This window comes from Pseudoliparis swirei, chromosome 23, assembly GCF_029220125.1.
Source record: "Pseudoliparis swirei isolate HS2019 ecotype Mariana Trench chromosome 23, NWPU_hadal_v1, whole genome shotgun sequence".
Classification (NCBI taxonomy): domain Eukaryota; kingdom Metazoa; phylum Chordata; class Actinopteri; order Perciformes; family Liparidae; genus Pseudoliparis; species Pseudoliparis swirei.
This window is the reverse complement of record NC_079410.1, coordinates 22,103,579-22,243,883: the sequence shown is the minus strand read 5'-3', so window position 1 is coordinate 22,243,883 and position 140,305 is coordinate 22,103,579. Positions and strand designations below refer to the sequence as shown.

Here is a 140,305-nt window from a genome sequence, read left to right as displayed (position 1 = left end):
CTTCGGACAAACGGCTTTCAGTTGGCGTAGTCGGTTTCTACAGGACGTATTCTGTTCTTTCTTTTTTTATTTGCATACATCCCATAATGCTCGATCCATATGAAGTCATTTTGTCTCGGTCTCGCTCACATGTGGTGAAAGAAACACTTTACAACGTTTGATTTTAAACATTTATTCCACACGTCTACTATTCATTCACGTGTTCACCTCTCTGGGAACCTCAAGCTTCGGTGAACTCATCCAGCCACAAACCAGCTGGTCCACGAGAGGAAAGGAACAAGAGGTTTAAGGAATTCTTTCATAAAGTCTTCAATTGTTCAGTTTTTGTGTCCAAATGAGCTCTGAAGACACCTGGAGACACCTGAAGACACCTGAGACGCATGAGACAGCTCACTGTGGAGAGATGAGATCGTTCTCCAATCAAATTAAAGTGCCTTTTTTAAAAGTGGTGTGTTTGTTTGTGCGTGTGTGTGTGTGTGTGTGTGTGTCAGGGCGCCAACAGGGCCGTGGAGGACGCAGAGCGGGAGCGTCGGGAGCGTGAGGAGCGTCTGAGGCACAGCAGGAACCCCGGAGCCAGAGGCCTGGCCTCGGCCTCCGGGAGGGCCAGAGCCGTGCAGGAGGCCGCCGCCCCCTCTCCACTCAACCCCGCCCCACACACAGGTACACACACACACACACACACACACCACTCAACCCCGCCTCACACACAGGTACACACACACACACACACACACCACTCAACCCCACCTCACACACAGGTCAGCACACCCACACACACACCACTCAACCCCACCTCACACACAGGTCAGAACACACACACACACACACACACACACACACATGTATACCCACACCACTCAACCCCGCCTCACACACAGGTCAGCACACACACACACACACACCACTCAACCCCACCTCACACACAGGTCAGCACACACACACCACTCAACCCCGCCTCACACACAGGTCAGCACACACACACACCACTCAACCCCACCTCACACACAGGTCAGAACACACACACACACACACCACTCAACCCCGCCTCACACACAGGTACACACACACACACACACCACTCAACCCCTCACACACAGGTACACACACACACCACTCAACCCCACCTCACACACAGGTCAGAACACACACACACACACACATGTATACCCACACCACTCAACCCCGCCTCACACACAGGTACACACACACACACACACCACTCAACCCCGCCTCACACACAGGTACACACACACACCACTCAACCCCACCTCACACACAGGTCAGAACACACACACACACACATGTATACCCACACCACTCAACCCCGCCTCACACACAGGTCAGAACACACACACACACACACACACACACACCCGCCACACACAGGTACACACACACACCACTCAACCCCACCTCACACACAGGTCAGAACACACACACACACACACACACATGTATACCCACACCACTCAACCCCGCCTCACACACAGGTCAGAACACACACACACACACACACACATGTATACCCACACCACTCAACCCCGCCTCACACACACACACACACACACACATGTATACCCACACCACTCAACCCCGCCTCACACACAGGTCAGAACACACACACACACACACACACACATGTATACCCACACCACTCAACCCCGCCTCACACACAGGTCAGAACACACACACACACACACACACATGTATACCCACACCACTCAACCCCACCTCACACACAGGTCAGAACACACACACACACACACACACACACATGTATACCCACACCACTCAACCCCGCCTCACACACAGGTCAGAACACACACACACACACACACATGTATACCCACACCACTCAACCCCGCCTCACACACAGGTACACACACACACCACTCAACCCCACCTCACACACAGGTCAGAACACACACACACACACACATGTATACCCACACCACTCAACCCCGCCTCACACACAGGTACACACACACACCACTCAACCCCGCCTCACACACAGGTCAGAACACACACACGCGTAGCAGTAGTAACTGACAGCTTGCGTTCTTCTTCTTCTCCTCCTCCTCCTCCTCTCAGGGTTGGAGAAGGAGAGGAAGGTGAGCATGCGTCTTCATCGCGGGGCGCCGGTCAACATCTCCTCTTCGGACCTCACGGGACGCCAGGACGCGTCGCGCATGTCCTCACAGGTAACACACACACACACACACACGCGCGGCGCTCGGTTATGTGACGTAGCAACAGGGGGTCGGCGTCTCGATTCGTTGTCATTCACGTTTTTTAATCGTGTGTTTGCCTTCGTTTTATTTGAGTTCTCAAACGACCAGTTGTTGATGTCGCCGTCTTTCTCTGCCTGACACCAGAACCGGTCCAACGGCCTCGTTTCCATGGTGATGTCTCTCCTTGCTCAAACACCGCTCAAATAATCCCTAAACTCATTTATTGGGAGGGACTACTTCCGCGTCACGGAGTTACGTGATACAAATACAGGGTGAATGTAATTTATGTAATTTAATTGGTTGCCAATATAAGTTGGTGTCAATCACCTTGAAGCCCCGCCCCTAAAGCGTCCCCTGTAGACTAAATGACCATAAAGTATAAATGATGACATCATGCTGTATAGAAGAAGACTTGAAACTAGAGACTGAGACATGAACTCATGTTTACAATGTTTACTGAGGGAATACATCAAGAGAAGTAGTCACTATATAGACTTCTATACAACCAGAGGAGTCGCCCCCTGGTGGTCAGGAGAGAGAATGCAGGTTTACGACACTTTCTCATTAGTTTCACTCAGAACTGAAGGTTGCTTCATTCCTCAGTTTAGAACGCTTGTTATGAAATGTAATCTCTTAACATTTTTTCAAAAGGGTAACTAGTAACCTGAAACCTGTTGCACCTCAAACGTAAGCGCTGTCGGTTTGTTTCTCACGGTCTGGTTGAATAAATCCTTCAGAGGTTCATGAGACTTAAAAAGAACAAAAGGAGAACTCTGCGTTGACGTGTCCTCATCTGGGCTTACCCAAGAGGAACCTCACATGACCAGAGCATGACGGAACTGAACAGAGGCTTCATTGTAGGTCTAGTGCTCCCCCTGGTGGTCAAAGAGTGTAACTGCATCGAGGCCCTTGATAATAACTAGAGTAGGGCTGCAACTAATGATTATTTTGATAATCGGTTGATTATTTTATCGATTAATCGGATAAAAAAACAAAAAAACTTTAATTTTCAACCCTTTATTCAAAACAGGGTCCGTACGGTCATGGAAAACCTGGAAAAGTGATGGAATTTTTAAATGGCTATTAGCAGGCCTAGAAAAGTAATATTTGGAAAAGTAATACAAAATTGTTTTATTCAAATGTTAATTTACACGGTATGCTTTGGAATTCTCATTGTTATTTTAAATACTACATCTTCTCACTTTGTCACGTATAGACAGAGACACAAAATGTTTAATCATGGAAATTTGGTTTAAAGTCATGGAAAGGTCCTGGAGACCCACTGGTCAGCAGTATGAACCCTGTTCACTGGTCACCATGAGGATGAACCTGTAGAGACCAGAGTAGAGACTGTGTCTGTCCCACGGCCACTTCAATTAAATAAATCAAAAGTAAGCAGAAGAGGAGTCGTACACAATAACCTTATACAAGTTAACACAATTATTTCAGCAGTGCAACAAAATAGGTCTATTAAATGTGGTCTCCTAAATATTCGATCTCTGTCATCTAAAGCTGTGTTACTGAATGATTTAATATCAGATAATCACATTGATTTATGTTGCCTAACTGAAACCTGGCTGAGCCATGAAGAATATGTCTGCCTGAATGAATCGACTCCTCCAAGTCATATTAATACTCACATTCCTCGAGGCACCGGTCGAGGAGGTGGAGTAGCAGCCATCTTTGAATCGAGCCTATTAATTAATCCTCAACCAAAATTACACTACACCTCATTTGAAAGCCTTGTTCTCAGTCTTTCACATCCAACCTGGAAAACACTACAGCCAATTCGATTTGTGATTCTGTACCGGCCACCAGGTCCATATTCAGAGTTTATATCTGAATTCTCAGAATTTATATCAAGTTTGGTTCTTAAAACCGATAAAGTTATTATTGTTGGAGATTTTAATATCCATGTGGATGTTGATAATGATTGCCTTAGTGCTGCATTCATCTCCTTGTTGGACTCGATTGGCTTCTGTCAGAGTACAGAAACCCACTCACAGCTTTGGCCACACGCTTGATCTTGTTCTTACTTATGGCGTTGACATTGAGCATTTGAACGTCTTCCCACAGAATCCTCTTCTGTCAGACCACAACCTCATAACTTTTGAATTTATACTACGGAGTGTACTCCGTTAGTCAAAAGTTTCTACACCAGATGTCTAACTGACAGTGCTGTAGCTAAATTTAAAGCGATTCCTTCTGTATTTGATTCGATACCACGTCTCAATATAACAGAGGACTCCTGGTCTAACTTTAGTCCGTCCCAGATTGATCATCTTGTTGACAGTGCGACAGGCTCTCTGAGAATGACACTGGACTCGATAGCCCTCTGAAGAAGAAGACAGTGAGGAAGAGGAGGTTTGCTCCTGGTATAACCCTCAGACCCGCAAACTGAAGCAAGCGTCACGAAGCTTGAGCATATGGCGTTCAACTAATCTCGAAGAATCCCGCTTAGTTTGGCGAGATAGTCTTAAAACATATAAGAAGGCCCTCCGTAATGCCAGAGCAGCCTATTACTCATCAATAATAGAAAAAAATAAAAACAACCCCAGGTTTCTCTTCAGCACTGTAGCCAGGCTGACAGAGAGTCACAGCTCTGTGGAGCCGAGCATTCCTATAAACCTTAGTGGTAATGACTTTATGAACTTCTTTAATGAAAAGATTTTAACTATTAGGGACAAGATTAATAATCTCTTGCCCATAACCAGTGCCAATCTGTCCTCAAGTGGAATGGCCTTGGAAACCGCTGTATGCCCTGGTGTATATTTGGAGGATTTTCTCCTATCAACCGTGACCAATTATTTTCAACGGTTTCTACTTGAACACGTCTACCTGTCTCTTGGACCCCATCCCGACGAGGCTGCTTAAAGGCGTTTTGCCTTTAATTGGCGGCTCTCTATTAGATATTATCAATGTGTCTCTGCTAACAGGCCACGTACCACACTCCTTCAAGGTGGCTGTTATTAAACCTCTCCTGAAGAAGCCCACTCTGGATCCAGAGGTATTGGCTAACTACAGACCGATCTCTAACCTCCCTTCCTCTCCAAGATCCTTGAGAAAGTGGTCGCAAATCAGTTGTGCGACTTTCTACATCATAATAGTTTATTTGAGAAATTTCAATCAGGATTTAGAAAACACCACAGCACCGAGGCGGCACTGGTGAAAATTACAAATGACCTCTTAATGGCAGCAGATAAAGGACTCCTCTCTGTCCTGGTCTTGTTAGACCTTAGTGCTGCATTCGACACCATTGACCATGACATCCTGTTACAGAGACTGGAGCAGTCGATTGGCATTTCAGGCACGGCACTAATTTGGTTTAAATCCTATTTATCAGATCGATCTCAGTTTGTATTTCGATGGCCTCGATAACCACCAACGTTAATCACGGAGTTCCACAAGGTTCTGTGCTTGGACCAATTTTATTTACCTTATACATGCTTCCTTTGGGCAATATTATCAGGAAACACTCCATAAACTTTCATTGTTATGCAGATGACACTCAACTATATTTATCGATAAAACCAGAGAGCAACCAACTCTGTAAAATTCAAGCATGTCTTAAAGACATAAAAACATGGATGACCTGCAACTTCTTGATGTTAAACTCAGACAAAACCGAAGTAATTTTAATCGGCCCTGAGCACCTCAGAGATCAATTATCTGGTGATGTGGATTCTGTAGACGGCATTGCCCTGGCATCCAACACCACTGTAAAGAATCTTGGCGTTATCTTTGATCGGGACTTGTCCTTTAACTCCCACGTAAAGCAAATCTCAAGGACTGCATTCTTTCATCTACGTAATATTTCAAAAATCAGGCACATCTTGTCTCAAAAAGATGCAGAAAAATTGATTCACGCGTTCGTTACTTCGAGACTGGATTACTGCAACTCCTTATTAGCAGGCTGCTCTAATAAATCTCTTAGGTCGTTCCAGTTGATCCAGAATGCTGCAGCTCGTGTTCTCACTAAAACTAAGAAAAGAGATCACATCACTTCTGCACTAGCTGCTCTGCCTCCCAGTAAAATCAAGAATCACTTTTAAAATTCTTCTCTTAACCTACAAAGCCTTGATTGGTGATGCTCCATCATATCTTAAGGAGCTTGTCGTACCATATTGCCCCACTAGAGAGCTACGCTCACTAGATGCGGGACTACTTGTAGTTCCTAGAGTCTTAAAAAGTAGAATGGGAGCCAGAGCCTTTAGTTATCAAGCTCCTCTTTTATGGAACCAGCTTCCAATTTCAGTCCGGGAGGCAGACACAGTCACCTCGTTTAGAGTAGACTTAAGACCTTCCTCTTTGACAGAGCTTATAGTTAGGGCTGAATCAGGTTTGCCCTGGTCCAGCCCCTTGATATGCTGCTATAGGCTTATAGCTGCGGGGACGTTTTAGGATGCACTGAGTACCTATCTCCTCTTTTTCTCTCCTTAAGGATGAATTTTCATCTCTCAATCACACGTTACTAACTCTGCTTTCTCCCGGAAGTCCTTTTGACTTTCGTCTCATGGGGTCATCGGACCCTATGAGACGCATAAATCTATCTGCCTGATGGATCGTCTGGGTCGTAAATTCCTGCTCATGACTACGCCACTGTCCTGTTGAGACTCCGCCCTCCTCCTCCCACCGCCATCTGCCTGATGGATCGTGGAGTCTCCATCGTGGAATATGCCTACTATGAACTATTCATACACTCTGTCATATTCATTGAATGTATTTTAACTCTAAATCTGTCCTTCTGTACACATTACATCTATTGCATCTGTCCATCCTAGGAGAGGATCCTCCTCTGTTGCTCTCCTCCAGGTTTCTTCCTTTTTCCCCTGAAGGGTTATTTGGGAGTTTTTCCTGGTCCGATGTGAGGTTTTGGGGCAGGGATGTCTATGTGTACAGATTGTAAAGCACTCCGAGACAAATTTGTAATTTGTGAAATTGGGCTATACAAATAAACTGAATTGAATTGAATTGAACCGTCACAAACAGACTGACAGCTTTCCTCTCCTGAGCAGTGGTCCCCATGTGGCTCCGCCCCCTGAACAATACCAGACGCGTTCCGATTTATTATTATTTTTGTCACCTGGCCCGCTGCCGTTGAGATTGCAGTGAGACGCAGAAAAAATGTGAAGTGGTGCTCTTCTTCGCAATAAAACATCTTTGATGGACGTGTCGCGTCTCGGCCAATCAGCGTTCAGATGTCCACAGCGTTTGGGAAGTTAGGTTAGCTTGAATGTTAGTCCGCTACATCTGCTGCTGTCACGCTGCACGGTGTAGCGATACTAACAAAGTACCCGTACGTTAAACACGCTGTGATTTAGCATATTTTTAGTATCGATACTTTATTAAAAGAGCGATCAGAGCGCACGCAATGCTCCGCTCCGTTAAATGCTGTCTGCACGCGCAGCGCTCACAGCGAGTCGTGGCTTATCTCCGCTGCCTTTCTCCGTGGAAAAATACTTTCTGCTATCCGCCACGGAATAAATAACCACGTTTTCTACGTTATCCTCTTGTGGAAATGCCACACATATCGTGACATGTAGCGCCCTGGTGTCTGGGGTCATGACGTCACCCGGAGGCGCACTCAGCTCCGTGAATGTCTCCGACTACGTGAAGGACTTCCGCATCCAGCGCCACGTGAGCAGCAGCAGCCAATTAGATTCATCAACAGAGGAGCAGCTCAGCGCTGATTGGCTCTCACAACGCAGCGTTCCGTCTCTCCTCTCCTCTCCGCTCTGGTTTCTCCTGCGCCGCTCTGCGCTCAAATCTACTTTGTTTACACTCCGTGACTTATTGAGCGCCGTAATAATCGCGAGACACAACGAATCGATAATGAAATTCGTTGCCAACTATTTTAATAATCGATTTTTATCGATTATCGATTCGTTGTTGCAGCACTAAACGAGCAATGTTAGATTCTTACATATTAACTTATCTGACTGCAGGTTCCTTTCTTCGGTGCCAATGTTGCTTATCCTTTTAAAAAGAAAATTAGATTAACTTTCACAGGTTTGTTTTTTCTTTAAATGTATTTATGTAGATTATGTTTTTTAATCATGTCCTCGTGTTTCTGCAGGCTTTGTCCCGGGTCACGCCCAGCGGCCTCCAGTCTGCAGCGCCGCGGTGAAGCCCCTCCCCCATCCACCTGTGCACCACGGAGGCCTCCACATACACACACACACACACACACACACAGGACTCTTCAATGACACAGGACTACCAATGAATGCACCGGAGTGTGGCTGCCCCCTTGTGCACCTGACGGTGTCAGATGGGTGGAGTCAGTCCGGTGGCCCTCCTCCTCCTCCTCACTGTCGATGAAGCCATGGATTCACTTTCCTCCGGCGTCTTTTTAAAAACTTTGGTTTTACTCGTTTCTCCTCTTTAGCAATTTTAAAGCGTCTCTTACAGCGACCTGACTTCATGAGGGTTTTTGAAAAAGGACGAGCGTGTTTTGAAAGTAGTGTGTGTGTGTGTGGGACGTTTCTGGCCATCGGGACATTTGATCGCCCCAAACTCTGTTCCGTGTCCCCAAAGACTTTCTTTTATTTAATTTTGTATTCCTTCTTGGTTTCGGTGTTTGAGGTTTTTAAATGTCCCGTGAGGACGGAACTCCCGCGGTCGTTAGACGGGACAAAAAGGGTCTTTACATGTTTTTATTTCCACCGTACCACTTTTCCCCTTTCTTAAGGTGCTTTGGAACCAGCGCGTTGTGTGTGTGTCGGGTTCTGTCTAAGGGGTCGGCTTTAGCTCAGTGGGCCGTCCTGCATTGTGGGTTCGATCCCGCTCTCCCATTAGTTGCAAGGTCCTTGAGCAAGGCACTGATGGGTTAAATGCAGAATTTCCCTGTGTATATTCTATTCTATTCTATAAAAGCTTGTGGGGGAGGGGTATTTTCATTCTTGAGTTTTCACTCCTTTGCCTCCGAAGCTCATTCTAGACCCGTCCTCCACACACCAAATGACACATCTGGACCTTTTTTCTACCTCGACTACCTTCCTCAAATCAAAGTTCGGGAGCTCACCTCACCAGGACCTCCTGCTCGAGTCCTAGGAGTAGCCCTGGTGAGGTTAAATGACTTGGGAGTAATTATGTGTGTCCCCCATCCATTACAGAACCACTAGCCGGTCCGTTTAGATGAGGATGTGTGAGCCTCAAACACTGTGGAAAAGGGATGTCCAGGTGCATTGTGGGAAATGTAGGACAGAGGTTGTTGTTGTTGTTGTTTTTTAACTTGTTTTCCCGAGTGTCTCGTCAGTCCGGGGGGTAAAAAGGCAGTGGACTAGCACCCCCCCACACACTCCACTCCATGTCTCTTTATTGTTTGAGGGGGTGATCCTCCCCGTGACCACCAGGTGGAGGTGGGGGGGGGGGGGTTCTGGAGGGCTGTAGAGTGATTGTCTTAAGGGGCTCGTGTCCCACAATGCATCTCTCACCGTGGACTAATGGGAAATATTCTCTTTCCACTCCACACACCTTAAGACTTTCGCTCCTCATTTGTAATGCCACTGTATTTGTGTATTTTAAAAGTGTAAATAAATTAATAAGTACTTGTACGTGTTGCTTCTTCTTGGCTGTATGACGTCATCATTTAATCATTCACTGTAAAGTATTTTACAGTCAAGCTAAATGACAACCTTGCTGTTTTCAATATCTTTTAAATATAATTATTTTATTTTGAATTCTGTATATATATTTATATACACAATTAAAAATAAATAATTATTCACATATAATTGTGTGTATATATATAGTGTGTATAAATGTGTATACACATTTATAATAATTATTTTATATATACATGTGTATATACTGTATATAAATATATTTCTATATATAGTTGTGTTTATCGATAAAGTTTATTTTTGTATATATATTATAAATGTTATAATACATTTGTGTATGTATATATGTATAACATATGTAATTGCCAACCGTTCAAAGGTAAAATGACAGCGCGAGAGTTCAATATTAAAGTGTAATTATAATATGAAGTTATGAATCTTAACTCTCAAACGGATTCAACATTAATGTGAATAAATAATAAACTGTTGACGGGACACGAGGGACCGAGTGGGTCGGACAGTCAGGCTGGTTCCTCTTGTTTTCAGAGTCACTGTGATGCCGTCGGCCAGTATTTCCATCCGTAATGTCTTCCCATGGGGTTAGACGGACGGCACTAGGACGCTCAACGCCTCTATCGGCGTTTCTTAATTCAAAGTACACGAGTACAGACGTGTGTTCTTTTGGAGTCTGGATTGGCAGTCCAGACTCCGGAGGTCGGGAGGACGGTCTTTCTGCGATTGGAGCAGCAGCTGACTTGATGACGTCACCACAACAGCTGTTCTTGCTCATGAGTTTACTCTAATAATTATTCACTGTAAATTATGTTTTACAGTCAAATAAACAAAACATCCTAAAATGACATTCCGTGACTCAACAACAGTAGTATTTATAAAAAGTCATCTGTCAGTAGTTTATTTTCTCCTCCACTATTGTTTCCGGTTGCTGGTGAAATGCATTCTGGGATATCGGCTGGCCAGAGTACGCACAAGTCTCCTCTGATGCATCCTCCGGAAAGTGGGAGGATCAAGTCACATCCGGGAATTTTGACCGTGCTTTGCGAGAAGCGAACTTTGAATTGGAACATGTACTCGGGATGAGACTGATGACGTTTCACGAGTCACGAGGACACAAGTAGAGGAAAGTACGCACAAGTACGCATATTGAGAAACGCCGTAGCCTATGATCCGATACCTAGAGGGTCGAACCATGCATCCACGTCTCAGGTAGAGGGGCTGTGCGCATGTGCAGCTCAGGTCATCTACACATTCACATCCACACCGGTGTGCTGGACCCACATATTGTTGTGTATTTTTCTTCAGTGAATCAGCAATACAAGACGATATTATTAAATATAATATACAACCCAGAAAGACTAAAAAGGTATAGGTAGAAGCAAAAAATGTTTATATATTCCTATCCGAAATTATGATCAAATAAATCAGAAAATGAATATGAAATAAAGAAAAAGAATAAAGTAAAAAGATAAATATATATCTATATATACTTTATTTGTTTTTCTTCGTTTCATATTAATTATCTGATTTATTCGATCATAATTTAGGATAAGAATATATAAGCATTTTTGTATATATGTATATATATATGTATATATATATACATATATATATGTATATATATATGTAAATATATATATGTTTATATATATGTATATGTATATATATATACATATATGTATATATATGTATATATATGTATATACATATATGCTTATATATTCCTATCCTAAATCATCAAATAAATCAGATAATTAATATGAAAGAAAGAAAATAAAGAAAGAAAAAAGATAAATATATATAGATATATATAGATGTATTTTTTCTTTATTCTTTTTTTCATTTCATATTAATTATCTGATTTATTCGATAATAATTTAGGATAGGAATATATATGCATTTTTGTAGATTTATGTATATATATATATATATATATGTACTGTATATATGTATATGTATATATATACAGGGGTGCACATAACTGGTACGCAGGTACGCATGGGCGAAAATAATCAACAATACGTAATGCCACTTGTGTTACTTCGCGCCTTTGCGTACTTGACCGATCTGATATTGATCGTCTCTAACCAACAGCATGTCATTCTGTCTCTACGTTAACACTTCTCCGCTCTCCGTCTCGCGCGCCGCAGAGCTCCGATGCCGGCGCGCGCATTGCTCAGCCGTGATGCGCGCACACAGGTGAGCACACTCTCACTACTAGCACCCACCCCCCCCCCCCCCCGTAGGTGGACGTCACAAAAGCTGACGCTACATATGGAGTGAGTACCAAACACCATCTCCCGGTACTCACCTGAGTAACTCACTGAAAAAGTTATGTGCACCCCTGTATATATGTTTCAATCACACTTCTGACCCTCACATTTATACAGTGTTGCTATTGACTTATATATAAAATCCTTATTATGTTCTTATTCTTAATAAGCTGGATAATTTGAAACACGGCTCGTCTCACAATGAAATGAAGACGTGTGTGGTGGTCTCTGTGGAAGTTGTCAATAACGATCAATAATTTGTGATTCTCTTTTTTACAATTTTGTTTGCGTCAGTGACATCATCTGACCACTGGGTGGTGCTGTGGGTCAACGTGAGGCTGCACAGACGGGACAGTTACGCAACAGGTCAGGCTGGAGTGTGACGTCAGCAAACATTTTCTTCCAGCACAGTAGTTTTATTTGTCATGATGAGAAACCATCACAACATCATGAGTGAGCATCTCAAAATAATGACGTAATATGTTATAATAGTTGTATCCCAAAAATAAGGTAGTATCTCAAAATAATTACTTTGTCAGCATTTAATTAATGTCACAATAATTACTGAGTATACCTCAAAATAATTAATAAGCATCTTAGAATAATGATGGAATATCCTAATATCTCAAAAATATTGAGTTAATATCTCAGAATAATGAGAAGATATCTACATTTTGAAAATATCTTAGAAATACAAAGTCATTATTTTTAGATATTTAGGTCATTATTTTGTGATTGAGAGTTTCACAATGTGATGACGAATGACATATTCATTATGGTTTAATAGTGCATTGATGTATAGAAGGTCTCGTGACTATTAAAGCCCCACATGTTAAGCTATATCTATAAGACAACCCTTCTCCCCATAGATAGAACCCACTGCTGCGGGAGGACGCTGAACTTGGCGGCGCTAGGACCCGGCATCCGGAGCGCCGCTGCTCGCGGCCCAGCTGATGGTGTGCTTGGCAGAGGTGCGCAGAGAGGAGACGCCGGAGCGCAGCATCATCACCGGCGAGAGACGGCGTGCAGGACGCCGGAGGAGGTGAGCGGCCTGACGGCGTGGGGCGGACATCACGCCGCGCTCCTCGCGGCCCGTCCGCTCCGTCACATCGCGACATTTTGTAATTATGTGTTCACCTTTTTTTGCGCCGGCTGTGCACGTCGTGACAAGAGTTGTGACGTAAAGAGTACGCAGGGCCCTCCGGAGTGCGGAGATGCTGTTTGTTGTGACGTCACTCCACCTGTTTTAGTCTCAAAAGACAAAGTACTTTTATTTTGAAATTACACATGCTCTAATTTAACCAGGGGGGGGGCAACCTCTGGTTCTGCCAAGTGAAGCCGATGCATTCTCTCTCCTGACCACCAGGGGGCGACTGTACTGATGCCTACTTCTCTCTTGATGTATTCTCTCAGTAAACATTGTAAACATGAGTTTGTCTCAGTCTCTAGTTTCAAGTCTTCTTCTATACTTTATGGTCATTTAGAGTCACACAGACCATAAAGCAGGGGACGCTTTAGGGGCGGGGCTACCAGGTGATTGACAGTTTGTTACCGCTACCAGAGTAACCTCCGTTCATTGTTTGCTAAATTTGTTCAATATTGATTTTTAAATAGATTTTTTGTGACGGGTAGCTACTTATAGTACAGGCCTTTGATTTGTTGTTGCTGCATGAAGCTTCTTTTTGGTTTTCAGACTATATATAAAGCCACTTCAACATATATTAAATATATATTTATATGTATATATATAAAGCCACATCAACATATATTTAATATATATTTATATAAAGCCACATCAACATATATTATATATATACATTCATATATGTATATATATATATAAAAGAGATTGGCGTATGCAGAAATGTAAACGCTATACATATCAATGTGCTACACGGCCCTCAAAGTCTGAAGGTGCATTCAATGCTGTCCCCTCACTGTTGATGTTTTAATATTCAACGGGCTTCTGGTTTGCTTTTTACAAACTCCCACAGTGTACCTGAGTTGTTTGCTGAACAAGCGAAGGCAGCATCCGTCGGTTAGATTCCTGACACCCAGTGAGATATCCAAGGAGACGCAGAGGACAGTCTTTATGAAAGTAGATCATACAGTCCAAACAATATCCCCAACAATATAGTTGTATGACTTGGGGGAGGGGAGGGGGGGCAATGTCAGCGAGGCCTGAAATATTAATGTTACCTGGAGACACTGGAACGCCCAGTCTGGACCCACACAACTCGCTCCTCGCTCCCTTCCTGAGGTTGTAAATTGTCCTCCAGAGCCGAAGGCTGTTTCCTTCACTGTCCAAACAGAGAGAGAGAGACACTGGATCCACAGGCACTAAGAGAGAGAGAGAGTGTATATATAGTAGCATACATGTATTATACATAAACCTGCTTATTGAGGTTGTGGTGGTCACGTCTGGCTCCAGAGACCCTTTTGAATTATACATCAGCCCGACGGTCCATTACTGAGATTAATAGCGTGCAGTTTTTCTCACTTGCTGTGGTGGTTATCTGCTGGCTTGTAAATACTGGAGGTGATGAGGGAAAATGTGAGAATCTGTATATAAATGTTCCACCGCTGCGTTCACATGAGGTCACATCTGTAGATTTGACCAATTTCTTGCCTAAAATTGTATATAGTTAGTTCATAGTTTAGTTTTTTTTGTTGATGATTGAAAAGGGTTAACCTTTGGATACATTGTAGCTATTTAGATACATTGTAGCCCTTTGGATACCTTGTAGCCCCTTTGGATACATTGTAGCCGGATACATTGTAGCCCTCTGGATACATTGTAGCCCCTTTGGATACATTGTAGCCCTCTGGATACATTGTAGCCGGATACATTGTAGCCCATTTGGATACATTGTAGCCGGTTGGATACATTGTAGCCCTCTGGATACATTGTAGCCGGTTGGATACATTGTAGCCCATTTGGATACATTGTAGCCCTCTGGATACATTGTAGCCGGTTGGATACATTGTAGCAATCTGGATACATTGTAGCCGGTTGGATACATTGTAGCCCTCTGGATACATTGTAGCCGGTTGGATACCTTGTAGCCCATTTGGATACATTGTAGCCCTCTGGATACATTGTAGCCGGTTGGATACATTGTAGCCCTCTGGATACATTGTAGCCCTCTGGATACATTGTAGCCGGTTGGATACATTGTAGCCCTCTGGATACATTGTAGCCCTCTGGATACATTGTAGCCCATTTGGATAAATTGTAGCCCATTTGGATACATTGTAGCCCTCTGGATACATTGTAGCCGGTTGGATAAATTGTAGCCCATTTGGATACATTGTAGCCCTCTGGATACATTGTAGCCGGTTGGATACATTGTAGCCCTCTGGATACATTGTAGCCGGTTGGATACATTGTAGCCCTCTGGATACATTGTAGCCGGTTGGATACCTTGTAGCCCATTTGGATACATTGTAGCCCTCTGGATACATTGTAGCCGGTTGGATACCTTGTAGCCCTCTGGATACATTGTAGCCGGTTGGATACCTTGTAGCCCTCTGGATACAATGTAGCCGGTTGGATACCTGGTAGCCCTCTGGATACATTGTAGCCGGTTGGATACCTTGTAGCCCTCTGGATACATTGTAGCCGGTTGGATACCTTGTAGCCCTCTGGATACATTGTAGCCGGTTGGATAACTTGTAGCCCTCTGGATACATTGTAGCCGGTTGGATACCTTGTAGCCCTCTGGATACATTGTAGCCCTCTGGATACATTGTAGCCGGTTGGATACCTTGTAGCCCTCTGGATACATTGTAGCCGGTTGGATACCTTGTAGCCCTCTGGATACATTGTAGCTGGTTGGATACCTTGTAGCCCTCTGGATCAGTGGCGGCTGGTGATTTTTCTTTTTGGGGGGGCGCAGTTGGGCGGCGCAGTTTAAATAGCACTCCACAATGAGAAGATAAGAGGTTTTGAGTAGAATATTGTAACAAAGCTTTATTTCAAGAACACAGTGCTCAACACTGTCCACAACAACGAAACAAACGAAACATTGGATTCAGAAAGAGATGCATCACATTGTAGGCTACATTGGCCCCACTACTTGTAAAGAAATTTAGCCCGCCTCTCTTTCAAGTTGGCAAACAAAAAAAATATGCCCGTGCCAAACCATATACACTGCTTTTAAAGTCCAACAGCATTGCTATCATTGCCAAATGTATTGTAATATCTACAAAGTAACAACATATGTTTAGTTTGCCAGCATTAAAAGCAGTTTTCCCTCAAGTTATTTCACCTAGGTCCTAAATGGCCTTGTGTAATTAGATACAGTATATTATCATAAATAAAGTGTGTATGTGCTGATCTGGAGTCAGTTTGGTAGGATTTGGGTATGAATAAATTATTTCATTTAAAATATGGATTTTTATTTAAAGATATTCATGTAATTTGCATGTAAAATAGGTCTACCCGAACCAAGGACAACAAATTCAACCCGCAACACTTGTGGCCCGATTCCGCAGGAAAACCGCGGACCTGGCAACACTGCTGAGGGAACATACGGGTCTCTGATCTGCCGAATAATCCAATCGCGTGCGCACATTTGTGCGCACCAAGATTCCCGGTTTCATCCGCCAATGTGAAGCCGGTCATTGCCAAAACGACTGAAATGTTTTCGTTGGACACACACGTTAGAGCGCCTCGAAAAGGAGGGCTTCTCTCCGTGATAATGGCGATATATTATATTTTTTCACATTAACTTAAGTGGTTGTTGACAGGCTGACGGTCTCCCACACACATTTAGCGCGTTAACACGGTATATTTACTATTTAAATGATTTGGCATATAATGTTTTTTGACAGGATTTTTTTTTTTCTTCTTCTTCTTTTTTTTTCATCTCCAAATTTTAAGAGGGGCGGCGCACTAGCGCCCCCTATGGACGAGCCGCCACTGCTCTGGATACATTGTAGCCCTCTGGATACATTGTAGCCGGTTGGATACATTGTAGCCCTCTGGATACATTGTAGCCGGTTGGATACATTGTAGCCCTCTGGATACATTGTAGCCGGTTGGATACCTTGTAGCCCTCTGGATACCTTGTAGCCCTCTGGATACATTGTAGCCGGTTGGATACCTTGTAGCCCTCTGGATACCTTGTAGCCCTCTGGATACATTGTAGCCCTCTGGATACATTGTAGCCGGTTGGATACCTTGTAGCCCTCTGGATACATTGTAGCCGGTTGGATACCTTGTAGCCCTCTGGATACATTGTAGCCCTCTGGATACATTGTAGCCGGTTGGATACCTTGTAGCCCTCTGGATACATTGTAGCCCTCTGGATACATTGTAGCCGGTTGGATACATTGTAGCCCTCTGGATACATTGTAGCCCTCTGGATACCTTGTAGCCGGTTGGATACATTGTAGCCCTCTGGATACCTTGTAGCCGGTTGGATACATTGTAGCCCTCTGGATACCTTGTAGCCGGTTGGATACATTGTAGCCCTCTGGATACATTGTAGCCGGTTGGATACATTGTAGCCCTCTGGATACATTGTAGCCGGTTGGATACCTTGTAGCCCTCTGGATACATTGTAGCCGGTTGGATACCTTGTAGCCCTCTGGATACAGAGTCTGAGCCTAAAGTTACAATGAGGACCGTATAACTTGTTGTAAAACAGTCTGAGTTCAACATGGATGCCTCTATATGACCTCCGTAAGTAACCGAGACCATCAGAGGGAACATCGACTCATCCTATGGACTTGTTCTGAATGCTTATGGCACTGATGACGATACATTTGCAGGCGAGAATTTCGCCCTTTCCTGTTTGCTCGTCCCTCTCCGGTGTGTGACGGCCGAGAGTCAGTCAAGAACCTTCTGTCCAAACAATAAGTAAGAGTGTGATCTCATGTGTAGTCCTTATCAGACTTCTACCACTAACTAGCTCTACTCTACTTCCATGCCTCGGGATGGGGTGCCTCAGCGTTAGCGTTAGCCTCATGTAGCGGTCTTCAAGTACACACGTGTGATCCCTTTCATGGGGAGGGTTTGTTTTACAACCACATCATTAGAGGCGAGAAATGAGAAGCCTCTTTTATCTCCCCCTTTTAATATTTTTGAGCATCTATCCCGCCAAAAGCTCGACGGCCGCGTCACGAGCAACCAAAATTGATGTTTTTTTCGGATGTTGAGAAGACATAAAAAAACACCAATGCTGCTCCTTGAACCGCTTCCACTCTGTTCTTTGCTGCAGCTCCTGATAGTCAAACCTGTGTGACTGATCCCTCTCCTTCATTGTGTTTTCATGACTTCTATAATACCAAAACTTTAAATGCACAAAACGGCAACGAGCGCTAAAACTTCAAGCTTATCGCTCCGCCGACTAACTCTCGATGCTCTGACGGCAGCGCCCCGGAAGTGTATCGCCCATCCTCCGCTTCCCCCCCAGGTAAATACTGCTGCTTCCCCCCCAGGTAAATGTTTTTGCTCCCCCCCGCACCAGGTAAACACTGTTGCCGTGGTTTGCTCTGTTTTGCGCTGTTAGCACTGCTGGGTCGGGCTGTCGCCATGTTGAGAGCTGTGTGGAGTCAATCCTTCAGTTATGTCAATCAATCTTTTTAAAGAGTTTTCTTCGAGTCAATGATAAATTGTATCACCGTTCACTCGTGAAATGGACCGGAAGGTTGGAGCGTCACGGCAATGCCGTCGCTAGGGAAAACTAGCGGTAAGCGCGGCGGCCGTTAGCTACCCGATGGAAACAAAGCACAGGATTACAACGCACACAGAGGTGGAGTGGCTTTCTTTGCTCAGGACGCCATAATTCCCCTTCGTCTTTACATAGCTAATAGTTTGTTTGCTAAATGAACTTTCTGAATGTTGTGACACAGAACCGCTGAAGATAAACTACTTATCTCCTTTCTCTTTTGTTTCCTTCTAGCTTTTCTATCAGCTTCCATTAAAACACGTCCCTAGAGCACCATGGGAGGCCTGGCGGCGGACGTGGGTGCCGAGGGGGTGAAGGCTCCAGACGGCGGGTGGGGCTGGGCGGTGCTCACCGGCTGCTTCGTCATCACCGGTTTCTCCTACGCTTTCCCCAAAGCGGTCAGCGTGTTTTTCAAAGAGCTCATCAGGGAGTTCGGGGTGGGATACAGCGACACGGCCTGGATCTCCTCCATCCTGCTGGCCATGCTCTACGGCACAGGTGAGCTGTGAAATTAAATTCAATACACTTAAGTTCAGTTAATCTGTACACGTACGACATCCCTGACCTTTGACCTTTGACCTTACATCGGATCAGGAACAACTCCCAAGAAATAGAAAAAAACTTTCATGGGGAAAACAGGGAAGAAACCTTCATGTATCATTACTGTTGGTGTTAAAGGAATAGTAAGACAGTTTAGGTAGTACTACACATTAACCGTACCAAAACGAGGGTGTCATTTAATCAAAACCATTTAATATTCTTATGTATTGATTAGTAGTATTTTTTTTATTTTTGGGGGATTTGATTCACTAAATACTGTTAACTGTGAACACAAATCAAACTTGTCTTGTTTTGTCTTTTTTTTAAATTTTAAGTTATTTTCTATGAAGCCCAAATGTGTTCAGCTTGATTTCACCAACATGTCAGAAACATTTAAGACAAAATCTCAAAAACTTGGCCAGTAGCTCTGAAACTTAAATGTACATTAAGTTCCCCCTTTTATAAATTTCTCATTTCTCTTAAAGGAGACAAAAAAGCTCTTTTCCAGGTTCATACTAGTATTTGGTGTTTCTACTAGAACAGGATATCAATCCCGGAAAAAAAAGCTTTTTAAAAGGCACAGTTTCCGAATACGAGTGCATTTCCTCGTGCACTGAGCTATATATATATATATATATATATTCATATAGCGCCAGAACCTGATTGATAATCAAGAGCCCTGGGAATCTCACTGACAGCTTAAAGGAACCGTCCGATTTCTCTGGTAAATATTCGAATCAGATGACTTTAAAAATATCCAAATCGGCCTTATTTACCTGCCGTATCACACGCTCATGGAGGACCAGACCACTCTGTTCCACTGAGGCCTTCCTCTTCACCCAGGTCCTCTGTGCAGCATCCTGGTGAACCGCTTCGGCTGCCGTCCGGTGATGATGGTGGGCGGCCTCTTCGCCTCTCTGGGGATGATCCTGGCCTCCTTCTCCACCAGCATCATCCACATCTACCTCTCCATCGGGGTCGTCACAGGTCTGTATCGTATTGCACATTCTGACATTGCCTCACCGAGATGAGCTGAGGCTCGCACCAGTCCCAGAAATCGAGGATCTGATGGTGTTCGATGGCTAAATGTACGTTTAAATAAGGAAAATCAAAGAATATAACACGCTTTCCCTCTTGTGCTGCAGGTTTGGGGTTAGCCCTTAATTTCCAACCGTCTCTCATTATGCTCAACCGCTACTTCAGTGAGAAGCGTCCCCTGGCCAATGGGCTGTCGGCGGCAGGGAGCCCCGTGGCCCTGTGCTGCCTCTCGCCGCTGGGCCAGGTCCTCCAGTACCAGTACGGATGGCGGGGGGGCTTCCTCATCATGGGCGGCATTCTACTCAACTGCTGCGTGTGCGGGGCCCTCATGAAACCTCTGGTCGCCCCCAAGGCGCTCAAGTCCAAGGACCTGGAACAAGACAAAAAAGAAGAAGGAACCGGGAAGACGGAGAAGCCCAAAGCCAAGCTGCTGGACTTCTCCGTGTTCAAAGACTGCGGATTCCTCATCTACACCGTGGCGACGTCCATCATGGTTCTGGGGCTGTTTGTGCCCCCGGTGTTCATCGTGAGTTACGCCAAGGAGCTCGGGAACGAGGACACCAAATCGGCCCTGCTGCTCTCCATCCTGGGCTTCGTTGACATCTTCGCCCGGCCCACCTGCGGCGTGATCGCCGGACTGAAATGGGTGCGTCCTCGATGCGTCTACCTCTTCAGCTTCGCCATGCTCTTCAATGGACTCACCGACCTGGTCGGATCACAGGTGGGTGGATTCTTGCTTGTTATGGATTGTGGAAAGTCCACGAGCGGCGGTTGCTCTTCCTTCACAAAGCATTTCACGTGTGTCACCAGGCCAAGGACTACGAAATGCTGGTGGTCTTCTGCATCTTCTTCGGCATCTCCTACGGCATGGTGGGCGCGCTGCAGTTCGAGGTTCTCATGACGATAGTCGGCACTGAGAAGTTCTCCAGTGCCATCGGCCTGGTCCTCCTCATGGAGGCCATCGCTGTGCTGGTGGGTCCGCCTGGTGCAGGTCAGTCAGCGCAACGACATCATTCATTTGAAAGGTCTTTAGTGTTTACTGTAGTTGGGTTTATAAATTGGACTTGGTCACCGTGATGTCACCCTATTGGTTTGTGGACTTTCAAATTTGGCATTTTGACCGTCGCCATCTTGTTTTTTGGAACCAGAAGTAAAAATATTGTGACAAAGTGGAGCTAGGTAGTCGCTTGGCTAGCAAGTTGCATCTGTAGGTTACTTTCACTGAGATAGAAATAGGTGCTAATTTTGGCTATTGGAAAAACTAGCCAAATCTAAAATGTGAATCCTGGAAAGAGTCTTTTTTAGCAACCCGAAAACTAAATTACTCTATGATAGTAACACCGTGTTAGCCACACCGTGTTAGCCACACTGTAGTAGCGACACTACTTTCAGCCTGAGTAGAATATAAATGTTAGGTTTTTAAAGATCAGGCTGCAGGGCTCTCAAGTGTCACGCATTGAGCGTGAGACTCACGCATTTCGGTCTTAAGTCACACACTCCCGCCACACATCGTATTTCTCACGCTGAAAAAACCTCTCGGCTATTTAATGTTTTAATGTGCCGCAGCGCGCCAACATGAGCCGCGCTGCCCTCACCGTGGAGGAATCAAGCGCTCCCCTGGAGTTCTGCTGTGAGGAGCCACTTATCAGCCAATCAAAAAGAAGAAGGATATGTCACTCTTGCCTGTCTTCAAAACTCGAGAGCCCTGAGGCTGTGTATATTTGTCATTATTCTTCAACCTCCGGTTCTGCCGCATGAGCCAGAAGTGTCCTACAATTTGCATTCTCTCTACTAACCAGCAGGAGGCATCTCCTCTGGTTGCAAAAAAGAAGTCTAATTTAATTTAAATCTCACTCGATTTATTCCATTACACTGTCCAGAGCTGTATAAGGGTGACTTTCGTTCATTGGTTCCGAAAAACCACACAAACAACAACAACAACAACAACATGGCGCCGGCAGTACTCCAAGATGACGACGGTGAAACTGTCAAACTCAAGGCTTCAAAACGGCGTTCCACAAACCAATGGGTGATGTCACCATGACGATGTCCGCTTCTTTTTTAGAGTCCGTGGGGATTGACTCACTTTTGGAGCCAGCCTCAAGTGGCCATTTGAGGAATTGTAGTTTTTGGCACTTTAGTGTATTCTTCATGTTTTTGTTTTGGTTGCCGCTGAGTACATATTCCCAAAAGATGTATCCGTACAGCTTTGGATGGCTCAACCATATCATACTCCCACCAACCCAGAATCCATGCTCCTACCCATATGTGCGTTCTCTCACCTTTTATTATTAGACATAGTTTGAGCTTCATACTGCGGGTTGTATGACGTTTAAACATAATAAATATGTAAACCAGCATTACATATGTACGTCTAGAGGACGTAGAGACTATGTCTCCTCTCATCTGTTTCCCTGTCTCTCCGTCAGGACGCCTTCTCGACGCCACCAAGAACTACATGTGGGTGTTCCTGCTGGCAGGAAGCGAGGTGGTGCTCTCCGCCGTGGTTCTGGCCACTTGCAACTTCCTGTTCATCGGCAACAAGTCCTCGGCATCGGCGGACGAGCCGGACGGCGGCGCGGTGACGGAAGACGCCAAGACAGAGGTGTTGTGCAGCAAGCCTGCAGAGATGAATGAGGAAGAAGAGAAGGGAGCAAGAGAGGAGCAAGAGAAGGAGACGAAGGAGGATGAGACAGACAAAGAGAGAGCACAGGAGGTCAAGCCAGAGAGCGCAACAGAAGACTCGCAGGAAGTGGAAAGGTTCTTGAATGAGCCACAACAACATGGCTGCTAGTACTGAAACATGCCTGTGATCAGGGATGCAGGATGTTTATGCCTTTTATTAAATAACCCACCAGCAGGATCAAGGGAACCTTGAAGTGTTCTCATGACACTATTGGATAGTTACACATTCCTCGAAATCAGTGTCGGGCGGGGGGCCGATTGATGTTTCCATATAGAATAATAAATGTTACGTCAGCAATATTTCATCACTGGATGTTTCATAGGATAACTCAGTGTTAGCACTGCCTTGTGTCGAGCAATAGTCTCACGTTGATGTCGCCACCAGCAAATGTCAAGGGGGTGATTTTGACGATGTTCTATATTTGTCAGCAAATCCCTTAAGAAAATACCAGAGCTACAGATGGAAATGAGGTTTTAGCTTCATGGGGGGAAATGTATACATATTCTGGGCATTGTACTTGTGAATGCCCCCAAAAAAGTCAATCAATTTATTCTACACAAGGTGCCAAATAGGCCCTGAGATGGACTGGCGGCCTGTCCTGGGTGAACCTCGCCTTCGCCCAATGTCGGCTGGGATCGGCTCCAGCGCCGCGCCACCCTAAAGAAAGAATAATAAGCGGTTTGGATAATGGAATGGAAAGGTGCCCAATAGAACTATACTTGGTTCTTTGTCTCGTCCCCTTTGGAGAATCATTTTTGTTTGTTGGTAGAACCATTTAATATAAATGTTCAATCTTAACCTCTTTCAGAGGGTTCTACGAGTACCACCATGTAAAGGTTCTACCTGGAACCATCTGAGAACTGTGAAAGGCTCTACGGAGAACTTGGAGGATCTTCTAACAGAAAATCCCTGAAGAACTCTTTGTTCCAAAAGGGGTTCTTGGGATGAAAAGGCTTCTTAATGAAACTCTTAATCTCACAAAGAACACTTAAAACACTCAAAAAGGGTTCTCCAGACGAACATCCACCCTTCAGGAACAACTCCTTTGGAAAACGGTAGTTTTGATGTAATGTGAAATGAACTTAAGCTCATTCGTGCGTCTACGCTAGCGCCGTAGCGGGTAATAGAGAGCTAACCGCTCACAAAAATCAGCCAGTAACATGCTAGCAGCTAGCACTGGTCACACTCACTCTCACTGTCTTAGCTAGGTTGCATTCTTGCTCACTATCAAACCACGTCTCAGTACAACAGTTACGACTTCCCCAGAGTTGAGTCAGCATTGGAATAAAGTGGAAGGTGCATTGGGCTATGCTAGCTGACCATAGATCTCAGCTGTTTGCTGAGATCTATGGTAAGCTAGCATAGCCCAATGCAAGACTGCGGTCTACGGTATTTTTGAGGCATTTTAAATGTGGCCGATGGCCTAACATGCAGTTAGTTTGAGTGTTTTCATGGGATAGAATAACGATAGTCACGCCGGTGTAACGTATTTCCAAAATTGGATGTCTGGTAAAGTAATAATTCAGCCAACGCTCTTCTCTCGTTCTCTCCTTTCCAACCGGAGGATTTATTCTCTGATCACACATGTGAAATACAAGCTCGATGCGATTGCAATCACAGCGAGAGTCCTTCTCATGTTTATTCTGAGGTTTGAAGGGACCTGGACAGGATCGTCCAATTCAATAATTCAGATTAATATTATATGAACACCGGTCTAACCCCTTAAACATGGAAGTATTAGAACGTGTGATACCAAGTCAGAGTTTAGTCGTGTGAGTAGGAGCGGCTTCATTTGCTTGCCGTGGTAAGTGTTTGCTGTGAAGACGTTTGGTGACGGCTCCCCTCACTTCTCATCACAGTACAACGTGTTCCTCCTGTGCCTTCACAGTAGAGGTGGGCTTCACGTTGAAGTGAGACGTGTTTTCTGTCGTAATCGGTACTAAATGGTCGCTACAGGCTTGTTGTTGGTCTCGTGAAGTAGCTTTTGTGAATCCTTCTCGGGTTATAAACTGGGCTCAAACATTCTCCACATATTTGTTCTGGCTTTCATATTATGATGGCCTTATGTGTTTTTGAAGAAATGTGACATGTTGACCGTGGTTAAATGACGATATCGAGCTTCGCAAATTTGCCCATTTGCCCTCAGGAAGCGGACATTGTGGCCTAAGATGTTGCGCAACAGCAAAGAGAGAAGCTGTCAGTGGGGCAAAACAACTTGGAGGAAGAGTCGCTCAATTAAATACTCTATTACTTTTTCCTTCAACTCATGCTGCCCACACGCTTGTGTGATGTGCACCGCTCGTGTGTGTTTCAGTGAAACGGGACGGTCAAAGGAAGAGTAGCTTGCTCTTCAGCTCCATAGAGGAGTTAACACATTTCAACCGGGGTTCCTCCAACACCTCGCGTGTTAGGGAGGTTAACAGGAAAGGAGAAAAGCATCGCTCGGCTTCAGAATGGGCCATAAAGTATTTATTTCATCATTTGAGGGTGAGGCTGGTCAGCTGGACAAGATACCACAACAATGGTGTGTTGTTGTTGTTGCTGTTTAACAATACACCTGAAATATATACTAGGGAACACGAAAAGAATACGCATTTTATTTTTTTTAATGCTTCTATAGGATTCAGTTAAATATTGTATTTATTTTCAGATGTTATAGATTATTTTATTCTAATGTAAGACGCCCTCTCCTAAATGTATTTTGTTCTGTCTTATAAAGAAACTTGACTCACTGTGATATAAATGTGCAGTATGTGTGTTTTGTCTGACAGAAAACCTCACATCTGGTCCTTGTACATATACATACACATATTTATATATAATATATCATATTTATATAATATATATATTTATGTATATATATTTATACATATATATATACTATAGTATATATTTATAATATATATAATGTATTTATATATTATAATATATTATGTATACATATATATTTATATTATATAAATAGATATATACATATTTAATTATTTATCTTCTATATAAATAATATAGAATATGTTGATAGGGTGAGGAGGTCGGACATAAGAAGGGAGCTTCGAAAGGAGTCAGCTGAGGATGTTCGGCCTCCTGGACGCCTCCCTTTAGAGGTTTTCCAGGCACGTCCAACTGGGAGGAGACCCTGCGTAAAACCCAGGATACGCTGGAGGGATTATATCTCCCAGCTGGCCTGGGATCCACCGGAATTAAAATGTTGCAGGTGAGAAGGAAATCTGGGTCAGCCTGCTGGGTCTGCTGCCTCCGCCACTCGACCCCGGACCAAGCGGATGAGAATGGATGGATGTTTTGTTTATTTGTATCATTACAAAACATGTTTATTACAAGACTGTGTATGGCTGTCAAGCTGGAGATGGTTGTGATTTTATATACAAAACATGAAGATATTGTTACAGATTAGACCGGTATACAAGGGACCACAATGCTCTACCTCTAATAATAGAGTTTAATCATTAGGATGCAGGGCTTTTACTTGTAATTAAGTATTTGTAAGTGTTTTTTGTATTGCTATTTTGAATTAAGTAACAGAGGGTCTGAATGTGCCCTTTCCCCCCACTGCTTTTATCTTGCTTCTGCCCTCCACGCCAGTAGGGGGCGATCGCACAGAAAAGTAGGTGGATCATTTCTCACAACCGGAAGAGCTGCCCTCAGTAAAGTTTCCCACCGGACCCATTTCGCCGTTGCACACATTTTGGAAGAGTGCTTCGCAAGAAATAACCCCACAAACCCCACAACATTACAGGTGAAACAACACGAGATGAAGACGCGGCGCTGTGCGCAGGCGTAACGGCTCAGCTGGCGCGCGACAAGAGCAGCGCGTGACGCTGCCAGGGCAACAGAAGCGCGCGGCTCGTGCTGGTCGCGCGCTTCATGTGCTACACGGCCGTTAGCTTCGCTAGCTCAGCTTCATGTTCTCTGGCTGTATTCAGTGAACTTCACGGGGCCGAGATGTAAATAAACATGTCTGTAGAGTTAAATACGCCGGAGTCCATGTGATTTAAACTATCAAACTGAACTTAAAAAACAAGAAATGCGTTATTATTGTTATTATCTTGTAAACTAATGCTTAGTAAGCAGGATCAACTTTAGAGGGTGGAGTAGAAAGAAGGCTCATGCTGGTGTTAGAAAGAGACGTTCACGTGCCACAGAAAATAAACAACCCATTCTGGGGTAGTATAAGGCTGCTCATGTACAGGTGCAATTCCTTATTTTAATTATCAGTTTTTAAATTAAACTTAACATTCATTCCTGAATGCCTCTCCTTCTCTGTCCATTGTGTCCATCGTTAATGACATTTCTTCTTCTTCTCCCCTTCCCGGTCCAGTAAAGTCGACTGCGATGGCCAAGCTCCAGGGCTTCGAGTTCTGGAGGACGACCCTGAAGGAGGCACGCTTCGTGGTGGCGCCCATGGTGGACCAGAGCGAGTTGGCCTGGCGCCTGCTCAGCCGGCGGCACGGCGCCCAGCTCTGCTACACCCCCATGCTGCACGCCCAGGTGTTCGTCCGCGACGCCAACTACAGGCGGGAGAACCTCTACAACGAGGTGTGTCAGGAGGACAGGCCGCTCATCACGCAGGTGAGCATCCACACATCGGCATTACCCAGAATGCCTGTTGGTCAGGACACTCGTTCACATGCTTTAATCTTACTTTTACAGGGGTAACCCCATGTTTTGTCATGAATGGGACAGGTTTACAAGGGAAACAAATGGGTCGAGTCTTGAGGGAATCGGCTGCTGCTAAACGGGGATGTAATGCAACTCCTTACCGTCAATGTACCTGCACTAAAACGGCTCGTCTTGTTGTGTTGTGGCAAAATAAAGAGCAGAGAGACGTTGATCAGGGTTCGTACGGTTATGGAAAACCTGGAAAAGTCAAGGAATTTTAAAATGATCATTTCCAGGACTGGAAAAGTCATGGAAAAACGTAAATCATAAAAGTTTGGGAAAGGTCATGGAAATGTGTTATAATCACATGTTCATTCACGCGGAGTTTAAAATAATTAATATGTTTTTTAAAGAAAGACGCTTAAAATAAAAGCCGGCATACGCTCTCAGTACGCAAAATGTTCTAAATTGTTCATGTTTATACCGAGATTTCAGTTTGGTCATGGACATTCAAGATTCAAGATTCAAGATGTTTTATTTGTCACATACACACACAGGGTGTGCAGTGAAATGAAAGTGGCAATACTCAGCAGGAATGTGCAAGGGCAACAAGTACACACTATTTACAATAAAAAACAACACAATATTTACAGTACAATATTTACACTAAGTGTGTGTGTGTGTGTGTGTGTGCCTAAGAGGGGCAGTTGTGTGGGTCTATGTGGGGGTCCTGGTGAGGTCGGAGTTCACAGTCCTGATGGCCTGAGGAAAGAAACTCCGTCTCAGTCTCTCTGTTCTTGCAGCGTGACTACGGAGGCGCCTGCCTGACCGCAGCAGCTGAAACAGTCTGTTGTTGGGGTGGTGAGGATCCTTCATGATCCTGCCGGCTCTGGTTCTGCACCTCCTGGTGTACAAGTCCTGCAGGGTGGGCAGTGTAGTTCCAATAGTGCGTTCAGCCGAACGCACTACTCTCTGCAGAGCCTTCCTGTCCTGAGCGGAGCAGTTGCCAAACCAGGCTGTGATGCTTCCTGTCAGGACGCTCTCTACAGCTCCAGAGTAGAAGGACTGAAGGATCCTCTGGGAAACTTTAAATTTCCTCAGCTGCCTGAGGTGGTAGAGGCGCTGCCTTGCCTTTCTCACCAGAGTGTCTGTGTTTGTTGACCATGTCAGTTTAAAGTCCTGGAAATCCACTGGTCCACATGTGTAAGAACCCTGGTTGATTTGGCAAAGCAACCCAGCGTGACGTGCTTTATGAACATCAGCTGAAACAGTCTGTTGTTGGAAACCAGGCTGTGATGCTTCCTGTCAGTCGTCAGATGTTCCAGGTCGGGCGAGCAGGAGCGAGAAAGAGTCTTAATGTTCTTGGGGTCACACCACATGTTCTGTCTGCACGAAAACAGAGAAGAAAATCATCCATCTTGAAACTTGAAACTTAATGAGCACACAGCAACATTCACCGAGTTTAACAAATCCACCATGTTGTGTTCTTTTTGGATGTTCTTCTGGACCGGAAGAACCTGGCACTGGGTCTCCTCCGTCTGGGTCCAGGCGACCGTCTTCAGGACACACTTACGATGCAGTTTCCTTCTGTTGTTGCCCAAATCCCCATCTCCAAGAAAAAATCTGTTAGATAACCAAGGATCATAGCAAGTTACGTCTGGCTAACTCCAAGGAGTTCAAACTTAAGTTCTAAGATGTTCACCAACAGTCGTTACAGATGTCTGACATTATTGAAAGAACCCTAAAGCGAAATAAAAAGTCTTTCTTTTACGTTTCTCTTGGATCTATTTGAAAATTCCGGCGTTCCACTTTGACATCGTTCCTCATGCCAGTAACTCTCCGTGTTTCTCCCTGTATTTCAGTTTTGTGCCAACGACCCGGAGGTGTTCCTCCAGGCCGCCCTGCTGGCCCAGGACTACTGCGACGCCATCGACCTCAACCTGGGCTGCCCGCAGATGATCGCTAAGAGAGGTACGCACAGAAATCAACCCCCCCCCCCCCCCCCCACACACACACACATTCCAGGGTTCGTACGGTCATGGAAAACCTGGAAAAGTCATGGCATTTTTAAATGGTCATTTCCAGGCCTGGAAAAGTCATGGAAAAAACTTAAATCATAAAAGTTTTGGAAAATTCCTGGAAATCATGGTCATTTACGCCGAGTTTTAAAGAATTAATATGTTTTTTAAAGAAAGACGCTCAAAATATAAGCCGGCGTACGTTCTCAATACGCAACATTTTCTAAATTTTTCATGTTCATACCGAGATTTCAGTTTGGTCCTGGACATTTTGTTTAAAGTCCTGGAAAAGTCCTGGAAATCCATCGGTCAAAATGTGTAAGAACCCTGACATTCTTACTTTGGCAACTCCTGGTCGTCGCATCAGAGAAGTGGAATGAAAGCTAACCCCGTGTGGACGCTTGTTCCTCAGGGCACTACGGAGCGTTCCTCCAAGACGAGTGGGAGCTGTTGGAGAAAATGGGTACGCAGTCAGCCTTTTGAATTGGTTGTGGGACTCTGGGATGAGCCTCGTGTAAAGTGTAAAGGTACCGGTGCGGCGCCGGCCGTCGGCTCACATTTCCCCCTCTTCACTTCACTTCAGTCAGGTTGGCGCACGAAAAGCTCTCCGTGCCCATCACGTGTAAGATCCGCGTGTTCAAGGAGCTGGAGAGGACGGTCCGCTACGCCCAGATGCTGGAGAAGGCCGGCTGTCAGGTGGGATCGACGCTGTTAATAAATAATGTAATAACTGTCCTCTTAGAAAAACATAAAGTGGTCCTGAACATTGGTTCTGCCCCGTCTCCTCCAGCTGATTACGGTGCACGGCCGAACCAAAGACCAGAAAGGGCCCATGACGGGCGTCGCTAACTGGGAGCACATCATGGCCGTACGGTGAGGAACGGACCCCCGTTTATGAAACTTACTGCTGGTGAAACGCCTTTATTTTCTCTCTTTAGGGTGAATAAACGTGAGTTAAAACTCGTAAACAGTCACCACCGTAAGACACTAGCCTCTTACGTGTCCATTAAAACTATTACACTTTAAACTAGAATGGGCACTCGGTAGAGGGCATACCTTCGCTTGGGCATTGAATTATGAACATTTTGGCATTAGTTGCATGCCAATTGATAAAAATAAGATTTTGACCTTTCCATGACTTTGACCTTGGACCCGATCGATCCCAAAATCTATTAAAATGGTCCCCAGATAATAACCAATCATCCCACCGAATTTCATGCGATTCAAGAACATTTTGACCTTTTCATGACCTTGACCTTGACATTTGACCCGATTGATCCCAAAATGTAATCAAATGGTCCCCGGATAATAACCAATTATCCCACCAAATTTCATGCGATTCGGTTTAATACTTTTTGAGTTATGCGAGTAACACACATACAAATAAATAAATACACGGCGATCAAAACATAACCTTGCGCATTTTCAATGCGAAGGTAATAAAATAAGCATCTGTCCATCCGTAGCCGTACCGTCAAGTTTGCATTTTAACATACAATAAAAGTGCGCTTCCTTTTAACCTTTCAAAGTAAATGTCTGATTTAACTATGAAGAGGAAGTAGATTAAAACGTCTATAAATGATTTAAACAAAACAATATAAAAGGCGTACATCAAAACCAATGAGGCAGATACAAAAAGAGACAATCATCACCAAACAATAGACCTCTCATGGGGTTATTTACACGCTGAGCTGCCACCAGCCTGTCGGCATGCGACCGGCTCTCCCCATGAACATCGTTTCATGAACTGTTTTGTGTTGTTGTTGTTATTTGTTGCTGCAGGAAGGCAGTAAACATTCCCGTGTTTGCCAACGGCAACATTCAGCACTGGAGTGATGTGGAGCGCTGCATCCAGGAGACGGGGGTGCAGGGAGTCATGAGTGCAGGTCTGCGATCCCTTTGGTCTTCTCTCAGTTCAGGATGTAGAACGTGAGCAGGGTTCATATGGACGTGGAAGACCTGGAAAGGTCATGGAATGTTTAAATGGTTTATTTAAAGTCCTGGAAAAGTCCTTGAAAAATGTTTTTACCCCAAAACTTTTGGAAAAATCCTGAAAATGTTATATTCATATGTTCATTACGCTGATTTTAAAATAATTAACATGTTTTTAAATGAAAGACGCTCAAAGTATAAGCCGGCATACGCTCTCATATTGGCCGCACAATTTATGAAAAATTGTTTGTGCCTTAACTGTAAAGTTTGGTGGCCATAGCAACAGCAGCGCAGGGATAATCCACTTTTGTGTGTACACCGAGATCTCACAAAATGTTTGGTCATGTAAATTTGGTTTAAAGTCCTGGAAACACATTGGTCACCATGTGGATGAACCTGTTCATTGGTCATGAGGATGAACCTGTTCATTGGTCATGTGGATGAACCTGTTCATTGGTCATGTGGATGAACCTGTTCATTGGTCATGAGGATGAACCTGTTCATTGGTCATGAGGATGAACCTGTTCATTGGTCATGTGGATGAACCTGTTCATTGGTCATGAGGATGAACCTGTTCATTGGTCATGAGGATGAACCTGTTCATTGGTCATGTGGATGAACCTGTTCATTGGTCATGTGGATGAACCTGTTCATTGGTCATGAGGATGAACCTGTTCATTGGTCATGTGGATGAACCTGTTCATTGGTCATGAGGATGAACCTGTTCATTGGTCATGTGGATGAACCTGTTCATTGGTCATGAGGATGAACCTGTTCATTGGTCATGTGGATGAACCTGTTCATTGATCATGAGGATGAACCTGTTCATTGGTCATGTGGATGAACCTGTTCATTGGTCATGAGGATGAACCTGTTCATTGGTCATGAGGATGAACCTGTTCATTGGTCATGAGGATGAACCTGTTCATTGGTCATGTGGATGAACCTGTTCATTGGTCATGTGGATGAACCTGTTCATTGGTCATGAGGATGAACCTGTTCATTGGTCATGAGGATGAACCTGTTCATTGGTCATGTGGATGAACCTGTTCATTGGTCATGTGGATGAACCTGTTCATTGGTCATGTGGATGAACCTGTTCATTGGTCATGAGGATGAACCTGTTCATTGGTCATGAGGATGAACCTGTTCATTGGTCATGTGGATGAACCTGTTCATTGGTCATGTGGATGAACCTGTTCATTGGTCATGAGGATGAACCTGTTCATTGGTCATGGATGAACCTGTTCATTGGTCATGAGGATGAACCTGTTCATTGGTCATGTGGATGAACCTGTTCATTGGTCATGAGGATGAACCTGTTCATTGGTCATGTGGATGAACCTGTTCATTGGTCATGAGGATGAACCTGTTCATTGGTCATGAGGATGAACCTGTTCATTGGTCATGAGGATGAACCTGTTCATTGGTCATGTGGATGAACCTGTTCATTGGTCATGAGGATGAACCTGTTCATTGGTCATGTGGATGAACCTGTTCATTGGTCATGAGGATGAACCTGTTCATTGGTCATGGGGATGAACCTGTTCATTGGTCATGAGGATGAACCTGTTCATTGGTCATGTAGATGAACCTGTTCATTGGTCATGTGGATGAACCTGTTCATTGGTCATGAGGATGAACCTGTTCATTGGTCATGTGGATGAACCTGTTCATTGGTCATGAGGATTAACCTGTTCATTGGTCATGAGGATGAACCTGTTCATTGGTCATGAGGATGAACCTGTTCATTGGTCATGTGGATGAACCTGTTCATTGGTCATGAGGATGAACCTGTTCATTGGTCATGTGGATGAACCTGTTCATTGGTCATCATGTGGATGAACCCTGATGTAGAATGTGTGTATTTAATGTACATTTCCCCCGTGTTGACATGTTTATTATTCTATTACTTGAAGAGGGGAACCTCCACAACCCGGCTCTGTTTGAGGCGTGCAGCCCGCCGCCCGTGTGGGAGATGGCGGAGGAGTACCTCGAGGTGGTGAAGCAGCACCCGCCCTGCACGCTGTCCTTTGTGCGAGCGCACCTCTTCAAACTCTGGCACCACACGTACGTCTGTTATATACAATTATAGTACAGGATTAAAACTGAACAATTTACAGGAGAGAACAGTGCAATTCAACTCGTTGAAATGGGATGAATATAAATGTATGAATCAAATATGTCAAGACAATATGTTTTAAGAGTTTAAAGCCGATTCCCTGAGCACGGCCTCACTGGAGAGGATCCACCGCGATCCCACGCTCGTCAGTATCGAGGAGGTCTGAGCTGCCGGGCGTAACGGGGTTTAAAACATTCATCACACACATTAAAGTCAGAATCCTTAAGGTTTCAGCCCCGGTTGATGTGGGAGCACCCGGTGGTTACTGCGGCAACAGCACTTCAACACTCATCAGCAGAGCAGCCACCGAGTCCCTGTGGCTGCTTCGGGTCGGCATCAGGCGGAAACCCAATGACGTCTTTAGGACTTGTATTCTCTCTTCTGACCAGCAGGAGGCGACTCCTCCACTGGCAAAATGAAGTCTTAATTGTATAGAAGTCTATAGAAAGTGACTCCTCTCATGATTTTTGGCCGCCACAATTAAATGAGCGCGATCGACAGCGATGTTGACGTTTAACGTGCGCTTCCTCAACCAACCACCAGGGGGAGAACGAGTCCTGCAGCGGCAGCCTAAATATACAGTTCTGTTGGTATTCATAGAAGAAGAGAGAGACAGCAGAACAGAGGGCAGCGCGACGTGGCCGTGAACGTTGATTCAGTTTGTGGGTAAAAAGTGTCGATACTATTTTATTTATGTCTTCCTTCCACGAGATGCTCTGTGATGAGGACCAGAGGCAGGGGTGTGTGTATGAGCCCGACAGTAGCACAGCGACGGAAGTGAAAGAGGCGTTCTTCTTCATGTAAATGTGAAAGCGCAATAAGAATGATGCCGTCCCTAAAATTAATGAATAATCGTGATTAAAATCATGGCGACGGTAAAATACGCCGAACTGGAAGCTTCATGACGTCAATATCCACAAACCAATGGGTGACGACTCCGTCCTCTTCATACAGGCTGCTGTTGGCATGGTGACGCACCTCACATGTCTGATGACTCTTTATTTAGAGGTGTGTGTGTGTGTGTGTGTGTGTGTGTGTGTGTGTGTGTGTGTGTGTGTGTGTGTGTGTGTGTGTGTGTGTGTGTGTGTGTGTGTGTGTGTGTGTGTGTGTGTGTGTGTGTGTGTGTGTGTGTGTGTGTAGGCTGCAGATCCACCAGGACCTCAGAGAGGAGCTGGGCAAGGTGAAGAACATGGAGGGTCTGGCTGGAGTCAGCAAACAGCTGAGGCTGCGCTGCCAGGTACGAGTTAGAAGGATCAGAGGAAACTTTAATAAAACTTCTATATCATACATTAAGGTCCAGGGTGGAGGAGTCAGGGGCGTCTAATAGTTCTCATTACTGCCCACACGGGTTCTGAACCAGCTCCTCCTTCTCGGTGGTCCTCCGTCAGACACGGATGTGTTGAGAGGAGAGAGGAGCTCAGTGTATCCTAAGCGTCCATGAGGAGAGGAGAGAGGAGCTCAGTGTATCCTAAGCGTCCATAAGGAGAGAGGAGAGGAGAGGAGCTCAGTGTATCCTAAGCGTCCATAAGGAGAGAGGAGAGGAGAGAGGAGCTCAGTGTATCCTAAGCGTCCATAAGGAGAGAGGAGAGGAGAGAGGAGCTCAGTGTATCCTAAACGTCCATGAGCAGAGAGGAGAGGAGAGAGGAGCTCAGTGTATCCTAAGCGTCCATAAGGAGAGAGGAGAGGAGAGGAGCTCAGTGTATCCTAAGCGTCCATAAGGAGAGAGGAGAGGAGAGGAGCTCAGTGTATCCTAAGCGTCCATAAAGAGAGAGGAGAGGAGAGAGGAGCTCAGTGTATCCTAAACGTCCATGAGGAGAGGAGAGAGGAGCTCAATGTATCCTAAGCGTCCATGAGGAGAGGAGAGAGGTGCTCAGTGTATCCTAAGTGTCCATAAGGAGAGAGGAGAGGAGAGAGGAGCTCAGTGTATCCGAAACGTCCATAAGGAGTGAGGAGAGGAGAGAGGTGCTCAGTGTATCCTAAGCGTCCATAAGGAGAGAGGAGAGGAGAGAGGAGCTCAGTGTATCCTAAACGTCCATAAGGAGAGAGGAGAGGAGAGAGGAGCTCAGTGTATCCTAAGCGTCCATAAGGAGAGAGGAGAGAGGAGCTCAGTGTATCCTAAACGTCCATGAGGAGAGAGGAGAGAGAGGGCTCAGTGTACCCTAAGCGTCCATAAAGAGAGAGGAGAGGAGAGGAGCTCAGTGTATCCTAAGCGTCCATAAGGAGAGAGGAGAGAGAGGTGCTCAGTGTATCCTAGCGTCCATAAGGAGAGAGGAGAGGAGAGGGCTCAGTGTATCCTAAGCGTCCATAAGGAGAGAGGAGAGGAGAGGAGCTCAGTGTATCCTAGCGTCCATAAGGAGAGAGGAGAGGAGAGAGGAGCTCAGTGTATCCTAAGCGTCCATAAGGAGAGAGGAGAGGAGAGAGGAGCTCAGTGTATCCTAAGCGTCTATAAGGAGAGAGGAGAGGAGAAAGGTGCTCAGTGTATCCTAAGCGTCCATAAGGAGAGAGAGGAGAGAGGTGCTCAGTGTATCCTAAACATCCATAAGGAGAGAGGAGAGGAGAGAGGAGCTCAGTGTATCCTAAGCGTCCATAAGGAGAGAGGAGAGAGGAGCTCAGTGTATCCTAAGCATCTATAAGGAGAGAGGAGAGGAGAAAGGTGCTCAGTGTATCCTAAGCGTCCATGAGGAGAGAGGAGAGCAGAGAGGAGCTCAGTGTATCCTAAGCATCCATAAGGAGAGAGGAGAGGAGAGAGGAGCTCAGTGTATCCTAAGCGTCTATAAGGAGAGAGGAGAGGAGAGAGGAGCTCAGTGTATCCTAAGCGTCCATAAGGAGAGAGGAGAGGAGAGAGGAGCTCAGTGTATCCTAAGCGTCTATAAGGAGAGAGGAGAGGAGAAAGGTGCTCAGTGTATCCTAAGCGTCCATAAGGAGAGAGGAGAGGAGAGAGGAGCTCAGTGTATCCTAAGCGTCCATAAGGAGAGAGGAGAGGAGAGAGGAGCTCAGTGTATCCTAAGCGTCCATAGGGAGAGAGGAGAGGAGAGAGGAGCTCAGTGTATCCTAAGCATCCATAAGGAGAGAGGAGAGGAGAGAGGAGCTCAGTGTATCCTAAGCGTGCCCCTCAGCCTCTCAGCCTCTAGCAGCATCTCTAGGTCTCTCCAGGTGAACCTGGTTCAGGTCTCACTATCAGAGCATCAAGAGGAAAGTCTTCAGTCTCCATGAGGGGGCGGAGTCTCCAGGACTGAAGGTGGCGCTGGTTCATAAAAGAGGAGGAGCTTGACACTTGAAGGCTCTGGCTCTAGTTGCACAATCCAGCTCACCATAGAGCCTCTGAATGAGCGTTACCTGGACAACCAGGCATGTATGTGTTGCTTAGGGCCAACTGTACTGTACTGTTGTGTGTGTGTGTGTGTGTGTGTGTGTGTGTGTGTGTGTGTGTGTGTGTGTGTGTGTGTGTGTGTGTGTGTGTGTGTGTGTGTGTGTGTGTGTGTGTGTGTGTGTGTGTGTGTGTGTGTGTGTGTGTGTGTGTGTGAGAAGGAGGAGATCGCCAGAGGAACGCAGCTGGAGGGCGGCCTCCCGTTTCCCCACTGGATCTGCCAGCCGTACTTCAGACCGCTGTGAGTCGCCGCGCTTTGTCGTTTTTTGGGATCGTTTCTCTTTCATCCGTCGGTGGACTTTGCCGTCGAGGGATCGGCCGTCTTCTCCGAAGTCCTCCTAACCTCACTCTGGCCGCTCCGCTCAGGCCGAAGGAGCCGGACGGCGACGGCCCCGCGGCGAAGAAGCCGACGTCCCACAAGAGGGCGCTGGAGGACTCGGACGAGGCGACCGACGCGCTGTCGAAAAACAAGCAGAAGAAGAGATCCCGAAACCCCAACAAGAACTTCTGTGCCGAGCAGAAACGTGAGTCCCGCCCGCCTCGGAGCGCCCGCCTCCTCTGACGCCGCACGCTGACCGCCGTTCCTCTTGTCGCCCCCACAGCCAAGTACATCAAGTGTGAGCAGTGTGAGAACCCAAAGGTGAGTGGGCGGGGCCTCCAGGAGAACATCCGCGGCACGGTGGTTTGATCCCCAGAAGCCGACACGCTTTGTTTTCGCTCCGCAGGGGAATAAATGCGTGTTCGACCTGTGCCGAGCCTGCTGCAAGAAGAAGGCCTACGGGGAGGTGGCCGACTGCCCGGGTCAGTACACGCCCGGAGGAGGCGACGCCGATTGGTTCAGCTCCTCCTGGTCAGTAGAAATAACCCCGACTTCTGGTTTGACAGGCCACGGGTTGAGGTTCAAGACCAGGGCGGAGAGACTGAAAGCTGAGGAGGACGCCGCGAAAGGGAGGCGCCCGGCGGGCGCCAAGGAGGGGGTCGCCAAGGAGGCGGGCGCCAAAGAGGAGGGGGACGCCGCGAATGACGGGGACGCCAAGGAGGGGGACGCCAAAGAGGAGGGGGACACCGCGAAGGACGGGGACGCCAAGGAGGGGGACGTCGCCAAGGAGGGGGACGCCAAAGAGGAGGGGGACGTCGCCAAGGAGGGGGACGCCGCCAAGGACGGGGGCGTCGCCAAGGAGGGGGACGCCGCGAAGGACGGGGACGCCGCGAAGGACGGGGATGCCAAGGAGGGCGTCGCCAAGGAGGGGGACGGCAAAGAGGAGGGGGACGCCGCCAAGGAGGGGGGCGTCGCCAAGGACGGGGGCGTCGCCAAGGACGGAGGCGTCGCCAAGGAGGGGGACGCCGCGAAGGACGGGGATGCCAAGGAGGGCGTCGCCAAGGAGGGGGGCGTCGCCAAGGAGGCCGAGAGGAGCCGCTCTCCTCCGCCCCCCTCAGACCCGAGTCCAGAGCTGCAGGTTTGGTCCAAACCGCCGGCGCCGCTCTGAGGCGACCTCTACGCGCACAAACCGTCCTCGTGTTCCCGCGGCGCTCGCCACGCGTCAGAGGGCCCGCGGCGCTCCGGTCGATGCACTCGGAACATTGTCGTGTCCGGGATGGCGCCGCGGTGACGAGGTCTTTGGAGGATGACCGGGGAAACGATGTGAGCGTGTCCGTGGAGGTCAGACGATTATCGGGCGGGGCGAACAGGAAGAGGCGCCGCTCGGTTTGGACGGACGCCGCTCGGCACGAAACCGTGAAGTCACGCAAACCGGGAAAACCTTCTCGACTCCGTCTGTCATCTTTTACATTTTACGACGTCATTTCACCAAATGTGTTCACGAGGGATCGCATTTCCTGCTCATTATTTTAACCTTTTTTTATTTCTTCAAGTTTGCCTGCGGTGCATTGATGTGTTTGTGCCTTTAAGACGAGACGCGCCGAGGAGGTCGCGGCGGTGCTCGATGTCTGACGCTCTCTTTAAAGGCGCTACCTGTGTAATCGTGCGTGCATCGTTTTTTATTTTAATGCAAAGATGAACAAACCAGAGGGGAACAGCTGGAGCTACGGGGACCGAGTGGAACCTGTTGTGTTTTCAAGAATCTTCGAGTGCAGAACCGAGAAAGAATGTCTGGACAGTGCCAAATTATAATAAAAGGTGTTTAATTGAAAATATTACCAATGGTCAATCACGGTTGCGATACAGAGTATAACTCAGCTGAGGGAGCACGACTCACTGCGTCCACAGACCGCCAAGCAGTTAACTGTCTAACAGAAGTCAAGCTCACTAAATCTAATCCTCAGCTGAGGGCTTCTCACAGGATCACGGCCTACATGCAGCTAACCTGCATGCAGTGCATCTCCTCCGTCATCCAAAGGTCAAAAGCCTCGTCTCTCTGGTCAACATCTGTTTTTATACCTCCCGGGCGTCCCGGCCCCAGGGGAGATATCCACTTCTCATTGGTTAACCTGTCTAGCTAAAACATTAGTCCTGATCCACTCATTGGCTGAGCCGTCTGTCCGTCGGTGTTGAAAGCGTGTCCACGCCTCTTGACACTTGAAGTCATCTGTCCCTCTGCGTCGTTCTGTCCCCTCTCTGAATGGCATCACAGGGGTCCTCAGGACGCCTCTCCGTCTGCTTCCCCCTTCTCTCCCAGCCAGGTGTGAACTTCGGGGGAAGGGATCCGTTGCTGCAATTGATCCGTTTCTTGTCACACAGAAAGATTCATTTTACCAGTTACAGTAATCCATTAAATAATAATCCACAGACATTTACCAAACAATATTGTAAATTATTAAACAATAACACACATTCCATAACAACATGTATGAAGTTATGGTATATCAGTAAATCCTAATTACCTTCGCATTGAAAATGCCGGAAGGTTATGTTTTGATCGCCGTGTATTTATTTATTTATTTATTTGTATGCGTGTTATTCGCAAAACTCAAAAAGTATTGAACCGAATCGCATGCAATTTGGTGGGATGATTGTTTATTATCCGGGGACCAGTTGATGAGATTTTGGGATCGATCGGGTCAAAGGTCAAGGTCAAAGGTCATGAACAGGTCAAAATCTTTCGCAGAACTCAAAGTATTGAACCGAATCGCATGAAATGTGGTGGGATGATTGTTTATTATCCGGGGACCAGTTGATTAGATTTTGGGATCGATCGGGTCAAAGGTCGAGGTCAAAGGTCATGAACAGGTAAAATCTTCTTGAATCACATGGAATTTGGTGGGATGATTGGTTATTATCCGGGGACCATTTGATTAGATTTTGGGATCAATCGGGTCAGAGGTCAAGGTCAAGGTCATGGAAAGGTCAACATCTTTTTTTTACCATAGCACGATACATTTTTGTCCAATTGGCATGCAACTAATGCCAAAATGTTCATAATTCAATGCCCAATCTTGTGATATGCGAAGGTATGCGTTCTACCAAGTGCCCGTTCTAGTTTGCATATTGCTTTCGGAAATTGTCTAATTCAACAAACCTCAGGGGAGAAGCGATAGCTAACGCACCATAATCCCCCTTTGGACGCACAAGAACATGTTTATCCCACGATGGCTTCATGCTACACTTACAGAGGGCCTTGGTCTACGTGACTTTAACGTTCATTCGACTCTTTATTAATTACCAATTAGGATAGCGTGACCTTTCAATTAGCTTCATGCTAGTGGCTATCGCTCAAGCTAATGCACTTAAAGTATCAAAGTAAAAGAACTCATTCTAATATATATATAACTAATATATTGTTATAGATGGATTGTGATTACTGATCCATCAATGCGTAAGTAGCATTTTGCTGTTGGTGGTTGTGGTGGAGCTACTTTGAACTCATAGTGCAGTCTTTCCAACCTTCACACAGTTGAATATTTTAAGTGACTGAATTAGATATATATTAATTAGATATATAATAATTATAGATATATATATATTTAGGTCTTGCAGAGAATGAGAAGATAATTATTATTTGAAGAAAAACTGAACAAAAAGGTAAAAGCTGACTTCAGGAAGCCACGTGCCTCTTATCCACACAACGTTCTCCGTGTTTGTTTTTCTCGAGCAGTTATTGATTACCAGATATGTCTTCTCAAAGGAACATTTCAATTTAAAAAGGGATACGTCTATCTTCAGTGAATGATTTTCTCCTGTTTGGCCCTGAAGGTCAAGAGTGACCATTCACAAGATGTGTGGGTGTGTGTGTGTGTGCTCATTTGTCTTCACACACGGGGTCCAGCTTACTCTCTGCTTCATGTGCACAGCCTACTCTGTGTATTCGTTTGCTCCCTTTCGCAGTTTGTGTGAGCCCACCCCCCAAATCACTGATTTAATCAAGTTGGCTGCAGGATCTCTGTCCGTTGTTCCCCCCCCCCCCCCCCCCACACCTGTAAACACATATGGCCTCAGGTTCAGGGATGCATAAACATTGCCTCACACTATTAGACTGATGAGGTGATGTCATGTGGATGCTGTAATTTCTGAGCGTTGACGATATCTTTGCTTCGTTTTCTCGTGTCAAAATTTAAATAATAACATATGCACAGTTATGACTTTATGAGAGATTGCTACAAAGCCCATGTGCAAAAACCGACACACACACACTCACACACACTCACTCGCACATGTTTTCCACATGTTTTCCAGCAGCTTGCAGCAGCCATTGCGCGACGCCAGTTCTTGACACCATCTACTATTCCACTAATCTGCAGATGGACATTTGCTATAATGCGCCAGCAAAGACAGAAGTGTATTTTAAATATTTTTTAAATGATCTTGGGTTTAAGTGAAAGTTTTAGGGAGTGATTTAGGCTTATTTGTGTTCTTGCCAAGAGTTAGATGAGAAGATTGATATGTCACTCTTATATGTGTACAATAAATAGAAATATATACCCAGTTAGCATATAGCTTAGCTTGAAGATTTGAAACGTGGAAAAGAAACAGTTAAATTAGTTTGATCCACCAGGCGTATGAACATAGCCAAGTACTGGATGTACTAATAATGACACAAGAATATCATTATTGTTGTTGTCATCCTCGTGTTGTGTCAACGGCGCTCTGACTATTTTTCCTAAAGTCCTGTAGGATTGTTGGGTAACACTTAATTTGAACCCTCCCAATTCAACATTTATTTAAGTTCTGAATATTTTTTGTGACATAACTTCTCCTTTTTTTCACTGTTGAATAGAACAAAATATGTCAATAATTACAACTCTTATGAAGCATTATGAAGCGTCAGCGATGGTGCATACAAAATGAAAACGTGATCATTCAGTACACAGGGTGTCCGCGGGTCCTTAAAAAGTCTTAAATTGCTTTTCCTAAAAATAAGGCCTTAAAAAGTCTTAAATTGTCTTAAATTCAGATTGGATTGGTCTTAAATTTTTTGGGTGTCATGTCCAGGGGTTTTCCTGGGTCAAAATGGGTCTTCGGTGCTCCCAAAAAATATGTTGGCGCGCTGCGCGCGCACCGTCTATTTATGCTGGTCAGGCTGTTGAGTGATCAGCAGCTGTCCGCTCGGTCCATTCGCGCACCTCACAGTTGCGTATTGATCAGACAAGAAGACACGCTTATCAACTCCAGTGTTTCCCCTATAACAGGGTGAAATCCCCCCCCCGCAAACAATTCTCGGCTCGCGCGACAGAGCGATGTGCGCGCCGGCATCGAAGCTGCCGTGATGCGCGCACACGGGTGAGCACCGCGTATTCGGTCCTATCAATCCCCTACAACGTGAAGCATCGGCTACTTTAGAAAACATGGCAGGATGCAAGTTCAACAACGGCTTGAAAAGAACGAGTGTTTCTGGTCACGGTGGGTGAAATGCTTCTGAATCTGCGTTATGTGTCGCGAGACTTTCCAGCGGTGGAATCTCACGTGCAGAGCAAGAAGCACAGAGACTAGCGAAGGCCGCCAGCAGCCCGCGGGGCTAGCTGCTGCTCCGCCGCGAGCTGCTGCTCCGCCGCCCGCAACGACGTCAACTACAACGCTGGAGGTCACCGGAGGAAATCCAGCGCCTTGCAACAAAGAGCTCATCACCGAAGACCAACGCTGCAGTGCGTTCTTCATTCTGTTCCACGAGACTCTGGACCAGACCACCGCGAGCAGACAGCTGGACTTCATGTGCGCTATTGGTGAAATGACCACGTCCAGTCAGGATCCTGTGGAGCTCATGGGCCATGACACCGCCCAGGACCTACTTCAGCACCTCAAAGTAAGTCTAACATAAATATATGTATTAACTATCCTCTTGTATATGAGTATGTGTTTCATATAGTTAAGCTTTACTCATGTGTCAAGTTAATAACAGCTATGCATAGGCGCACTACACATTAATTAGACTAATTACAAATAGTTTTAGAATGGTAGTAAGTAGAGTGGTGTTTACCTGTCAATATGTCTACATAGTGTTCAATAGGCTCAAGGGATGGCTCACGTTGCTTAATTTGTAAAAATAGTATTCATTCCTATTGATCCAGTCTGACATTAATCTGAAGTGGTGGTGTCATAAGAGATGTGGTGACTGTTGTTTGGCTAATGTCTGCCTTTTTTCTTTCTTTTTTTCCAGGAGAATGGACCAAATGTCAACTGGAAGTTTTTATATTAATACAGTTTGAAAAGGATTGTTTTCCTAGTATATTCACAAAAGCTCAGGAGTAGACATGAACCTGTGCACAAACATCCATCACATAGAGACATGAGAACTCTCACTCACTCACCCACACACACATACATTCTATTATGTAAATGAATCTGCATTTTAAAAGCAGCTGGAAATGTTATTTGTTATTTTATGGATTTTTTTTGTTCAAAAGGAACTATGTTGCATGTATTTTTTAAATATATTTACTTAATTTTAGAGACATTTGTTCATGGGACTTAAATGTTCTGAAAATGTATTAATAAATATAATTTACAACAGCAATGACATTTGTGTTATCCTTTTGCATTACACCATACTGTTCATTTTGAACAGACATCAGTGTTTACTTTGAATTAATTAATTTAGATTAATGTATATTTCCATCGTAAATTAGGTCTTAAATTTTATTTAGACGTGGTCTTAAAAAGTCTTAAAAAGTCTTAAATTTCACTGGTTTATTCCTGTAGACACCCTGAGTACACAAGTGGACAAATCCATACAGTGTGTTATAAAGCATTCATTAACACTTTAAATTAATAATTTAAATACAAACCCAAGTCAAAATGTCACCATTACATACCTGCCTTGGTTCACGCATTCGTTACTTCGAGACTGGATTACTGCAACTCCTTATTATCAGGCTGCTCTATAAGTCTCTTAAGTCAACTCCTTATTATCAGGCTGCTCTATAAGTCTCTTAGGTCAACTCCTTATCAGGCTGCTCTATAAGTCTCTTAAGTCAACTCCTTATTATCAGGCTGCTCTATAAGTCTCTTAGGTCAACTCCTTATTATCAGGCTGCTCTATAAGTCTTAGGTCAACTCCTTATTATCAGGCTGCTCTATAAGTCTCTTAGGTCAACTCCTTATTATCAGGCTGCTCTATAAGTCTCTTAAGTCAACTCCTTATTATCAGGCTGCTCTAATAAGTCTTAGGTCAACTCCTTATTATCAGGCTGCTCTATAAGTCTCTATAGTCAACTCCTTATTATCAGGCTGCTCTATAAGTCTCTTAGGTCAACTCCTTATTATCAGACTGCTCTATAAGTCTCTTAGGTCAACTCCTTATTATCAGGCTGCTCTATAAGTCTCTTAGGTCAACTCCTTATTATCAGGCTGCTCTATAAGTCTCGTAAGTCAACTCCTTATTATCAGGCTGCTCTATAAGTCTCTTAGGCCAACTCCTTATTATCAGGCTGCTCTATAAGTCTCTATAGTCAACTCCTTATCAGGCTGCTCTATAAGTCTCTTAGGTCAACTCCTTATTATCAGACTGCTCTATAAGTCTCTTAGGTCAACTCCTTATTATCAGGCTGCTCTATAAGTCTCTTAGGTCAACTCCTTATTATCAGGCTGCTCTATAAGTCTCTTAAGTCAACTACTTATTATCAGGCTGCTCTATAAGTCTCTTAGGTCAACTCCTTATTATCAGGCTGCTCTAATAAGTCTTAGGTCAACTCCTTATTATCAGGCTGCTCTATAAGTCTCTTAGGTCAACTCCTTATTATCAGGCTGCTCTAATAAGTCTTAGGTCAACTCCTTATTATCAGGCTGCTCTATAAGTCTCTGAGGTCAACTCCTTATGATCAGGCTGCTCTAATAAGTCTCTTAGGTCCCTCCAGTTGATCCAGAATGCTGCAGCTCGTGTTCTCACTAAAACTAAGAAAAGAGATCACATCACTCCTGCACTAGCTGCTCTGCACTGGCTCCCCGTAAAATCAAGAATCACTTTTAAAATTCTTCTCTTAACGTACAAAGCCTTGATTGGTGATGCACCATCATATCTTAAGGAGCTTGTAGTACCATATTGCCCCACTAGAGAGCTACGCTCACTAAATGCGGGACTACTTGTAGTTCCTAGAGTCTTAAAAAGTAGAATGGGAGCCAGAGCCTTGTTATCAAGCTCCTCTTTTATGGAACCAGCTTCCAATTTCAGTCCGGGAGGCAGACACAGTCACCTCGTTTAAGAGTCGACTTAAGACTTTCCTCTTTGACAGAGCTTATAGTTAGGGCTGAATCAGGTTCACCTGGTCCAGCCTCTTGAAATGCTGCTATAGGCTTATAGCTGCTGGGGACGTTTAGGATGCACTGAGCACCTATCTCCTCTTTTCTCTCCTTAAGGATGAATTTTCATCTCTCAATCACACGTTACTAACTCTGCTTTCTCCCCGGAGTCCTTTTGACTTCACGTCTCATGGGGTCATCGGACCCTATGAGACGGCATAGATCCTATCTGCTGATGGATCATCGAGGTCTGGGTCGTGGAATTCCTGCTACCGACCACGCCACTGCCCTGTTGAGACTCCGCCCACTGTTGAGACTCCGCCCACTCCTCCTCTCTACCGCCATGTGCCTGATGGATTGTGGAGGTCTCCATCGTGGTATATGCCGACTATGAACTATTCATCCACTCTGTCATATTTATTGAATGTATTTTAACTCTAAATCTGTCCTTCTGTACACATTACATCTATTGCATCTGTCCATCCTGGAGAGGGATCCTCCTCTGTTGCTCTCCTGAAGGTTTCTTCCTTTTTTTCCCCCTGAAGGGTTATTTGGGAGTTTTTCCTGATCCGATGTGAGGTCAAAGGTCAGGGATGTCTATGTGTACAGATTGTAAAGCACTCCGAAACAAATTTGTAATTTGTGAAATTGGGCTATACAAATAAACTGAATTGAATTGAATTGCCTTAAAAGCCCAAAATAATCAATAACTATAAAAAATATTGATATCACAAAATACTGTAATGAGCTATGTGTATCAGTGGCGGCTGGTAATTTTTTTTTAGGGGGGGGCGCAGTTTAAATAGCACTCAACAATGAGAAGAAAAGAGGTTTTGAGTAGAATATTGTAAAAAACAAAGCTTTATTTCAAGAACACAGCGTGCTCAACACGGTCCAATAACAACTATCAACACACTGTAACTTTGGGCATGAGAGGTTCAGAGCAGCTTTAAGGAACATTGGGTTGGGTTTCAGAGGTTTGCAAAATAAAAGAGTTTCACCCTCACATGAAAGAGGTTCAGAATAGAGTCAGAAAGAGATCACATGTTACGTTGGGGACAGAGTAGAGCCACTACTGTAAAGACAAGTAGCCTCCTCTCTTTAAAGTGGTCAAACTTCTCCATAACTCTCTGGTTAAAGTCAATCATGTCTGTAACCAGCCTGTTTCCATTATTCTGGAGGGAATGTGTCTGTTTTTCAGAACTTCTTCGTTGTGTTTTCGATGCCAGTTCGGTCTCCTTCTGCTGACTGTAAACAGGGTTAGCTTCAGGCTGTTAGCTAGTTAGCTCCATGCTCTTAGCTAGATAACTGAGGCAAGATTCGTGCTTTCCACTTGTCTGCAGCTCTTTAGATCCCTCCCCCCGTTGTAGTCCAGAGAGTTTCAGTCCCAGGACTTTGGAACAACAGACAGGAGAAACTAAACAGCATTACTCACTGAGCCTCCAGCTGACAGCTCCGTTAGCTACCTGCTCCTGTAGCTCCGTGGAGCTCTCTGGCTGAGGGAACGATACGTCTCTGATCTGCCGAATAGTCCAATCACGTGAAATAATAAAACGATGTCATTGGCCAACGGGCGCACATTTTTGTGCCCCAAGATTCACGTTTCATCCGCCAATGAGAAGCCGTCCTTGCCGAAACGACTGAAATGTTTGCTCGCTCCCGTACACACACGTTGGGCCGGTGTCCCGGAAAAGGGGAGGGGCTTCTCTCCGTGATAATGGCGATATATTATATTTTTTCACATTAACTTAAGTGGTTGTTGACAGGCTGACGGTCTCCCACACACATTTAGCGCATCAACACGGTATATTTACTATTTAAATGATTTGGCATATAATGTTTTTTGACAGGATTTTTTTTTCCATCTCAATTTTAAGAGGTGCGGCGCCCTAGCGCCCCCTATGGACGCACCGCCACTGGGCGCACGGCCCCGTCGGCTCTGCACCGCTCGTTCTCGTCTCCTAGGAAACCGCCCCCCAGCGCCCCTCCTTCTCGCCCCCCGAGGGCCCGGCCACGCTCTCCTGCCACCTGCCGGCCTACATGACCACGGAGCACGCTCAGTCGTGGCCGTCCATCAACGTGAGTAGGAAATCTACATGTTCAGTTTCAGCTGATTGAACAGAGTGGCGGACATTTAAAATAACAAAGTTGAGCCCTGAATCTTTAGAAAACTGTAGTTTTAATTTATTATTTAAAACTGTGTTAATGTGCCTTTTTGGCCAATCGGGGCAGAGCGTTCTCGACACGACACTAACATGACATCATTATATCATCTTATGAATGTTTAACGACTGAAACACAGAGTGGCAACCATTTTTTAAAAGTTGAGCCCTATATATTTAGAAAACATGTCGGACTAAACGTTTTTAGTTTTTAATTAAAGCTGCGTTAATGAGCCTTTTTCGGCCAATCAGAGCAGAGCGATCTCGACACACTGACGTAACATCACACGTTTGATCCACGACTGGACTTTTAATGCTAAAGTGAACTTTGATACAAAATACAGTTTCAGCCTTTTGATGAAGCGGAAGCCAAACACGCTTGTAGCGGCCATTTGTCGTCTGAAATCAAACAAAAATATAAATCAAACCGCCACTGATGCACTGTGGGTTTCGGTGTTGACGCATGCAAAAGAAAGTACTGTCCATTTCCGCCTGTTAGTATTCTGATAATTTATTTCTTAAACCAAAAAATAAAGAACAAACAAAATGTTGACATTTCCTCTCCGTGCTGTGGTAAAAAACCATTGGCCACCCTGGTGCATGCTGGTCCTGTGCCACCTCTACATATAACCACAGGTGCCCAGTGTTACCCAATCAGTGAACCCACAACTAAATTAAACTAAACTACAACTATCATAAGAAACAACTAACATATCAAAATATAACCTAAATAAGCAACAAACAATCAATATTACTTTCCAATAAAACCTAAATACAAATGTCAAATTAAATAGCTCCAAACACGCTGCTTCACAAGGATCCGTTGAGATAACGGGACACATCCACGTCCTCTGATGTCCTTTAAAGTGATGACTGATGATTTGTGCCTGTAGTTGTGGATGGAGTCAGAGGAGAGCGCCGCCCGGAGCTGCCCTCTGTGTCAGCTGACCTTCCCGACCGGTTACCCTGACGACGCCCTCATCAAACACATCGACTCCCACTTGGAGAACAGCAAGATATGATTTGTATTCTATATATTTTCTAAATCAAGACTTTTTACACCCGTGAGGGCGTGATGGTTTCTACCCCGGAGCGGTTCGATGAGCCCGCATGCTTCCTCTTCCCGTGGAACCGTCTCCTGGGAGCCAGGGGGACACATGCCTTGCTCAAAGGGGGCACTTCCCTCCCGATGTGGCATCCAACCAGCAACCTTCAGGTTAACAGATTTGTTTTTCTACCCTCCGGGCTCCAAGACATCATTTGATCGACAAGTTATGGATCTGTTTACTGATGTTCTCCCAAAGCCCCTCATCCACGGTTCTACGACACCTGGACATGGACCGGTGTGACCAGGTGGAAGGAACACACCTGTGTCTCATGGACACACACACACACACACACCAGGAGACACGGGCAAAGTGAGGAGCACCTGGCGTTGGCTTGTGGAGAATCCAAACTATTAAAAACATTTCTGGATCTGCAATAAAATGGCAAAAATGTCGTTGCCTACAGACTCGTGTTTGGATGTGATGACAACATGAACACTCTAGAGTTCGGAGGTCATTTGAGGTCACCTGGGTCGGCCTGCTGGACCCCGGATGGGCAGGCTGATGACGGACGGGTGTTCAGAAGAAGTGGACGTAGTCATGGTGATGCCACCCAGTAGTTGGTGGACTGGTGTTTTGGAAGCCTGGAAGTTTGGCAATTTCGCCGTCGCTATCTTGGATTACAGCCAATGATGTCATTTAGTTTGACCATATTTGGAATGCGGAGCAGTGACAGAGAAACGCCGTATACGGTTAGGTTAGCCCCGCCCCTAAAGCGTCCCCTGCTTTACGGTCTGCGTGACTCTAAATGACCACAATGTACTAAATGATGACATCATGCTGTATAGAAGAAGACTTGAAACTAGAGACTGAGACATAAACTCATGTTTACAATGTTTACTGAGGGAATACATCAAGAGAGAAGTAGAGTCACTATATAGACTTCTATACAACCAGAGGAGTCGCCCCCTGGTGGTCAGGAGAGAGAATGCAGGTTTAATGGGTGCATGAACTTCTATACTGGTGGTCAGGAGAGAGAATGCAGATTTCACATCGCTTCACTCAGAACTGTGTAACTCTGTAACGTAAGAACAATAACATCAGCAAGGTCATTGTTTGTTAGTTGTTTCAATAGTTGCGACTCTCGCTGCCACCTTTCCACTTTGGCCTTTGACCTTTGACCTCGCAGTTACGAACATGGAGGTGGTCGAGGAGCAAAGCTCCACATCACCGCGCTGCTGAGCGTGTTGCAGGACCTCGGGAAGACCAGAACCAGGACTACATGGGGCGGACTGTCGCACCATGCTGCAGTAAAATGAGATGTTTTCTCAACACTCTGGCGTTTGGAGCAGTTCATCTTTTGTCCACAGGGGCCGCCAAAACCCACACGATGAAAGTTCCTCATAGTAGCTTTAATGAAAAAATAAAGCAAAAGCAAAAAAAGCACCTAGTGCCATATTTTGGATTGGTAAAGAAAGTGCCTTGGTTTCATCACAACCTTTATTTTGAAAAGGCAGAGGTCTATGGAAAGCATTTGAGTTGGGAAAAAAGAAGTATATACCCGCTTTATTATGAAATGTTCTTTTCCACATAATTGTAACTTTTGATTTTTTGATTGACTTATTATTTCGTAATTATGGCAATACTTTGTACATTCAGATATCTCATATCCATTTATTGATATCAAGATTTCTTTCATTATCATTTGCAATTATTTTTGCCCTCATTATTATGATAAATTCTCTCATAATCATGAGAAATGTGATGACTAATTGTGAGAAAATGTAACTTCTTTTCTGGTAATTAATGATGTGACAGTATCACATAATTATGAGAACACATTGTCAGTTTCACTCTTATAATTATGAGATAGTGGCTTTAGTTGTAGGAAAAGTAGACTTAGACTTTATAAGTCTGATTTAGTTTCTAATTATACATTTTGGAATTCTATTTTGGAAACTATTAATGTTATCTTTGAATTATCCAGTAATTATGACTTAGTTGTCTGTATAATAATATTTTATAATAGTGATGTAGTAACTTCTAATAATCACTAAACACAGTTATGGGGAAATTCTGACATGCAAAGAAAGATTATACTTTATACATAATTAGATAACTCTGATGTTTATCCAATAGAATTCATAATTCTGGTTATTTCAATTTACATTTACGAGTCTCATTTTTAAATAAATATTCCTCAGATTTAGTAAATGTTTGGCATCTCTCATAATGAATTAGAAAAATAAGCAACTAAGCCATAATTATTTAAAAAACTAAATATATTATATTGGACGTCACAATTAGATTTTGTTTTGTATTCATGAGAAACTGTTCATGACTTAGTTGTTATTGTTTTTAGGATAAAAGCCAAACGCATTGAGCAAAAAAAGATACAAATGAAGGAAGATAATTTTATATTAATCCATCAATAATAATCTTCATAATAAGTATACAGGGCTCCTGAGACACGAGGGGTTCTATACATGTGGCTCTTCTTCAGATGGATTTACAGAATACTAAATACGAATGGTCAAGTGGTCGCTGCCTTGCTCGAGGGTACACACACACACACACACACATACACACACACACACACGTCTGTGGGAGGAAATTGTTTACTCCAGAAAAAGACAATATTTCAAGCCAAAGGTTTATTTTCAGGTTTTATTCACGGAGCTTTCAACACATTTTATTATGATGTTATTATGATGTTATTATTTTGTTATTTGTGGCTCGATAGTTGATTTAATAATTTTTGAGATTCTTTGGCGCCTTCATTAAAACGGAGATTGTTACGGAGTTGCCTTTTTCCGATTCCCTCAAAGGCCGCATCTGAATCAGACTAAAGCTAAATGCTAACATCAGCATGCTAACATATGCTCTTAACAACTCTTTCTTCCAATCACCTCCATCATACGCTCATATTTAGTAACAATCGTTGTGTTTTCTTTTCCTTTGAAAGAGACCCTTACATCTACAGATGATGTCTTTACATTTTTCTACGGTAGCCCAGAACGGACAAACCAGACGACGTGTCCAGAGACTCCCAGTTCCACTAAACCAGGAATAACTCACCTTTGTCGGTGCTTGAGCGCGTACTGTACGTTTGTGTATCTGGAGTTCTGGAGTTTGATTTGTGGGCGGTCCAGATCAGAAAACATGTGATTCAACCAGCCAATCAGATGAGTCTCCTCCTTCCTGTGTCACATGCTAGCTCATTAGAATACACTGTCTCCGCCCACGGCTGGAGAACTACCTTTGCAAAGGTGTGCCATATTTTTGTCTTTTTTTTTTTTTGCATACAAAAAATGACTTGTTAACTAACTAGAAACTAGAATACAAGTATAACCTAAAAACAATGGAGACCTGTTTGAATGCCTCAAGGTGGCGGGAAAAAGAGGGATAACAACATCTGGAGAGGACGACATGTGAAGCGGGACGCTCGCGGCCCACTGGGGTACAACAGGGAACATCATCCCTCTACTGATACACGGTACATGGTACGACAGGACAAATAAAGGTTTGGGCTATAACATGAATGTAGTCAAAATGTTTGAATCTTTGACATTTGAACGTCTCTGTAAAGTTGTGTCATAACGCGGATTTCCTTACGTCAGTAGGAGGCGCGATGACTACGTGAACATGTGTTCATGCAAATGTGATGAGGACAGGACCAGCTTCATGCACGAGACATCCTGGGAGGGTTGTACGATAAACCTTGGAGTTGCAACTACTTTCTCCAAAAAGTAAAACACACACAATGTGTGCAATGAGGTGACCTTAAATCAAAGTGTGTTGCGTGTCATCATCACTCTGATGGGAACACATGTCGTAATAATAGTAAAACTAGTAATCATTTTTCTCTATTATTTTTCTTTATTTTATATTAATTTTCTGATTTATTTGATTATAATAATTTAGGATAGGAATATTTAAGCATTTTTTTCTTCTACCTTTACCTTTTCTGTCTTTCTGTTTTTTATATTATATAAAATAATAGTGTCTTGTATTGCAATGATTTACTCAATAAAATACACAACAATAATCATGCAGCTCAGTTCAAATTTGAGGTATAATCATTTTCAAATAAAGACCTTTTCTTTTCCAAAGAAATACTTTATATGTACTTCTTTTTATTATTGATAATTGTTCAACCAAAACTTTAATATTGTAATTTTTTTTTAAAAGGAGCACATTTGTGAAAACTGTAAAAGTAGCTTGGCTTCTGTAATTTTACATAGACTTTTGTTAATTGATGGCTATTTTGGATAATTATGTAATATATGATATTTTAGCATTGGTAAACATTTTTTACCTTCGCATTGAAAATGCGGAAGGTTATGTTTTGATCGCCGTGTATTTATTTATTTATTTATTTATTTGTATGCGTGTTATTCGCAGAACTCAAAAAGTATTGAACCGAATCGCATGAAATTTGGTGGGATGATTGGTTATTATCCGGGGACCAGTTGATTAGATTTTGGGATCGATCAGGTCAAAGGTCAAGGTCAAAGGTCATGAACAGGTCAAATATTCTTGAATCAGATGGAATTTGGTGGGATGATTGGTTATTATCCGGGGACCATTTGATTAGATTTTGGGATCAATCGGGTCAAAGGTCAAGGTCATGGAAAGGTCACCATCTTTTTTTTACCATAGCACGATACATTTTTGTCCAATTGGCATGCAACTAATGCCAAAATGTTCATAATTCAATGCCCAATCTTGTGATATGCGAAGGTATGCGCTCTACCGAGTGCCCGTTCTAGTTCTGTATGGATTAATTGTCAAATGAAAATATGTGAAAGATTGGAAAGATATGTTATTTTAAAGCTTATTTTAATTTATAGCTATCAGAAAAATTGTGTCAAACTACAATGCTTGACAATGTGCATTTGCACGTGCACTAACATGCACACTCAAGGAATTATGCAAATGTATATAAAGGAATGAGAAATACCTTGAAAATGAATTAAAATAATAAAATAATCAATAAAACTGCCCCAGACCACTAGAGAACCACTGGCCCAGACCAGTAGAGAGCCACTGCCCCAGACCAGTGGAGAACCACGGCCCTAGATAAGTGAAGAACCACTGCCCCAAATCAGTTGAGAACCACTGCCCTAGACCAGTGGAGAACCACTGCCCTAGATCAGTGGAGAACCACTGCCACAGATCAGTGGAGAACCACTGCCCAAGACCAGTGGAGAACCACTGCAACTGACCAGTGGAGAACCACTGCCCAAGACCAGTGTAGAACCATTGCCACTGGAGAACCACTTCCCAAAACCAGTGGAGAACCACTGCTCCAGAGCAGTGGAGAACCACTACCCAAGACCAGTGGAGAACCACGGCCCTAGATAAGTGAAGAACCACTGCCCCAAATCAGTTGAGAACCACTGCCACAGATCAGTGGAGAACCACTGCCCAAGACCAGTGGAGATCCACTGCCCAAGACTAGTGGAGAACCACTGCAACTGACCAGTGGAGAACCATTGCCCAAGACCAATGTAGGACCACTGCCCAAGACCAGTGGAGAACCACTGACACAGATCAGTGGAGAACCACTGCCCAAGACCAGTGGAGAACCACTGCCCCGGACCAGTGGAGAACCACTGCCCTAGATCAGTGGAGAACCACTGCCACAGATCAGTGGAGAACCACTGCCCAAGACCAGTGGAGAACCACTGTCCTAGATCAATGGAGAACCACTGCCCAAGACCAGTGGAGAACCACTGTCCTAGATCAATGGAGAACCACTGCCCAAGACCAGTGGAGAACCACTTCACAAGACCAGTGGAGAACCACTGCAACTGACCAGTGGAGAACCACTACCCCGGACCAGTGGAGAACCACTTCCCAAGACCAGTGGAGAACCACTGTCCTAGATCAATGGAGAACCACTGCCCGAGACCAGTGGAGAACCACTGCCCAAGAGCAGTGGAGAACCACTTCCCCAGAAAAGTAGAGGACCATTGCTCTAGATCAGTGGAGAACCACTGCAACTGACCAGTGGAGAACCACTACCCCGGACCAGTGGAGAACCACTTCCCAAGACCAGTGGAGAACCACTTCCCAAGACCAGTGGAGAACCACTTCCCAAGACCAGTGGAGAACCACTACTTCAGAGCAGTGGAGAACCACTGCCCCAGATCAGTGGAGAACCACTTCCCAAGACCAGTGGAGAACCACTGCCCTAGATCAATGGAGAACCACTGCCCGAGACCAGTGGAGAACCACTGCCCAAGAGCAGTGGAGAACCACTTCCCCAGAAAAGTAGAGGACCATTGCTCTAGATCAGTGGAGAACCACTGCAACTGACCAGTGGAGAACCACTACCCCGGACCAGTGGAGAACCACTTCCCAAGACCAGTGGAGAACCACTTCCCAAGACCAGTGGAGAACCACTTCCCAAGACCAGTGGAGAACCACTACTTCAGAGCAGTGGAGAACCACTGCCCCAGATCAGTGGAGAACCACTTCCCAAGACCAGTGGAGAACCACTGCCCTAGATCAGTGGAGAACCACTGCCACAGATCAGTGGAGAACCACTGCCCAAGACCAGTGGAGAACCACTGTCCTAGATCAATGGAGAACCACTGCCCAAGACCAGTGGAGAACCACTGTCCTAGATCAATGGAGAACCACTGCCCGAGACCAGTGGAGAACCACTGCCCAAGACCAGTGGAGAACCACTTCACAAGACCAGTGGAGAACCACTGCAACTGACCAGTGGAGAACCACTGCAACTGACCAGTGGAGAACCACTACCCCGGACCAGTGGAGAACCACTTCCCAAGACCAGTGGAGAACCACTACTTCAGAGCAGTGGATAACCACTGCCCCAGATCAGTGGAGAACCAGTGCCCAAGACCAGTGGAGAACTACTGTCCCAGAGAAGTGGAGAACCACTTCCCAAGACCAGTGGAGAACCACTGTCCTAGATCAATGGAGAACCACTGTCCTAGATCAATGGAGAACCACTTCCCAAGACCAGTGGAGAACCACTGCCCGAGACCAGTGGAGAACCACTGCCCAAGAGCAGTGGAGAATCGCCGCCCAAGACCAGTGGAGAACCACTTCCCCAGAAAAGTAGAGGACCATTGCTCTAGATCAGTGGAGAACCACTTCCCAAGACCAGTGGAGAACCACTTCCCAAGACCAGTGGAGAACCACTGCTCCAGAGCAGTGGAGAACCAATTCCCAAGACCAATGGAGAACCACTACCCCGGACCAGTGGAGAACCACTTCCCAAAACCAGTGGAGAATGACTGCTCCAGAGCAGTGGAGAACCACTACCCAAGACCAGTGGAAAACCACTTCCCAAGACCAGTAGAGAACCACTGCCCAAGACCAGTGGAGAACCACTTCCCCAAACCAGTGGAGAACCATTGCTCCAGAGCAGTGGAGAACCACTACCCAAGACCAGTGGAAAACCACTGCCCAAGACCAGGAGAGAACCAATGCCCAAGACCAGTGGAGAACCACTGCCCTAGATCAGTGGAAAACCACTGCCCCGGAGCAGTGGATAACCATTGCCCAAGACCAGTGGAGAACCACTTCCCAAGACCAGTGGAGAACCACTTCCCAAGACCAGTGGAGAACCACTGTCCTAGATCAATGGAGAACCACTACCCGAGACCAGTGGAGAACCACTGCCCAAGAGCAGTGGAGAACCACTGCCCAAGACCAGTGGAGAACCACCTCCCTGGAAAAGTAGAGGACCATTGCTCTAGGTCAGTGGAGCAACCACCGCCATTGACCAGTGGTTCTCCACTGCCCCAGACCAGTGGAGAACCACTGCCCCCAATCAGTTTCCACTGCCCAAGACCATTGGAAATGTTATTAAATTAATTATATTTATTATAACCCACATTAATGTATCAAAGATCAAACGCACGTTGTTACATTTACTTTGTTCAAAGCTGTTTTTGCCACAATTGAGAAGGTGCCCCTGACCTCCAGTGGAGAACCGCCTCTGCTGAAAGGAGAACTACTGCCCCAGATCAGTGGATGTAAGCTGCTAACACCTGTGGAGAACTGCTGGTCTCGACCAGTGGAGAACCGCTGCCCTGGAGCAGTGGAGAACCGCTGCCCTAGATCAGTGGAGAACCGCTGCCCTGGACCAGTGGAGAACCACTGCCCTAGATCAGTGGAGAACCACTGCCCTAGACCAGTGGAGAATCTCTGCCCTAGATCAGTGGAGAACTGCTGCCCTAGATCAGTGGAGAACCGCTGCCCTAGACCAGTGGAGAACCGCTGCCCTAGATCAGTGGAGAACCACTGCCCTAGACCAGTGGAGAACCGCTGCCCTAGATCAGTGGAGAACCATTGCCCTAGATCAGTGGAGAACCGCTGCCCTAGATCAGTGGAGAACCGCTGCCTTAGACCACACCTGTCACATGTTCTTAGCAGCTCACAATGATTTGTTGAGTTTTGTTCCTTCTCAACTTTGACAAATAAGCGTTGAACAAATGTATTGTCATAATGTGCGTTTGGTCTTTAGAATATTAATGTGGGTTAATTAATGAGTTAAGTTGCTACTTACCTGCAAATTCATGAGGGGTGAAAAAGGTGACCCCCCCCCCCCCATGTCACCCTTTTCACTCCCCATGAGTTTGCAGGTAGCATAACTCCCCCCTAAAGGCTCAGGAACGTCAAGGCCACCTGGACCTTTAGGTTCCTGTGCCTTTAGGTTCCTGGGTCTCATGAGGGGTGAAAAAGGTGACCCCCCCCCCCCCATGTCACCCTTTTCACTCCCCATGAGTTTGCAGGTAAGTAGCAACTGCCCCCCGCACCCCCTAAAGGCTCAGGAACGTCAAGGCCACCTGGACCTTTAGGTTCCTGGGTCTCATGAGGGGTGAAAAAGGTGACCCCCCCCCCCCCCATGTCATCCTTTTCACTCCCCATGAGTTTGCAGGTACAACTTTTTTTTTTTTTTTTTTTTTTTTAAAGTAGCAACTCCCCCCCGCCCCCCCTAAAGGCTCAGGAACGTCAAGGCCACCTGGACCTTTAGGTTCCTGGGTCTCATGAGGGGTGAAAAAGGTGACCCCCATGGAAAGTACCTGGATCTCTTGATCCCATGAGTTTTATTTAGTAGCAACCCCCCTAAAGGCTCATGAACATCAAGGCCACCTGGGCCTTGAGGTTCCTGGATCTCATGAGGGTGAAAAGGTGATCATGGAAATACCTGGACTCTTGATCCAGGTCAACATTTGTTTTTCATGTCCACCTTTTTTTCTGAGGTTTTATCTTCAGAAGCGAAGGTGATCCTTTTTTTCGGACTCTTGGGCTAACAGAGAAACTTTCAACCTTTGCTCTGGGATTTCTTCAGAGATCATGTTTACCTCAGAAGAAATGTGGAAGGTTTTCTGTTCTTCGTCACCGGGTGGACATCACCGGGATGTCTCTGGAAGTCATTGTTACCACAGTTTTGACGTTGAAGAAGTGTCTTTTCTTTATCACGGGAGGACTTCTCGGGGTTTATTATGCTGTGCGGGAAAACTTCCTCCGAAGTCATTCTCACCACAGTCGTAACCTCGGGAGTCGTCTCCATATGATTCATTCCAGCGGAGGAGATCTCTGGGATAATTTTGCTATCTTGCAAAGTCTCTCCGGAAGCCATCTTTACAAACGTGGTAACCATGAAGGATTTTCTCTTCTTGGTCACAGGGGAGGACATCTCTGGGACTATGTTGCTGTCTTGCTGATGTTCTCCGGAAATCATATTTACCACAGTGGTAACTTCAGAGATTTTTCTCTTCTTTGTTGCTGAAGAGAAAATATCTCCAGAAAACGATACGTTGGTGGTAAATTGGATGATTTCTCTTCTTGATCACAGGGGAAGACATCTCTGTGATTGTGTGAGCTTTCGTGTAAATGATGTGGCTTATTCAAGGGTAATGGTCCGATAAATCCTGGAAAGTGTGAAACGCCAGCAGTTACCAACTGTCCCTATTCATAGACTTTTGAGCGCGAGCTGTGACGTCACTGACCAAACACCTTTGATCAGTGACGTCAAAAGCGCTCTGATCAGTGACGCCCAGAAGCTTAGAAAGTCACTGACGCGTCGCACAATCTTGAAGCGTCGCACAATATTGACACGTTCAAAATACCCGGATGTGACTTGTTATCCCAGAATGCATTTCACCAGCAACCGAAAACAATGGCGGAGGAGAAAATAAACAACTGGCAGTTGACTTTCTAAATACTACTGTTGTTGAGTCACGGAATGTAATGTTAGGATGTTTTCAGGCAGGAAGTTCGTGGTTTAGAAATCAAATCTGTGGTCGGTTTGATTTGATTCAGTCTAATAAAGATCTGCGCCGTAGATTTGAGGCTCTGCTGCTCAGCGAGCTCCGGAGCGCCGGGCGGTCAGCGCGCCGTGTGCCCGCCGACAGCAGCCTGATGTCGGCCTGATGTCGGCAGGACTTTTTAAAATGCTCCGCTGGCTCTGACCTCTCCGTAGCGGTTAAACATGAGATATAATTCGGTTTGGAGGATCTAACGAGCACAAAGAGTTTATTATTTATTCACAGACAACGTTACATCAGTTTGACTGAGGGTTACGATTCATAACTTATTGTTTTAATCAAACTTTAACGTTGAACTCATGATGTCTTTTTACTTTTGACCGAATTGTTTGCAATTACATGTGTCATATAACTATCTATACATAACATCGTCGGCAGAGACGAGGCCGGCGGCTGCAGAGTTGTCAGAGAACTTTTGCAGGTAGACGTTGTCAGAGTTGTGCTTGAAGTCCGAGGCGGAGATGGTGAAGAGGAACGGAGCCAGAACGGTTCCCTGTGGAGCCCCCGTGCTGCAGGAGACCCGGTCTGACTCACACCCCGTATCCTCACATACTGTGGACGGTTGGTGAGGTGGTCCAGGATCCATGCACTGAGGTGGTGGTCCACCCCGGTCTGGTGGTGGTCCAGACTGGTCGTAGAGTGAGTATGAGAGGTGTGGAGGGGGAGTAATCCACAAGGTGTGCAGATGATGGGGGTTGCAGCAGGGAGGGAGGGGGGGTCTGAGTGGACGGAGTGTGTGTGTGTGGGGGGGGGGCTGGTCAAATCTGTTGAAGAATAAGTTCAGCTCATCCACCCACTGTTGGTTGGGCCCCTTGAACACAGACATCGCCTTGAGGAGGACTGGTGATGTCCCAGAGAGCAGCCATGATCATATCTAATACCTTAATTGGACATAGATCATTATAATAACTAGAAGTAGAAGATTCCCTTCTGCAGGACATGTAAAGGCAGCATGTTACAGCAGCAAGTCACACCGTCTGTATAAGAATAATATGCAGTATATGACGCTCATGTGGGTTAATGAAAATCATCTTTATACAATGGACACATGAGCAGAGTTTCCTCCTCTTAAATATCCAAAGACATTCTTTAATAATACAGATTATTATCCAACTATCGACTCAGAGATATCCTTTAATAATTTAGTAAATCACCAAACAATAAGATATTCTTTAACAACCAGTGTGAAGTTATAGCCAATCATCAAATCCCAAAGTACTCACATATAGTCATTTATCTCATTGCACAGATGTCAGTATAATATATAGACACGTATGTGCACACGCACACGCACCAACACGCATGAGCAAACAATGTCTCAGTATATGAAAAACACTGAAAATTCATTAAAATAATCAATAAAAGTGTTAAAAATGTGCATGTGTGTATATATGTGTGTGTGTGTGTGTATATATGTGTGTGCATGTATAAATGTGTGTGTGTGTATATATGTGTGTGTGTTGTGACGTTTTAGCCTTTATAAGAGCTTATGTGTGACTTTATGAATGATATATGGCTGTTTGGGAGGAGAGCGGGTCACTGAGATGCCTGCAGGCTAAGTGTGTGTGTGTGTGTGTGTGTGTGTTGCTTAATGTGGAATGTAGAGGGGGGGAGGGGGGGGGGGCTGTGAGATAGATAGATAGATAATCAAGAGCAAAAACATATAAGAATAAATATAGAACACACAAGATAGAAAAATAGGGCCCTCATAGCAGTCAGTAGAAGCAACACAGCAGAATAAAAACTGTTGTGAGGAGGTGAGGAATCAGAGAGGATATAAGACCGTCTCCTTGTTCTCCTGGTGAGGAGATGTGGCAGGTCCTGTCTGGAATTGGAGAGTTTGGCGTGTGTTGGTCCTCCTGGAGTGGTGGTGACCTGGAGGTTCAGGCTGGCTGGTTCCAAGCCAGCCAGCCTTCACAACTCTTTCCCTAGCCTTCCTGTGCCAGGATCTGATGTTGAGCTCCTGCAGACAATGGTTCCTGGTCCCCTGCTGGCTACAACCGACTGGCCCCATAGCTCCAGCATCTTGCTGCACACGCTGAAGGATCACACTTTTTCTGGGAAAAACCCAGCTTTCATCCACATGTTGACACACTGGCCAGTTTGTGCTGCAGTTGTTGTCTGCTGTTCTTGCTGCACTACTTGTACTCCTCCACCCACTCCACGCCCACCCCAGGAGTAACTTGTAGTACTCCCTGATGCTCCTGGAAGTCCACCTCCTGACTGTCTCTTGACCATGCTCACTTGTACGCCCACTATGTCAACACCCACCCAGAGCTCTCGGCTCCTGCCTCCTGTCTCCTCCTCTCCACCATCCCTCTACACCCGACCACCACAGAATCATCAGAGTACTTAAGCAGGCTCCATGACTCCGTGTTGTACTGGACTGCCCGAAGTTGCAGGGATGAAGGGAGTAGAGGACAGAGGAGTAACATCATCCATCACTGTCCACATGGCATGACCTGCCACGGCCCATTCAGTATGGCCTGTCTGACACCAGCCTACTGCAGCCCTTGTGCTGATCATGCCCCACCTGACACTGCCATGTGCGACTTCAAGGAACAACAGAGTAGCAGCAGTGCAGTCAATGCCACTGGTGTCTCAAAGCAAACGTGTGTCACAGAGAGATCGGTTCCATCAGCAGCAGGGATGGCATGAGCAAGGGCAGGATCCCACAATGGCACACTCACATGATTGAGTGGGGCCATCCATGAGACTGGGGTCCAGATCAGGTGGGGTGAGCAATGGCCCACTCCCACATGAAGACGCCAGCACCCAGCCACATGTCCACATGAGGTTGAGGCCGTCGGACAGTGACTTCACCCAGGCCGAGGTGAGGCCACATGACAGGGACCAGGCACCACGATTCCTTCAGGGGGCCAGATGGTGCCCCTGGCGGGACAGGGACCAGGCACTGCGCCTCCACACAGCAGGGGGGTGGCAGGCTTCAGCAGGACTGGGAGGCTCAGGTCTTTAGGGACCTGGGAGGCGCTGGTGTAGTTTCTCCAGCTGTCTTCTCACCTGTTCAGCAGCTGTCAGAGAGAGGGAGGGGGAGGAGGCAGGAGAGGTATGGGAGGGGGAGGCTTGAGGGCTTCAGAGGGGGGTGGGGGGGGGGAGGGGGAGGGGGGGAGTGGGAGGTGTGGAGGGGGAGGGAGTGTGTGCTGAGATGGGGGTGAACTGATTGAAAAAATTGAACTGAACCCATTGTTGGTGATTCTCAGCTTGTTCCCCCTCCCTCTTGACCACAGTCCCTGGCTGTCTTCCTCCCACCACCCCTGGTTGTCTGTTCAGCTGAGTTTGGCAGGAGTTTCCTCCTGCTCCCCCACCTTTCACTTCCTGCTGTTCCTGGTTTAGCTGCGCTCTCCTTCTCCCAGCTCATCCCTGTCTCCAGACCTGAGCAGCTCTTCCAAGCAGCGCCCTGGTGATCCAGGGCGCCAGGTTGGGAGTGTTGGGAAGCAGTGAGGGGACAGATGGTGTTGTGATGGTGGCGTGTTGGTGGGATGTGATGGGTGGTCCAGTCGGTCATATGTCACTGTTGATGTCCTCCCGTGCGGTCCCCAGCCCATCCAGTCCGTGTCTGTCGAAGCAGTCCTGTAGTCGTCATAGACCCTCCTCCCACCTCCGTGGTCTCCTGGTCGTCAGCTTCACACCTCACAGAGGAACATACCTGAACATAGAGAGGTCATGATCAGACCTGCCTGGGGGAGGGGAGGGAACGTCTGGCGTCGGCCTTAGTATTAGCACAGCAGTCGCAGAGTTTTATTGTTCCTTGTTGGGCAGTCTATGATGGAATGTTGGTTGGCTTTCTTTTTTTTGTGTGGTTAAAGTCACCAAGTGAACCAATGATGCTCAAGGGCTTGATGATGCAGCAGATGCAGCACACAGAGTGGATGAGTGGATGGTCCTCACAGCTTCCTGATGGCGGCACGATGGCGCACACAGCGGACAACCACGTGAACTCTCTCGAACAATACGCGGGGCGCATCCGGCGGCCAACAGTTCAGGGCGCATCCCCACAGAAGCGCTTTCAATGTTCGCATGGATTACATTACACCACCGTTCATTCACATACACAGCCCCGCGCCCTCCCCTCTCCGCCAGCTCTCCCCTCTCTGTCAGCCGTCTGAACAGTCCTGAAGCCGGGCGCTGTGATGATCTGAGTAAGATAGTCCGCATCCTCAGTCGGAAACAGAACACTGCTCAGTGAAGAAACACTCGGTCCTCTCGCCGGCGCGCTCATCTCGCCTTATATCCCAAAGACTCGCCTTATTCCCAAAGTTCCCACGTGCCGAGAGGTTGTATCTCCTCGTAGCCCTCCGCGCTCACCCGCCTCCTGCAGCCGCTCTGCCTTCTGCAGCCTCTTCCTCCGTAGCAGCAGATTCTCAGGCTTTCTTCTCGCCTGCACAAGCGCCTGCACAGCAGCGATCGCTGAGCACGCGGGTAGACGTTATCCCCAGTCATTGTCATGTTATTACCACCACGACACAAAACAAAAAGTGAAAAAAAGCAGAAGTAAGTAAAGAAAAAAAGTAGTGGTCGACCGTAACTGAAGACAAAAGAAAAAAGAAAAGAGAAAGAGAGAGAGAAAAAAAAAAAAAAGACACAAAAATAAAGCAAAACGCCACTACTGAAACAAGCAGCCGTTGGCACAGCGCTTCCTCAAGGTCATAGGTCTAGGGGTGGTGTGTGTGGGGGGGTGTGTGTCGCATCCTGCGTAATTTGCGCGTGCATGTACGGCTGAGGTCCAGCCTGCCTCCACTTCCTGCTATGTGTGTGTATTGAAACCATCGGTCTGTGGAGGCTCCACATCAGCGTGAACGAGCACCACTCCGTCCGGAGGGTCTGACGCGCCGCGCGGACACGTGCACGCGCCTCGTCCTATAACCTAAGAACGAATAGAGGCGTGTTCACGTGTGTTCATAAAGAGGAGCCAGGAGCCGGAGACCTCCTCTCTTCAGCCGAGGTATCAGTGAGTCTCTCGGGCTGGAGCGCGGACCTTCTCCCGTCCCTTTGTCTCCAGAGACGGCCACTCCGTGAGTGCTGATATATATATATATATATATATATATATATATATAAACGTTGTTGTTTGGGTAATACCTATTCTTATGCTTAACTAATATATATAAATATCTATAATATATATAATATAAATATTTATTATATATATATATATATATTGGGCTGCAGTGATGCGCCCGGGAAGCAACTGGGGGTTCAGTGCCTTGCTCAAGGACACTTCGACTTGCTACTAATGGGGAGAGCCGGGATCGAACCGACAGCCTTGGGGTTGCAGGACGACCCCCTTACCCCACTGAGCTACAGCCGCCCCTTAAAAATATACATATACACATACACAGGCACGTGCACAGACATTTTGGGGGGCAGGTGCTCAAACCCAAAAAAAGGGCACCCAATGCCAAAAAAAAAAATTCTGACAGAGTTGAAGCATAAGCAACAATACACTGATGATGCTGTCCTCGACCTGCATTTCCTCTGGGCAGCATCAGACCACTAGCTTACATTTTCTTTATGAATAAAGATTAATTATTATAGAGCAACAACAGTACAAGCGTTCTGATTGGCTAATGGGTCTTCATGCCAGCCACGTATTGCCCTCCTCGCTGGTCTGATACGGATCCGTATTGCCCTCTTATGTCAATTTCAAAATGAGAGATATTGATAGATATCAACAGCCAAGAGCAGTGGTCCTCAAACTAAGGCCGGATACGGCCCGCCTCCACATTTGGCCCGGCCCTCTGAACAAGAGAGGCCATATGATTTTTTTTTCAGTCTGGCCACGCAAATCCTAGACTAGTGAGCGTCGCGGAGCATGTCGGGGCGAAATTCTCACAAGAACTCAAATAAATGCCCTGTCGGATATTAAAACACATTTGGGGTGAGTTTATGACAGAGAGAGTAACTTTTATTCTTAAATACTGATGAATGAAAAAAGTGGGCTCCAGCAAAAAGGGCACTTTTCTCATCCAGGGCAAAGGGGCTGGTGCTTGAGCACCACTAGGGCTCTATCTGTGCACGTGCCTGGAGCTAGTACACGTGAAACGTGTGTATCTCATACAGCAGCGGGAACGTTTGAGTAGCTTTTGTTTCAGCGGGGACTTATTTTTATGAAACACCGCGATTTGGTGCGACATACGTCGTTAAAGGTTGACAGAAAATGTCAGCCACTTATGTAGAGTCTATGGCCGGTGTTACGGATTAAGACGCAACCGTGTTAACTGGTTACCTTGAACCAACGCGACCGTACTTGTAGTTTCAGAAAGCTATTTATAGGAAGAGAACACGTAGCTGCCCTCGTGAATGCCGCGTTGTTTAATTTGTATAGTATCATGTGTCAACCCCTCTCATAGATAATAATATTATTCAGTGTATGAGAGGGGTTGACACTTCATTACAAAATTAAACCGAGCGGCATTCGCGAGGACAGCTATACGGGAAAAGTCGCCAGTTAACACGGTCGCTTGCTAAACCGTAACTCCGCAGCCTCCCTTCCGCGGGAGCTGACACTACGATGCGCCCTGTGTATGCGAAGTAGTTCTAGCTTTTAGCTCGGTACCAACGTTCGCCCGGTACCGGTACCGTGGTTCGTGAACATGGAGCGGACCAGCATCAACGCGGCTCAACGCCCGGACGTTAACGGCGGGGACGAAGGTTTGTGTCACTCTGATAAATATCAACATGACGAACACTGTGTCGTGCTGACTGAAGCTGTCTGTCAGTTGTAGGCACCGGCACACAATGGCGCAACTGGAGCGGCTTTTGGTGAGTGTCAGTTTGTCTGTAATGAGCTGAAGTTTACTGAGTTTAACTTAGTTAATGTCGTCATTGTTTTAAATCACTAACAGCTGTTGACTAATTATGAGACGAGCTAGCTGAAGTTTAGAGTCCCGGTGGAGAGCTTCCGGTTAGCCTCGGTAACGTCACCCACTTCAACCAAACCTAAATAGATAATCGAATAATTGCTCCCCAAACTCTTTCGGATATATATATATTTATATTATATATTATATATATATATATATATATATTTATTTATTTATATATTTATTTATATATATATATTATTTTCCTGGACACTTTAACCTGCTAGAAATTCACTTTGGTCACTGCCTAGTGTATATATTTAGTTTCCTCTATATATTTAGTATTTTAGCATTGTGTTTTTTAAAAATCTTTTATTTTTATTAATGCTCTAATGGGCACCAGCTGCTGTGATCCTGAAATCTCCCCACTGTGGGACTAATAAAGGAATATCTTATCTTATCTTATCTTATATATATACCACATCATGAGGAGGCAATGCCTGATATTTAGTGTATTGGTCACACATGGTTATTGCCATCTGGTGAAAGTGTGATTTAGTGCTGCACGTAGAGTGAATGCACCACATAACACCAGCGTAATAAGTTAGTCATATGCAAATACTTGAGCACGAACTGAAATAATTAAAAATAGTCAATTAGCAAACGTTGACATTGACTTCTGAGCCTCGCGCATGTATACGTGTCATTTATTTTTAATATCCCACCTCCCCAGGCTCCTTGGATTGTGCAACAACTTTGCATACGTGGTCATGCTGAGCGCCGCTCACGACATCCTCAAAACACAGCAGTCCCAAAACGGCTCGGCCTCTGTAGGTTATGTTTGAATAGCCTGTGTCGGTGACCCTGGTTATTGATCACGGATTGGAACGATAGTTTCACTTTTTTCCTTTCCTATGTAGAATTCGGCCACGATGGCCGTGGAATTCCAAGATGGAAACAGCAGCAGCAACAGCAGCAACAGCAGCCGCTACGACTGCAACCCCGTCTCTACTGCGGTAAACGGACATGCACTAAATGGGGAATAACCATCATATTAAAGAGAAGGATTAGCTTCTCACAGGAGAGACGTGGGGGAACTTCCTCAGTCGTTATTTAGCCAAAGCCCCAAACAACTTTCTCTCACTTACTATTTAATCGTGTTGTCCAGGTGTTGGAAGTGTTTGAATCCCACACATTGTGTCATATATTTAGCATATTCAATGCTTCTGGTTGAAATTGTGCCAGAACGTCAACGAGTTCTGACCAATCACGGAGACGCGACTCGTGAAATAGTGATGTAATGGTCTGGAGGCACTTTGCCAAAACTCTGGGAATGAGTTACTCTTTAAATATAAATATACACTTTTATTTATTAAATATGTTATGATCAGAATACTGCTGGTGGCCCGAACCATCGCCAAGAAAACGATCCTCATGAACTGGAAACAAGGAATAAAACATCACACACTGGAAATATGTAATGTCAGAATATATTTCAAGAAAAAAACTGACTTCATCTCTCATTTACAAGCCAACAGAACACGACATCTGGTTATCACTCACTCTGTTCTTACAGACGTGACGCCACTCGTCTTATTGATTCGTTCATTCATCTTAATTCTTTTATTTTTTATTTTCCCTTGCCTGAAAACCAATTCAATACACACATACAAGCATACATATACAGCTGCCCTCATCTATGTAATTTGTTTCTTTAAATAAATAAAAAAGCTCACACACACACATAAACACACATGCACACGCACTCACACACATCATTTGTCAATACTCTGACTTTATGATGTTCTGTCCACTGTTTTGTTGTCCTCTAGGTCAGGGATTCCCAAAGTGTGGTGCGCGCACCCCTGGGGGTGCGCGAGCTGCCTCTAGGGGGTGCGCGAGAGGAAAAATGTAATGGTGGTCTAATGGTGTAATAATTAATATTAAACATTCTCAGGGCTCTCAAGTGTCATTTCGGTCTTAACCAGTGGCGTCCCTAGGCTAAAAAGCCCCGGATGTTTTTTAATTAGCCCCGAATGTTAATAAAAAAAAAGATTTGGCACACAAGTGGTTAACACCTCCAGGTCGCACGTGACGTCATTCACCCAAAGCAGCGGAGTCAGACTGGCAGCAGGCGCACGTAACAGCAAGCTGCTGTCTGAGAGTGTTTCTATGTCTACAAATTTCGCTGCTTCACTCTTCTGGGCTAAGCCCAGCGCCGCCGCTCCCATAACGCGCATCGCCGGCGCGCGTGACGCCCAGCCGTGATGCGCGCACAGGTGAGCACACTCTCCCCCTGTCAACAACTCTTGCATTCTGTTGCGGGTTTTTTTTAAGGTGTGGGGGATTGGGGGTGCGTGAACCTGGTCGGGATGTAGAAGGGGGTGCGTGGTCTAAAAAGTTTGGGAACCCCTGCTCTAGGTGTTATGTCTATGTATTGTCCTTTGTCTTATAATAAAAATAAATAAATACAAAATAAATAATTATGTAATGTTCTCAAGCGAGCAGCTAATCAGACGAGTAAACGGGAACTGACCCCAACGCCACAAACTGGAAATGAAAGTAGCAGAAGGGCAGAATCCCTGAAGGACGACGTGCGGCTCGAACAGAGACGACACGAGATGATGAAACAAGCCTGATGCTGTAAAAGAGGACGACCTTTGACCTTTGACCTCTCCGCCGCTTCTCCTCAGGCGGTGCTGCTGGCCGACATCCTCCCGTCGCTCGTCATCAAGCTGTCGGCGCCCTTCGTGATCCACAAGCTGCCTTATGGGTGAGGAGGCGCCATGTTTGAAACATCCCATAATGTAGACGTCATGGCACGATACTATTTAATGTGGCTACTTTTCAAATGGTGGCCTTCACCGTGGACGGAGAAGACGCTCCCCCGTTCACGGTTAAAGGACCGTCATCTTCTTGTCTTCGTAGTTTTAGCGTGACGTCGCTGTCGGACATTTTTACTGAGGCTAAACATCGTTTGCCCCCAATTGTCTTCTTTTATAAATGAGGCATTTACACATTTTGGGGGCAGTCTATAATAAATAGTTAATAGTGCGTTACATTTGTGTTGTTGAATGTGACACAAAGCAGGAGAGCCTTCCAGCTCTTCAGGCTTTTATTGAGCTCTCCGTATGTTTATCAGGCTTCTTGCGGTCATCGAAAACCTGGAAAAGTCATGGAATTTTAATATTGTTATTTCCAGGCCTGGAAAGTCCTTGAAAAAAAATGAAATCACAAAAGTTTAGGAAAAGTCATGGCAATTTGTTATATTCACATGTTCATTTACGGTGACTTTGGAAAAATGTATATGTTTTTAAAATAAAGACGCTAATAAAAAATTTAAATTATAAGCAGGCAATTTTATTTTATTTCCGCGCTGCGAGTGACTTCAAAGTTCTGACTTCAGAGTCACCATGGAAACACGTCTTCAAAGAGATGTTTAGTTGGATAATAGACATTTTGAAGACTATGGTAAACAATATATATACAAATACTAATAGTGCCATAAACAGTTGATTTCTGACATGAAGTTTTCTGAAATCTCTAAATGGACCAGTGCATGAAATCTGTATTTCTTGGGAAAAAACAAAAATATGAGTAAACTGAATGTCGCATTGAGTTAAATACTTAACATGTTTGTTGTTTTACTGCCATGAGGCCTTCAGGGGGACTGGGACATTGTGAACCCGAGATCTGGCCCCTGGATCTGGGTCTTTAGGGTCATTTTGAGACCTCTTCCTTCATTTCTGACACGGCATCATCATCTTTCATTCTTTCTTTCCTTTCATTTTGCTGTTTTCGTATCGCTGCCATGACACTCAGTGGCGGGCCGTGGGCCTGGGGCCTGGGCCTTCAGTGAGGTCCTACACAGTCCCACCCGAATTAATCCACCTCTTATTACTATCATTATGATGCCATGGCTCTTGACCAGGGCTCAATACGTCGATCGCGGCGTAGTATTGGTAGATCGCATGACATTAAAAAAAATTGGCCCGCCCCCGTCATTTTCTCTAGAGCACGTCTTTGTTTATTTATTAAACTAAACAGCCGTCTGATGTTGATCGTATCTACACAACAGCATGTCATTTCTCTCGGCTCTCCGTCTCGCCCGCTGCAGAATGCGCGCATCGGGACGGAGAAAAAGAAGAAGAAAAAGTCACTTGCACTCGTTTGTTCACTAAACAGGGCATTGTCGCACCCAAAGCAGATTTCAAGTATATGCTCGACCAAATCGACATCTTCTCCTCCTTCCGCCATTGTGGGTTGAAAAAACAGCTTTGTAGTCCGTGAATTAATTCCTTTATCAAATTCAGTTTCCTAGTTCTGAGGTTTTGCATCTACCTGCCCATAGGACCCGCCTCTCAATATTGGTAATCCAATCAAAAGACCTGCAGCACTCCGCCTGCTAGCTGGCTCCTGTGCCGGTTCCGGGGCCTTCGAGAAGGCCGAGAGGAGCCAACTCTAAAGCTGATTGGTTGACACAACATCGTCATTCCCATTCACGTGAAGCTACCAGCGCCCGCAATGTTGATTCTGAAGGCCTAAGGGCAGATGTTAGCCCCCTGGCAACACACGATGGCTGAATATGATTGGATAAAAGATCTAACATAAAGACCAGCCCTCCAAATCTCAACCTGGCGCTGGCAGCAGCGCAACCAAGAGGAACGCTATGAAATTAAGAGAATAACACTTACTCTGGGGAATAATTGAATACATATTTGTGGGAAAATATATTTAGAAAAAAATATATATATATTCTGATGATGTTTAGGCCAGCAGAGAAGGCCTTGCTGGCCCTGACGGCCCGCCACTGATGACACTCAAACACACTCTCTCTCTCTCTCTCTCTCTCTCTCTCTCTCTCTCTCTCTCTCTCTCTCTCTCTCTCTCTCTCTCTCAGCGTGAGAGGACGTGTGGTTGTGGAGCAGAGGAGAGTTGCTTGGTTTAAAGGTGGTTTTCCACGCTAAAGAGTGACTGGGTTAACAGGTATGTTTGCTGTGAGTGTCTGTGGGTTCACCCGACTGTCTGTGTGAGTGTGTGGGTTCACGGAGAGATTGTTTTGTGTGTCTGTGTGAGCGTTAGCGGCGAGCTAACGGGAAGCTAACGGGAAGCTAGCGGGGAGCTAGCGGGGAGCTAGTCATGGAGGATATGAGTTTCCTCACGAGGGAACACGGCATTAGAGTGGCGCCGAGTTTCCCGTGCTCGGAAGAGGAGGTGGGGCTGGCAGTGGGCGACGTGGTCGGCGACGGCTGCGTGAGGTCCGCTGCCCGTATGAACGGAGCGGTGGTGCTGTTTTTAGACAGCGTGGGAAAAGTGAACGAGGTGGTGGTGTCGGGTCATCAGAGGCATGTATGTGCCGGTGGCGCCGCTGGCCACACCGTCGGTTCGGGTCACCGTGGCCAACGTGCCTCCTTTTATACAAGAGGAGGTAATCTTAAAGGAGCTGGTGAAGCACGGGAAGGTGGTGTCCCGGTTGAGGAAGATCCCCTCAGGGTGGAAGTCCTCCCGGATGAAACACGTGTGGTCCCACCGGAGGCATCTCTCCATGATCCTGAACAACAGGGGAGAAGAGCTCCGCCTCCGGGTGTTCATCAGGGTGGAGAGCTCCGCCTCCGGGTGTTCATCAGGGTGGAGAGCTCCGCCTCCGGGTGTTCATCAGGGTGGCCGGGCACAACTACCCCATTTACATCTCCTCAGGGAACGGGAAGTGCTTCATCTGTGGGGAGAGGGGCACATAGCCAGGGACTGCCACCGGTGGAGAGCTGCTGAGCAGAACACCAGCAGGGGGGGGCGGAGGGCACGGGGGGTGCACAGCAGGGGGGGGAGGGGGAGCAACCAGGGACTGCAGGTACCCAGAGGGGGGAGGAGAGGGAGCAGGCGGAGATGGGGGGTGCCCAGCAGGTTGTGGGGGAGGAAGCGGAGGGGGGCACTGGTCCAGTCCAGCAAGGTGAGGAAGGAGAGGGGGAGGCGGTCACAGGCCAGCAGGGTGAGGGTGAGGAGATGGAAGAGGAGGAGGGGAGAGAGGAGGGAGGGGCTGGTGTAGACCAAGAAGATGAGGGGGAGAGGAGAGACGAGGGAGAAACGGTCATAGGACAGCAGGGTGAGGGTGAGAGGAGAGAAGAGGGTGGGGCTGGGGCTGAGGTGGCCCAAGAAGGTGAAGAAGAGGACAAAGGAGAGTCAGAAGAAGAAAGGGAGACAGTCGTCAGGGAGGTGAGACTGTCAGACAGTGAGGTGGACATGGAGGCGGAGGAGGAGAGCCTCAGAGTCCCCCGTTTAAAGAGGAAGTGTGGAGGAGGTGATGGAGAGAACCCACAGGCAAAGAAGGCGACGGCGGGAGGAAGGAGGTCCAGGCCAAGGGGGGCGGAGCCGGAGCCAGAGTCCAGCTCGGAGGAAGACTCCTACTCCGATCCACACTACAGTGTGGAGGAGATCAAAGAGTTCCTCCGGAAGACCAAGCAGGAGTGGCACGTGAAGGTGGAGGACCACGTCAAGGTGGAGGACCACGTCAAGGTGGAGGACCACGTGAAGGTGGAGGACCACTTCAAGGTGGAGGACCACTTCAAGGTGGAGGACCACTTCAAGGTGGAGGACCACGTCAAGGTGGAGGACCACGTCAAGGTGGAGGACCACGTCAAGGTGGAGGACCACTTCTGCAGGGATAAGTTCTTCCTGTCCGCCACTTTCCTGACGTGCAAGGGCAAGAGAGGAGCTTCACGCCACAGGAGTTCTACAGGCTCAAAAAGATCCTGTGTGAACTCAACAAGGTGCTGCAGGTGGTGGACGATGAGAGGAGGGCGAGAGGAGAGATCGAATGAAGAGGAGGAGCCAGAGCCTCAGCACTGGGAGGAGCTTCAGCCTCAAGACGGAGGGCAGGAGGCACTTCCTGTCCTCAGTGGACTTTAGTTTAGTGTCCAACACGAGCATCATGGACGTTCTCTTTTTTTTTCAGGATTGGTGCTGCATTTAGTTTTGTGTGTTGAAAATAATTTGGTTTATTGTGGTTCAAATTTTCTTGAATAAAGGTTTTCTAAAAATCAAAAAAATCTCTCTCTCTCTCGCTCTCTCGCTCTCTCTCTCTCTCTCTCTCTCGGACCCTGTCCCTCCAGGTTCCGGGTGTTGTTCTGCTCCGCCACGGCAGCGACCAGCTTCCTCCTCGTGTCCTTCTCCTCCACCGTGTGGATGAGCATTCTGGGTAACTCTTCTTTTTCTTATTGATCTCTTATTATTATTGGTGGAGTGTATTATGGAAACATAGAGACTTTACTCTATATCATTATTCTATATCATTACTCTATATCTTTACTCTATATTCTATATCTTTATTCTATATCATTCCTCTATATTCTATACCTTTACTCTATATTCTATATCATTCCTCTATATTCTATATCATTCCTCTATTCTATATCTTTACTCTATATTCTATATCTTTATTCTATATCTTTACTCTATATTCTATATCATTCCTCTATTCTATATCTTTATTGTTTATCATTACTCTATATTCTATATCATGCCTCTATATTCTATATCATTCCTCTATATATCTTTACTCTATATTCTATATCATTCCTCTATATTCTATATATTTACTCTATATTCTATATCTTTACTCTATATTCTATATCATTCCTCTATATTCTATATCTTTACTCTATATTCTATATCTTTACTCTATATTCTATATCATTCCTCTATATTCTATATCTTTACTCTATATTCTATATATTTACTCTATATTCTATATCTTTGATCTATATTCTATATCTTTACTCTATATTCTATATCATTACTCTATATTCTATATCTTTACTCTATATTCTATATCATTACTCTATATTCTATATCTTTACTCTATATTCTATATCTTTACTCTATATTCTATATCATTCCTCTCTGTGATGTCCTCCTCTCCTCTCAGGTGTGGTCTTTGCCAGCGTGGGCTCCGGCCTGGGAGAGCTGTCCTTCCTCTCGCTCACCGTCTACTTCAGCAGGTCAGAGCTTCCTCCTCTCCTCTTCATCACTATGAGGATGACGAGCACCTCCGGTGTGAGAGCAGCAACACGGAGCGCTCTGTCAATAAGGAACCACGGAGAACCTGTTCCTCAAATGTTCTGAACACACATGAGACGCAGAGAAATAACACCGGTTATGAGGTAATGAGTTAGTGAGGTTATGAATTAGTGAGGTTATGAGTTAGTGAGGTTATGAGTTAGTGAGGTAATGAGTTAGTGAGGTAATGAGTTCGTGAGGTAATGAGTTAGTGAGGTAATGAGTTAGTGAGTAAATGAGTTAGTGAGGTAATGAGTTAGTGAGGTAATGAGTTAGTGAGGTAATGAGTTAGTGAGGTTATGAGTTAGTGAGTAAATGAGTTAGTGAGGTAATGAGTTCGTGAGGTAATGAGTTAGTGAGGTAATGAGTTAGTGAGGTAATGAGTTAGTGAGGTTATGAGTTAGTGAGGTAATGCGTTAGTGAGGTAATGAGTTAGTGAGGTAATGAGTTAGTGAGGTAATGAGTTAGTGAGGTAATGAGTTAGTGAGGTAATGAGTTAGTGAGGTAATGAGTTAGTGAGGTTATGAGTTAGTGAGGTTATGAGTTAGTGAGGTAATGAGTTCGTGAGGTAATGCGTTAGTGAGGTAATGCGTTAGTGAGGTAATGAGTTAGTGAGGTAATGAGTTAGTGAGGTTATGAGTTAGTGAGGTTATGAGTTAGTGAGGTAATGAGTTAGTGAGGTAATGAGTTCGTGAGGTAATGAGTTGGTGAGGTAATGAGTTGGTGAGGTAATGAGTTAGTGAGGTTATGAGTTAGTGAGGTAATGAGTTAGTGAGGTAATGAGTTAGTGAGGTTATGGGTTAGTGAGGTAATGAGTTAGTGAGGTAATGAGTTAGTGAGGTTATGAGTTAGTGAGGTTATGAGTTAGTGAGGTAATGAGTTAGTGAGGTAATGAGTTAGTGAGGTAATGAGTTTGTGAGGTTATGGGTTAGTGAGGTAATGAGTTAGTGAGGTAATGAGTTTGTGAGGTTATGGGTTAGTGAGGTAATGAGTTAGTGAGGGTATGAGTTCGTGAGGTTATGAGTTAGTGAGGTTATGAGTTAGTGAGGTTATGGGTTAGTGAGGTAATGAGTTAGTGAGGTAATGAGTTAGTGAGGTTATGAGTTAACAGAGGCTGTTTTAAAATGAAGGAATATCTCACATCCTTCATCTAAATTAGTCTTACAATCGAGTGAGATCCCGGATGTCCAAACTTCCTTAAAGGAACAGTTCCTCTTTGCCACGCGACCCCCGACCCCACACTAACCGCTGGCCCCTCCCCCTTTGTAGGGACGTAGTGGGCGGTTGGGGCTCGGGCACCGGCGGCGCCGGCGTGGCCGGAGCCCTGCTGTACTCGGGCCTGACCCAGGCCGGCCTGTCGCCCCAGGTGACGCTCCTCGCCATGCTGGTGGTCCCGGTCGCCATGTTGCTCAGGTGAGAGCGCAGCGTTGGAACCGGCAACCCGACGTGCCTTTGAGCTCTCAGTAACGGATGTCACCACCAACAGCTACTTCCTCCTGCTGCTGCCGCCCCCGTCGTTGCCTCAGTGGAGAGTCAGGGAGGAGGAGTACACGGCCGTGAGCTCAGAGGACCGGCGGGCGCTGATGGAGGGATTGGAGGAAGAGGAGGAAGAGGAGGAGGAGAAGTCCACCCCAGGTACATCAAGGCAATCGATTCCATACGCAGCGAATGATAATCATTTGACATGAAGGAGTGAGCTCCTCCACTGGGGTACACGTATATAGACTCTCTCTATGTCTCTGTCTCTATGTCTCTCTCTCTATGTCTCTCTCTCTATGTCTCTCTCTATGTCTCTGTCTCTCTCTCTCTCTATGTCTCTCTCTCTATGTCTCTTTCTCTATGTCTCTCTCTGTCTCTATGTCTCTCTCTGTCTCTCTATGTCTCTCTCTCTATGTCTCTCTCTATGTCTCTCTCTATGTCTCTCTGTCTCTCTCTCTATGTCTCTCTCTCTCTATGTCTCTCTCTATGTCTCTCTCTCTATGTCTCTCTATGTCTCTCTATGTCTCTCTCTCTGTCTCTCTCTCTCTCTCTCTGTCTCTCTATATGTCTCTCTCTCTATGTCTCTCTCTATGTCTCTCTCTATATGTCTCTCTCTATGTCTCTCTCTATGTCTCTCTCTATATGTCTCTCTCTCTATGTCTCTCTCTCTATGTCTCTCTCGCTATGTCTCTATGTCTCTCTCTCTATGTCTCTCTCTCTCTATGTCTCTCTCTCTATGTCTCTCTCTCTGTCTCTCTCTCTATGTCTCTCTCTCTATGTCTCTCTCTCTATGTCTCTCTGTCTCTCTCTCTATGTCTCTCTCTCTATGTCTCTCTCTATGTCTCTCTCTCTATGTCTCTCTCTCTATGTCTCTCTGTCTCTCTCTATGTCTCTCTCTCTATGTCTCTCTCTCTATGTCTCTCTCTATGTCTCTGTCTCTCTCTCTCTCTATGTCTCTCTCTCTATGTCTCTCTCTCTATGTCTCTCTCTCTATGTCTCTGTCTCTCTCTCTATGTCTCTCTCTCTGTCTCTCTCTATGTCTCTCTCTGTCTCTCTCTATGTCTCTCTCTATGTCTCTCTCTCTGTCTCTCTCTATGTCTCTCTCTCTATGTCTCTCTCTATGTCTCTCTGTCTCTCTCTATGTCTCTCTCTCTATGTCTCTCTCTCTATGTCTCTCTCTCTATGTCTCTCTCTCTATGTCTCTCTCTCTGTCTCTCTCTCTCTGTCTCTCTCTATGTCTCTCTCTCTGTCTCTCTGTCTCTCTCTCTATGTCTCTCTCTCTATGTCTCTCTCTATGTCTCTCTCTCTATGTCTCTCTCTATGTCTCTCTCTCTATGTCTCTCTGTCTCTCTCTATGTCTCTCTCTCTCTCTCTATGTCTCTCTCTGTCTCTCTCTCTCTTTCTCTCTATGTCTCTCTCTATGTCTCTGTCTCTCTCTCTCTCTCATGTCTCTCTCTCTCTCTCTCTCTCTATGTCTCTCTCTATGTCTCTCTCTCTATGTCTCTCTGTCTCTCTCTATGTCTCTCTCTCTCTCTATGTCTCTCTCTCTATGTCTCTCTCTCTATGTCTCTATGTCTCTCTCTCTATCTCTCTCTTTATATGTCTATCTATCTCTCTGTCTATCTCTCTCTCTCTCTCTCACACACACCGTCGCTGACTGTATTATCAGGACAAAGTGTCGAGTCCACTCTCCTCCAGCGCTCGTCTCCAGGTGAGTGTGATCCTGACCACAGGAAGCGGCGCCTGTCCGTCCTCTGTTCAGCGTGTGACCTCATGACCCCGAGGTGCTGTTGACGTACCGCTGAACTCCACTATTAACCAACCCCGGCCATGTTGTTCCCTCCCTGCAGCAGAGGCCCGGGCCGTGGGGCCGCTCTCCTTCCCGGAGAAGCTTCACGTCATCAGAGTACGTTCAGTCTGACCTCTGACCTCTCCTCCGTGTCTCATGTCTTCCTGGTTGTTCTTTGACTTCATGTGGTTCCTGTGTGGGCAGGGCCTGCTGAGGTTTGTGCTCCCCCTGGGATTGGTCTACTTCGCTGAGTACTTCATCAACCAGGGTCTGGTAAGCCCCGCCCCCCTCCCTCTACACCCTGTTCATCTCCCCGCATGATACAAAAAACAAACCGGCACATGTTGTGGTTGATATTGATTTATTGTCGCCGGCTCCGCCCCCAGATGGAGCTCCTGTACTTCCCCGAACTCTTCCTGTCCCACGCGGAGCAGTATCGCTGGTCAGTTACCCTCACGAGAACACGGCGACCGCATCTCATACTGAGGATGTCGACCTCAAAGTGTGTGTGTGTGTGTGTGTGTGTGTTCAGGTACCAGACGCTGTACCAGGTCGGCGTGTTGGTGTCCCGCTCGTCCCTGTGCTGTGTGAAGATCAGGAACCTGTGGGCTCTGGCGTTGCTTCAGGTGAGGAGGTCAGAGGGATGTTTCCAGGACACGTTTTCCTCACAATGATCATTACCTTCGCATTGAAAATGCGGAAGGTTATGTTTTGATCGCCGTGTATTTATTTATTTATTTATTTGTATGCGTGTTATTCGTATAACAAAAAAAGTTTAAAACCGAATCGCATGAAATTTGGTGGGATGATTGGTTATTATCCGGGGACCATTTGATTAGATTTTGGCATCGATGGGGTCAAAGGTCAAGGTCAAGGTCATGGAAAGGTCAAAATCTTCTTTTTACCATAGCACGTCAATTTTTATCCAATTGGCAACTAATGCCAAAATGTTCATAATTCAATGCCCAATCTTGTGATATGCGAAGGTATGCGCTCTACCGAGTGCCCGTTCTAGTTTCATATGAAACAATGGTAACCGCCAACATCCTTCAGGTGGATGTTCCCTTAACTCCCACATGGGGCCCAAACCCCGGTCCCCAGTACATAAAAGACATTTATTATTATGTATTTCATGCACTGTTCAGTTTCTGCTTTGAGACTCTTGGGATTCCGTGACACGTCTTCTTTTTATTAATTTTTTTAACACTTAGTTTATTTATGTCTGTAGACGTATGATCAATTCACCTGTAGATGCCTCATTTGCATATTGAAACACAACATCTCAGGAAACTTGTCACACAGTAAATCATTGTCTTAATGTCTTAATCGGTTAGTTTAATGACCAATTAGTTTATTATTTGTTTCCTGTCTTCAACATAATTCTACTAAACATAAACTCTTTAAGGCAGATTTCTCAGACTCTGATCCAGAAGTCTCCACTTGAAGCTCTTACATCCACCAGGCGCTCCCGTTCGATTCCTCTCTCTGTACTGAAGGATTCATACGTAGCTCCTCCCCCTTCCCCCCCCAGGTGGTGAACGCCGTGCTGCTCCTGTTCGCCGTGCGGTTCCTGTTCCTGCCCAGCGCCTGGCTGGTGTTCGTCATCGTGGTCTACGAGGGCCTGCTGGGCGGAGCGGCCTACGTCAACACCTTCTACTTCATCAGCCAGGAGGTCAGTCTGGCTTCTCTCTGATTAACACACACACACAACGGCTTCTACAAGGCCACATACTTCTATCGGTTGTAATTACTCTTGATAAAAGTAAATTATTATTATGTTTTATTTAAAAGGGACTATGTCCAGTTAAAACATAACATATGTCACCATGTGATGCTTTGTACTAATTTGCATATGTAGTCCCTTGACAGACCATAATAAACAATAATGAAGAATAATAACAAACAACAATAAACAATAACAAACAATATATCTGACACGTGTTTCACACGAATAGAAACACCTGCAGGAGGTGTTGATTTAGTGTACCTTATTATTTTTTTTCTACAACCATTAAAAAGAATAATAATAATATTGCATCTTTTATTCAATTTTTATGAACTTATTATTTATTTAAAAATTTTTTTTTTACGCCGATCTGCACCTCAACTTGAGCTTCATTTCATGTACGAAAGGTGCAATGCAAAAAACATCTATACATATGATTCTATTGTGTGTGTTGCTCACGTTGTGGGCACATAAAGCCGTTACCACGGTTACATCGAAATTAGGCAAGCAGTGGTTATGGTGAGTCAGTGGCCCCCTTTTCCATCACAGGACCCCATAGACCAGGATCGGGGAGGGGTTTGCTGGGATGACCCTCGCCGATCGCTCACACACACACACACACACACACCGGGGAGATGACATTAAATACGGCAAAGTGACGAGAGACGAGATATTTGTCTCCTCTTTCCCCTCAACGGATCGTCTGTCGCGGCGTCGTTTCTCCTCCTCCACCAAATGTCTTAATACAAATGTTTATTCTTTGAATCAAACTAATCTCATTAATTTTTCATTTAAGGTTTATTAATTACTCGTGTATACACGGAGACTTCACAAGATGTTTGGTGGTAGAAATTTGGTTTAAAGTCCTGGAAATCCATTGGCTAACGTGTGTGTGTGTGTGTCACAGACCGGAGACCGACACAGGGAGTTCGCCATGGCCGCCGCCAGCATGGGAGACAGCATGGGCATCGCGCTGGCCGGACTGACGGCGTTCCCCGTGCACAGATACTTCTGCTCCCTATGACCAACACACACTGACACTGGTGTGTTAAACTATTTACCAAACAGAGACGTTACTCCCACATGACGAGCAGTGTTGAAGCGGAGGGCGCGGTCACAACGTGTGTTTGGAGTTTGCACTAAGAGTCTCTAAAAACTGACCAATCACAGAGGAGCTCTTATATCAGCGATTCGCTGTTCTTTCTTTTCTTATTCCTCCTCTTAGTGCGGCGCGTTTATCTAACCATCAGAATGTGTGTTTCTGAACGACGGGGCGGAGTCGTGTGGTTTGAGGATACGTCGTTATTCCTTTTTAAAGATAAGTGACTGACCTCACTTGTTGTTGTTTATCCATAGTGTCAACACAACAACACTCGTGTCTTATTACGTGTTGATGTTGGCACACAAACCAAAGAACCCTGACTGTTGCTTTAACGCGTTGTCATGGTGATTCCCTCTCCCAGCAGAGGGAGTAGTTTCTTCGTGCCTTGTGTATTTTGTGTATGTTTTGCTATTTTTTTGTTTTGCACACTGGTGAGCAAGTTATGTGCATCCCTGTGTATAAATGTATATATCCGTCTTTTGTCATAAATCTTTATGTTCTCACAAAATATACCGAGAATATCGGTAATATGTGATTAATCATGATTAATCCACAGAAACCTGTAATTAATTTGATTACATTTTTTTATCGTTTCACAGCCCTAATTTATATTAATATTCTATTAATATTATGAACTCCTGGACCACGTCGACATTGTTAACGTCCATAAGAACATTTAGTTCTTTGGCTCAATCTTTACTCGAGTTTGGCTGCTTTGCTCAAACTGTGTCTGTTTCCTGAAAGTAGTAATTATGATAACGAGTACTTAGTCCCCGTAGACGCCCTGTTTCCTCGTGAACATGTGCACATGCCTACGGAAATGGTCCCGACCTACATGACACTGCTACTTACTGATTGTATTTTTAAACCTGCGCTTCTTCTTTTTGGTGGTGAAGCAACGGCTTAAAAACGGGGAAAAAATGTTAAATAATAAAAATGTGAATACATTTGCAAGTGCAATTAAAAAATGTGTTTTATTGCTTCTGGTCATTTGAAACGGCGTTATGCTGATGGTGTTGGACCGAGTCACTCACACACTGCTCTGCTGCACCCTTCTCATTATCTCGTCAACAGACTGCAACTCTCGCTACTGACTCATCAATAACAAAGGATCTGCTGATTATTATCTCCATTAATCAACTTATTGTTTGGTCCTGTTGCTCACGATGTCCAAAAAATACAAATACTCAGTTTTATTATCACATAAGAGAGGAAAGCAGCAGATCCTCACAGAGACTTCTGGGTATATTTACTTCATAGTGACAAAATAATCAATTTTAAAAATTGCATATAAATAATTTAAGAGTTGAGCTACATTTGCTTACATATAAATAAAAGTACTCTGCTTTGAATAATACTATATTTAATATAATATGTTTTCCTACGACAAAAGGTACATTAAATAATAATAATGATATATTGGTAAATCCAGTATCTTAGAATATATTTAACAGCAAGACTCAAGATGTCTGAAGTCCATCAGCTGGGAGGCTCCAGGTTTTTATGCACATTTATTACCTTCGCATTGAAAATGCGGAAGGCTATGTTTTGATCGCTGTGTATTTATTTGTATTGTACGTGTTATTCGCATAACTCAAAAAGTATGAAACCGAATCGCATTAAATTTGGTGGGATGATTGGTTATTATCCGGGGACCATTTGATTAGATTTTGGGATTGATCGGGTCAAAGGTCAAGGTCATGAAAAGGTCAACATCTTCTTGAATCGCATGCAATTTGGTGGGATGATTGGTTATTATCCGGGGACCATTTGATTAGATGTTGGGATCGATCGGGTCAAAGGTCATGAAAAGGTCAAAATCTCATTTTTACCATAGCGTGGTCAATTTATATCCAATTGGCATGCAACTAATGCCAAAATGTTCATAATTCAATGCCCAATCTTGTGATATACGAAGGTATGCGCTCTACCGAGTGCCCATTCTAGTTATTTTATGTGGAACCCTAACCCTCTTCTTCTTTTTTTATCGGTGGCGCTTTAATTCACCGTTATCTCATCGGTCCCTTCCTCCCTCCGGCCTGTGAAGGGTCTCCTCCACGCACTCGACCCCCGGTGCCGCGCCGAGCGATGCGCGCACCCGACACCGGAAGTCAGGGTCGAGTCGTTGGCGTTCATGAGCACGACAGGAGTGAACCGGCAAAAGACGACAGCAGTTACCGGGGGGGAAGAAGAAGGAGCCGGGTGGACCGATTCCCTGGAAGGAACCGCGTAGCTATGTGCTTGTTGCCGCCGCTCTGATCTCACCCACGTCCCGGTAAGTCGGCCCAACCGGGTTCCGTCGAGTTCGCGGGGCTGTGTGTGAGATCTGTTTCTGATCGGTGGAGCTAACGGGAGCTAACTGGCTAGCTCGCCACATTTAGCCCGTGTTTACGCTGTCCGGTGCCCCGTGGAAACGCGGTTTTTCAAGCTCACTTACGTGCTAAACGTGCTAACGTGTTTCCAGAGATCCGGTTGGAGGACGTTAGCGTTTCCAAACCAACATTTAGTTATCAGAAGATCGGTTGTTTGGTGACGTCGTTAGCAGCAATGGCAGCTAGCGTGCTAACGGCTACCTAGCTCAACTACGCCCCACTAGGCCTCACATTCCTGGGCGACTAACGTCAGTTTCCTCCGGTGCATTGTTCAGCGGGGTTCCGTCGGACGTCCAATACACGCAAGACTCTACGCGGTTCTCCCGGTATTCTGAATATAACAACTACAAAGTTTAGTTAGAGACTCGAGTTAAAAGTTAAGAAGTGACGCTAACGTTGGCTAACTAGCCACCGCTAGCCAGTGAACTAAGTCCTTGTTTTTGCCTCGCGCGTCGTTGTTGAATTGTTCCTCTTTGTTTTCCGTGTTCTTCTTCCTCTCCAGTGTCTTCTGATCACCGCGCGGCGGCCGTCCAGGCGTCGGAGGGCCTCCCAGAGTCCCGGTGTGTCGCGGCGGCCCGCTCCGTCGCCCGGGGAAGAGACGCACACGGGTCTTCTCGCGCGGACCCCGCGGCGCGTGTGACCGGTGTGCGCGTGAGCAGCTCTCCCTATGTGTGTCACCATGGGGGACATCAGCGACCTGGACCGGCAGATCGAGCAGCTCCGACGCTGCGAGCTCATCAAAGAAAACGAAGTCAAAGCACTGTGCGCCAAAGCCAGGTGACCGGGGCGCTTCTCACCTGCGGACCGGCTGAGGAATGCGTCCTTTGTCCAGACGAAACGCTTCTCATCTTGACGCTGCATGCAACATGAAATGTGCTCTACCGGGCCAGAGATAGAGAACACCCCCGTGGTTCTACCGACAGGTGCAACGCATGTGGGAACCTCTGCAACCGTGTTGAAAAACTTTCTCAACAATATTTAATTTCCATTGTAGAAAAAATGCCATGAGGCCGTTATATCAGCACGAGCAGTCAAACGCGTAGATCACATTTTGTTTTATTGATTTATTTTTGTTTATTTGTTCCATGCTTAATTTTTACATTGAGAAATTAAACGGTGTACATTTTAATAAAAACTGGGAAAATTGAGGTGTTCTAAAACCTTTGACCGGTAGAGTGAATACCTTGCTCCCCCCTGTGAGGGCGGCTGCAGCTCGGTGGGGTCAGGGGGTCGTCCTGCAACCCCAAGGTTGTCGGTTCGATCCCTGCTCTCCCATTATTTGCAATTCTAAGTGCCCATGAGCAAGGCACTGAACCCCCGGGTGCATCACTGCAGCCCGCTGCTCCTTAATAACTAAGCATGGGTTAAATGCTGAGAATACATGACTGTACCTGTCCTCTGTTCAATGGCAATGGATTGAATCCAATCCTATGAAATAACAAACTGGAAGTTCACGTATCCTTTTTCTACCCGTCTGTATTTTCAGAGAGATTCTGGTGGAAGAAAGCAATGTTCAGAGAGTCGACTCCCCCGTCACGGTACGCCTCGTGTTCTACGGGCTCCTGTTTGTCGAGACGTGAACTAAACGTTGGTTTAACGTGTCGGTGTGTGTTCTGTCCCCGTAGGTGTGTGGTGATATTCATGGTCAGTTCTATGACTTGAAGGAGCTGTTTAGAGTAAGTTTACACACTATTATTACACTGCCTGGGGGAAACATCGACACACAGATATGAAATGCTCACGTGGGGATTCTTATTTCAGAAGCACAACGCCTTTCAACAAAAGCTTAAATACGTTCTTGCTTGATGCCTTTTTATTAATCTGTGTAAAACCTAGTGGTCTACAACTTAATTGGGCAAAAGATGTGATTAATTGTGCCGGTGTGTCGAGGCCTTTGGTTCCACGCGTATTGTTGACATTATTCAGATGCAGCAAGCTGAAGATGCAAAGCTGAAAAGCTCCCGAACGAATGATTAGATTATGACAATTAAGCATGACAATTGTCTTGTTTAAATATCGTCCTTTGCTTTATCGCAGTTGGTGTTTTAGCATAAGCAATTAATCCAAACCCAGTTAATTAAGGCACCCAGTGGCTCTGTTCCCCCAGGCTGTCTGCTGCGTTCAAATCACGTTGTACTGCGTGGAAAGGGGAGCTTTGGTTAATGGGATTTGTTAGAATGCCGACGTGAGGGTAGAGCACTCTCGTGACGTGGCGGGTCCTGCAGACGTGGTTTAGTAGTCTGATGGAGCCTGCTGGTGGGGAGCAGCCCTCCTGGGGCCGGGTCCTGCTTGATCAAGGTCTAGCTTGATCCAGGTCCTGCTTGATCCAGGTCCAGCTGCTTGATCCAGGTCCTGCTTGATCCAGGTCTAGCTTGATCCAGGTCCAGCTGCTTGATCCAGGTCCAGCTGCTTGATCCAGGTCCAGCTTGATCCAGGTCCAGCTGCTTGATCCAGGTCCAGCAGCTTGATCCAGGTCCAGCTGCTTGATCCAGGTCCAGCTGCTTGATCCAGGTCCTGCTGCTTGATCCAGGTCCCTGTGAACACTCTTTAACCACGTGGTCTCGATTCCCTTCACGCGTCAGGTCGGTGGCGACGTCCCCGAGACAAATTACCTCTTCATGGGCGACTTCGTGGACCGAGGCTTCTACAGCGTCGAGACATTCCTGCTTCTGCTGGCGCTGAAGGTAACGCCCCGAGTCGAGGAACACGCGCGTTAGAGAAATCACTTTTTTGAGAAATGAGAAGAAAAACCGACCCGGCTGCTCCTCTTCTAGGTCCGCTATCCGGACCGGATAACCCTGATCCGGGGGAACCACGAGTCCCGTCAGATCACCCAGGTCTACGGCTTTTACGACGAGTGCCTCCGCAAGTACGGCTCGGTCACGGTGTGGCGGTACTGCACGGAGATCTTCGACTACCTGTCCCTCTCCGCTATCATCGACGGCAAGGTGAGGGGACGCCGACGTTACCGCGGCGATGTTTCTACTCTGATGGCCGGTGGAGTAACTTCCTGTCGTCGCTTGGCCCCGCCCCCTTTGTCCCTCAGATCTTCTGTGTGCACGGCGGCTTGTCTCCCTCCATCCAGACACTGGACCAGATCCGGACCATTGACAGAAAACAGGAAGTTCCCCACGACGGCCCCATGTGTGACCTCCTGTGGTCGGACCCCGAAGGTATGCAGGCGTCCTGGTGATCGCCCGTGTGTTGGCGATGCTCGCGGGAAACTATTTGGAACGTACGCCGCTCCTCTTCAGAGTTTACAACCTGACGCCATCTGGCCACCGGTGTTTGATAGATTTTACGATCAAAGGAGCGTCTGTAAATTGTCGGATAAATACTTTAAAAAAAAGTCCTACACCTCTTTTCAAAGTAAAGCTCCCTTGTTATTTAGTTTTTGGAGGCGGAGCCTGTGTAAGACTCTCTGATCTCTCCCCCTCAGACACCACGGGGTGGGGCGTGAGTCCCCGCGGCGCCGGCTACCTGTTCGGCAGCGACGTGGTGGCGCAGTTCAACGCCGCCAACGACATCCACATGATCTGCCGAGCGCACCAGCTGGTCATGGAGGGCTACAAGTGGCACTTCAATGAGACGGTGCTCACCGTGTGGTCGGCGCCCAACTACTGCTACAGGTACGTCGAGGCGGGAGAACGCGCCGCGGACCAAGAGCGTCGGCGTCAACGCCAGATGTCAGTCGGCAGCCGCGTCATCTGCCCGTATAAAGATTGATTCCTTCTCATTGTTTTTGGAACTAATTTAATGTTTTTGGAAGATGTGCTCCGTACCTTTCATGGATTATACCATTAATGTTGTATTTCAGTGTATTTCCGTCAGTCGTTTACACACAGAAGACACTCGGGGGGGGGGGGGGGGGGGGGGGGTTTGATTTCTATATTAGGCGAGGATTTACATCCTGTTTTTATCGTCTCTTGCTTCTGCCCGTTGGGGAGACAGTTTGGTTTACTCGGGTGATCGCTGTTCCTCTTCGTCTCACCTTTCAAACGAGACCAGCCGCGTGCGGTCGAGGAGCGAGTCCTGGCTTAGTTTCTGGGTTTGAGGAGCTGGTGTTCTGTGACGGGCCGTTCAGGCAGGCGTCCTAACCCGTCGCTCCGTCTCTCTCTGGTCACTCAGGTGCGGAAACGTGGCGGCCATCTTGGAGCTGGACGAGCATCTACAGCGGGAGTTCATCATATTCGAGGCGGCGCCACAGGAGACCAGAGGCATCCCCTCCAAGAAGCCAGTAGCTGACTATTTCCTGTGAGCTCCCCCCCCCCCCAGTGGACGGCTACGACGTGTCCGAGGGGAAGAACCAGCCTCCGGTACCATTTCACACCAGCCGCCCTCCATCCCCCGTCGGACTGAACTCGGAGCAGTTAGACACAAACGGGCCCCACCCCCGGGTTTCTGCTGCGCTGCACTTCGGGGTCACTGTGAAGGGCGTCGAGGTCTTCGCCTCCATCGTTTCCTTTCTCCCCTCGCCCTCCTCAACCATTTCTCTCTCCGCCCGCTGTAGATACGACCCCCCCCCCCCCCCCCCCCTGACCTGAGCTTCACCCATTCATGTAGAGTTATTTTTCTTCTTCATTTTTAAATATTTTCAGATGTAGGAAGTGAAACGATTCTGTAACTTCAAGGGAAACGTTGCTGCTTTTCAACGTGTGTGTGTGTGTGTGTGTGTGTGTGTGTGTGTGTGTGTGTGTGTGTGTGTGTGTGTGTGTGTGTGTGTGTGTGTGTGTGTGTGTGTGTGTGTGTGTGTGTGTGTGTGTGTGTGTGTGTGTGTGTGTGTGTGTGTGTGTGTGTGTGTGTGTGTGTGTGTGTGTGTGTGTGTGTGTGTGTGTGTGTGTGTGTGTGTGTGTGTGTGTGTGTGGCTCTGAACACACACACTTGCAGCTGGTTGAAAGCGGGCAGCGTGTCCCGTGAAGATATTCCTTCAAAGCATTTACATTTCCTTTGTTTTTGATTTTTTTGTTTTGTTTAATTGTCGCTGCCAGGATTAAATGCAGGATGATGTCGTCCCCTCTTCTGTTCTTCTGTTCTCCGCGATGTGCGTCTATTTAACCCCCCAGTGCTGCTCAGCGTCCTCACCAGTGCCAGACACACAACTGGCCCACAGGAGTCATTATATTCATAGTTTTCTCTTAATTCCTTTTAATCTACAAATCACTGTAGGTCTGTCAATTTTGATATTGTGAGAATAAAGTTTTTGTATCAATGCATTTCTTCTTCAGGTGTGGTTTAATGTGCCGACCTCACACTAATGAGTTTAATTAACCATCACATATAATTTCACCGTCTGTCGTCATCGTTGATCAGAGGACGAGGTCACGACGTCTGGATTCTGTTGGACTGAAACGACACTAATGGACAAAAGATAAAGGTACTACATACGTTACGTTATGGTGCGTTCAGGCTCTGTTCAGTGAAAATGAGTATTGGGTGAAGGTTATGAGTTAGTAAGATTATAAATTAATGAGGTTATGAGTTAGTGAGATAAATTAATGAGTTAGTGAGATTAAAAATTAATGAGGTTATGAGTTAGTAAGATTAGGAGGTTATAAATTAATAAGGTTATGAGTTAGTTAGGTTATAAATTAATGAGTTAGTGAGGTTATAAATTAGTGAGATAAATTAATAAGGTTGTTAGGTTATAAATTAGTGAGGTTATGAATTAATGAGATGAGTTAGTGAGGTTATGAGTTTGAGGTTATAAATTAGTGAGGTTATGAGTTAGTAAGATTAGGAGGTTATAAATTAGTGAGAAAAATTAATAAGGTTATGAGTTAGTTAGGTTATAAATTAGTGAGGTTATAAATTAATGAGGTTATGAGTTAGTGAGATTACAAATTAGTGAGGTTATAAATTAATGAGGTTATGAGTTAGTGAGATTATAAATTAATGAGGTTATGAGTTAGTGAGATTAAAAATTCATGAGGTTATGAGTTAGTAAAATTAGGTTATAAATTAGTGAGATACATTTATGAGTTTGTGAGGTTATAAATTAGTGAGATTATAAATTAATGAGGTTATGAGTTAGTAAGATTATGAGTTAGCACGTTTAGTTAATGAGGTTATGAGTTAGTGAGGTAAATTATAACGTAATCCTGATTGTGTTCAAATGTAATCACTAGGGCTGTCAATCGATTAAAAAAAATTAACTAATTAATCGCACATTTTGAAATTCATTAATCGCGATTAAAAGTTGTTTTTTCGTCTAAAGACTAAATCTTCTAAATGAACGAGTAATCCCTTCAGACAGCGTGTATTTCAGACACTTGTTTAATTGTATTTGTTTTTAAAGACAAAACTTCACACAGAGCTGTGTTTTCAAAGAGGCTCCTAGGGAGGTATTTAATATCGTGGATGATGAATTGTTTCTTCAGTGAAACATCCAGATTAGTCAGAAAAGGTGTATTAGAGACCCCATTGGTCCTGTCATCTTTAACACTGAACAACAGCAGAACCAGTGGCCTTGGTAACTGACAAATATGTCACGTTAACCCTCTGGAGGCTGGGCTCATTTTCTCCATTTTACAAAAAAATGTAAATTCACCTTTTAAAGGCTTTTGCATGTGACACATCCCAGTGTTTCCCCCACCATTCTATCAGCATATATTCAGCATGTCATTCTGTCTCCACGTGTCGGTCACTCTTCTCTCTCCGTCTCGCGCGCCGCAGAGCTCCATGCCGGCGTGTCTGCGCGCGCATCGGGGCGGAGCAACAACAACAAAAAGTCACCTGCACCTTCCGCCCCGCGTCACCGACACGTCGCCCGATGTTTCTCTGTGAATATCGAGGAGCAGACGGGACGGGAGGAAGGAGGCGGACTGCCGCGGCTTGACACTCAGGAGTGCAACAACTTCAACGACACCGGAAGTAAACAAAGTTGCGTTAATTGCGGTAAAATATTTTAGTGCGTTAATCTCGGCCAAATTAATCGCATAGATTAACGCTGACAGCCCTAGTAATCACGTAAAATGTAAAGTGGGTCAGAGACTTGAAGACATAAAGTAGTTTGAAGGAACATAAATGGATATTGAAGATGAATTATGAGCTGTTTAAATTAGCTTGAATCATAATACCTCATTCAAATTAATATTTCCGGACTTGAGTTTTGTTTTAATGATGAATAAAATCCACTATACATTATTTTAACATTGAGGTTGATGGTTTACAGACTTTTAGATGTTTATCTGCCAATAAACATCTTCAGCACATTCAAAAAACCAGATCAGGCATCTCAAAGTTATATTTTAGCCTCTTTTCTTCTTTGTGTTGACCCGAGTTCAGACCTCGAACTACCGCGCTTTTGTTTAACCTTTCAAAAATAAAAGTCTGATTTAACTTAAAGAGGAAGTAGATTAAAACGTCTATAAGTTATTCAAACAATACAATATAAAAAGCATACACAAAGAAACAATAAGGCAGATACAAAAATAGGCAAACACAAAACAAAAAAACTCTCATGGGGTTATTTTACAGTTTTACTTTTAACTTCTGTTAAAAAATGTCTTAATGTGATTTTAATATCCATCCTCTCTGGAGGATCGTCCTTCATGTTGGGAAACAAACCATACCCAGCTCTTAAAATCCGGGTTATGAGGTAATTCACATGAATGAGTGCACGAGTATCATTAAGTTAAAGACACCCACAACGGGGCGCGCGTAAGCCACGCCCACCTGGTTGACCAATGAGAACAGGGGGGGGGGTACCTGTTTGAGTACCATAACCATAAAGTTAAATGAAGTGTCTTGACGCTCATATTCCTCACAGGGGCTCAACGGACGTGTGGAATCAAAGCTGCGCACCTGGTGGCGCTCTCACCTGAAAGCTGTTTTTTCTGGCTCGACACCAAGAAAGCCCCGTGTTCGAGAGTCAAGCGACACTGAACGCAACACACCCGGAAATACCTGCTCACGGTCTCCGGTGTGTCGTTGGCGCGGGACGTGAACTCCACAGGTAGATTGACGTGTTTTTTTACGAGGAAACTTTATGACCTTTTTTATGATTTAGTTTTAATGAATTTGTTCGTAATGTGTGATGCAATGTTCTCACGTGGCGTCTCTCGTTGGGTCGCCACGCGCAGCTGCACGCGCGTTAAAAGCTGCACGCGGGTCCGCGGGGGAAGCATCCGCGAGCCGGACGCACGCGCCGCGGCGCGTTTGATGTGAACTGGGTTTGGACCGAGTTAATTCGTTTAGGCAACAGAAGTGTTGGGGAGTCATTTTATCGTAATCCTCATGTATAACTTAAACCTAACATCATCGGATTAGTTAACCACACGTCAAAGTAATCTGATCCACTCCAGATTACGGAGAACATTTCATATTATATATCGTCATAATGAGGCACGTGCACAGATAGAGCCCTAGTGGTGCTCAAGCACCAGCCCTTTTGCCCTGGATGAGAAAAGTGCCCTTTTTGCTGGAGCCCACTTTTTTTTCTTCATTAATAAGTATTTAAGAATAAAAATAGTCTCTGTCATCAAGTCCTCCCAAATGTGTTTGGATATCTGTCGGGGCATTTATTGGAGTTCTTGTGAGAATTTCGCCCCGACATGCTCCGCGGCGCTCAGGAGCCCCAGCCGCGCCCCAGCCCCCCCCCCCGCCGCGCCCCTCCCTCCTCCTCCTCCTCCACTTCCTCCTCCGTGCAGTGCTCCTCGCGCCACCAAACGGGTTCACCTCCTTCTCCTCTGACCCGCAGCATCAGACAAACAGGTCACGAGTCATGACGGTGTTTGTCCCCTGACGTTGTTTGGTGATAAATTAACCACAACTGAAAATATTACGTCTCAACTGGTCCGACGTTTCCTAAAAAAAATAAACAAACACAAATTCCCGAAATCCGTGATTTCAAAGCCTAGTCCAGCTGTTTACTGACGTCATGTTTGAGAGAGAGAGAGATCTGTTTTATAAATGCCATTTAGACAATTTCGATAGTATGTTGAATTTATTAATTCATTTTATAAATGTCACAATAATTCACAGCTAGAACAGAGCAGCTAAACTATGCTAACAATAGCTCTCGGTGTCATGCTATCCATGTGCCACATTGTTTTATGTGGTATGTTTCTCTTTGTTTTGTCTGTTCCAGTTTTACAAAGATCAATCTTGTATGAGTAATTGCAGAGGGTGAAAAGAGTAAACGCAAGAAAAAACAACACTTGTAATAGCTTCTTACGAACCAAGAGTGATGTCATGCTGGGAAATATCAGATTGAGGCCTTATAACGTTTTTACAGAAGTTTGATATTTCCCGGCATGACCGAACGGTCGAGGTTAGTACGTTGTTTATTATATGGCATGTTTGGCTCCTATTATTTTGTAAATAAATTGTAATTGTTAATAGAAAACATGTCATTTTGTTCAACTCATGTCTTCTCACGACACAATGTGTTTCAAGTGTTGCTAGCAACCAACTCCTTAACTTGGAAAAATCATTTTGGTGATGGGTGCCCTTTTTTTTGGTTTGAGCACCTGCCCCCCAAAATGTCTGTGCACGTGCCTGTTCATAATATACATTCTGAGTATCTTTGAAGCAGCTTTTTGAGAATCGGCTCAGGTGAACCTGGTTCACTGGCCTGGAGGAACCGGGTTCAGCAGGACCGAGCTCTGGCATGGAGTACCCTCATGGAGGACCCTCTAAATCCAGTTAGTCCGGCTTTTACTGGAGAAACCAGATGGAACCGAAAATGACCATAAAGTACTGAATGATGACATCATGCTGAATAGAAGAAGACTTGAAACTAGAGACTGAGACATAAACTCATGTTTACAATGTTTACTGAGGGAATACATCAAGAGAGAAGTAGTCATTATATAAACTTCTATACAACCAGAGGAGCCCCCTGGTGGTCAGGAGAGAGAATGCAGCTTTAACACATGAAGCATAGACTTCTATACAACCAGAGGAGTCGCCCCCTGGTGGTCAGGAGTGAGAATGCAGCGTTAACACATGAAGCATATACTTCTATACAACCAGAGGAGTCGCCCCCTGGTGGTCAGGAGAGAGAATGCAGCTTGAAGTTTAGACTTCACGTGTTAAATGTCTCCACGGTGAAGTTTTGTTTCTGTGTTGACAGGATGGAAACCCAGAGTCAGGTCGTGGCCCGGCTGCGGTCGGCGTTTGGTTCCGGCGTCACGATCCCGGTGGCGTTTCGCTTGAATCAGCTGTCAGAGCTCATGTCCATGATCACCGACAACGAGGAGCAGATTCTAGTTGCTCTGCACAAAGACCTCGGAAAGGTGAGACGCACAGACCCGTGCACTACCTTCTAACTGCTGAAGGTGTTTGAAGCACGTCACATGACTTGTTTGGTCCCCCCCCCCCTTGTTCTCATTGTTCAGCCGAAGTTTGAGGCCATCATGTCCGAGGTTGACATCGTGGTCAACGAGCTGCACCACGCCATCGCTAACCTGAGCAGCTGGATCCAGCCGGACTACGTCTCCAAAAACCTGGTGGGCACGACGCCTGACTTATCACAACTGAAGGGTTCACAAATGCATATTTATGTTATTACTATTATCTATCTTTTTTTTATTGTTCAAATTTGTTCGTGGAAAATATTTTCAATTCCCAAAGTTAAAGGTAAACACGACGACTGCTGAGAATTATTTTGTCTCTTATTTATTTTATTTATTCATTATTTCATCAGGTGTAATTTCCTTTTTAAATAGTTTTATAAGACATTTCTTATCTTTAAACCCTTTCAGGCCACGAAGCTGGACGACTGCTTTGTGCGCCGGGAGGCGCTGGGCGTGGTGCTGATCATCGGGCCGTGGAACTACCCCCTGCACCTCCTCCTGCTGCCCCTGGTCTCAGCCATCGCTGCAGGTATCGCCCAGGCCACGCCCACAATCACCACGATTGCACCGTGCGGATTGCGGCGCTTGACATCTGTGTCGTTTTTATTTAATGTTTGTAATGTTACAATCAAATGAAAATGCAAACTGTTGTTCAGCCTCTCGGTCTCTTCCGCCTACCGGGCCAAACGTCCTCACCCGAGTGTTTCCTGCTGAACCGCTTCGTGTTCACACGCCATCGGATGGAAATCTAATTGTCTGGAATGTAAACCTGATGGATCCTCAGATCCACATTCTGTTCTCGAGAGATAACACGTCTTTACTTCATATCCATTCCCTCCTGTAAAGAGTTATTATCGGTGCTCGTTTATCTTCTTTTGAAGAAGGACACCCTGAATGTCTGCTTCAGTTCCGCCGGTCTGAAGAAACGTAGCCCGGAGCACTCTTAGTAGACGAGGTCTTTTATCAGAGAGACGGCCGAGCGCCGAGGGGCTGACTCTGGGTTTAAACGTTTATTAAAACACCTTTTATATGAAACGTGAAGAAGTCACTCGGTGCTGTCGTTGCTGACGATGCTGGTGTTTCCAACCAGGAAATTGTGCCGCCATCAAGCCGTCGGAGGTCAGCGCCCACACAGACCAGCTGATGGCTGAGCTCATCCCTAAATATTTGTCTCAGGTAAAGCACATTTGTATATATTTTTTTATATATATAAATGTTTTATATGTACATATTTTATATAATTTAAATATATATTTCATGTATATATTTACTTTATATATTTATTTTATATATATGTATATATTTAATTAATATATACATTTATTTTATATATATACATATAAATATATGTTTTGTTTGTAAAATATATATACAGATATATATTTTTAATATATATATTTATATGGATATATTTATTGTATATTTTTATATATATTTTATGTATATATACATAATTTTAAAAATAAATAAAATAATCTATAAATATCTACTGGTCTCTCTCTCTCTCTCTCTCTCTGTGACAGGACTGCTACACGGTTGTTCGTGGTGGAGCCGAGGAGACCACGACACTTCTGCTCAACCGCTTTGACCACATCTTCTACACGGGTACGCGCCTCTTGACGGAGCTGGTTGTCGACGTAAACACACGCACTGGTCCAAACACCCAAATAATCACAAATACAACAAACATCACAATAACAGACGAGTCGGTGAGAAGTCTCTCAGCGGGGGGGGGCAAACGTGCCATATAATTAAATCTTTGGTCAGATTTCAGCTGCGTGACACTTCTAGTGATGAGTAAAGTGAGATAATTTAACATAATAAACATGTTAAATTAAATGTATTGAAGTTACACAGTTTCTACCTATACAGATATTTGTTCATTTCCCCCTGAAATAAATCAACATTTTAATTTGATGACCCGTTTCCACTTCGGATCCTTCTCTCTTCAGGTTCTCAGACGGTGGCGCGCATCATCCTGCAGGCCGCCGCAGTCCACTTGACCCCGGTGACCTTGGAGCTGGGCGGCAAGTGTCCGTGCTTCATCTACGGCCGGGTGAACATCGCGGCCGCCGCCCGCCGCCTGGCGTGGTCCAAGTTCTTCAACGCCGGCCAGAGCTGCGTGGCGCCGGACTACGTGCTGTGCTCGCCCGCCACCAGGGACGCCCTGCTGCCCGAGCTGCGCCAGACCCTGGAGGAGTTCTACAGCCGGGACCCCCAGACCAGCCCCGACCTGTCCCGCATCGTGTCGGCCCGGCACTGGACCCGCCTGATGGCGCTGCTCAAGAGGTCCGCTGGCGAGGTCGTGTTGGGAGGAGAGAGCGACCAGCAGGACAAGTACATCGGTGGGTTAGGGTCAACGACTCTTATATATTATTAAAAGATTAGCTTTTGTGTTAAATATCAACGGTTAGAGTTTAAGTTGACTTTTGTGTCCAAAGCTTCATTCTCTCTCCTGACCACCAGGGGGCATCTCCTCTGGTTGTATAGAAGTCTATGCTTCATGTGTTAAGGTTGTATTCTCTCTCCTGTGTTTTTGCCGATCTGATATTCCTCTTCTTCACGTCCTCCATCAGCTCCCACAGTGTTGGTGGGCGTTGCCGAGGACGACGCTCTGATGGCGGAGGAGATCTTCGGCCCCATCCTGCCCATCATCACCGTGGAGTCTCTGGAGGACGGCATCGCCTTCATCAACCGCCAGGAGAAGCCGCTGGCGCTCTACGTCTTCTCCGACGAGGCCGCCGTAAGAGAGAGAGCTGCTGGACGCCATGTCGCCTGTGATTGATGTCATGTGTTTGATGTCTCGTGTGTTTGATGTATCGTATGTTTGATGTCCTGATGTCTCGTGTGTTACATGTCCTCCTCCTCTACCTGAAGGTGGTGAACACGGTTCTGGAGAAGACCAGCAGTGGAGGGTTCTGCTCCAACGACGGCATCATCCACATGTGCCTGCCCACCCTGCCCTTCGGAGGTGTAGGTAGGTCGTGAAGCTCCGCCCACTTCCCCGTTTCCCCAAAGTTTCCTCCCTGCTGGAGAGATTTGGGATTTTAGGGAACTGTTGGACGTTTGGTGTCTTCATGTCCCGGGTCAACCGAAGATCACTCGATTAATTAACCGCGTACTTTTTAAAAGTAGAAATATGGTTGCCATTTTGGTTTTTCCCACATTTTTTTTTTTTTAGATATAAAGTATAATATAAATTCAGTTTATTTGTATAGCCCATTTTCCCAAAGTACAAATTTGTCTGAGTGCTTTACATGACATGTCATTTAGCAGACGCTTTTATCCAAAGCGACTTACAATAAGTGCATTTCAACCTAGAGTACAAACTAAGAACAACAAGAATACAGGAAGTAACATTTCCTCAACATAGTCGAACTACAAAAGTACCATATTGAAGTGCAAATCTGTGTTTTAATCCAGCTATAGTCTAAAGGTGTGTTTTCAGTCTCCGGCGGAAGATGTAGAGACTTCCTGATGTCAGTGGGGACTCGTTCCACCACTGAGGAGCCAGGACAGCAAACAGTCTGGATGTAGAGTGGTTAGCTCGAGGTGCAGGAGTCACAAGTCGATTGGCTGTTGCCAAGCGGAGGGAACGTGCCGGGGTGTACGGTGTGACCATATCCCGGATGTAGACGGGGCCCGATCCGTTCAGAGCATGGTACGCCAGAACCAGTGTTTTGAAGCGGATGCGAGCAGCCACCGGTAACCAGTGGAGAGAGCGGAGGAGCGGAGTGGTGTGGGTGAATTTCGGGAGGCTGAAGACCAGTCGAGCTGCTGCATTCTGGATGAGCTGCAGAGGTCGGATGGCCTTAGCAGGTAGACCAGCCAGGAGGGAGTTGCAGTAGTCAAGGCGTGAAATGACCAGAGCCTGGATCAGAACCTGTGCCGCCTTCTGAGTAAGAAGAGGCCGTGTTCTCCTGATGTTGTGCAGCATGTACCTACAGGAACACGTCGTCACAGCGATGTTGGCCGTCAGGGAGAGTTGACTGTCGAGTGTCACCCCGAGGTTCCTGGCAGTCAGGGTAGGGGCCAACACAGAGCTGTTGAAGGTGATAGTCAGGTCATGGGTGGGGGAGCCTTTCCCTGGAAGGAATAGTAGCTCAGTCTTGTCAGGGTTGATCTTCAGGTGGTGAGCAGACATCCACTGAGAGATGTCGGTCAGACAGACAGAGACTCGTGCCGCCACCTGTGTTTCGGCCGGTGGAAACGAGAAGATCAGTTGGGTGTCATCAGCATAGCTATGGTAGGAGAAGCCGTGCGAACGAATGACAGAGCCGAGAGAATTTGTGTACAGAAAGAAGAGGAGGGGACCCAGGACGGAGCCTTGAGGAACCCCAGTAGTGAGAGGACAAGGATCAGACACAGATCCTCTCCAAGTTACCCGGTAAGTGCGGTCGTTAAGGTAGGAAGAGAAAAGAGCGAGTGCAGTGCCTGAGATCCCCAGGTCCTGAAGAGAAGAGATCAGGATCTGGTGGTTCACGGTGTCAAATGCTGCAGAAAGGTCTAGAAGGATAAGGACAGAGGAGAGAGAGGCTGCTCTAGCAGTGTGAAGCTGCTCAGCAAGGATGCCAGTCTCTGTCGAGTGGTGAGGGTCAAGAAGGCTGTTACTGTGGAGATAGGCGGACACTTGGTTAAAGAGAGCTCGCTCCAGAGTTTTGGAGAGAAAAGGAAGAAGAGAGACCGGTCTGTAGTTGCTGACTTCAGACGGGTCGAGCGTGGGTTTCTTCAGGAGAGGGTTGACTCTCGCCTCCTTCAGAGAGTTAGGGAAACAGCCAGTTGAGAGGGAGCTGTTAATAAGATGGGTGAGGAAGGTCAGAAGGTCAGGAGCAATAGCCTGGAGAATGGGAGACGGGACGGGGTCAAGGGCGCAGGTGGTCGGTCGAGCGGAGGTCACCAAGCTAAGAACTTGATTGGGAGACAAGGGGGTGAAAGAGGAAAGAGAGGGGGATGAAGAAGTTAGTTGCTGAGGTGATAGAAGATGGATTAGTAAAGGAGGCGCGGATGTCGTCTATCTTGTTTGTAAAGTAGTCGACAAAGTGGCTCGGCAAAAGGGTGGAAGGAGGAGGGGGACAGGGGAGATCAAGGAGGTTGGAAAAGCTAGAGAAGAGTTTTTTGGGGTTAGAGAAGGAAGACTGAATTTTGGTCAGGTAGAACGAGCTTTTGGCTGCAGAGAATGAGGAGAGGAGAGATTGATAGAAGAGCAGGTCTTCCGCTTGATTCGATTTGCGCCATTTCCTTTCCGTCGCTCGCAGGGTGGCTCTCTCGGCGCGCACCGAGTCCGACAACCACGGAGCCGGAGAGGATTTCCGAACCGGTCGTGTCTTAAAAGGACAAAGAGAATCAAGAGATGAAGACAGGGAAGAGAGGAGAGTGTCTGTGGCAGAGTTAGGCTGCATGAGTGAGAAGGAGCCAGTTGAGGGGAGAGCAGATAGGACAGAGGAGGCCAGGGAGGAGGACAGAGGGTGCGAATGTTGCGCCGTACAGGTGCAGAGTCTGTAGATATGGGTGGGTTGTCAGTGCCATAGAGCGAGAGAGAGTAAGAGATGAAGAAGTGGTCAGAGACATGGAGAGGAGTTACAGTGAGGTTGGAGGTAGAGCAGTTTCTTGTGAAAATGTAGTCAAGGCGGTTGCCGGCTTTGTGAGTGGGAGGGGAGGGACTGAGTGAGAGGTCAAAGGAAGACAGTAAGAGTAAGAGATCACATGACTTCTCTGTCTGGATGTTAAAGTCACCCAGAAGGATGAGCGGGGGGCCGTGTTCCGAGAAGTTCGATAAGAGGGCGTCTAGCTCTTCCAAGAAATCTCCCAAAGAACCAGGGGGACGGTAGAGAACAACAATGTGAAGTTGAACCGGATGAGTAACCGTCACCGCATGGAACTCAAAAGTCAGTGGGATAAAGAGTGGAAGCGGGTAGGGAGAGAAACACCATGTGGGTGAGATGAGTAAACCTGCACCTCCACCCCGACCAGAGGGTCTGGGTGTGTGGCTAAAGGAGAAGGCAGAGGAGAGAGCAGCTGGGGTAGACGTGTTGTCTGCTGTGATCCAGGTCTCAGTGAGAGCCAGGAAGTCAAGCGACTGCTCCATGGAAAAGCCAGAGATGAAACCGGCCTTGCGGTTGGCTGACTGACAGTTCCAGAGGCCTCCTGTGACCAGATGCTGGGTGTGAGTAGAACGGGTAGGAAGGAGAACCGAGGAGGGGTTCCGGTACATGAATGAACGAGTCCTATAGTAACTACGAGTAGAGATACGCACAGGTATGGAAAATACACACATATTCAAAAATGGTGAAATACTCAGCCACCCACGAAGACTCCAACGGAAGACTCCTATGTCTTTGTCCTCCGAGTCTTCGTCACGATGACGCTAAAGACCCCATCCGGTTATGAGCCCAAGTTGGTGCCGATTACCTCCAGCCGCGTTGACCCCGCCCCTTGGCCGTTGGTATTCAAATGACACTCAATTGAAACCAGGTGATGAGCGCTCGTCCAATCAGTGAAGATTCAGGTGTCGGGACACACGCGTTACAATCTGTACACATAGACATCCTTGTCCCACATCCCTAGTATCTGAACTGGATTTCTGAAGAAACTAAAAAAAGAGTTCCAAGTCCCCAGTAGATGGAGATGTATGACAAACGACAATTACAGAATAAAATATATACATACTACATAATGTCGTCGCACGTCAGCAAAATTAAATGTAACGACATAAGAATAAATGCTTTAATACAAATAGAGGTTTATATTTTAGTTGATCCCTTTGAATTTGAGGCAGGACTCAAGACGTGTTTAATGGGATGAAAATATCACGTGATGACATTTCTGGACAGACGTTGGTGTGAACGTCACCGGTCATCTTACACGGTACTTATCTTCCAAGTCTCGTGTATCCCGTCTCCTAACATGAGTCTGACCCATTGAAGTAGCCGCTCGGTGTTCTGTCCCCCCCCCCCCAGGTGCCAGCGGGTTCGGCAGCTACCACGGCCGCTGGGGCTTCGAGACGTTCAGCCACCGGCGCGCCGTCATGCTGCGCGGCTGGACGCTGGAGCGGCTCAACGGGCTGCGCTACCCGCCGTACCGCGAGGACAAGCTGAGCTGGCTGCGCTGGACCATGTCGGCCAAGAGCAGCTGCTCCATCATGTGACCACGGAGCAGCTGCTGCATCATGTGACCACGGAGCAGCCGCTCCGTCGTGTGACCACGGAGCAGCGGCTCCATCATGTGACGACGCGTGTGGATGGAATTGTCCGGGGGAATTGGGATCAATCGCGCTTTATTTAGTTGTATATGTTACACACAGCTTTCAGATTATGTACAACTCTGTATTTTAATTAGGGATGGGTATCGTTTGGGTTTTTTCCGATAACGGTGCCTGAACCGATACTTTTTTTTAAAAACGCACAATGACATTAAAAACCTCTTTGGCCATATTCCCTGTAGAAGCCGTTATCATGGAGCACCGACACACAACGGATATCAGACTGTTAACATACACAATACATGTTCGCCATTATATGATGTATATATAGTCATGTGCAGACTTTATAGGGTTAATCCTGTCACTGTTTTGATGGGCAGAGAACAACCAATCAGAGGGACTGAAGATGACACGTGACACATATAGTTTTGCTTCTGACAGCCAGTTACACTGAAACAAAGTGACGTCCCACGGTCTTTATTCCTCCGTCATTATATTCCCGGTAACACCGGGTATACAGCCGGGACCGCTGGACATCAACACATCTGCTAGCAGACTGTCACGCTCGTAGCTCGTGTTAGCTACGAGCTAGCGCTAGCTTAAGCATGGTTATAATGGCTAATTTATTATTTCTTGGCCTACTTCTATGAATGCAAGACTTGCAATCAACGTTCCGGTACTAATCTGTGTTCCGGCTGCTCGTCATCATCGGTCTCCCCGTCGCGTCCAGCCTGACGCTGGTGTGCTCCACACGGCGCAGCCTCCGCTGTCAGTTAAATATGAGAGGCTCGTAACCTGCTGACAGGCGGAGTCACCACAGAAGTTCACAATAGTTCTTTTCAATGTCAATCGGCTCAGGCACCGGAAAGAAGCACCGAAATGTGCGTTGCGTTTCGGTCCGGGTAATACCGGTTGTATTGGCACCGATTTCCGGTATCCAACCCTAATTTTTATGCAATAATTATATTGATAAAGCCGTCTCGACTCCACGGCCCGCCTGCCTTCATCGACAGCGTTATTGTTTTTAATAACCTCACTCCATCGTTTTTGTTCATTTGCTTTCACCGTCTGCAGATATTTACGTGTGTGTTGTGAAATGCTGTAAATACATTATATTGTCAATCTGTGAGTCTCCATTCTTCTAGAGATGAATTTCAGACCGTTGTCACGAACAAGCCGTTTACATTTTTGGGGGAACTGTGGGTCAGAATTATCACATTTATTCATCAAAAGAGGACGTCCTGAAAAAAGATGGCGACTGTCAGAAGAGCAGCTGAGGTCACTGAAGGTCAACCTGTATGGGGAGTCAAAAAGATGTCCGCCTGCTCCTCAGCAGTCACTTCTTTTATTTCATCCAGAATCACCGTCTCAAAAGTAATTACAAAAAAACAAAAGGAACAAACGTCACATGAGGACCCTCTGACCACCGGAGCCTCGGATGGCTGCAACGTGGGGGGGGAAGCCACCTTCAGAACTCTACAAGTACCGGACCCCGAGGCGGCGCCGTCACGGCTCTGGTCTGTAGGAGGACGGGGCGTTGGTCCCGGGGAGCGCCGGCTCGTGGGCCTCGGACTCTGTCTGCGGCACCGGGCTGGCGGGCGCCGCCGGCTCCTTCTGCACCAGCTCGGGCTCGTCCTGGCCCGCCTGGGGCGGGTGGACCAGCACCCGGTCGATGATGCCGAAGTCCTTCGCCTCGACGGGGCTCATGTAGCGGTCCCTCTCCATCACGCCCTCTGAAAGAGACGGACGTCAACATCTCTCTGCCGTGATTGGCTGATGGCGACCTCTCTCTCGGAGACGCTTACAGCTGACATACAGACCCGGTGTTTGTTGTGAGTTTAACTTTCTGCACGTTAAACATACACTTTCCTAATGTATTCCCAGTTCACTGCTTGAAATCATGAATTCATTGTCATAACTTCTTAGTTCTTGCATACTTTTAGTGCCGTCATGTCGTCCTCCAGTTCACCAGCTGTCGGCATTTAAAGCTGCGTTCATTGTTCTTTTGGCCACTAGGGGGCAGCAGACCCCTTTATGAAGCCCCCCCAGGAGGACCTCTGGTCTTTGTGGGGTCTGTATCATCCATGCATTCATCTTCAGTAGACTCGACTACTGCGATGGTGCGTTCACAGTTCTCTGTAAAAAGTCAACCCAGAACGCTGCAGCTCGAGTCCGCACTCAGCTCTGAGGTCTCTGCACTGGCTGCTGGTTTATAAAGCCCTGAATGGTCCCAACTACCTCATGAACCATCCAGACCCCTCAGGAGGTCTGGGACTGGTCTACTTCCTGGAGTCAGAACTAAACATGAAGAAGCAGATTCTGGTCCACACATCTGGAAAGCTGCAGGTCTGCTGAGCCCCTCAGAGACCCCTTTAAATCCAGATGTTAGACTTGTGTTGCCTTTAATGGAACCAGATTCAAGGATAATAAAGTTCTACATCTCACTCCTGTATTTTATCTCTTAACTCCACTCAACCTTTTATTCTAGTTTTTGCTTTTTGACTGTTTTGAACGTTCTTACTTGTTTTCTTTAGCATTTTGTTTTGATGCTTTCATGTGACGCACTTTGAGTTGCCTTATCGTCTACAATGTGCGACACAAATAAACTCGCCTCGCCCCAAAAGAGGTTAACCCGTCACTTTGAAGAGCGCCGTGCGTGTGGGTGTCACGTGACTTACCGATGGTGGCCAGCGGCTGCCTCGTGTGCTTGGCGTAGAGGCCGTTGATCTGTCGCTTCAGCTTCATGATCTCCTCGGCCTGGATGGCGATGTCCGTGGCCTGACCCTGGACACACACACACACACACACACACACACAGATTATCACTACCGTGAAATGACCCCCCTCACAGACCCTGTGCTCGGTTCTCTCGCCCCGTGGCCGTCTTACCTTGGTGCCCCCTGAAGGCTGGTGCACCATGATGCGGGCGTTGGGCAGTGATTGCCTCATACCCGATGTCCCCGCCGCCAGCAGCAGGCTGCCCATGCTGGCTGCCTGGCCCACGCACCAGGTGGAGATGGGGTTGAGGATGTACTGCATGGTGTCGTAGATGGCCAGGCCGGCCGTCACCACACCGCCTGGGGGGGCATTTAGTATCTTATGACTTTTTTTGAAAGGGAAACTGGTATATTATTATGTTGTTCACCATAATTAGATTCTAAAAATAAATATTAAACAGTAATTCCAATATGATAAAATAAATAATTAGAAACTAAAAATGGAAAATATAAAATGCTTAAATGTAAAAACATAGGTTTTTCTTGTTGTTCCCACCTTGAAATATCAGAAAGAAGCCTTTCTTTTCTCACGTAAAAAAAGGGACACTAATAAATATAGATTTCATTTATGATATGGTTTTTAGTCACTTAAAAATGGGAAACTGGTATAAGATAATTAGACCATAATGAGATTCTAAAAATAAATATTAAACAGCAATATGGAAAATTCATAATTTAAAACTCCTAAAATGTAAAATATAAAATGCTTAAAAATGTAAAAACATAAGTGTTTCTTCTTATTTTTCCCACCTCGAAATATCAGAAAGAAATCTTTCTTTTGTCACGTAAAAAAAGGGACCCTAATAAATATAGATTCAATTTATGTTTTGGTTTTTTGTCACTTGTCAGATGTTTACTTAAAATAGGAAACTGGTATAAGATAATTAGACCATAATGACATTCTAAAAATAAATATTAAACAGCAATATGAAAAATTCATAATTTAAAACTTCTAAAATGGAAAATATAAAATGGTTAGATGTAAAAACACAAGTTTTTCTTCTTGTTGTTTCCACCTCAAAATATCAGAAAAAAGCCTTTCTTTTCTCACGTAAGAAAAAGACACTAATAAATATAGATTTCATTTATTCTATGGTCACTTATGTGAAAAAATTAATAATTTAAAACTCCTAAAATATAAAATATAAATGCTTACATGTAAAAACATAAGTTTGTCTTTTTGTTTTTCCACCAAAAAAAAAGAAAAGAAAAAATATGTATCTTCTTTTCTCACGTAAAAAAGGGGACAACATATATAGATTTAATTTACTCTATGGACGTTCAGAGGCTTTTCTCCTCACCGGGACTGTTGATGTACATGTGGATGGTTTTGTTGTTGCTCTCCGACTGGAGATAGAGCAGCTGGGCGATCACCAGACTGGCCACGGAGTCATCGATCTGAGGGAGGAAGAGCGACGTCAGAGGAAAATCATTTAGAGGAAACTTTTATAAAATGTGTTGCATCTCGCCGACACTCACAGGACCCATGACGCAAATGATTCTCTCCCTCAGGAGGCGGGAGTAGATGTCATACGCTCGCTCTCCTCTACCCTGGAAACACAGAATAAAATGACGTCTGCTTCAAAAGGTTTCCTGTTTCAGTTAGATGGCATGTTGCCTTCAGGGACGCTCCGACTTCTGAATAAGGAACTAAATTGTTCTCTTTCTGTTTACCTCCTCGTCAAAGAAACATAAAATACAGTTGTGTTGTGCTATATACACAAATATAATGTACGTTTTTTACAGTTCTATACACACAAAAGGTGGTCACGTGACTCACCGTCTGCTCCACCACCATGGGGATGAGGGGACTCCTCCAGACTGGACTGTGGTGGATCGGCCTGCTGTGTTTCAGCGTCAAGCCTCCGATGTGCAACACTCTCTGGAACACATGTGTAGATAAAGATATATATTTTATAGATAACTTAAATTACTTTAGAGCATAAACAATGATATGTTATATTTTGTCATTTCTTCAGGTTTGTTATGAAATATATTTCAGTTCCATTTTTTTGTAATATGGGTCACAAACTGCTTACAACTCATTAGCCATCCTCTTTCCTGTTGACATTCATCCCTGTATAATAAGTTGTATTTGCACACCTTCCTGTAATGTAAAATAATGTCTGTATCTTTTATTTACTGTGTTAATCGATGCTTAAATCTAAGTCTAATCCAGAATTCGTGGTTTAGTTGACGCTTGTTAGCGGAGTGAGTCCGTTACCGTTCACCTGAGGTGGTGCGTTCAAGTGCTCATTAAACTAACACGCTCAGCACCACGAGGTGGAATAACAGCGGTAATAGCGGCTTTAATGACACCAGTGAGCCGCGTTCAGGGACCACTCCCTCGTACTTACCCGTAACAGCATGTCTGAAGCCTTTTAGGTTCCTCTCCCCTTCTGTGTGACCCCCCGGAGAAAAATACACCGGAAGCGAATTCAACCAACTAGACCTTTGAACCGCGTTTCTTCTTCGTCGTTGGTAACGGCTGCTTTCTGAAACGTGACTCACCAGCGCCCTCTACCGGCAGCGGTAGGTTTCCAACGCCTCTTCACGGATGGATAAAACCAGTGATTCTCAACGGGTGGGTCGCGGGCCTTTCCTGGATGTAGAAAGAAATTCCTGTGCTTTTATTTTGACTTTGAGACAATTGTTCTTCCATTATTAACAATATTAACAATATTAACATTATTAACATAATTAACATTCCTCCAGACTCCGCTCTGTCAGTGTTGAAGTGAGAGCTGCTTCATTTTCTTCAAAGCAAAACATGTTTTTCAGTATTTACCTCCTGACACGGTAATCAGAAGAAAGTTTTGTATACTTAATTCTCTTTTTAATTGGACTTATTTATCTAACATTCCATCATTTGAGTCTTTTTGAAACTACTTTATTTCATGTGTGTGCATGAAAGCACAGAGTCTGTTAAAACAGGCTGAAGTTACTGAATTGGTATGTGTGTTGTATTGCATTGTGTCCTTAAAATACACTTTTTAGTTTTTAATTGACTGTTAAAGGGAATATTTGAAACTTTGTTTTGGCCTACGTGATATTCTGTAAAATCTTTAGTAAATAAATCTGAGAAGTTGAAAATGTTCCTCGATTTGGATCACAGCATTTCATTCAGGGGTGATGGTGGGTTCTCCAGCCAGACCAGTTGAGAACCACTAGATTAAGCCACTCGCCCTTTCTCCACTGAATACTACACTATAACATTATCCTATAAGTTTGTATCTGAGTTGCTCCCTGTAGCTGTGTCTACGGTGAATGAATGTAACAGTATTGTAAGTCGCTTTGGATAAAAGCGTCAGCCAAATGACATGTAATGTAATGTAAATACACAACATGTTATATGATGTCCCCCCGTCTCTCTTAGAAGTATATATGTTTCAGTGTCAGCTAAACCCCCTTTAATTATATATATTATATTAACATGTACATTTGTCATTGACACAGAAGATTTCATAAACTATTCACACTAAATATGAATTATACAAAAAGTTCATCATATAATTATTTTAATATTACTACAATTCTGTCAGACTATCAGTTTCCGGCTAGCTAACAAAATGTAGTCATTTATATACACTGAATCCTTTCTTGTTTTGTTTGAAATTAGCAATTTATAATGAGATTAACTGAATAGGAGACAGATCATTTATTAATTGAGATTTACTATTATTGTTTTTGGCCATCCCAATTCCTGCAGTTACAAACTACAGTTCTGCAGAGCATAAATAACTCAACATAATGTTTAAAGAACAACAATTCAACATAAGTACGTTGCATTAGTCAGTGTCAGAACATTCTCCAATGCATGTAGGCTTTTTGACATATTAAAGATGATATTACATAGATGAAATTCTCAGTGACATATTTGGAAAGCTGAATGAAGTGACTTCCTCTTCCAGGACGAGAGCGGCAGCTTCCCCTGTCGACCACATCGGGTTTCACTGAAGCTGAGATGAGGGTCAGGAGACCTGATCAAGAATATTGATTCCTTTCCGAATCTGAGTGAATTTGAATTAATGCTAATGCAACTTGATGGCTCTCACATATCTGCATTCATTTTGTTCAGCAAGTTATTGTGTTGAGAAGATATTTATTGTAAAACTCAGCAAAACTCTTTATTGCCAAATATTTGAACTTGTTTTAGTTTTTCACAGGTTTCACTTATTGTTATTATCTTGAAAATATATTGAATGCCAAACATTAAACATTAATTGCAACAACAATAAGCTATTTGACAAATATGAGTTATTTATTGCACAATTTGCATTATTCTAAAAAAGTGATTTCACTTTTTATTTGTTTTTGTCTGATGGAGTAATCTGGTTTAATTAAAAGTGATTTTCATTATTCTATTATTTGAAGAAGCTCAGATGGAGAAGTCACAAAGTTGTTATTTTAAATAAAAATTCACCGTGGACCATTTACTTACATTTAGTTACAATTTGTTGGGACGGTGGGGCGCAAACTTTTTTCTTCCTGTGAAGTGCAGTGACAGAAAAAGTTTGAGAACCATTGATTTTAAAGGGACAGTTCACCCCCAAATAAATTTAGATAATTTTGGTGTGAGTGGCTTGGTTTTGGAAATATTGGCCCAAGAGATGATATATAAATATGTTTATGTGGATACATTTATAAAATATATATTTATATATATATATATATGTGTATTTATATATACACTTTTATAAATACATATATCTATAAATAAATATATATTTTTATATAAATATATTGTAATAAATAAATAAAAATATTTATAAAAATATATGTGTATATATATATATACAAACATATTTTTATAAATATATATTTTTATATATAAATATATATTTTTATAAATATATGTTTTTATTAGGGCTGTGAAACGATTAAAATTTTTAATCGGGTTAATCACAGGTTTTTGTGGATTAATCATGATTAATCACATATTACCGATATTCTCGGTATATTTTGTGAGAACATAGAGATTTATGACAAAAGACGGATAAATACATTTATACATTCTTATGGTGCTGCAACTCAGCAGTTATTTAGCAGTTTTCTTCCATATGGAACATTAATACATCTTCATCCTAAACAGAATGTTTAACCCTCCTGTTACCTTTCGGGTCAAAGTGACCCCATTCAATGTTTAATGTCGGTGTTCTTTGGGGTCAATTTGACCCCAGGCTGTTTTTCACTGTGTCAAACATATAAGAAATATCAACTTTTTTATTTATTTAAAGGGCTATTTAGGTAGTCAACAAACAAACATAAAGTACCTCACACTTAAACTTTGGAAGCAATATTAATTCTAATAATTTTCTGGAGGTTTTAATTGCTGGGGTCAAATTGACCCCGAGGGTAAAATATGTTAGTAAAGTAAAGGTAACAGGAGGGTTAAACAGAACATTTTTCTCTTGTTTGTCAACCATAAACTCCACCATGATACAATCTAAAGGCCTCTAGTCTTCCTCTAGCAGCTGCTGAGGCAAACTGACTGTGTGGGTTTTCTTCATGAACTGGGCCGTGATGAAAGGGACGGCGGGGACACCGCTGCAAAGCTGAAACCTCACCGGCCCGGACAGGTGGACAGATTGACAAGTGACTTTTTTTTTGCTCGGTCCCGATGCCCGCGCACGGAGCTCTGTGGCGCGCGAGACGGAGATCGATAAGTGTTAACGCAACGCGAAGAGACAGAAATGACATGCTGCTGTGGAGATACGATCAACAACAGACGTTTAGTTTAATCAAAGAACAAAGACGTGCTATAGAGAACATGTCAGGGGGCGGGCCAATCTTTTTAATGTCATGCGATCTACCGACACTACGCCGCGATCGACTGGCAGGTCGCGATCGACGTGTTGAGACCCCTGATCTACAGGAAGTAAAAGTCGTAACAAGGTTTCCGGAGGTGAACCTGCGGAAGGATCATTACCGATGAACAGACCGTCTGCATGAGAGCGGACAGAGTTCAGATTGAAGTGGTGTATTGGAAGCTCATTCTGCAAGTGACTTTTTTTTCGTCCCGACGACCAACAACAGACGGATTGGAAGCTCATTCTGCGCATGCGTTAAATGCGTTAAAATAAAATAACTAGTTAAACCTGTAATTGAATTAACTGAGTTAACGCGTTATTTTTCAGTCACTTGTCAATCTGTCCACCTGTCCGTGTCGGTGAGGTTTGAGCTTTGCAGCGGTGTCCCCGCCGTCCCTTTCATCACGGCCCAGTTCATGAAGAAAACCCACACAGTCAGTTTGCCTCAGCAGCTGCTAGAGGAAGACTAGAGGCCTTTAGATTGTATCATGGTGGAGTTCATGGTTGACAAACAAGAGAAAAATGTTCTGTTTAACCTCCTGTTACCTTTACATTTACTAACATATTTTACCCTCGGGGTCAATTTGACCCCAGCAATTAAAAACTCCAGAAAATTATTAGAATTAATATTGCTTCCCAAGTTTAAGTGTGAGGTACTTTATGTTTGTTTGTTGACTACCTAAATAGCCCTTTAAATAAATAAAAAAGTTGATATTTCTTATATGTTTGACACAGTGAAAAACAGCCTGGGGTCAAATTGACCCCAAAGAACACCGACATTAAACATTGAATGGGGTCAAATTGACCCGAAAGGTAACAGGAGGGTTAAACATTCTGTTTAGGATGAAGATGTATTAATGTTCCATATGGAAGAAAACTGCTAAATAACTGCTGAGTTGCAGCACCATAAGAATGTATAAATGTATATATCCGTCTTTTGTCATAAATCTCTATGTTCTCACAAAATATACCGAGAATATCGGTAATATGTGATTAATCATGATTAATCCACAAAAACCTGTGATTAACCCGATTAAAAATTGTAATCGTTTCACAGCCCTAGTATATATATGTATGTGTGTATATGTACTTATGTTCATATATATGTATATATATTCGTATGTGTGTGTGTATATACACTACCGTTCAAAAGTTTGGGATCACCCAGACAATTTCGTGTTTTCCATGAAAACTCACACTTTTATTTATCAAATGAGTTGCAAAATGTATAGAAAATATAGTCAAGACATTGACAAGGTTAGAAATAATGATTTGTATTTGAAGTTTTAATTTTTGATTTCAAACTTTGCTTTCGTCAAAGAATGCTCCTTTTGCAGCAATTACAGCATTGCAGACCTTTGGCATTCTAGCTGTTAATTTGTTGAGGTAATCTGTTGAAATGTCACCCCACGCTTCTTGAAGCACCTGCCACAAGTTGGATTGGCTTGATGGGCACTTCTTGAGGACCATACGGTCAAGCTGCTCCCACAACAGCTCAATGGGGTTGAGATCTGGTGACTGTGCTGGCCACTCCATTACAGACAGCAAGCTGTCTGCTTCTTCCCTCAATAGTTCTTGCACAATGTGGAGGTGTGCTTTGGGTCATTGTCCTGTTGGAGGAGGAAATTGGCTCCAATCAAGCGCTGCCCACAGGGTATGGCATGGCGTTGCAAAATGGAGTGATAGCCTTCCTTATTTAAAATCCCTTTTACCTGGTACAAACCTCCCACTTTCCCAGCACCAAAGCAGCCCCAGACCATCACATGACCTCCACCATGCTTGACAGATGGTGTCAGGCACTCTTCCAGCATCTTTTCACCTGTTCTGCGTCTCACAAATGTTCTTCTGTGTGATCCAAACACCTCAAACTTGGATTCATCTGTCCATAACACCTTTTTCCAATCTTCCTCTGTCCAATGCCTGTGTTCTTTTGCCCATACCAATCTTTTCTTTTTATTGGCCAGTCTCAGATATGGCTTTTCTTTGCCACTCTGCCTAGAAGGCCAGCATCCCAGAGTCGCCTCTTCACTGTCGACGTTGACACTGGCGTTTTGCGGGTACCATTTAAAGAAGCTGCCAGTTGAGGACCTGTGAGGCGTCTATTTCTCAAACTAGAGACTCTAATGTACTTGTCTTCTTGCTGAGTTGTGCACCGGGGCCTCCCACTTCTCTTTCTGCTCTGGTTAGAGCCCGTTTGTGCTGTTCTCTGAAGGGAGTAGTACACACCGCTGGAGGACATTTTCAGTTTCTTTGCAATTTCTCACATGGAATAGCCTTCATTTCTTAGAACAAGAATAGACTGGTGAATTTCACATGAAAGTTCTTTTTTTCTGGCCATTTTGAGAGTCTTATCGAACCCACAAATGTGATGCTCCAGATAATCAACTAGCTCAAAGGAAGGCCAGTTTTATAGCTTCTCTCATCAGCAAAACAGTTTTCAGCTGTGCTAACATAATTGCACAAGGGTTTTCAAGGGTTTTCTAATCATCCATTAGTCTTCTAAGGCGATTAGCAAACACAATGTACCATTAGAACACTGGAGTGATAGTTGATGGAAATGGGCCTCTTTACACCTCTGGAGATATTTCATTAGAAACCAGACGTTTCCACCTAGAATAGTCATTTACCACATTAACAATGTATAGAGTCTATTTCTGATTGATTTAATGTTATCTTCATTGAAAAAAACAATGCTTTTCTTTGAAAAATAAGGACATTTCTAAGTGATCCCAAACTTTTGAACGGGAGTGTATATATATATACATGTATATGTGTGTGTATATATATATATATACATATGTGTATGTGTATATAAACATATGTGTATATATACATGTATATTTATATATATATGTATGTGTATTTACATATGTATATTTATATATATATCAGGAATAATTCTATAAACTTTCATCGTTATGCAGATGGTACTCAACTATATCTATCGATCAAACCAGAGGAGACCACCATCTCACTAGACTTCAAGCATGTCTTAAAGACATAAAAACATGATGACCTGCAACTTCTTGATGTTAAACTGACAAAACTGAAGTAATTTTACTCTGAACACCTCAGAGATCAATTATCTGGTGATGTGGTTTCTGTAGACCGCATTGCTCTGGCATCAACACCACTGTAAAGAATCTCTGTTATCTTTGATCGGGACTTGTCCTTTACCTCCACGTGAAGAACATCTCAAGGCCTACATTCTTTCATCTACTGGACATTTAAACAATCAGACACATCTTGTCTCAAAAAGATGCACAAAAATGCACTGCTCTAATAAGTCTTCGGTCCCTCCAGTTGATCCAGAATGCTGCAGCTCGTGTTCTCACTCAAACTAAGAACAGAGATCACATCACTCCTGCACTAGCTGCTCTGCACTGGCTCCCCGTAAAATCAAGAATCACTTTTAAAATTCTTCTCCTCACCTACAAAGCCTTGATTGGTGATGCTGCATCATATCTTAAGGAGCTTGTAGTACCATATTGCTCCACTAGAGAGCTTGTAGTACCACATTACCACACTAGAGAGCTTGTAGCACCACATTGCCCCACTAGAGAGCTTGTAGCACCACATTACCCCACTAGAGAGCTTGTAGTACCATATTGCCCCACTAGGGAGCTTGTAGTACCATTTTACCCCACTAGGGAGCTTGTAGTACCATATTACCCCACTAGGGAGCTTGTAGTACCATATTACCCCACTAGAGAGCTTGTAGTACCATGTTACCCCACTAGGGAGCTTGTAGTACCATATTACCCCACTAGAGAGCTTGTAGTACCATATTGCCCCACTAGGGAGCTTGTAGTACCATATTACCCCACTAGAGAGCTTGTAGTACCATATTGCTCCACTAGGGAGTTGCCTCACTAAATGCGGGGCTACTTGTGGTTCATAGTCTAAAGTAGGAGGAGCCAGAGCCTTCAGTTATCAAGCTCCTCCTCTTTTATGGAACCAGCTCCACCTTCAGGTATCAAGCTCCTCCTCTTTTATGGAACCAGCTCCACCTTCAGGTATCAAGCTCCTCCTCTTTTATGGAACCAGTTCCACCTTCAGTCCTGGAGGCAGACTCCGCCCCCTCATGTAGACTGAAGACTTTCCTCTTGATGGTCTGATTGTTAGACCTGAACCAGGTTCACCTGGTCCAGACCTAGAGATGCTGCTAGAGGCTGATAGGCTGCTGGGGGACGCTTAGGATACACTGAGCTCCTCTCTCCTCTCCTCTCTCCTTATGGATGAATTTTCATCTCTCCATCACACATTATTAACTCTGCTTTCTCTCTGGAATCTTTGTGACTTCACGTCTCAGAGGGTCCATTGGACCTGGCTGGGTCTGATGCCATGGCCCTGTTGTTGCTCCGCCCCCTCCTCCTCTCTACCTCCATCTGCCTGATGGATCATGGAGGTCTGGATCGTGGTCCATGCCTCCTACCAACTATTCATCCACTCTGTCATACTCATTGAATGTGTTGTAACTGTAATGATTCCTTCTGGTCACATGACATCTATTACACCTGTCCACCCTGGAGAGGGATCCTCCTCTGTTGCTCTCTTGAAGGGTTCTTCACTTTTTTCCCTGTGAAAGGGTTTTTTCTATTTTTTGGGAGTTTTTCTTGATCCGATGTGAGGTCAAAGGTCAGGCATGTCTATGTGTAAAGCCCTCTGAGGGGAATTTATAATATGTGATAATGGGCTATACAAAATAAACTGAATTGAATATAATATACACGTTTATGTTATATATACCAGTGGCGGGCCGTCAGGGCCAGCAAGGCCTTCTCTGCTGGCCTAAACATCATCAGAATATAATTTTTTTTTTAAATAAATGTTCCCACAAATATGTATTCAATGATTCCCCAGAGTAAGAGTTACACTCTTCGTTTCATAGCTTTCCTCTTGGTTGTGCTGCTGCCAGCGCCAGGTTGAGATTTGGAGGGCTGGTCTTTATGTTCGATCTTTTATCCAATCATATTCAGCCATCGTGTGTTGCCAGGGGGCTAAAATCTGCCCTTAGGCCTTCAGAATCAACATTGCGGGCGCTGGTAGCTTCAAGTGAATGGGAATGACAATGTTGTGTCAACCAATCAGCTTTAGAGTTGGCTCCTCTAGGCCTTCTAGAAGGCCCCGGAACCGGCACAGGAGCCCATAGCAGGCGGAGTGCTGCACGTCTTTTGATTGGATTACCAATATTGAGAGGCGGGGCCTATGGACACTGGGCAGGTAGATGCAGAACCTCAGAACTAGGAAACTGAATTTGATAAAGGAATTAATTTGCGGACTACAAAGCTGTTTTTTCAACCCACAATGGCGGAAGGAGGAGAAGATGTCGATTTGGTCGAGCATATACTTTTAACGCCTTTCTCAAGACGAACTTTTCAAGAAAAGTTAGACATCGTAAGGCGAGGTCGCATTAGCCTCCATGTCAATAAAAAAGGACCTATTGGTGGAACTAAAACGCACAGATAGACTGTACAACAGAGTCATTGAAGTCTTCTTGAGGAAAGAAAGAAGGATGGATTTTGTGTTCAAATAATCAGTCTTTGGTGAGTAGGCATACAATGCATTCTATTTTTTATTAAATGTGTATGTATGTTTGGCACAAAATAAAATGGCAAATAGCCTATGTTGCAAATTATTTGTTTTCTTTCTTTCATTTTCAGTGAATAGTTATGTGTCTTTATCATCACGGTGAAACTGCTTTGGGTGCGACAATGCCCTGTTTAGTGAACAAACTAGTCCAAGTGACTTTTTCTTCTTCTTTTTCTCCGTCCCGATGCATTCTGCAGCGCGCGAGACGGAGAGCCGAGAGAAATGACATGCTGTTGTGTAGATATACGATCAACGGCTGTTTAGTTTAATAAATGAACAAAGACGTGCTATTGAGAAAATGACGGGGGCGGGCCAATTTTTTTTAATGTCATGCGATCTACCAATACTACGCCGCGATCGACGTATTGAGCAGCCCTGGTCTAGCCATGGCATCATAATGATAGTAATAAGAGGTGGATTAATTCGGGTGGGACTGTGTAGGACCTCACTGAAGGCCCAGGCCCCAGGCCCACGGCACGCCACTGATATATACACATATATGTATATAAAAATTATATATATACATATATGTATATAAAAATTATATATATACATATGTATATACACATATATCTTATATATACGTATATACATATATGTATATATATATATATGTATGTACATATACATATATACACATATATCTTATATATACGTATATATGTGTATGCATACACATGCACATAATATCTTCTAATAAGTTGATAAAATATATATACTTTAAAAAAAAAGTAATGTATTATTTAAAGTCTTAAAAACGAAACATTTGAGAGGTCATGCGCTGCATGGAGTCATGCCGTCTGCTCCCCGTGTTTACACAGTACCCACTTTGAGCCACCAGGGGGCAGGCCACGCCGGGCCTGCCTCCAGCGGGGAGTAGTGCGTGGTTGGATGTGAGCGCCCCCGACCTGTCTCTACTTCCAGATCGAAGATGGCGGTCTCGGTGTTCCCCGGCGTGCGGCTCCTCTCCATCGGAGACGCGAACGGAGACATACAGCGACACTCAGAGCAGCAGCCGCTGCGGCTAGAAGTCAAGAGCACGCACGATGCCGCTCTCATCAATCTCTCCAATGGTGAGTTCACCTTTTCCCGCAGCTGCTCCTCGGATCTTCGGCCTGTCCCAAATGCTAATGCGGTGCTAACGCTCGCGGCTAACCCGGCCGTACATAGCCACCACGAAGCTACCGCCGCCCCCCCTAGCTATCACGGGGGAAGCCCTGAACGCACCGTAGATATACCTCGCCGGTGGGCTCTTGTTAGTTTTTAACCGTAAGCCCTGAACTCCTCCGCGAGCCACCCGCGTGGGAGACCTCGACATTAACTAGTGCGCGCAGCGTGACGTGAGCTCGCGACTTGTGTGGAGTTGAATGCTAGCTAAACAATGCCACTAGCCCGTGTACGGTGAGCTAACGGGCTCCCGAACTGCTACATCTAAGGTTTATTGGCCTTGATGTCTCGCCATCGGGTTTTTTATTTAGCCTCGCGGCTCGTTTAAATCCACCACACCCCGGGATTCGGTGGTGTTATTTCATTTTTCTTCTTGTGAATTAGCTCGTTTCGGACCAGAGGGCATCGCTCGGTATCCCTCCGCGGGTGCACCGCGGTCCGAGCTGCCGCCGCGCTGCAGTCAGCCGGCCGCTCCGTAAAACATCCGTAAAGCACAAACTTATGAAAGCGTGCAAAGAAGTAAAGTTTGTTTTGTGTGTCGCTTAAAGCGGTCTTTGCGTTTTGGGAGCTGCGTAGCGAGCCCGGGCCCTCATTACTTATGCGTTCATCTTTGTTCTCATTGGGACAATGGCCGGGGGTCCCCGCCGCCTACTTTCCCCTCCTGCGCAGCGGCAGCTCCAGGGCCCTCCTCCGGCTCATACAATGGGACGTCCCGCTGAAAAGAAACAGCTGCGTGGCCCCCCCGCTGCTGTAAATGCAGAAGTTAAAGAAAAGCCCACAGACGTTCATTTGTAGACCTTTTGAAACACTCCGCATTGAGTCTGTATGCCACTGAGAGAAGCACCTCCCACGGCACACATTAATTAAGCTTAAATGACGTGTGTGGGAACATAGGTCTCTTACTGGGATTCAAAAGGGTGCAGAAGATGGGCACACACTGTTCTTATTCACGAAGTCACCTTATGGGTCTGTTACTGTCACAAAGAAAACAAAACCTGACACGTCTAAATAATTTAACGCCACTGAAAATAAGGATAAGAGTGCTGATTGGTCTCCAGTGGGGACATTTTAAATGACAAAGATGCACCGTGTAGTCGTGTTGAAGTAGTAAACTTATTTCCCCCCTTTTTGTATTTTAATATTACCAGTAAAGCATCGACAAACATGAAGTTAATTAACATCCAGCATGTAAGCTGGTTGCCTTCGTTGTAACAGTCTTATTTTAGACCTCCATATGTGAGAACAAGTACCATGAAGCCGTTTGCGTCTCCAGATAATTAGGGTCCGAGCAACAGACGAAGTCTGTCCGAGAGGACCCTATTGAAATTGTTAGGATTCTTATTCTTCTGATTTTTATTTTTGAACATTGGGGGCATATTGGGGGTACGTATCATATCCCAAAACTCACCAAATTTGGCAAGCTTGTCAGGCTTGGTGAAAATAGACGGATGACATGGACCTCGAAATTCGGCTTTCAAAAATTGCTCTCTAGCGCCACCTGGAAGTTTGACCGGCGACGCCCCTCACCCAGTATGTTCAAATGACTAGTTCTTTTTTTCCCAAGTCCACTTGGATCTGCGCTACAAAAAAGCCTCTCAGGACCCTAAGCTCCGCCTTCTTAAATTTTCGGCCATTTTGAATTTTGTGAAAAACACATCAGAGGCGTTTGCTCCGACATGCTGGGTCCAATTCATACCAAACCTATTGGAGATAATGATTATGGAAGCTATATCATCTAAGATCTATCATCTTTTTTCAAATATATCATTGTGGTAAGCATCTATGGCCCAACGAACATGTTTGGGCCGTGTCCTGTTTTGTAGTGCTCATAACTTCAACACTATTGCGAGAAAAAAACAAAACACTTTCAGGATATGTGCAGAATGCATCCTGAAACATACACAGTAAATTTCGTGCAATTTGAACCGTAGGGGGCGCTACAATAATTCACCAAAGTTGGGCGTTTTTTGCTTGATTTTGCCATTTTTTAAATTTCTACATCTAAGGATTTCTACCACAAAACGCCAACAGAATCGGCTCACATTTGTTTTTTAGAATCTCAAGACTTGAACAATGAACACTGAGGGGAAAAAAAGACTTTTCACCGTAGAGTCTTGTCGTTATGAGTACTCTAATAAATGACCACTTTCTTTGATATTGTTATGTTATAAACTATTGCTTAAACTCATCCAATCTTTCCCAAAAAAATCATGCGTGATGCCAGTCAAGGCCTGAACACATTCACACAAAGAAACAAGCAAATTTTTTCGAGGAACACCTATTGAACACCTATTGAAAAGTAAAATAACCATAATTTATTCACTTTAACGATAATGTTACCCCCTACAGCTGATGCAATTACATCTAATCAGTGGAGTAGAGCAGCGGTTCCCAAACTCAAGAATGCCGCGGCCCAATTTGAAATCTGAAAATCTTCTGCGGCCCACCCAAGCCTTTAAACACAACCAGTGCAGCTGCTCGCCATGTTGGTGCCCTAAGCATAACTCCTTCATGATGCCCCCCTGATGCGACCTGAGAAGTGTTAACGGGGTGGGGGTTGGGGGGGTGCTGAGCGACCTCTTGTTCTGCCTGTTTTGTGATATACATGCCTAAAAGGCGCCTAATATTTCGAGACTGAAATAATATCGGCATTATAATTATTATAACTATGAGGATTTTTTGTTGTTGCCTATTTTGTGGTGCCCCCTCAGGACTTGGTGCCCTAGCACGTAGTGCGGCGGCGCTGATCACAACTCTGATCAAAACATAAACTAGGGATGATTAAATGACCTTCAGAATTTAACCGATTAAAAATGTATTAACCGACAATGTATGTTTTGTATACCATTTTCTCCGGAGCTCATATATATTTACTTTAATACTACAAGAGGGCGCCCCATTTGACATTGTTTTGTTTGACGGTCAGAAAAATAGGTCAGATAAAAGAATAACACGTAATTTAAATCATAAATATTTTTATATTAATTTCAAACTTTTCAAAATTGAAAATTAAAAACATTTTATTTATTTATTGTAAATGACCTCTCGCGGCCCACCTGCAGTACCTTCGCGGCCCACACTTTGTGAATCGCTGGTGTAGAGCAATAGGTGCTTGCCTAGTGACACAGAGACCTGTTTTTGATTCCAGGCTAAGGCAAAAATAATGTTATTGGAGGTTTTTTACATTTAATTTACATGACGTGGTCTACACTTCACGTAGGGACACATGATGCATGAATATGTTCACGTAGTTAAAGCGCCACCTAGTGGCTAAACTGGACTTTGTCGAATCTGCCCCAAACTTGTCGTGCTCGTTACAAGTCACGGCCTGAGTCAAGTCCGACCGGCGTGCCTGCGTCCTCGGCCGAGCGGGCCGGCGTCTCGCCGGCGCCCCCGACCGGCGCAGGTGAGCGAGGACCCGTTCGACGCTGCTCGCAGCTTTAATGTTAAATGTCCTTTTAGGTAACGTCACTTAAGTCAACGTCGCTTGTGCATGTAGATTACACGTTTAAAAGCCCCAAAATAATCGGGATGTGTCGAGTTTGAAGGAAGTGCGTTTGCCAGAACTCTGCAGCCCCGCTGGTCGTCTCCGCTGAGTCTCTCACCCAACTATCGAGATGCATTGTGGGTAACGTGGGCAAGGACGGAGAAAAATTCAGCAAAAAAAGACACTTTTATTATCTTTTTTTATATTGTACCATGTACAGTAAAAACCTAAATATACCTGTGTTATGCACGGTGCCAGATTGTAGCTTCAGCTCATTTGCATCTGTAGTGCCCTGACAGACAATAATAAACATAAAACAATAACAAACATAAAACAATAACAAACATAAAACAATAACAAACAGTCCAGGATGAGACGCACTACAGCGGTATATGTGGTCAGAAGAACACACAATACACACAATGCAAAGCTACAGCACGGTAAAGGTTAGTGATGCACTCCATTAAAAGTAAGTCATAAAAACCATTACAAGTAAGTAAATCAAACCATTAAAAGTAAATCATAAAAACCATTAAAAGTAAATTATACATGCTATTTTATGTCATAAAAAACATTAAAATTAAGTTATACATGCTATTAAAAGTAAGTGAAAAACACCATGAAAAGTAAGTAATGCATACTATTAAAAGTAAGTGATGAAAACCATTAAATATAAGTTATACATGCTATTAAAAGTAAGTCACATAAACCATTAAAAGTAAGTTATACATGCTATTAAAAGTAAGTCATATAAACCATTAAAAGTAAGTTATACATGCTATTAAAAGTAAGTGATGAAAACCATTAAAAGTAAGTTATACATGCTATTAAATGTAAGTGATGAAAACCATTAAAAGGAAGTAATACATGCTATTAAAAGTAATAAAAAACATTAAAAGTAAGTGATACAAACCATTCAAAGTAACTAATACATGTTATTCAAAGTAAGTAGTAGGAGCCATAATAATGTTGCTCCGTGAGTTCAGTGCTGACCAGCTTTCTACTGATTAAGGTTATTCTTTGACCTGCTGATGGAGCTGCATCTCTTCGTCACTCTGGCCGGTTCTGCTGCATCAACTGATCTTTTTTCTTTCTTCAAGTCAAAGTGTTCCCGGAGTCTCCTCGCCCATGGGCAAGGGGAGCAGACCCAGACATCTGATTGGCTCGTGAAGGTCTGACCACGATCAGTTCAGCCGTGGTCATCTCGGTTGATTTTAATGTGAAACAGGCTTTTATTGGGCTAAACTGTGAGGCTGTAAAGTCGTGTTCAACCAAGTATGACTGGATACTTTTTTTTAATGACGCGGTGAAGTTTTAGAGGGAGGAGGACGATGTTTTATGTGCAGGACATTGTGTTCTGGTAGCGGCGTACACGACCGGATGGAACTTTTCTTTACACCCAGGGAACTTAATGCACCGCTTGTTGCAGCTGGGTTTGTGCGATATCGCAATATCTCACACAAATCCACCCCGTCGGGGGTCCAGGTGTGTGCGGCGCGTCACAGAGCCACCTGTCTGTTCCCAGCAACGATGGCGGCTTCCGAAGAGGTGAGCGTCGGCGCCGCAGTCACATCGGTTGTGTCGGCGCCGGAACGAACCAAAATGCGTCCGCAAAAGTTCGATTTACAGATGGTTCACGCCAATGACTTTGGCAGGAGTACTAATAGAAATATTGCAATTAAACAAAATACATACAATAAAGGGCCAAAATACACAATGTACACAAAAGCTAGAAATGTGAAAACGGTTAAGTGTCATAAATATATACACGCATGATGAAAGTAAAGCGTTCATTGTAAGTAATCAAATGGAACAAGTCATTTCCTGTTCATTGAAACTGTGTCGAAACCAATCTGGAGAGTAATGGAAGACGTTCGCCGGCTGATTATTATGTTTATTGTGTTTATTGTGTGTTTAGAGTGGCGAGCCTGAAGCGACGACAAGAAGATCTGTAACGGGGAGGTCGCGTTCCTCATACCTGCCGTAAAGCTGCAGTTTGGGAGTATTTGATGGCAATAGTAAAAGAGCAGGGAGTTGTTAGAGAATGGATTTCAAAATAAAATGACTGCAAATGGTATAAAGTACGTATGCACATGTGAACGCAGTGCCGGTAAAATATAATGTGAACATGTGTTCAAATGTAATCCGATAAACTTTCAATTCTCTTGAGAAACGTTAATGAAAGAGACGTTACAGTTGATAAATATTTAAGTTCTTTACCTTTTTTTATTAGAAATTGTTAATCGTGAAATGTGATATTTAGAGCACCACCTCGCTGCGTTGCAGAAGTGAAGCGGATCTCATATCTATTTCTGTCCTGCACGATCATCAAAAGATACTTCCCATAAAAGATGATGTCATCTTTTATGGGAAGAATGATAATAGTAATAATCATAAGGAGCGTGAGTTCTGCCAACTCACTTCTGGCTCTTGCTCGATGAGACCAGACGTGAGCGCCGTCGACACCCGATCATCCAAAACGGATCTCCTGCCGGTCCATCCCGGATCCGCTGTGAGTATTGAGTTAGAGGTCTCCTCCCCGGTACCAGGTGGACTGTCACCTGGTCCATTTGGCTCCTTTTAATCTGGCGTGCTGTACTTAATCCCTCACTCGGGGTTGGATGAGCCCGGTCTGCTATTCTAGTCGACTGCTCCCATACCAGGGTTTTATTCAATTCAGTTTATTTGTATAGCCCATTTTCACAAATTATAAATTTGTCTCAGAGGGCTTTACAGTCTGTACACATAGACATCATTGACCTTTGACCTTTGACCTCACATTAGATCAGGAACAACTCCCAAACAACCCTTCAGGGGGAAAAAGGTAAGAGCCCTTGAGAGAACAGAGGAGGATCCCTCTCCAGGATGGACAGGTGTAACAGATGTCATGTGACCAGAAGGAATCATTACACACAAATTAAAACACAGGAATAACACAATGAATATGACAGAGTGGATGAATAGTTGGTAGTCGGCATATTCCACCATCCAGACCTCCATGATCCATCAGATGGAGGTAGAGAGGAGGAGTGGGCGGAGTCTCAACAGTGGGCGGAGTCTCAACAGGGCCATGGCGTGGTTGGTCGTCGGCATATTCCACGATCCATTTATAAAGAGACTCATCGACGTGAGGCGTTGGACACAATTCTGCGACAAAATGTTTATAGTTTTATTTCATCCCGTCGGGTGTTCTGCTCCGTCAGTGCGGCGCATCATTCATTCAGCCGGTCACAGACTGCCACGCTTTGGTATCTCGAGTGGAAACGGATGCAAACCCTCTTTGTTTTTTGTTTAATCGTAAGCAGTGGCATCCTTGAGCACACACACACACACACACACACACACACACACACACACACACAGCCTCTGTATCCACTGGCGAATGAAAAGCAACATGCAGCGAAATCTCTTTGGCTTGAAAGATGTCGACAACTATTAGGAACACTTCAGTGAGCCACGTTGGTTTCATCTTCATCATCATAAACACACACACACACACTAGGTATTTCTGACTCAGACACACACACACACACACACCGTCCCGCTGCCACACATTCTCACTGCAGCACAACATTTTGCTCAATAGTCAATAGACATTCAACGTTTTTTAAGGATTTACGGCGACCAGGCGGCATTGAGAGATGCACAAACACGCGTTTGACATTTTCCTGGCATTCGTTGGCGGTTTGGACAACGTGCAGCAGAGCGCCGGCCCTCGTCGCCGGGTGGTGTGGTCACGTGCGTTCTGTCTGGCAGAGACGCCGAGTCGACACGCATGAATGTGTTTTATTTGATAGAAATGTTCTAGCGCTTTAAAAGAAAGGACCACATTCCCTCCACAGTTTGAGGGGGATAAGGAGGCGGGTTGTGAATGTGAAATGGAAATGTGTGCCTCGCAGCAAGAATACACTCAGACGTCAAACCAAATGAAGATGAGAATGGAGGCGTCTCCTCTGAGCTGAAGGTGCAGCTCGTCGAAGTGACTCAGCCTCTCGCCGCTCGTCTTCGGAGTGGAGTTTAACAATCTATAAATACAAGAACAGTTCCAGCAGTATTTTTGGCCAATTGCTTGGCCGTCTTTCTTTTTTTATGTCTCTAAATGTCAGTGTCTGTAGGCGAGCGTGTCTTTTTCTTTTAATGTTGTAACTTTTTTCTCCCCCCCGATCTCTTTCCGCGCAGGAGAGGAGGAGAGTGTGTTCAAGTGTTCGATTTCCAGGGAGACTGAGTGCAGCCGCGTGGGGAAGCAGTCGTTCATCATCACACTGGGATGCAACAGCGTCCTGCTGCAGTTCTCCTCGCCTGCAGGTACACACACACACACACACACACACACACACACACACACACACACACACACGCGCGTATCTACGCCCACTGGCAGGTTACTTCGCTTGAGTTAATTTTGGCCAGCGGCTCACTTACGAGCTCCAGTTGTCTCAAATAGCCGATGCTTTGTGATATAACGCTTGTTACCCAACGCAAAAAAATGAGAACACTTTAGCTCACGCTGCCGCTAAAATATTTACGAAACAATAAAAAATAGCAGTACGCCTCATTCGGCTGTCTCAATACGAATATGGATCTCGCTAACGGGTCGTATCTCCTCTGTAATAGCATGCGGAGGGGAGTGCGTTGCCTTTGGGCGTCCATTGTTTTCTTTGTATTGGAAGCTCATGTCAAACAGTAGCATGACAACAATCTGTCTTTTAATACAGGTTGTGGACCCTTTTTATTTGGATGGTTTGCTGGGGGTGTCTGTAAAGACGTATTCGCTCTTTTTTTCTCCGCACTATTAGTTTCTCGGACTCTGCCGGGGCTCTTCCTGATGTAACCGCCACGTGGATGTGGTGAATGGTTTTTGTTTATGACCCTGCAGAGAGCCGACATGTCCGTTATGTAAGCAGACGGTCTGCCCACACACCGAGTACACTTAGCATGTGCTACTGCAGTTGTGTCAAGTGGAGACATGTTTGAACTGTGGGTTCATCCACCAATGAGGTGTCGGTGTGCCCTGCAAGAAGCTTCCTCCTTACAGTAGCATGCGGACCTCCATTAGTTGGGTTCTGGTTGTATTCAAAGAGAGCGTGTCGTGTTTCCTCTCTCACGAGTCCTGGATGCTCTGCAGACAACTGTCCCGCTCTCAAGTGGATTAGGGGAGGATTACACTGGATCAGCATTGCTTTCAATTAATCCCCATCTTAAAAACCCTTTCTCTCTGAAAATATGAATATGAAAGTATTTGAAGGTCGTCTGCAGACCCGATGACGCTGGAGTGACGAAACGAACCGGTTCTCAATATCCCTAACTGCGTCCATGACCCGTCACCGATATCTGAAACTCGCCATACACAAATAAAAAGACGTAACCGTGGCGTGTGTTCTGTTACTCCTATCACCCGACTGAACGTCTGGAGCTCTTCCCGCTCTGAGCCGTTGACGTTTGACTTAGTGAAGAAGTGAAGTGACCTTTGCACGCACAAGTTCAGTGGAGTCAATGTAAAGTATGTAATTGTACGTGTGTGTGTGTGTGTGTGTGTGTCACCTGCTGCAGACTTTCAGTCCTTTTATAACCTCCTGAAGAACAGTCGTGGGCACGTCAATGAGCGCTCCACCTTCACCGACAGAACGGAGGACTCCTCTGCTGTACAGTACTTCCAGGTGAGAGGCTCTCAGAAAGTATGTTGGCGTGGTGGACGTATATATATTTATATATTTATTTATATATTTGTATTTATTTATTTATATATAGGGTATATATACTGCAGACTTCTACGTGACATAACTGTTTCCCCTTGGCTGACTGGTTGTAATTAATCTCAACTGTCATTCGTAAAGCTCATTCATACTTAAATACTGACTGGCTGCCCTTTGGGAGGCATGTTCTTTGTGTGTGGGGGCTGTGCAGTCTACTGATTGGTTGGATTGATTTACTGGAGCCCAAATTCACAAATTACCCTTAGAGGGCTTTACAGTCCATACAGACAGGACATCCTCTGACCCGGGACCTCACATCAGAAGAACTCCCAAAATAAACCTTTAAAAGGGAGAAGCCTCCGGAGAGCAGCAGAGGATCATCCTTCTGTTCAGCTGCTGTTGAATAGTGACGACTCTATTCCAGCCCTCATTGTCTAAGTTTGGACCTCACTATTGGAAACACCGAGACAGGAAGTGAACACGTTCTGACGCTGTCACTTCCCGGTCCAGTCGGGGATTTCTTCTCTCCTCATCCGACAGTTGCTCCGTTTCCGCCGCCGCTCAGCGTTTTGGTTTCCCGTTCTCCGTAGAGATGCTAACGCTCCGCTGTTGTCCTCTCTGCAGTTTTATGGCTACCTCTCCCAGCAACAGAACATGATGCAGGACTACGTCCGGACAGGGACTTACCAACGGGCTATTCTGCAGAACCACATGGACTTCAAGGATAAGGTAACCGCTTAGCACCGCAGAGATGATGGATTCATCATTTAAATAGACGCTTATTGAACGGCTAACGGATGATTTAAGGTTGTTTTCATCGTCAGACTTTAGGAGAGGACCTGGTGGTCTCTCTCTCTCTCTGTCAGAATATCCGGCTCACGAGTTAACTTCTTCAGAACCGGAAGCTTTCAGGGTTCGTACGGTCATGGAAAACCTGGAAGTCATGGAATTTAAAAAGGTCATTTCCAGGCCTGGAAACTTAAATCACAAAAGTTTTGGAAAAGTCATGGAAATGTGTTATATTCACATGTTCATTTACGTCTAGTTTAAAATAAATAATATGTTTTTGAAAGGAAGACGCTCAAAATATAAGCCGGCATAGACTCTGATACAATCGGCGCAATTATTATTTTTTCTTGTTGCACGTGAACGCACCTTAACTGTAAAGTTCGCTGGCCGTACAACAGCAGCTCAGGAAGCGGTCGGGATAATGTAATTTGTTTAATTTAAGGTGTATTGTATGCTTTGTAATTCTCATTGTTTGAATACTACATTTCAGTTTGTTCATGGGAATTTGGTTTAAAGTCCTGGAAATCCATTGATCGACATGTGTAAGAACCCTGTGTGTTGATGATGCCGCTCCTTCACAGACTCCAGTCCGAGTCAGGTATGCGGTACTCTTCAGATGAAAGGTTTTGCGTATCTCTGGACCCCCAAATCACCAGATCTACCCCTGAAAACCTGAACCCTGTCGACAGCAGGGAAATGCACTTAACCCCCGCTGTTCTAAAGCAGAGCACAGGTCTAATTGGCGGAGGTCGTCGTTCAGAGGTCATGTGACCCAACGGGCCCGTCGTCAATCCTGTTCTCTCCTCCCGCAGGTGGTGCTGGATGTGGGCTGCGGCTCAGGGATCCTCTCCTTCTTCGCGGCCCAAGCTGGAGCCAGGAAGGTCTACGCTGTGGAGGCCAGCACCATGGCACAGCACGCCGAGGTACACACACACACACACACACACACCAGTTCCCTGTGTTTTGAAGGACCTGGTTGATGGCTCTCTCTAGGATTTATGGTCCCCGCATAACGCTGTGCTCCGCATCTCAGGTGCTGGTGAACAGCAACCGCCTGGGGGATTGCGTGATCGTCATCCCGGGGAAGGTGGAGGAGGTGACGCTCCCCGAGCAGGTGGACATCATCATCTCGGAGCCCATGGGCTACATGCTGTTCAACGAGCGCATGCTGGAGAGCTACCTGCACGCCAAGAAGTTCCTCAAGCCCAACGGTGAGCAGCAGAGTGGGGGAACGGTGGGATGGAGGGGGAGAGAGCGGCACGCACAAGTACACACACATGTATGCAGAGCTACAGTGAGTACACACACATGTATGCAGAGCTACAGTGAGTACACACAGGGCCAAACGGATGATGAAAGACAATAACCACCCCGGCCACAAACTGTTCACCCTTCTACCGTCAGGCAGGCGATACCGCAGTATCAAGTGCCGCACAAACAGACTGAGGGACAGCTTCTTCAGTCAGGCCATCAGGCTGCTGAACAAGGACTGAGACCCTCATTAACACTATACACCAGAACATATTCTGTGAATATCTATGGCCATGGTGTATATTTTATTACATTGTTTTATATATATATATATTGTATATATATATTGTATGTATATACATATATATATATATTGTCTCAAAAAAGTGTATATTTTATTACATTGTTTTATATATATATATTGTCATGATGTATATTCTATTACATTGTTTTATATATATATTGTTAATACTTTCTTCTTTTTTTTGTGTGGATATTGTATAGTCTATTCTCATTCTTATTCTTTTTTTAGTCTGCTACTGCTGTCGGGTGTTTTGCACATAAGAATTTCACAAACCGATTATACTTGTATAAAAGGGGATGTGACAATAAAAACTTGAAACTTGACAGTGAGTACACACACAGGTATGCAGAGCTACAGTGAGTACACACACAGGTATGCAGAGCTACAGTGAGTACACACACAGGCATGCAGAGCTACAGTGAGTACACACACAGGTATGCAGAGCTACAGTGAGTACACACACAGGTATGCAGAGCTACAGTGAGTACACACACAGGCATGCAGAGCTACAGTGAGTACACACACATGTATGCAGAGCTACAGTGAGTACACACACAGGTATGCAGAGCTACAGTGAGTACACACACAGGCATGCAGAGCTACAGTGAGTACACACACAGGTATGCAGAGCTACAGTGAGTACACACACAGGCATGCAGAGCTACAGTGAGTACACACACATGTATGCAGAGCTACAGTGAGTACACACACAGGCATGCAGAGCTACAGTGAGTACACACACATGTATGCAGAGCTACAGTGAGTACACACACAGGCATGCAGAGCTACAGTGAGTACACACACAGGCATGCAGAGCTACAGTGAGTACACACACAGGCATGCAGAGCTACAGTGAGTACACACACAGGCATGCAGAGCTACAGTGAGTACACACACAGGCATGCAGAGCTACAGTGAGTACACACACAGGCATGCAGAGCTACAGTGAGAATACACACCTGTGTTAGTGTTTCCAGAAGGTTCCCTGTTGGTGGAGATCATTTGGTTCTCGTACGTCTTGTTTCTGATTGGCTGCCTCTGGTTGTGTGTTCCAGGTAAAATGTTCCCCACCCTCGGTGACGTCCACCTGGCCCCCTTCACAGACGAGCAGCTCTACATGGAGCAGTTCACCAAGGCCAACTTCTGGTGAGCAGGGCAGCGGCGCAGAGGGTGGGCTAGAGGGGGAGAGGGTGGGTTAGAGGGGGAGAGGGTGGGCTTGAGGGGCAGAGGGTGGGCTAGAGGGGGAGAGGGTGGGCTAGAGGGGCAGAGGGTGGGCTAGAGGGGGAGAGGGTGGGCTAGAGGGGCAGAGGGTGGGCTAGAGGGGGAGAGGGTGGGCTAGAGGGGCAGAGGGTGGGCTAGAGAGGGAGAGGGTGGGCTAGAGGGGCAGGGGGTGGGCTAGAGGGGGAGAGGGTGGGCTAGAGGGGCAGAGGGTGGGCTAGAGGGGCAGAGGGTGGGCTAGAGGGGGAGAGGGTGGGCTAGAGGGGCAGAGGGTGGGCTAGAGGGGCAGAGGGTGGGCTAGAGGGGCAGAGCGTGGCTGAGCCAGAGCTACACGGTGGAGTAAAACTTCTGGTGAACAATGTGATTTTAAATATTTGTATATTGCGGTCAATGGAACCAATACAAACCCGTCACCTGACTTCCTCTCTTTGGCCCTCAGGTACCAGCCCTCCTTCCACGGGGTCGACCTCTCTGCCCTGAGGGGCGCAGCAGTGGACGAGTATTTCCGCCAGCCAATTGTGGTATGACACACACACACTCACTCACTCTCACTCACGCGCTTTTAACACGGGTCATGGGGCGTGTTGGATTTGAGTGGCTCTGTAATGGTTGTTGTTTCCTCCTCAGGACACATTTGATATCCGTATTCTGATGGCCAAGTCGGTCAAATACACAGTGAACTTCCTGGAGGCCAAAGAAGATGATCTCTACAGGTGTGTGTGTGTGTGTGTGTGTGTGTGTGTGTTCGTTCTTGTTAATCGAGTGTCTCTTCCTGCCGCTTGTTTCTGGTCCCAGGATAGAGATTCCCTTTAAGTTCCACATGATGCATTCAGGCCTGGTGCACGGCCTGGCGTTCTGGTTTGACGTGGCGTTCGTGGGATCATCGTGAGTTTGCCCGTCACACACACACACACACTGCTCCATCCAGTCCCAGGTGGTGGTCTTGACCTCGCGCTGTGCCCTGCAGGGTGACCGTGTGGCTGTCCACGGCGCCCACGGAGCCCCTCACCCACTGGTACCAGGTGCGCTGTCTGCTGCAGTCGCCCCTCTTCACCAAGGCCGGGGACACGCTGTCCGGCACCGCCCTGCTGCTGGCCAACAAGAGGTAGGGCGCCTCTCAGAGTAGTCCTCCGCCTCCTCAATTATCTATAGAACCGGTCGGACTCGCCTTCCAGGACAGGAGAGCACTCCGTGTCCTACATTAAGTCAAAGACATTCATTATTTCGATGGTTTGGCAGGTTTTTATTCAGACGGTAATTCTCCAACCCTGTAAAAAGCTTCCGATGCATTATTCTGGTGTTGGAACGCGGGAGCAGCTGATGTTCAGGACATTCATATCTGACCGATCTTCACTTTATTTCTCCTCACAAGTTATTTATTGAATATTTATCGTGGCTCTATCGGTTATCGTAAGACAAGGAGGGAAATAAACTGGTCAGCTGTTACTTTCAATTTTCAAATAAATTTAAATAATTCTAGCTACTTAACTATCTGTTAAGTAAATAAAATGTACTCAGAGAATATGCACATTAATTAATTAATGGTTCGTACAAGTGACATCTGACTACTCTGACCAGTCATTAGAACAGCGCATTGCAAATTCATATCATATATTCCAACGAGGAATTCCATCAAATCACACTTGAGTGATAACACCAGGTTTATTTAAGAAGTGATGTCATGAACGCGGACCGATTTGCGGGGATAGATCCTTCACTTTAATTGGCTGATCACCTGTGCATATACCAACTGTGAAGGGAGGAAATTGCTTGTTGTCCATTCGGAAGAGAGGGGGAGCCGTTTCTTTAAGAGAGGGGCGTCGTCGCTTTAAATAGGTGCGCCGTCTCTTTTAGAGAGGGCCGCTGTCTCTTTAAGAGAGGGCCGCCGTCTCTTTAAAGTAACATTATGTAACAATTGTACCTTAAAATAACAGCTTGAAAAAAATTGTGCCGCTACAATGACTTTTAATATGGCGATTTGCGCCTCCGCTATTCTCATCGGGGGTCTGTGGGGAAATAACTCCGCTATGTAGGATTCTGGAGCCGCCCGCTCCGGGGCGGATGTACCTCGAACTGCTTTCTGGCAGTGATTACGCAATGTCATATAGTGCCACTCCACGCTCGCAGCTACAGTATAAGGGGAGCTTTTTGGTGTTGTCAACAATATTGTATTCGATCACACGTACTCCACATTCAAACATTTAGAAAACAACGTATATAGGCTGAAACCGCGATCGGTATTTCATCTAAACTAAATGTCATTCCTTTGGTTATGTTGTAACAATTCGCCCTTAGCAACTCAATCAAGGGGAAAAGGTACAATAAGCTAAAAAAAAAGGGAATGGGCGGATCTGCGAATTCTGGTGTGAACTCTCTGCTCAAATGGTCGTAAAAGAAAAACACAGTCGATATGCGGAAACCCAAATGTTATTATATTAAATCAAATTCAATGCATCTGCAAGCCCCCAAAATGAACACATACACTACAAACAATCAAACCCACTCAAAACGAAGTATAATCCCCGGATCCCGACAGTCCCCAAAGTCTTTGCAGTCCCCCAAAACAAAAGTAAATGACTGCACGCGCACCCCCCCTCCCCTCAAAAGCCGACAAACAGCTGACCGACCAGGCGGAAACGTGGCGAGGCGCCGCGTTCAATCCCCGCGCTCCTTCACCCTAGTCCGGTAGGTGCTGGCCCAGTTCAGTGTTCCTGCGCAGTCTTCGTATTAGCAGGGCTCTCAAGTTTTGAAGACAGGCAAGAGTGACATTTCCATCAGCATGTTTGGAGCGCGCCTGTCAGCGCGCTCCAAACAAAAAAAACTTGCGTCACCTCCCCCTCGTCACCTTTTATAACCCGTGACACGTACAAATAATAACAATAATAATAATTATTATTATAATACAGAACAACACATGATCCCAACTCAATACAAGTGTATGCGAGGCTGCATCTATCGTAACTGGGTATTTACGACACTGAAGTAAACGTTAAATACCTCAAAAACTGAAGGGGGCGCTAAAAGGGAAAAACTACATAATGGGGCTTTAAGAGAGGGGCGTCATCTCTTTAAATAGGGGCACCGTCTCTTTTAGAGAGGGCCGCTGTCTCTTTAAGAGAGGGCCGCCGTCTCTTTAAGAGAGGGCCGCCGTCTCTTTAAGAGAGGGCCGCCGTCTTTAAGAGCGGGGCGCCGTCTCTTTAAAAGCGGGGCGCCGTCTCTTTAATTGAGGGGCGCCGTCTCTTTAATTGAGGGGCACTGTCTCTTTTAAGAGTGGGGCGCTATCTCTTTAAGAGAGGGGCACTGTCTCTTTTAAGAGAGGGGGCAGGTGCAGTAAGCTAAAGACAACACAACGTCTACTTTTTTTTCATGGACGTGTTTCTGGCGTGTTTCTGAGCAGTTCGTGTGAAGCGTCTAACACTGCAGCCGTGAGCGCGGTCGCCGTCTCCTCGTCTAATGCTCTCGCTGTCTCGCCCCGACAGACAAAGCTACGACATCAGCATCGTGGCCCAGGTGGACCAGACGGGGTCAAAGTCCAGCAACCTCCTGGACTTGAAGAACCCCTTCTTCAGGTGAGTTGGTCTCTAGGCAACACACGGGGATCCGGATGGCACCGTTTGACATGTAAGACGGGGCGCACTGTCCGCCTCTCCCATGTTAAACGGGTGTGTGTCTGTATTCGCAGGTACACCGGCACCACCCCCAACCCCCCACCGGGCTCACACTACACCTCCCCGTCCGAGAACATGTGGAACACGTCCTACAACATGAATCAGGGGATGGCTGTATCAGGTGACACACCTAGACACGGGCACGGCCCCCTGAGATCACACCGCGGAGAGCCTGCTGGGGGGAGGGGGGGCGTGTGTGTACACACGTGTGTTCTTTTACACATGTATTGATGTGTATGTGTGTGTGTATATATGTGTGTGTGTGTGTGTGTGTGTGTGTGTATCTAAGTGTGTTTGTGTGTATATATATATATATGTGTGTATATATATATATACATATGTGTGTGTGGTATGTATTTGTGTGTTTGTGTATGTATGTATTTGTGTGTGTATATATATGTGTGTGTATTTGTATGTGTGTGTATGTATTTATTTGTATATGAGTGTATATATATATATGTGTGTATGTATTTGTGTATATATAGCTGAGTGTCTGTGTGTGTATATATGCGTGTGTGTCTGAATGTCTGTGTACATATGTATTTATGTGTATATATATCTGTGTATATATTTATGTTTATGCATATATTTTTAGATTTATATATATATATCAAGGAGACGTCAGGTTTAGCTGCTACTCGAACTAAATAGAGCGATTCGTCAGTTTAGAATCTGGAACGTCGACAAACGTTCCAGTTCTTCCTGTTCCTGGTGCAATGTTTTTATCAAACAGATAACTTTCACACTCGTAAACAACAACAATCTAATAGATACAGACACACAGACACACAGGGAGAGAGACGTCATCCACACAGGAAACAGTTTGACGAATACACACAATGGAGGTCACCTTGCGGGTGTAGCCGTGGATCCGCCTCCCACCTGATCTGCGTGTTCAGAATCCTCCCAAATAATATCCGAGTCCTGTCGGATGTCTGCCGATGCTCCCCGACGGTCACGGTGGCGTTGCCTTTGGCGGCCTCTGTGGGCCTCAGGCGGGAGTGTTTCCAGACGCCAGACTGATGCAGCGGGGTCCGTTCTGGTTCCCCCACGAGTCTCCAAGGCTGGAGGAGCGCCTGGTCGTCAGTCTGAGTTCACGCGGCGGGGTCGACGGCGTAGTGACAGGCGGTGTGGGTCACGCCGAGGCACCAGGACCACGTCGAGGTCCAGAGAGTCCATAATGAGACCTCGTCCACGTTGTTACTGAGAATACGACGACTCCTCTAGTGTGTGTTAATGTTTTGGTCGTTGCCCCTCCCCCTCTTCTCTCCTCCAGGGATGCCTGCAGCTTATGACCTCAGCACAGTCATTGGCGGCGGCGGCGGCGACCTGGCTGTGTCTCACAACAACCTCATCCCCCTGGGTACGCACTGCACTCCCCCCGACTTCCCCACATCTCACGGTACTTACCCGCAGCGAAGAGGAGCCGGCTGTTCTTTAAAAAATTTTAAGAAGTGATTTAAAGAAGTCACTGATTCAAATGTGTCATTAACTGTGCTCTCCTCTCTGATTGGTCACAGTGAACCCCGGAATTGTAAACCACACCCACTCCAGGATGGGCTCCATCATGAGCACAGGCGTTGTCCCGGGTACGTCCACATGACACTTTTTTTTTTTTTAACCGCCGCGGTACGAGGACCCCCTCCGGTTCCTCACGGGAAGGGACTGTCATCTCCAGTTGGAAAAAACGCCATTTGTGTGTGTGTGTCTCCAGGAGCCACCACCGGCCAGTCGGGCAGCAGCGGCTCTTACTACCCAGTCACCAACCAGTTCACCATGGGGGGCGCCGCCATCTCCATGGCCTCGCCGATTGTCATCCCCAGCAACACCATGCATTACGGCAGTTAAGGCGAGGACCCCACGGAGACCTCTTCGACCGCCCCGCCCCCGCATGACAAGAGACCCCCGCCCCGGCCGACGCGCCGACCGCCGCCAAAACCAAGATACCAAAACCAGTGCTGTGCTGGCACTGCCCCCCCCTCCTCCTCCTCCCCCCCTCCTCCTCCTCCTCCTCCTCTTCCTCCTCCTCCTCTGTTCAGTCCATCACTATATGAACGGTCGAACGCTCTCGTATCCGTCCAGACTCTTTTTGTCTCGCCAACAGACGAGCCCCCCCCCCCTGGAACCGTTGGGGACGCCACCTTGTGCCCAGCTGGGATTCACAGCCGTTAGTATCTAGCCCCCCCCCCCTCCTCCTCCTGTCAACTTGTATCTCCCCACCCCCCCTTTATCATCTTTTGTAATGTTTTTTTTTGGTGGTTTCTTTTAGGTGTCATAATGCCCCGCCCCCTTTTGACCCCGAGACTCAACTACCCAGAAGCCTCCTTGAGTTCCCGCATCTACAGTACAGCTTTTTGTTTGATTGGGCCATTGTTATCATCATCATCATCATCAGTACTCGTCTCTGGGCTGTAGGCCCCCCCACTCACCATGCTATGCAGTGTCGGGTGTTGAGTGGCGCTCTCAGACCTCTGAAGCCTGAGCCCCCGGAAGAGTCTGGAACATGTGCTTCTTCTATTTCTGTGACTCGGACAAACGGACTCATGAGCCGCCGCGAGGTTCCAGAAGAACGGACACGAGGCGCCGCCGTCGTCTCGTTAGCCGGGGAGTCTTTGGTTCCGGTCCTCTCCGCCAACAGCCGGCTTCCACCTTAACATGGGCTCCAGGTCGCCACTCGGGGGGGCGGGGCGTCAGGGAGGTCGCATGGCGTTTAAAAGGGAAGGGTGTGTAGCCGGTCTGAAAGGCCACGCAAGAGCGCCCGAGTCGGACACAGAGGGGGAAGAAGAAGAAGAGGAAGAAGAGGCCCGCTGTGAGAGAATCCACGCGGTGGCATGGACGTCTCAGTTCAAGCTCGAGCCATAAAGCTGCTGCTCTTCACCACAAACACTAGTTTTTGTTGTTTTCATCCGAGTGCACATATCAGCAGTCATGGGGGGGGGGTCTGAGAAGGAACCGGTGAGGACCGACGAGCCCCACGTGGCGGCCGGCCGGCCGCCGGATGAGTGACACCGTTCTGGATTGGCAGCTTCCCAGTTTACGCCGCCCCTCCTCCTCCTCCTCAGCCTCTATCGGGCTGAAGAGACTTCAACGTCGAGGCGTGGGAGACGGGGGCCAATCCTGTGCCTCCCCCCGATGACCTCTGACATATCACAACCCCCCCCCCCCCCCCGATCTATCAGTCACGGACAGAAGACTGACACACATATGCATCGCTTCCAGTGTCGCAAACCATCAGACTTGAGTTAGAAAAGTTGTGAGAGATCTGAGAGAACGTTTCTTTGTAGGATTAACCTTTTTTTTTTTTTTTATCTTATATTATGTTTTTCCGGATTTTTTTTCTTTTTTCACAAAAACAAACTATGAAAAAAAAATTTAAATTAAATGTGGCGGAGATGTTCCAAAACCATCCTGGAATCAGTTGTAGTGCTTTTTAATTTGTGGAGTAGACGAGATGTACACTAGCCTGTAGCCACCGTGTCCCCTGGTGTTGTTGATGTTGATGAACTGTTTGCTCTGTAGTCCAAAAGTGGCATTCGCTTTTCTTTTTTTATCATGGAAAAGTGTGAGGAAGACTGTGTCCTGTGCTGTCATTTCTGTGGTCCAGTACCAACACCTCACTCACGGTCCTCCAGCAATAGAACAACGGGTCTGTAGATCAGTCACATGAGGTCACATGAGGTCATATAGGGTCGTCACGGGTCGAGGGAACATCTGCATAATAATATACGAGACTATCTCTGATTAATACACCAAGCAACTTTCATAGGAATGAACCAGGCGACAACCTCCGGTCTTAAAAGCGGCATTCTCTCTCCTGACCACCAGGGGGCGACTCCTCTGGTTGTATAGAAGTATATGCTTCATGTGTTAAAGCTGCAATCTCTTTCCTGACCACCAGGGGGCGACTCTTCTGGTTTTATAGAAGTTTGCTTCATGTGTTAAAGCTGCATTATCTCTCCTGACCACCAGGGGGTGACTCCTCTGGTTGTATAGAAGTCTTTATAAATTACATCTGATTTATCCCCTCAGTAAACATGAGTTTATGTCTCAGTCTCTAGTTTCAAGTCTTCTTCTATACAGCATGATATCATCATTTAGTACATTATGGTAATTTAGTCACACAGGCCATAAAGCAGGGGATGCTTTAGGGGCGGGGCTTCAGGGGGATTGACAGGTTGCTCTTCGTGGCTCCTCTGCAGAACAGACGTCATCCGAGATGGAAAATCCCCGAAACATCCCAAACCAACAACGGGTGACATCACGATGACGTCGTCCACGTGTTACAGTCCACGGCCAGAAGGGGAGCCGCCGTGGTCAAATATTTAGAAAACGCGGTTAAACAAAATGAATGTAACGGGACTTTGTGTCGCTGAGGTCGCAATGGGTCACCGCCGCCAAATAATTCACCATGCGGCGCTGTTGTATTAGGGAACATTGGAGCCCATTTAATAACATATAATACACACGTGTTTACATTCCTGTCACTCGATTGGAGAAATTATGAACGTACAATAAGATTTTTTTAAAAGAAAGGAAGAAAGTGTGAAACAGGAAACTGGTGCATCTCTAGTTGTGTAGATATGCAATTCTAATATGAATAAACATGGACGGTATCGGAACAGGACTATTTATTGTACATTTTATTATTAAACTTTGGATGAAAAGCCATTCCTGTGTCACTTTTGGTCCATTTGAGGTCGGCTCAGTGGTGACGGCTTCAGCTCCTTATTAAAGGTATTAGCCAAGGATGACAGGAGAAACTAATACTCTAATAATAACATGGATCTGGAATCACTGACGGTAGAGTAAGAGGTGCCTCATCTAATTTATAGGACGTCATCTTCCACTCCTCAAGGAGGACGGAGCGCCGCTCAGACGGGTAAGAGTTAGCGACATCTAGTGGTGACGCTGAGGATAGCGTGTGTGTGTGGGCGTCATTTCCCTGATGCTCCAGCAGAGTTCGTGGCTGATGACGTGTCGTATAATATTGTGTTTGATTGTTTATATTTGCAAATGTTCTTATTTATTGCTATGTCAGTTTTAATAATATTGGAACACTGCTTTAGGAATATATGGTTCTGCTCTGGGGGTGAGAACAACAACAACAATAAATGTATATATACATGTGTATATATATATAATATATGCATATATATACGTTGTGGTGGGAAAAATGTTTCAAATTATGTGTTTCCACAACATATATACATAGTGTATTAAACTTTTACATTGTGTTATATTAGGCATAAATGACATCTACAAAGATGATTGAGAGGGCACACACACACACACACACAGACACACACACAGCTCTCTCCCTCAGACAAGGGTCAACAACGCCGGACAGAGACAGACCCAGCGGCCTTGTGCTGCTCCAGTCTGAACCGGTAGAGAGGAGGCTGCAGAGAGGACCAGGAGGCTCAGACACAATAACGATAAGAGAGACGAGGGGGGAGACGTCAGCAAGAAACCTCACATTCCTTAAAGTAACCAGTGTGGACTGGGACAGGGGTCACACTGAGGTCACACTGAGTGACGAGTACTAATATGTAATGAGGGAGTGGACGGAGGCGGCACCTGCATTGAGGCTGATGTATAAATAATATGTCAATGTGTTTGTTCGGGGCTTGGGAAAGACAGATGTGGAGGGAGGTCGTTGTCTTTAATACCCAGACCAGGTTTATTTGTGAAACTGTTGGTTACAAATAAATCTACGTGAATTGAACTCTGATCCAAACTCTCTGTGTCCTGTGGGTGTTTGATTACTGAGGTCCAGAGGGTGAGTATTCTGTGGCGTCTCACCAGCATTCAGATAGGAGAGAGAAACAAGTGTATATGCATCAGGTTAAGAGATTAGTCAGAATGGACCAAAAAGGAAGAAATCCAGCCACAACAACATACATGTGTATATATATATAATATATACATGTATAGATACATATGTATATACATATATAAATACACATATATATATGTATATACATGTATATATATGTATATACATGTATATATATACATGTATATAGGATGTGGACATGGTGGAGGAGAATGTGGACATGATGGAGGATGTGGACACCCTCCATCATACCCTCAAAGCCACGCCCCCTAAAAGGATCGCAATGAACGTAAACAACAAACATGGCCGCTGTGTGTTCCAAGTGAAATGAGGGCAACAGCTCTATTGATTCCAGAAGTTTGTGTTTCCTTCGTCTCATTGGCTGATTGATGTCAACACGACAACAACAATATGTGTAAAAAAAATGTTAAGAAGATTGCCAAACCGAACTTTAAGAAATAATAAAACTCCCGGTTATAAAAGAAGAAGAAAATATCCTAAACGTGAACATACATGTGTTATTATGAGATATAATATATAACTACAGAAAGACTCAGATCATGTTTGATTACATCAAGTTAAGGAAAAGGAGATTAGATTATAGGCTTTAAACTGGATATTAATATTACTTGTTAATCTAAAATAATGAATAAAGCTTATTAAAAATAATACAATAAATTCTGATCCTCTGAACATTATTAATATTTACAATCATTTAAATTCCAGAATAACCGAAGAACAGGAAGGGATCAAGACATATATACTAATATATAAATACAGCATATTAATAAACTCTGTGTCAGACCTCTTTATTTAATCTTTTCTTTGCAAATATATATTCTTAAAACAACTGTACATACATATATATATATATATTAAATATATATATTAAATATATATATATATATTCTTGAAGGTTCAGGAAAATAGAAAATAAAAAAGACGATGTGAGTTTAATTTTTTTCTTATGAAAATCTCATTCTCCCTTTTCTCATTGGTCGGTCAGAGGGGGGGGGGGGAATACACACACACACGCACTGCTGATGTCAGACTCCAGTCATGTCGACCCTCCTCAGCACCATCAGCACCATGATCTCCACGGCTTTTCTACAGAGACGTGAGTAAATAGAACATCCTACTTTAAACTTCCCATCTCAGCCATGTTTCCGTTTCTCTCCCCGGGCATCGCGTCGTTTTTTACCGGTAAACAGAACAACCAGCAGCGGGTCGGCTGGATGTTGTGGCTGCGCAGCGGCTGCTGAGCACCGTGAGGACGCCCGGTGTTACACCCCTACTGGTTTTCAAACCTACTGGTTTCCCTACGCGTGCGTGTGTTGTGTTCTCTTCACATCTGCAGCGGGGCTCTGTCTCGCTCACCAGATTCGTCACACATTCACAAACATATTGCTGGAGATCTTCAAGCCTCCGTTCATATCCATTTCGGCGATTACGATTGTATAAGTGAGCAGTGCATCACAGCTACGTATGAAGAAATACATTTTTTATTTTTTATTTAAAAAAAAAGATCGCCCGACCTGGTTTCGATCTCTGTCACGCAAAATGAGACTGCACTCTAAGCCGCGCAGTCTGTGCGCTGCGGCACCAGATATTAGTTTCAACTCAAGTAATTGATATATTCAACCATTAGGTCACATCTTTTGTTTCATGGGAACAGTTTGGCGGAGGGGATCTGAAACAACTGGTTACCTTGTTCGGATATTTACATTTTGAAACATGTTTAGCGATGCTTGTTCGCAACGCAACAGCCACACAATACCGACAACAACTAATTGACTTTCGTGACGAGTATATAATGAACAGAGATTAGAAACATTGCGAACACTGAACAACAGGAAGAATGGAATACTCGTAATGTTCCATCTACAAAACAATGTAGAACATATTGCTGGAGCTCTTGAAGCCACATGTGACATCTATTTACGATTGTACAAGTGAGCACCACACATCACACATGAAGAAACACATATTTTTATAAAAAGATCGCAACGACCTGGTTTCGATCTACTTCAAGCAAAATTTGGCGACTCTATAGCGCAGCAGTCTATACACTACGCCACTAGATATTAACTGCAAGTCAAGTAATTTTGATATTCATCCATTACGTCACAACTCGTATGCGTCATGGGAACAGTTTGGTCGAGGCAACCTGAAACAATTGGTTACCTTTGGCGGATATTCAAATACTTCCAAACATGTTTTGTGATGCTTTTATAAATAATATTCAGACATCATTTTTTTGGAAATGTGAAGGGAATGCATTTGTTAGCTTGAACTGAAGCAATTCTTGCACCATAAGTGGATCCATCGAAGCTTTTTGTCTTTTTTCCCTTCCGTTTGTTTGTCTGACACAGTTTCCTTTTATACAGATGTTGCTAATTATGTCCTTGCTTGATTGGAATTGTGATTGCAAGATGTGACAGCTGTGCATCATTTTCTAAACTCTTGAATTATGTCAATAGGCCTACAGTTTATCAATATTATTTTTGTATCATGATGCGATCTTTTTATAAAAATGTGTTTCTTCATGTGTGAAGTGTAGTGCTCACTTGTACAATCGTAAATAGATGTGACATGTGGCTTCAAGAGCTCCAGCAATATGTTCATCATTGTTTTGTGGATAG

General features: G+C 45.3%; 8 protein-coding genes and 1 long non-coding RNA gene across 13 annotated transcripts in view; 8 read left to right on the top strand and 1 right to left on the bottom strand.

Moving 5' to 3' along the window:
• Nucleotides 1-8,939, top strand: part of csnk1da (casein kinase 1, delta a) — a 19,501-nt gene extending 10,562 nt beyond the window's left edge. For both annotated transcript variants that reach the window (XM_056408212.1, XM_056408213.1), the window contains 3 exons: nt 492-660; nt 2,092-2,201; nt 8,308-8,939. In XM_056408212.1, coding sequence (XP_056264187.1) covers nt 492-660; nt 2,092-2,201; nt 8,308-8,358 — 330 coding nt within the window. In that variant the 3' untranslated portion in view covers nt 8,359-8,939. The remainder of the gene's footprint in view (nt 1-491; nt 661-2,091; nt 2,202-8,307) is intronic.
• Nucleotides 8,940-19,036: 10,097 nt separating this feature from the next.
• On the top strand, nt 19,037-25,752 carry slc16a3a (solute carrier family 16 member 3a). Its single transcript, XM_056407323.1, has 5 exons — nt 19,037-19,259; nt 20,145-20,288; nt 20,447-21,060; nt 21,150-21,330; nt 22,769-25,752. The coding sequence occupies exons 1-5, from the start codon at nt 19,037-19,039 to the stop codon at nt 23,131-23,133; spliced, it is 1,527 nt and encodes a 508-aa protein (XP_056263298.1). The 3' UTR covers nt 23,134-25,752.
• Nucleotides 25,753-26,688: 936 nt separating this feature from the next.
• dus1l (dihydrouridine synthase 1-like (S. cerevisiae)) lies at nt 26,689-43,986 on the top strand. The gene is made up of 15 exons (XM_056407031.1): nt 26,689-26,779; nt 27,362-27,612; nt 29,505-29,613; nt 30,073-30,123; nt 30,244-30,356; nt 30,451-30,533; nt 31,443-31,546; nt 33,512-33,662; nt 34,855-34,951; nt 37,243-37,322; nt 37,448-37,605; nt 37,684-37,721; nt 37,807-37,882; nt 37,967-43,275; nt 43,630-43,986. Exons 2-14 carry the CDS (start codon nt 27,376-27,378, stop codon nt 38,566-38,568), a joined length of 1,899 nt encoding a protein of 632 aa, XP_056263006.1. The 5' UTR covers nt 26,689-26,779; nt 27,362-27,375; the 3' UTR covers nt 38,569-43,275; nt 43,630-43,986.
• Nucleotides 43,987-48,896: 4,910 nt separating this feature from the next.
• Nucleotides 48,897-52,457, top strand: LOC130189306 (uncharacterized). Its single transcript, XR_008830747.1, has 2 exons — nt 48,897-49,909; nt 49,961-52,457. It is a non-coding gene; the product is annotated as an uncharacterized LOC130189306 (long non-coding RNA).
• A 12,029-nt stretch (nt 52,458-64,486) lies between these two features.
• On the top strand, nt 64,487-81,185 carry cln3 (CLN3 lysosomal/endosomal transmembrane protein, battenin). 3 transcript variants are annotated; one of them, XM_056406387.1, is made up of 16 exons: nt 64,498-65,903; nt 65,972-66,014; nt 66,789-66,885; nt 66,976-67,071; nt 68,749-68,828; nt 73,162-73,247; nt 73,977-74,049; nt 75,377-75,520; nt 75,594-75,742; nt 77,256-77,297; nt 77,437-77,492; nt 77,580-77,648; nt 77,762-77,817; nt 77,908-78,001; nt 78,907-79,047; nt 80,009-81,185. In XM_056406387.1, exons 1-16 carry the CDS (start codon nt 65,846-65,848, stop codon nt 80,123-80,125), a joined length of 1,401 nt encoding a protein of 466 aa, XP_056262362.1. In that variant the 5' UTR covers nt 64,498-65,845; the 3' UTR covers nt 80,126-81,185. The 3 variants fall into 3 exon arrangements, with proteins under 3 accessions (XP_056262364.1, XP_056262362.1, XP_056262363.1); XM_056406389.1 differs by lacking the exon at nt 66,789-66,885 and having other exon boundaries at nt 64,487-65,903; XM_056406388.1 differs by lacking the exon at nt 77,256-77,297 and having other exon boundaries at nt 64,507-65,903.
• Nucleotides 81,186-82,236: 1,051 nt separating this feature from the next.
• Nucleotides 82,237-87,318, top strand: LOC130188193 (serine/threonine-protein phosphatase 4 catalytic subunit B). Its single transcript, XM_056406390.1, has 9 exons — nt 82,237-82,478; nt 83,078-83,352; nt 84,062-84,113; nt 84,201-84,251; nt 85,158-85,259; nt 85,350-85,523; nt 85,622-85,748; nt 86,015-86,204; nt 86,704-87,318. Exons 2-9 carry the CDS (start codon nt 83,243-83,245, stop codon nt 86,831-86,833), a joined length of 936 nt encoding a protein of 311 aa, XP_056262365.1. The 5' UTR covers nt 82,237-82,478; nt 83,078-83,242; the 3' UTR covers nt 86,834-87,318.
• A 3,025-nt stretch (nt 87,319-90,343) lies between these two features.
• aldh3b1 (aldehyde dehydrogenase 3 family, member B1) lies at nt 90,344-101,195 on the top strand. The gene is made up of 10 exons (XM_056407496.1): nt 90,344-90,529; nt 92,651-92,813; nt 92,916-93,026; nt 93,282-93,402; nt 93,964-94,049; nt 94,397-94,478; nt 94,826-95,218; nt 95,450-95,616; nt 95,751-95,850; nt 99,830-101,195. The coding sequence occupies exons 2-10, from the start codon at nt 92,652-92,654 to the stop codon at nt 100,015-100,017; spliced, it is 1,410 nt and encodes a 469-aa protein (XP_056263471.1). The 5' UTR covers nt 90,344-90,529; nt 92,651; the 3' UTR covers nt 100,018-101,195.
• Nucleotides 101,196-101,397: 202 nt separating this feature from the next.
• clpp (caseinolytic mitochondrial matrix peptidase proteolytic subunit) lies at nt 101,398-105,294 on the bottom strand. Its single transcript, XM_056407497.1, has 7 exons — nt 105,206-105,294; nt 104,629-104,730; nt 104,328-104,399; nt 104,150-104,246; nt 102,961-103,148; nt 102,750-102,855; nt 101,398-101,804 (listed from the first exon to the last, which is right to left on the bottom strand). Exons 1-7 carry the CDS (start codon nt 105,215-105,217, stop codon nt 101,578-101,580), a joined length of 804 nt encoding a protein of 267 aa, XP_056263472.1. The 5' UTR covers nt 105,218-105,294; the 3' UTR covers nt 101,398-101,577.
• Nucleotides 105,295-115,144: 9,850 nt separating this feature from the next.
• On the top strand, nt 115,145-135,397 carry carm1 (coactivator-associated arginine methyltransferase 1). 2 transcript variants are annotated; one of them, XM_056406701.1, is made up of 16 exons: nt 115,145-115,323; nt 123,084-123,209; nt 124,455-124,561; nt 125,222-125,326; nt 126,199-126,309; nt 126,420-126,597; nt 127,997-128,087; nt 128,599-128,680; nt 128,787-128,872; nt 128,955-129,044; nt 129,127-129,264; nt 131,639-131,728; nt 131,842-131,948; nt 133,104-133,190; nt 133,348-133,416; nt 133,542-135,397. In XM_056406701.1, exons 1-16 carry the CDS (start codon nt 115,182-115,184, stop codon nt 133,673-133,675), a joined length of 1,743 nt encoding a protein of 580 aa, XP_056262676.1. In that variant the 5' UTR covers nt 115,145-115,181; the 3' UTR covers nt 133,676-135,397. The 2 variants fall into 2 exon arrangements, with proteins under 2 accessions (XP_056262676.1, XP_056262675.1); XM_056406700.1 differs by having other exon boundaries at nt 133,104-133,229.
• The last annotated feature ends 4,908 nt before the right edge of the window (nt 135,398-140,305 follow it).

Excerpts from the sequence above, each read along its gene's own strand:
- cln3 (XM_056406387.1), top strand. The coding sequence starts at position 65,846 with ATGGAGCGGACCAGCATCAACGCGGCTCAACGCCCGGACGTTAACGGC. Across the intron at positions 73,248-73,976 it reads CGTGTGGATGAGCATTCTGG|GTGTGGTCTTTGCCAGCGTG; the intron begins GTAACTCTTCTT and ends CTCTCCTCTCAG. Across the intron at positions 79,048-80,008 it reads TCTACTTCATCAGCCAGGAG|ACCGGAGACCGACACAGGGA; the intron begins GTCAGTCTGGCT and ends TGTGTGTCACAG.
- clpp (XM_056407497.1), bottom strand. Across the intron at positions 103,149-104,149 it reads CATGTACATCAACAGTCCCG|GCGGTGTGGTGACGGCCGGC; the intron begins GTGAGGAGAAAA and ends ATGCCCCCCCAG. Across the intron at positions 102,856-102,960 it reads AGCCTTCAGGGGGCACCAAG|GGTCAGGCCACGGACATCGC; the intron begins GTAAGACGGCCA and ends GTGTGTGTCCAG.
- slc16a3a (XM_056407323.1), top strand. The coding sequence starts at position 19,037 with ATGGGAGGCCTGGCGGCGGACGTGGGTGCCGAGGGGGTGAAGGCTCCA. Across the intron at positions 21,061-21,149 it reads CCGACCTGGTCGGATCACAG|GCCAAGGACTACGAAATGCT; the intron begins GTGGGTGGATTC and ends GTGTGTCACCAG. Across the intron at positions 21,331-22,768 it reads GGTGGGTCCGCCTGGTGCAG|GACGCCTTCTCGACGCCACC; the intron begins GTCAGTCAGCGC and ends TCTCTCCGTCAG.
- aldh3b1 (XM_056407496.1), top strand. The coding sequence starts at position 92,652 with ATGGAAACCCAGAGTCAGGTCGTGGCCCGGCTGCGGTCGGCGTTTGGT. Across the intron at positions 94,479-94,825 it reads TGACCACATCTTCTACACGG|GTTCTCAGACGGTGGCGCGC; the intron begins GTACGCGCCTCT and ends TTCTCTCTTCAG. Across the intron at positions 95,851-99,829 it reads CCTGCCCTTCGGAGGTGTAG|GTGCCAGCGGGTTCGGCAGC; the intron begins GTAGGTCGTGAA and ends CCCCCCCCCCAG.
- carm1 (XM_056406700.1), top strand. The coding sequence starts at position 115,182 with ATGGCGGTCTCGGTGTTCCCCGGCGTGCGGCTCCTCTCCATCGGAGAC. Across the intron at positions 123,210-124,454 it reads GCAGTTCTCCTCGCCTGCAG|ACTTTCAGTCCTTTTATAAC; the intron begins GTACACACACAC and ends CACCTGCTGCAG. Across the intron at positions 133,230-133,347 it reads CGACTTCCCCACATCTCACG|TGAACCCCGGAATTGTAAAC; the intron begins GTACTTACCCGC and ends GATTGGTCACAG.
- LOC130188193 (XM_056406390.1), top strand. The coding sequence starts at position 83,243 with ATGTGTGTCACCATGGGGGACATCAGCGACCTGGACCGGCAGATCGAG. Across the intron at positions 84,114-84,200 it reads GAGTCGACTCCCCCGTCACG|GTGTGTGGTGATATTCATGG; the intron begins GTACGCCTCGTG and ends CTGTCCCCGTAG. Across the intron at positions 84,252-85,157 it reads ACTTGAAGGAGCTGTTTAGA|GTCGGTGGCGACGTCCCCGA; the intron begins GTAAGTTTACAC and ends TTCACGCGTCAG.
- dus1l (XM_056407031.1), top strand. The coding sequence starts at position 27,376 with ATGGCCAAGCTCCAGGGCTTCGAGTTCTGGAGGACGACCCTGAAGGAG. Across the intron at positions 33,663-34,854 it reads TTCAAACTCTGGCACCACAC|GCTGCAGATCCACCAGGACC; the intron begins GTACGTCTGTTA and ends GTGTGTGTGTAG. Across the intron at positions 37,606-37,683 it reads CTTCTGTGCCGAGCAGAAAC|CCAAGTACATCAAGTGTGAG; the intron begins GTGAGTCCCGCC and ends TCGCCCCCACAG.